This window comes from Oncorhynchus masou, unplaced genomic scaffold, assembly GCF_036934945.1.
Source record: "Oncorhynchus masou masou isolate Uvic2021 unplaced genomic scaffold, UVic_Omas_1.1 unplaced_scaffold_1418, whole genome shotgun sequence".
Taxonomy (NCBI): Eukaryota; Metazoa; Chordata; class Actinopteri; order Salmoniformes; family Salmonidae; genus Oncorhynchus; species Oncorhynchus masou.
In genome coordinates this window covers 44,745-154,868 of record NW_027004128.1, presented here as the reverse complement: position 1 = coordinate 154,868, position 110,124 = coordinate 44,745, and the positions used below count along the sequence as shown (strand labels likewise).

The 110,124-nt window shown below is 49.1% G+C and overlaps 3 protein-coding genes across 4 annotated transcripts; 2 read left to right on the top strand and 1 right to left on the bottom strand.

Annotated features, from left to right (window-relative positions):
* Positions 1 to 14,466: 14,466 nt before the first annotated feature.
* LOC135530785 (F-box only protein 7-like) lies at positions 14,467 to 25,236 on the top strand (the record flags this gene model as incomplete). The annotated part of the gene is made up of 4 exons (XM_064958969.1): positions 14,467 to 14,562; positions 18,668 to 18,844; positions 19,364 to 19,407; positions 24,578 to 25,236. Coding segments are annotated over 4 exons (635 nt in total), but the record flags the coding sequence as incomplete, so codon positions are not given.
* A 5,845-nt stretch (positions 25,237 to 31,081) lies between these two features.
* Positions 31,082 to 100,163, top strand: LOC135530787 (uncharacterized protein KIAA0930 homolog). Its single transcript, XM_064958970.1, has 10 exons — positions 31,082 to 31,681; positions 51,075 to 51,226; positions 76,073 to 76,177; positions 87,385 to 87,462; positions 88,436 to 88,537; positions 90,440 to 90,580; positions 92,616 to 92,804; positions 96,528 to 96,687; positions 98,454 to 98,609; positions 99,626 to 100,163. The coding sequence occupies exons 1-10, from the start codon at positions 31,537 to 31,539 to the stop codon at positions 99,664 to 99,666; spliced, it is 1,269 nt and encodes a 422-aa protein (XP_064815042.1). The 5' UTR covers positions 31,082 to 31,536; the 3' UTR covers positions 99,667 to 100,163.
* Positions 63,211 to 67,791, bottom strand: LOC135530788 (microfibril-associated glycoprotein 4-like). Of its 2 annotated transcripts, none has more exons than XM_064958972.1 (5): positions 67,730 to 67,791; positions 67,373 to 67,567; positions 66,453 to 66,549; positions 64,480 to 64,662; positions 63,211 to 63,465 (listed from the first exon to the last, which is right to left on the bottom strand). In XM_064958972.1, exons 1-5 carry the CDS (start codon positions 67,733 to 67,735, stop codon positions 63,230 to 63,232), a joined length of 717 nt encoding a protein of 238 aa, XP_064815044.1. In that variant the 5' UTR covers positions 67,736 to 67,791; the 3' UTR covers positions 63,211 to 63,229. The 2 variants fall into 2 exon arrangements, with proteins under 2 accessions (XP_064815044.1, XP_064815043.1); XM_064958971.1 differs by having other exon boundaries at positions 67,373 to 67,583; positions 67,730 to 67,775.
* Positions 100,164 to 110,124: the final 9,961 nt, after the last annotated feature.

Here is a 110,124-nt window from a genome sequence, read left to right as displayed (position 1 = left end):
TGGGCAGGTTAGTGTGACTGACCAGTGGGCAGGTTAGTGTGACTGGACAGGTTAGTGTGACTGGGCGGGGTTAGTGTGACTGACCAGGGCTAGTGTACTGACAGTGGGCAGGTTAGTGTGTGGGCAGGTTAGTGTGACTTAGTGTGACTGACCAGTGGGCAGGTTAGTGTGACTGGACAGGTTAGTGTGACTGGACAGGTTATGTGACTGACCAGTGGGCAGGTTAGTGTGACTGGGCAGGTTATGTGACTGGCCAGTGGGCAGGTTAGTGTGACTGACCAGTGGGCAGGTTAGTGTGACTGACCAGTGGGCTGGACAGGTTAGTGTGACTGACCAGTGGGCAGGTTAGTGTGACTGACCAGGTTAGTGTGACTGGGCAGGTTAGTGTGACTGACCAGTGGGCAGGTTAGTGTGACTGGGCAGGTTAGTGTGACTGGACAGGTTAGTGTGACTGGCAGTGGTTAGTGTGACTGACCAGTGGGCAGGTTAGTGTGACTGGAGTGACTGACCAGTTGGTGTGACTGACCAGGTTAGTGTGTGGGACAGGTTAGTGTGACTGACCAGTGGGCAGGTTAGTGTGACTGACCAGTGGACAGGTTAGTGTGACTGACCAGTGGGCTGGACAGGTTAGTGTGACTGACAGGTTAGTGTGACTGGGCAGGTTAGTGTGACTGACCAGTGGGCAGGTTAGTGACTGACCAGTGGGCAGGACTTGGGCAGGTGTGACTGACCAGTGGGCAGGTTAGTGTGACTGACCAGTGGGCAGGTTAGTGTGACTGACCAGTGGGCAGGTGACCAGTGGGCAGGTGTGACTGACCAGTGGACAGGTTAGTGACTGACCAGTGGGCAGGTTAGTGTGACTGACCAGTGGAAGTAGTGGGCAGGTTAGTGTGACTGACCAGTGGGCAGGTTAGTGTGACTGACCAGTGGGCAGGGTGACTGGACAGGTTGTGACTGACCAGTGGACAGGGTTAGTGTGACTGACCAGTGGGACAGGTTAGTGTGACTGACCAGTGGGCAGGTTATGTGACTGACCAGTGTGACTGACCAGTGGACAGGTTGTGTGACTGACCAGTGGGCAGGTTAGTGTGACTGGGACCAGTGGACAGGTTGGTGTGACTGACCAGTGGGCAGGTTAGTGTGACTGACCAGTGGGCAGGTTAGTGTGACTGACCAGTGGGCAGGTTAGTGTGACTGACCAGTGGACAGGTTAGTGTGACTGACCAGTGGACAGGTTAGTGTGACTGACCAGTGGGCGGGGTTAGTGTGACTGACCAGTGGGCAGGTTAGGTGTGACAGTGGACAGGTTAGTGTGACTGACCAGTGGGCAGGTTAGTGTGACTGACCAGTGGGCGGGTTAGTGTGACTGACCAGTGGACAGGTTAGTGTGACTGACCAGTGGGCAGGTTAGTGTGACTGGGCAGGTTAGTGTGACTGACCAGTGGGCAGGTTAGTGTGACTGGGCAGGTTAGTGTGACTGACCAGTGGGCAGGTTAGTGTGACTGGGCAGGTTAGTGTGACTGACCAGTGGGCAGGTTAGTGTGACTGGGCAGTGGACAGGTTAGTGTGACTGACCAGTGGGCAGGTTAGTGTGACTGGACAGGTTAGTGTGACTGACCAGTGGACAGGTTAGTGTGACTGGACAGGTTAGTGTGACTGACCAGTGGGCAGGTTAGTGTGACTGACCAGTGGGCAGGTTAGTGTGACTGACCAGTGGGCAGGTTAGTGTGACTGACCAGTGGGCAGGTTAGTGTGACTGGGCAGGTTAGTGTGACTGACCAGTGGGCAGGTTAGTGTGACTGGGCAGGTTAGTGTGACTGACCAGTGGGCAGGTTAGTGTGACTGACCAGTGGGCAGGTTAGTGTGACTGACCAGTGGGCAGGTTAGTGTGACTGACCAGTGGACAGGTTAGTGTGACTGACCAGTGGACAGGTTAGTGTGACTGGACCAGTGGACAGGTTCGTGTTTCTGTCCAGTGGGCAGGTTAGTGTGACTGACCAGTGGGCAGGTTAGTGTGACTGACCAGTGGGCAGGTTGGTGTGACTGACCAGTGGGCAGGTTAGTGTGACTGACCAGTGGTTAGTTAGTGTGACTGACCAGTGGACAGGTTAGTGTGACTGACCAGTGGGCAGGTTAGTGTGACTGGACCAGGTTAGTGTGACTGACCAGTGGGCAGGTTAGTGTGACTGACCAGTGGCAGGTTAGGTTAGGTGTGACTGACCAGTGGGCAGGTTAGTGTGACTGACCAGTGGGCAGGTTAGTGTGACTGACCAGTGGGCAGGTTAGTGTGACTGACCAGTGGGCAGGTTAGTGTGACTGACCAGTGGGCAGGTTAGTGACTGACCAGTGGACAGGTTAGTGACTGACCAGTGGGCAGGTTAGTGTGACTGGGCAGGTTAGTGTGACTGACCAGTGGACTGGGCAGGTTAGTGTGACTGACCAGTGGGCAGGTTGGGCAGGTGTGACTGACCAGTGGGCAGGTTAGTGACTGACCAGTGGGCAGGACCAGTGGGCAGGTTAGTGTGACTGACCCAGGTTAGTGTGACTGGGCAGGTTAGTGTGACTGACCAGTGGGCAGGTTAGTGTGACTGACCAGTGGGCAGGAGTAGTGTGACTGACCAGTGGGCAGGTTAGTGTGACTGGGCAGGTGTGACTGACCAGTGGGCAGGTTAGGTGTGACTGGACAGGTTGGTGTGACTGACCAGTGGGCAGGTTAGTGTGACTGGACAGGTTAGTGTGACTGACCAGTGGGCAGGTTAGTGTGACTGACCAGTGGGCGGGTTAGTGTGACTGACCAGTGGGCGGGTTAGTGTGACTGACCAGTGTGACTGACCAGTGGGAGGTTAGTGTGACTGACCAGGGCAGGTTAGTGTGACTGACCAGTGGACAGGTTAGTGTGACTGACCAGTGGGCAGGTTAGTGTGACTGACCAGTGGGCAGGTTAGTGTGACTGACCAGTGGGACTGACCAGTGTTAGTGTGACTGACCAGTGGGCAGGTGGTGTGACTGGGCAGTGGACAGGTTAGTGTGACTGACCAGTGGGCAGGTTAGTGTGACTGGGCAGGTTAGTGTGACTGACCAGTGGGCAGGTTAGTGTGACTGGACAGGTTAGTGTGACTGACCAGTGGGCAGGTTAGTGTGACTGACCAGTGGGCAGGTTAGTGTGACTGACCAGTGGGCAGGTTAGTGTGACTGACCAGTGGGCAGGTTAGTGTGACTGGGCAGGTTAGTGTGACTGGGCAGGTTAGTGTGACTGACCAGTGGGCAGGTTAGTGTGACTGGGCAGGTTAGTGTGACTGACCAGTGGGCAGGTTAGTGTGACTGACCAGTGGGCAGGTTAGTGTGACTGACCAGTGGGCAGGTTAGTGTGACTGACCAGTGGGCAGGTTAGTGTGACTGACCAGTGGACAGGTTGGTGTGACTGACCAGTGGGCAGGTTAGTGTGACTGACCAGTGGACAGGTTGGTGTGACTGACCAGTGGGCAGGTTAGTGTGACTGACCAGTGGACAGGTTAGTGTGACTGACCAGTGGGCAGGTTAGTGTGACTGACCAGTGGACAGGTTAGTGTGACTGACCAGTGGGCAGGTTAGTGTGACTGACCAGTGGGCAGGTTAGTGTGACTGACCAGTGGGCGGGTTAGTGTGACTGACCAGTGGGCAGGTTAGTGTGACTGACCAGTGGGCAGGTTAGTGTGACTGACCAGTGGGCGGGTTAGTGTGACTGACCAGGTTAGTGTGGCAGTGTGACGGGTTAGTGTGACTGACCAGTGGGCAGGTTAGTGTGACTGACCAGTGTGGGCAGGTTAGTGTGACTGACCAGTGGGGCAGGTTAGTGTGACTGACCAGTGGGCGGGTTAGTGTGACTGACCAGTGGGCAGGTTAGTGTGACTGACCAGTGGGCAGGTTAGTGTGACTGACCAGTGGGCGGGTTAGTGTGACTGACCAGTGGGCAGGTTAGTGTGACTGACCAGTGGACAGGTTAGTGTGACTGACCAGTGGGCAGGTTAGTGTGACTGACCAGTGGACAGGTTAGTGTGACTGACCAGTGGGCAGGTTAGTGTGACTGACCAGTGGGCAGGTTAGTGTGACTGACCAGTGGGCAGGTTAGTGTGACTGACCAGTGGGCAGGTTAGTGTGACTGACCAGTGGGCAGGTTAGTGTGACTGGGCAGGTTAGTGTGACTGACCAGTGGGCAGGTTAGTGTGACTGACCAGTGGGCAGGTTAGTGTGACTGACCAGTGGGCAGGTTAGTGTGACTGGGCAGGTTAGTGTGACTGACCAGTGGGCAGGTTAGTGTGACTGACCAGTGGACAGGTTAGCGTGACTGACCAGTGGACAGGTTAGTGTGACTGACCAGTGGACAGGTTAGTGTGACTGACCAGTGGGCAGGTTAGTGTGACTGGACAGGTTAGTGTGACTGACCAGTGGACAGGTTAGTGTGACTGGACAGGTTAGTGTGACTGACCAGTGGGCAGGTTAGTGTGACTGACCAGTGGGCAGGTTAGTGTGACTGACCAGTGGGCAGGTTAGTGTGACTGACCAGTGGGCAGGTTAGTGTGACTGACCAGTGGGCAGGTTAGTGTGACTGACAGTGGGCAGTGACTGACCAGTGGGCAGGTTAGTGTGACTGACCAGTGGGCGGGTTAGTGTGACTGACCAGTGGGCAGGTTAGTGTGACTGTGACTGACAGTGGGCAGTTAGTGTGACAGGTTAGTGTGACTGTCCAGTGGGCAGGTTAGTGTGACTGACCAGTGGGCTGGTTAGTGTGACTGACCAGTGGGCAGGTTAGTGTGACTGGGCAGGTTAGTGTGACTGACCAGTGGGCAGGTTAGTGTGACTGACCAGTGGGCAGGTTAGTGTGACTGACCCAGTGGGCAGGTTAGTGTGACTGACCAGTGGGCAGGTTAGTGTGACTGACCAGTGGACAGGTTAGTGTGACTGACCAGTGGGCAGGTTAGTGTGACTGGACAGGTTAGTGTGACTGACGGGGTTAGTGTGACTGACCTGGGCAGGTTAGTGTGTGGAGGGGCAGGTTAGTGTGACTGACCAGTGGGCAGGTTAGTGTGACTGACTGGACCAGTGACCAGTGGGCGGGTTAGTGTGACTGACCACAGTGTGACTGACCAGTGTGACTGACCAGTGGGCAGGTTAGTGTGACTGACCAGTGGGCAGGTTAGTGTGACTGACCAGTGGGCAGGTTAGTGTGACTGACCAGGCAGGTTAGTGTGACTGACCAGTGGACAGGTTAGTGTGACTGACCAGTGGGCAGGTTAGTGTGACTGACCAGTGGGCAGGTTAGTGTGACTGACCAGTGGGCAGGTTAGTGTGACTGACCAGTGGGCAGGTTAGGGTGTGACTGACCAGTGACTGGACAGGTTAGTGTGACTGACCAGTGGGCAGGTTAGTGTGACTGACCAGTGGGCAGGTTAGTGTGACTGACCAGTGGGCAGGTTAGTGTGACTGACCAGTGGGCAGGTTAGTGTGACTGACCAGTGGGCAGGTTAGTGTGACTGACCAGTGGGCAGGTTAGTGTGACTGACCAGTGGACAGGTTATGTGACTGACCTGACCAGTGACTGACCAGTGGGCAGGTTGGTGTGACTGGACAGGTTAGTGTGACTGACCAGGGACAGGTTAGTGTGACTGGACAGGTTAGTGTGACTGACCAGTGGGCAGGTTAGTGTGACTGACCAGTGGGCGGGTTGGTGTGACTGACCAGTGGGCAGGTTAGGGACTGACCAGTGGAGGTTAGTGTGACTGACAGTGGGCAGGTTAGTGTGACTGGACAGGTTAGTGTGTGACCAGTGGGCAGGTTAGTGTGACTGACCAGTGGGCAGGTTAGTGTGACTGACCAGTGGACAGGTTAGTGTGACTGACAGGTTAGTGTGACTGACCAGTGGGCAGGTTAGTGTGACTGACTGGACAGGTTAGTGTGACTGACCAGTGGGCAGGTTAGTGTGACTGACCAGTGGGCAGGTTAGTGTGACTGACCAGTGGGCAGGTTAGGTGTGACTGACCAGTGGGCAGGTTAGTGTGACTGACCAGTGGACAGGTTAGTGACTGACCAGTGGGCAGGTTAGTGTGACTGACCAGTGGGCAGGTTAGTGTGACTGACCAGTGGCAGGTTAGTGTGACTGACCAGTGGGCGGAGTTGAGTGTGACTGACCAGGTTAGTGGGCAGGTTAGTGTGACTGAGTGGAAGGGTTAGTGTGACTGGGCAGGTTAGACTGACCAGTGGGCAGTTAGTGTGACTGACAGTGGGCAGGTTGGTGTGACTGACCAGTGCAGGTTAGTGTGACTGACCAGTGGGCAGGTTAGTGTGACTGACCAGTAGTGACTGACCAGTGGGCAGGTTGGTGTGACTGACCAGTGGGCGGGTTAGTGTGACTGGACCAGTGGGCAGGTTAGTGTGACTGACCAGGTTAGTGGGCAGGTTAGTGTGACTGACCAGTGGGCAGGTTAGTGTGACTGACCAGGTTAGTGTGACTGACCAGTGGGCAGGTTAGTGTGACTGACCAGTGGGCGGGTTAGTGTGACTGACCAGTGGGCAGGTTAGTGTGACTGACCAGTGGACAGGTTAGTGTGACTGACCAGTGGGCAGGTTAGTGTGACTGACCAGTGGGCAGGTTAGTGTGACTGACCAGTGGACAGGTTAGTGTGACTGACCAGTGGGCAGGTTAGTGTGACTGACCAGTGGGCAGGTTAGTGTGACTGACCAGTGGGCAGGTTAGTGTGACTGGGCAGGTTAGTGTGACTGGACAGGTTAGTGTGACTGACCAGTGGGCAGGTTAGTGTGACTGACCAGTGGGCAGGTTAGTGTGACTGACCAGTGGGGCAGTGTGGTTAGTGTGACTGGGCAGGTTAGTGTGACTGACCAGTGGGCAGGTTAGTGTGACTGACCAGTGGGCAGGTTAGTGTGACTGACCAGGCAGGTTAGTGTGACTGACCAGTGGGCAGGTTAGTGTGAGTGACCAGTGGGCAGGTTAGTGTGACTGACCAGTGGGACAGGTTAGTGTGACTGACCAGTGGGCAGGTTAGTGTGACTGACCAGTGGACAGGTTAGTGTGACTGACCAGTGGGCAGGTTAGTGTGACTGACCAGTGGGCAGGTTAGTGTGACTGGAGTGGGCAGGTTAGTGTGACTGACCAGTGGACAGGTTAGTGTGACTGGACAGGTTAGTGACTGACCAGTGGGCAGGTTAGTGTGACTGACCAGTGGGCAGGTTAGTGTGACTGACCAGTGGGCGGGTTAGTGTGACTGACCAGTGGACAGGTTAGTGTGACTGGGCAGGTTAGTGTGACTGACCAGTGGGCAGGTTAGGTTAGTGTGACTGACCAGGGCAGGTTAGTGTGACTGACCAGTGGACAGGTTAGTGTGACTGACCAGTGGACAGGTTAGTGTGACTGTGGGCGGGTTAGTGTGACTGACCAGTGGCGGGGTGTGACTGACAGTGGGCAGGTTAGTGTGACTGACCAGTGGGCAGGTTAGTGTGACTGTGACTGGACAGTGGGCAGGTTAGTGACTGACCAGTGGGACAGGTTAGTGTGACTGACCAGTGGGCAGGTTAGTGTGACTGGGACAGGTTAGTGTGACTGACCAGTGGGCGGGTTAGTGTGACTGGACAGGTTAGTGTGACTGACCAGTGGGCAGGTTAGTGTGACTGACCAGTGGGCAGGTTAGTGTGACTGACCAGTGGTTAGTGTGACTGACCAGTGGGCTGGTTAGTGTGACTGACCAGTGGGCAGGGTTGGGCGGGGTTGTGACTGACCAGTGGGCAGGTTAGTGTGACTGACCAGTGGGCAGGTTAGTGACTGACCAGTGGACAGGTTAGTGTGACTGACCAGTGGGCAGGTTAGTGTGACTGACCAGTGGGCAGGTTAGTGTGACTGACCAGTGGGCAGGTTAGTGTGACTGACCACTGGGCAGGTTAGTGTGACTGACCACCAGTGGGCAGGTTAGTGTGACTGACCAGTGGGCGGGTGACTAGTGTGACTGACCAGTGGGCGGGTTAGTGTGACTGACCAGTGGGCAGGTTAGTGTGACTGACCAGTGGGCAGGTTAGGACTGTGTGACTGACCAGTGGGCGGGTGGACTGGGCAGGTTAGTGTGACTGGACAGGTTAGTGTGACTGACCAGTGGGCAGGTTAGTGTGACTGACCAGTGGGCATGTTAGTGTGACTGACCAGTGGGCAGGTTAGTGTGACTGACAGGTGGGTGTGACTGACCAGTGGGCAGGTTAGTGACTGACCAGTGGACAGGTTAGTGTGACTGACCAGTGGACAGGTTAGTGTGACTGACCAGTGGGCGGGTTAGTGTGACTGACCAGTGACTGACCAGTGGACAGGTTAGTGTGACTGACCAGTGGGCGGGTTAGTGAGTGGTGGGCAGTGACTAGTGGGGCAGGTTAGTGACTGACCAGTGGACAGGTTAGTGTGACTGACCAGTGGGCAGGTTAGTGTGACTGACCAGTGGGCAGGTTAGTGTGACTGACCAGTGGGCAGGTTAGGGGTTGACTGACCAGTGGGCAGGTGACTGACCAGTGGACAGGTTAGTGTGACTGACCAGTGGGCAGGTTAGTGTGACTGACCAGTGGCAGGTTAGTGTGACTGACCAGTGGGCGGGGTTAGTGTGACTGACCAGTGGGCAGGTTAGTGTGACTGACCAGTGGGCAGGTTAGTGTGACTGACCAGTGGACAGGTTAGTGTGACTGACCCAGGTTGGGGTGTGACTGTGGGCAGGTTAGTGTGACTGACCAGTGGGCAGGTTAGTGTGACTGGGACCCAGGTTAGTGTGACTGACCAGTGGGCAGGTTAGTGTGACTGACCAGTGGACAGGTTAGTGTGACTGACCAGTGGGCGGGTTAGTGTGACTGACCAGTGTGGGCAGGTTAGTGTGACTGACCAGTGGGACAGGGTTAGTGTGACTGACCAGTGGGCAGGTTAGTGTGACTGACCAGTGGGCAGGTTAGTGTGACTGACCAGTGACAGGTTAGGACTGACCAGTGGGCAGGTTAGTGTGTGACCTGGACAGGTTAGTGTGACTGACCAGTGGACAGGTTAGTGTGACTGACCAGGTTAGTGGACAGGTTAGTGTGACTGAGTGGGCCAGTGGGCAGGTTAGTGTGACTGACCAGTGGGCAGGTTAGGTTAGTGTGACTGACCAGTGGACAGGTTAGTGTGACTGACCAGTGGGCAGGTTAGTGTGACTGACAGGGTTAGTGTGACTGACAGTGGGCAGGTTAGTGTGACTGACCAGTGGACAGGTTAGTGTGACTGGGCAGGTTAGTGTGACTGACCAGTGGGCAGGTTAGTGACTGACCAGTGGGCAGGTTAGTGTGACTGACAGGTTAGTGTGACTGACCAGTGGGCAGGTTAGTGTGACTGACCAGTGGGCAGGTTAGTGTGACTGACCAGTGGGCAGGTTAGTGTGACTGACCAGTGGGCAGGTTAGTGTGACTGACCAGTGGACAGGTTAGTGTGTGACTGACCAGTGGACAGGTTAGTGTGACTGACCAGTGGGCAGGTTAGTGTGACTGACCAGTGGGCAGGTTAGTGTGACTGACCAGTGGGCGGGTTAGTGTGACTGACCAGTGGGCGGGTTAGTGTGACTGACCAGTGGGCAGGTTAGTGTGACTGACCAGTGGGCAGGTTAGTGTGACTGACCAGTGGGCGGGTGACTGACTGACCAGTGGGCAGGTTAGGTGTGTGACTGACCAGTGGGCAGGGTGTGACTGACCAGTGGGCAGGTTAGTGTGACTGACAGTGGACAGGTTAGTGTGACTGACCAGTGGGCAGGTTAGTGTGACTGACCAGTGGGCGGGTTAGTGTGACCAGGTTAGTGTGACTGGACAGGTTAGTGTGACTGACCAGTGGGACAGTGTGACTAGTTGTGACAGTGGACAGGTTAGTGTGACTGACCAGTGGGCAGGTTAGTGTGACTGACCAGTGGGCGGGTTAGTGTGACTGGGCAGGTTAGTGTGACTGACCAGTGGGCAGGTTAGTGTGACTGACCAGTGGGCAGGTTAGTGTGACTGACCAGTGGACAGGTTAGTGTGACTGACCAGTGGGCGGGTTAGTGTGACTGACCAGTGGGCAGGTTAGTGTGACTGACCAGTGGACAGGTTAGTGTGACTGACCAGTGGGCAGGTTAGTGTGACTGACCAGTGGACAGGTTAGTGTGACTGACCAGTGGACAGGTTAGTGTGACTGACCAGTGGGCAGGTTAGTGTGACTGACCAGTGGACAGGTTAGTGTGACTGACCAGTGGGCAGGTTAGTGTGACTGACCAGTGGACAGGTTAGTGTGACTGACCAGTGGGCGGGTTAGTGTGACTGGCCAGTGGGCGGGTTAGTGTGACTGACCAGTGGGCAGGTTAGTGTGACTGGACAGGTTAGTGTGACTGACCAGTGGACAGGTTAGTGTGACTGACCAGTGGGCAGGTTAGTGTGACTGGACAGGTTAGTGTGACTGACCAGTGGACAGGTTAGTGTGACTGACCAGTGGGCAGGTTAGTGTGACTGGACAGGTTAGTGTGACTGACCAGTGGACAGGTTAGTGTGACTGACCAGTGGGCAGGTTAGTGTGATTGGGCAGGTTAGTGTGACTGACCAGTGGGCAGGTTAGTGTGACTGACCAGTGGGCAGGTTAGTGTGACTGGACAGTGGGCAGGTTAGTGTGACTGACCAGTGGGCAGGTTAGTGTGACTGACCAGTGGACGGGTTAGTGTGACTGACCAGTGGACAGGTTAGTGTGACTGACCAGTGGGCAGGTTAGTGTGACTGGGCAGGTTAGTGTGACTGACCAGTGGGACAGGTTAGTGTGACTGGGCAGGTTAGTGTGACTGACCAGACAGTGGGCGGGTTAGTGTGACTGACCAGTGGGCAGGTTAGTGTGACTGGGCAGGTTAGTGTGACTGACCAGTGGGCAGGTTAGTGTGACTGGGCAGGTTAGTGTGACTGACCAGTGGGCGGGTTAGTGTGACTGACCAGTGGGCGGGTTAGTGTGACTGACCAGTGGGCAGGTTAGTGTGACTGACCAGTGGGCAGGTTAGTGTGACTGACCAGTGGGCAGGTTAGTGTGACTGGGCAGGTTAGTGTGACTGACCAGTGGGCAGGTTAGTGTGACTGACCAGTGGACAGGTTAGTGTGACTGGGCAGGTTAGTGTGACTGACCAGTGGGCAGGTTAGTGTGACTGACCAGTGGGCAGGTTAGTGTGACTGGACCAGTGGGCAGGTTAGTGTGACTGACCAGTGGACAGGTTAGTGTGACTGACCAGTGGGCAGGTTAGTGTGACTGACCAGTGGGCAGGTTAGTGTGACTGACCAGTGGGCGGGTTAGTGTGACTGACCAGTGGGCAGGTTAGTGTGACTGACCAGTGGGCAGGTTAGTGTGACTGGGCAGGTTAGTGTGACTGACCAGTGGACAGGTTAGTGTGACTGACCAGTGGTGTGACTGCAGGTTAGTGTGACTGACCAGTGGGCAGGTTAGTGTGACTGACCAGTGATTGGGCAGGTTAGGGTGTGACTGACCAGTGGGCAGGTTAGTGTGACTGACCAGTGGGCAGGTTAGTGTGACTGACCAGTGGGCAGGTTAGTGTGACTGACCAGTGGGCAGGTTAGTGTGACTGACCAGTGGGCAGGTTAGTGTGACTGACCAGTGGGCAGGTTAGTGTGACTGACCAGTGGGCAGGTTAGTGTGACTGGACAGGTTAGTGTGACTGACCAGTGGGCAGGTTAGTGTGACTGACCAGTGGGCAGGTTAGGTGTGACTGACCAGTGGGCAGGTGGACAGGTTAGTGTGACTGACCAGTGGGCAGGTTAGTGTGACTGACCAGTGACTGACAGGTTAGTGTGACTGACCAGTTAGGTGACAGTGGGCAGGTTAGTGTGACTGACCCAGTGTGACTGGGCAGGTTAGTGTGACTGACCAGTGGGCAGGTTAGTGTGACTGACCAGTGGACAGGTTAGTGTGACTGACCAGTGGGCAGGTTAGTGTGACTGACCAGTGGACAGGTTAGTGTGACTGACCAGTGGGCAGGTTAGTGTGACTGACCAGTGGGCAGGTTAGTGTGACTGACCAGTGGGCGGGTTAGTGTGACTGACCAGTGGGCAGGTTAGTGTGACTGACCAGTGGGCAGGTTAGTGTGACTGGGCAGGTTAGTGTGACTGACCAGTGGACAGGTTAGTGTGACTGACCAGTGGGCAGGTTAGTGTGACTGACCAGTGGGCAGGTTAGTGTGACTGACCAGTGGGCGGGTTAGTGTGACTGACCAGCGGGCAGGTTAGTGTGACTGACCAGTGGGCAGGTTAGTGTGACTGACCAGTGGGCAGGTTAGTGTGACTGACCAGTGGACAGGTTAGTGTGACTGACCAGTGGGCAGGTTAGTGTGACTGACCAGTGGGCAGGTTAGTGTGACTGACCAGTGGGACCAGTGGGCAGGTTAGTGTGACTGACCAGTGGACAGGTTAGTGTGACTGACCAGTGGGCAGGTTAGTGTGACTGACCAGTGGGCAGGTTAGTGTGACTGACCAGTGGGCAGGTTAGTGTGACTGACCAGTGGGCAGGTTAGTGTGACTGACCAGTGGACAGGTTAGTGTGACTGACCAGTGGGCAGGTTAGTTTGACTGACCAGCGGGCAGGTTAGTGTGACTGACCAGTGGACAGGTTAGTGTGACTGACCAGTGGGCAGGTTAGTGTGAGTGACCAGTGGGCAGGTTAGTGTGACTGGACAGGTTAGTGTGACTGACCAGTGGACAGGTTAGTGTGACTGGCCAGTGGGCAGGTTAGTGTGACTGACCAGTGGGCAGGTTAGTGTGACTGACCAGTGGGCGGGTTGGGCAGGTGTGACTGACCAGTGGGCGGGTTAGTGTGACTGACCAGTGGGCAGGTTAGTGTGACTGACCAGTGGACAGGTTAGTGTGACTGACCAGTGGGCAGGTTAGTGTGACTGACCAGTGGACAGGTTAGTGTGACTGACCAGTGGGCAGGTTAGTGTGACTGACCAGTGGGCAGGTTAGTGTGACTGACCAGTGGGTTAGGTTAGTGTGACTGACCAGTGGGCAGGTTAGTGTGACTGACCAGTGGGCAGGTTAGTGTGACTGACCAGTGGGCAGGTTAGTGTGACTGACCAGTGGACAGGTTAGTGTGACTGACCAGTGGGCAGGTTAGTGTGACTGACCAGTGGGCAGGTTAGTGTGACTGACCAGTGGGCGGGTTAGTGTGACTGACCAGTGGGCGGGTTAGTGTGACTGACCAGCGGGCAGGTTAGTGTGACTGACCAGTGGGCAGGTTAGTGTGACTGACCAGTGGACAGGTTAGTGTGACTGACCAGTGGGCAGGTTAGTGTGACTGACCAGTGGGCAGGTTAGTGTGACTGACCAGTGGGCAGGTTAGTGTGACTGACCAGTGGACAGGTTAGTGTGACTGACCAGTGGGCAGGTTAGTGTGACTGACCAGTGGGCAGGTTAGTGTGACTGACCAGTGGGCAGGTTAGTGTGACTGACCAGTGGGCAGGTTAGTGTGACTGACTGACCAGTGGGCAGGTTAGTGTGACTGACCAGTGGACAGGTTAGTGTGACTGACCAGTGGGCAGGTTAGTGTGACTGACCAGCGGGCAGGTTAGTGTGACTGACCAGTGGACAGGTTAGTGTGACTGACCAGTGGGCAGGTTAGTGTGAGTGACCAGTGGGCAGGTTAGTGTGACTGGACAGGTTAGTGTGACTGACCAGTGGACAGGTTAGTGTGACTGGCCAGTGGGCAGGTTAGTGTGACTGACCAGTGGGCAGGTTAGTGTGACTGACCAGTGGGCAGGTTAGTGTGACTGACCAGTGGGCAGGTTAGTGTGACTGACCAGTGGGCAGGTTAGTGTGACTGACCAGTGGACAGGTTAGTGTGACTGACCAGTGGGCAGGTTAGTGTGACTGACCAGTGGGCAGGTTAGTGTGACTGACCAGTGGGCAGGTTAGTGTGACTGACCAGTGGGCAGGTTAGTGTGACTGACCAGTGGACAGGTTAGTGTGACTGACCAGTGGGCAGGTTAGTGTGACTGACCAGTGGGCGGGTTAGTGTGACTGACCAGTGGACAGGTTAGTGTGACTGACCAGTGGGCAGGTTAGTGTGACTGACCAGTGGGCAGGTTAGTGTGACTGACCAGTGGACAGGTTAGTGTGACTGACCAGTGGGCAGGTTAGTGTGACTGACCAGTGGACAGGTTAGTGTGACTGACCAGTGGGCAGGTTAGTGTCTATAAATCTACAGCTGTCCTGTTCCAGGTGACAGTGTCTGTTCTGTGTGTTCTGTTCCAGGTGACAGTGTCTGTTCTGTGTGTTCTGTTCCAGGTGACAGTGTCTGTTCTGTGTGTTCTGTTCCAGGTGACAGTGTCTGTTCTGTGTGTTCTGTTCCAGGTGACAGTGTCTGTTCTGTGTGTTCTGTTCCAGGTGACAGTGTCTGTTCTGTGTGTTCTGTTCCAGGTGACAGTGCAGCGGCCGTCTACACAGAGCTGAGGAAGTTGTCCCGGGTCTTCAAAGACCAGCTGGTGTATCCTCTGATAGCTTCAGCCAGAGAAGGTACTGGGATGTAGATATATAGTACTGTTATTACATATATAGTACTGTTATTACATATATAGTACTGTTATTATATATATAGTACTGTTATTAAATATATAGTACTGTTATTACATATATAGTACTGTTATTAAATATATAGTACTGGGATGTAGATATATAGTACTGAGATGTAGATATATAGTACTGTTATTACATATATAGTACTGTTATTAAATATATAGTACTGTCATTAAATATATAGTACTGTTATTACATATATAGTACTGTTATTACATATATAGTACTGTTATTACATATATAGTACTGTTATTAAATATATAGTACTGTTATTAAATATATAGTACTGGGATGTAGATATATAGTACTGTTATTAAATATATAGTACTGTCATTAAATATATAGTACTGGGATGTAGATATATAGTACTGTTATTAAATATATAGTACTGTTATTAAATATATAGTACTGGGATATATAGTACTGGGATGTAGATATATAGTACTGTTATTAAATATATAGTACTGTTATTAAATATATAGTACTGTTATTAAATATATAGTGCTGGGATGTAGATATATAGTACTGTTATTAAATATATAGTACTGGGATGTAGATATATATAGTACTGTTATTAAATATATAGTACTGTTATTAAATATATAGTACTGGGATGTAGATATATAGTACAGTTATTAAATAAATAGTACTGGGATGTAGATATATAGTACTGTTATTAAATATATAGTACTGGGATGTAGATATATAGTACTGTTATTAAATATATAGTACTGGGATATATAGTACTGGGATGTAGATATATAGTACTGTTATTAAATAAATAGTACTGGGATATATAGTACTGGGATGTAGATATATAGTACTGTTATTAAATATATAGTACTGTTATTAAATAAATAGTACTGGGATGTAGATATATAGTACTGTTATTAAATATATAGTACTGGGATATATAGTACTGGGATGTAGATATATAGTACTGTTATTAAATATATAGTACTGTTATTAAATAAATAGTACTGGGATGTAGATATATAGTACTGTTATTAAATATATAGTACTGTTATTACATATATAGTACTGGGATGTAGATATATATAGTACTGTTATTAAATATATAGTACTGGGATGTAGATATATAGTACTGTTATTAAATATATAGTACTGGGATGTAGATATATAGTATTGTTATTAAATATATAGTACTGGGATGTAGATATATAGTACTGGAAGGTAGATATGTAGTACTGTTATTAGATAAATAGTACTGTTATTAAATAAATATTAAGTATTTGATACACTGCTGATTTTGCAGGTTTTCCTACTTACAAAGCATGTAGAGGTCTGTGATTTTTATCATAGGTACACTTCAACTGTGAGAGATGGAATCTATAACAAAAATCCAGAAAATCACATTGTATGATTTTTAAGTAATTAATTTCCATTTTATTGCATGACATAAGTATTTGATACATCAGAAAAGCAGAACTTAATATTTGGTACAGAAACCTTTGTTTGCAATTACAGAGATCATACGTTTCCTGTAGTTCTTGACCAGGTTTGCACACACTGCAGCAGGGATTTTGGCCCACTCCTCCATACAGACCTTCTCCAGATCCTTCAGGTTTCGGGGCTGTCGCTGGGCAATACGGACTTTCAGCTCCCTCCAAAGATTTACTATTGGGTTCAGGTCTGGAGACTGGCTAGGCCACTCCAGGACCTTGAGATGCTTCTTACGGAGCCACTCCTTTGTTGCCCTGGCTGTGTGTTTCGGGTCGTTGTCATGCTGGAAGGCCCAGCCACGACCCATCTTCAATGCTCTTACTGAGGGAAGGAGGTTGTTGGCCAAGATCTCGCGATACATGGCCCCATCCATCCTCCCCTCAATACGGTGCAGTCATCCTGTCCCCTTTGCAGAAAAGCATCCCCAAAGAATATTTCCACCTCCATGCTTCACGGTTGGGATGGTGTTCTTGGGGTTGTACTCATCCTTCTTCTTCCTCCAAACACGGCGAGTGGAGTTTAGACCAAAAAGCTCTATTTTTGTCTCATCAGACCACATGACCTTCTCCCATTCCTCCTCTGGATCATCCAGATGGTCATTGGCAAACTTCAGACGGGCCTGGACATGCGATGGCTTGAGCAGGGGGACCTTGCGTGCGCTGCAGGATTTTAATCCATGACGGCGTAGTGTGTTACTAATGGTTTTCTTTGAGACTGTGGTCCCAGATCTCTTCAGGTCATTGATCAGGTCCTGCCGTGTAGTTCTGGGCTGATCCCTCATCTTCCTCATGATCATTGATGCCCCACGAGGTGAGATCTTGCATGGAGCCCCAGACCAAGTGTGATTGACCGTCATCTTGAACTTCTTCCATTTTCTAATAATTGCGGCAACAGTTGTTGCCTTCTCACCAAGCTGCTTGCCTGTTGTCCTGTAGCCCATCCCAGCCTTGTGCAGGTCTACAATTGTATCCATGATGTCCTTACACAGCTCTCTGGTCTTGGCCATTGTGGAGAGGTTGGAGTCTATTTGATTGAGTGGGTGGACAGGTGTCTTTTATACAGGTAACGAGTTCAAAACAGGTGCAGTTAATACAGGTAATGAGTGGAGAACAGGGGGGCTTCTTAAAGAAAAACTAACAGGTATGTGAGAGCCTGAATTCTTACTGGTTGGTAGGTGATCAAATACTTATGTCATGCAATAAAATGCACATGAATTACTTAAAAATCATACAATGTCATTTTCTGGCTTTTTGTTTTAGATTCCGTCTCTCACAGTTGAAGTGTACCTATGATAAAAAATAACAGACCTCTACACGCTTTGTAAGTAGGAAAACCTGCAAAATCGGCAGTGCATCAAATACTTGTTCTCCCCAGTGTATGTAGTACTGTTATTAAGTAATAAATGGTACTGGGAGGTAGATATGTAGTACTGTTACTAAGTAATAAATAGTACTGTGAAGTAGATATGTAGTACTGTTACTAAGTAATAAATAGTACTGTGAAGTAGATATGTAGTACTGTTACTAAGTAATAAATAGTACTGGGAGGTAGATGTGTAGTACTGTTACTAAGTAATAAATAGTACTGGGAGGTTGATATGGAGTACTGTTACTAAGTAATAAATAGTACTGTGAGGTAGATATGTAGTACTGTTACTAAGTAATAAATAGTACTGGGAGGTAGATATGTAGTACTGTTACTAAGTAATAAATAGTACTGTGAAGTAGATATGTAGTACTGTTACTAAGTAATAAATAGTACTGGGAGGTAGATATGTAGTACTGTTACTAAGTAATAAATAGTACTGGGAGGTTGATATGTAGTACTGTTACTAAGTAATAAATAGTACTGGGAGGTAGATATGTAGTACTGTTACTAAGTAATACATAGTACTGTGAAGTAGATATGTAGTACTGTTACTAAGTAATAAATAGTACTGGGAGGTAGATATGTAGTACTGTTACTAAGTAATAAATAGTACTGTGAAGTAGATATGTAGTACTGTTACTAAGTAATAAATAGTACTGGGAGGTAGATATGTAGTACTGTTATTAAGTAATACATAGTACTGTGAAGTAGATATGTAGTACTGTTACTAAGTAATAAATAGTACTGTGAAGTAGATATGTAGTACTGTTACTAAGTAATAAATAGTACTGGGAGGTAGATATGTAGTACTGTTACTAAGAAGGAAGTATCTGGAAATATGACATTGGTCTCAGATCTCACTGCAATCATTTAAAATCATTGTATAGTAAATGTTAATGACCAATGTGTCATCCATTACTCCATGTCTCCCCCTGTTGTCTGGTGGTGGTATAACAGCCATGGCCCTGCCAGCAGTGTTGTAACTCTCTGTCTCCCCCTGTTGTCTGGTGGTGGTATAACAGCCATGATCCTGCCAGCAGTGTTGTAACTCTGTCTCCCCCTGTTGTCTGGTGGTGGTATAACAGCCATGATCCTGCCAGCAGTGTTGTAACTCTCTGTCTCCCCCTGTTGTTTGGTGGTGGTATAACAGCCATGGCCCTGCCAGCAGTGTTGTAACTCTGTCTCCCCCTGGTGTCTGGTGGTGGTATAACAGCCATGGCCCTGCCAGCAGTGTTTGGCCTGCCAGTCCTTCCTCCAGAGCTGTTACTGAGGGTGCTGAGACTGCTGGATGTCTCCTCTCTCCTGGCCCTCTCCTCGGTCAACAGACACCTCCACCAGACCACCACAGACCCAGCCCTCTGGAGACACCTCTACCGCAGAGACTTCCGAGGTAGGACGAACGCACACACACACACACACACACACACACACACACACACACACGGATATATTTATAAACTGTCTGGAGGGTCTCTGGCCTGTCTGGAGAGTCTCTGGCCTGTCTGGAGGGTCTCTGGCCTGTCTGGAGGGTCTCTGGCCTGTCTGGAGGGTCTCTGGCCTGTCTGGAGGGTCTCTGGTCTGTCTGGAGGGTCTCTGGTCTGTCTGGAGGTCTGTCTGGAGGGTCTCTGGTCTGTCTGGAGGGTCTCTGGTCTGTCTGGAGAGTCTCTGGTCTGTCTGGAGGTCTATCTGGAAGGTCTCTGGTCTGTCTGGAGGGTCTCTGGTCTGTCTGGAAGGTCTCTGGCCTGTCTGGAGGGTCTCTGGCCTGTCTGGAGGGTCTCTGGTCTGTCTGGAGGGTCTCTGGAAGGTCTCTCTCCAGAGTGTCTGTTAAATGACGTGTCAGTGTCTGTATTAAAGATAAGTTAGTGATTGAATGCATATTGTGATGGAGATTGTTATTTGACTGTTGCAGACGGCCGGGACCAGAGCAGAGCCAGAGACACTCAGTGGAGAGAGGTGAGTCAGGTCCCAGTATTCTACATATTGACTGTTGCAGACTGAACACGTGTCCAGACCCGGTTTAAAGGGTTTGGTCTCAGCTCTATTTATTCTATACATCATCCCTGGAATCAACCCACAGATAGTAAGTCTCTAGTCATTAGTGACTGTTTTTAGATATCAATAAAACTACAATCTGACGCCACTGAAACCCCGGCAACAATCTGACATGAATAAAACCCAGGCTACAATCTGACATGAATAAAACCCAGGCTACAATCTGACATTAATAAAACCCAGGCTACAATCTGACATGAATAAAACCCAGGCTACAATCTGACATGAATAAAACCCAGGCTACAATCTGACGTGAATAAAACCCAGGCTACAATCTGACGTGAATAAAACCCAGCTACAATCTGACGTGAATAAAACCCAGGCTACAATCTGACGTGAATAAAACCCAGCTACAATCTGATGTGAATAAAACCCAGGCTACAATCTGATGTGAATAAAACCCAGGCTACAATCTGACATGAATAAAACCCAGGCTACAATCTGACATGAATAAAACCCAGGCTACAATCTGACATGAATAAAACCCAGGCTACAATCTGACATGAATAAAACCCAGGCTACAATCTGACATGAATAAAACCCAGGCTACAATCTGACATGAATAAAACCCAGGCTACAATCTGACATGAATAAAACCCAGGCTACAATCTGACGTGAATAAAACCCAGGCTACAATCTGACGTGAATAAAACCCAGGCTACAATCTGACGTGAATAAAAACCAGGCTACAATCTGACATGAATAAAACCCAGGCTACAATCTGACATGAATAAAACCCAGGCTACAATCTGACATGAATAAAACCCAGGCTACAATCTGACATGAATAAAACCCAGGCTACAATCTGACATGAATAAAACCCCGGCTACAATCTGACATTAATAAAACTCAGCTACAATCTGACATGAATAAAACCCAGGCTACAATCTGACATGAATAAAACACCGGCTACAATCTGACATTAATAAAACACCGGCTACAATCTGACATTAATAAAACCCAGGCTACAATCTGACATGAATAAAACCCAGGCTACAATCTGACATGAATAAAACCCAGGCTACAATCTGACATGAATAAAACCCCGGCTACAATCTGACATTAATAAAACTCAGCTACAATCTGACATGAATAAAACCCAGGCTACAATCTGACATGAATAAAACACCGGCTACAATCTGACATTAATAAAACCCAGGCTACAATCTGACATTAATAAAACCCAGGCTACAATCTGACATGAATAAAACCCAGGCTACAATCTGACATGAATAAAACCCAGGCTACAATCTGACATGAATAAAACCCCGGCTACAATCTGACATTAATAAAACTCAGCTACAATCTGACATGAATAAAACCCAGGCTACAATCTGACATGAATAAAACACCGGCTACAATCTGACATTAATAAAACCCAGGCTACAATCTGACATGAATAAAACCCAGGCTACAATCTGACATGAATAAAACCCAGGCTACAATCTGACGTGAATAAAACCCAGGCTACAATCTGATGTGAATAAAACGCAGGCTATAATCTGACGTGAATAAAAACCAGGCTACAATCTGACATGAATAAAACCCAGGCTACAATCTGATGTGAATAAAACCCAGGCTATAATCTGACGTGAATAAAACCCAGGCTACAATCTGACATGAATAAAACCCAGGCTACAATCTGACATGAATAAAACCCCAGCTACAATCTGACATTAATAAAACTCAGCTACAATCTGACATGAATAAAACCCAGGCTACAATCTGACATGAATAAAACACCGGCTACAATCTGACATTAATAAAACCCAGGCTACAATCTGACATGAATAAAACCCAGGCTACAATCTGACATGAATAAAACCCAGCTACAATCTGACATGAATAAAACCCAGGCTATAATCTGACATCACTGAAACCCCAGATACAATCTGACGTGAATAAAACCCAGGCTACAATCTGACGTGAATAAAACCCAGATACAATCTGACATGAATAAAACCCAGGCTACAATCTGACATGAATAAAACCCAGGCTACAATCTGACATGAATAAAACCCAGCTACAATCTGACATGAATAAAACCCAGGCTATAATCTGACATCACTGAAACCCCAGATACAATCTGACATGAATAAAACCCAGCTACAATCTGACGTTAATAAAACCCAGGCTACAATCTGACGTTAATAAAACCCAGGCTACAATCTGACATGAATAAAACCCAGGCTACAATCTGACATTAATAAAACCCAGGCTACAATCTGACATGAATAAAACCCCAGCTACAATCTGATGTGAATAAAACCCCAGCTACAATCTGATGTGAATAAAACCCAGGCTACAATCTGATGTGAATAAAACCCAGGCTACAATCTGACATTAATAAAACCCAGCTACAATCTGACATTAATAAAACCCAGATACAATCTGACATTAATAAAACCCAGCTACAATCTGACATTAATAAAACCCAGCTACAATCTGACATTAATAAAACCCAGGCTACAATCTGACGTTAATAAAACCCAGGCTACAATCTGACGTGAATAAAACCCAGGCTACAATCTGACGTGAATAAAACCCAGGCTACAATCTGACGTGAATAAAACCCAGGCTACAATCTGACGTGAATAAAACCCAGCTACAATCTGATGTGAATAAAACCCAGGCTACAATCTGACGTGAATAAAACCCAGGCTATAATCTGACGTGAATAAAACCCAGGCTACAATCTGACATGAATAAAACCCAGCTACAATCTGACATGAATAAAACCCAGGCTACAATCTGACATGAATAAAACCCAGCTATAATCTGACATGAATAAAACCCCGGCTACAATCTGACATGAATAAAACACCGGCTACAATCTGACATGAATAAAACCCAGGCTACAATCTGACATGAATAAAACCCAGGCTACAATCTGACATGAATAAAACCCAGCTACAATCTGACATGAATAAAACCCAGGCTACAATCTGACATGAATAAAACCCAGGCTACAATCTGACATTAATAAAACCCAGCTACAATCTGACATTAATAAAACCCAGATACAATCTGACATTAATAAAACCCAGCTACAATCTGACATTAATAAAACCCAGCTACAATCTGACATTAATAAAACCCAGGCTACAATCTGACATGAATAAAACCCCAGCTACAATCTGATGTGAATAAAACCCAGGCTACAATCTGACGTGAATAAAACCCAGGCTACAATCTGACATGAATAAAACCCAGGCTATAATCTGACATTAATAAAACCCAGGCTACAATCTGACATTAATAAAACCCAGCTACAATCTGACATCGGTGAAACCCCAGCTACAATCTGATGGTCTAGTGTAGTGCACTATATAGGGATCTGGTCTATAGTAGTGCACTATTTAGGGATCTGGTCTATAGTAGTGCACTATTTAGGGATCTGGTCTATAGTAGTGCACTATATAGGGATCTGGTCTATAGTAGTGCACTATATAGGGATCTGGTCTATAGTAGTGCACTATATAGGGATCTGGTCTATAGTAGTGCACTATATAGGGATCTGGTCTATGGTAGTGCACTACATAGGGATCTGGTCTATAGTAGTGCACTATATAGTGATCTGGTCTATAGTAGTGCACTATATAGGGATCTGGTCTATAGTAGAGCACTATCTAGGGATCTGGTCTATAGTAGTGCACTATTTAGGGATCTGGTCTATAGTAAGTGCACTATATAGGGATCTGGTCTATGGTAGTGCACTATATAGGGATCTGGTCTATGGTAGTGCACTATTTAGGGATCTGGTCTATGGTAGTGCACTATATAGGGATCTGGTCTATAGTAGTGCACTATATAGTGATCTGGTCTATAGTAGTGCACTATTTAGGGATCTGGTCTATAGTAGAGCACTATCTAGGGATCTGGTCTATAGTAGTGCACTATTTAGGGATCTGGTCTATAGTAGTGCACTATTTAGGGATCTGGTCTATAGTAGTGCACTATATAGGGATCTGGTCTATAGTAGTGCACTATATAGGGATCTGGTCTATAGTAGTGCACTATATAGGGATCTGGTCTATGGTAGTGCACTACATAGGGATCTGGTCTATGGTAGTGCACTATATAGGGATCTGGTCTATAGTAGTGCACTATATAGTGATCTGGTCTATAGTAGTGCACTATATAGGGATCTGGTCTATAGTAGAGCACTATCTAGGGATCTGGTCTATAGTAGTGCACTATTTAGGGATCTGGTCTATAGTAAGTGCACTATATAGGGATCTGGTCTATAGTAGTGCACTATATAGGATATAGGGATCTGATCTATAGTAGTGTACTATATAGGGAATAGGGCTCTGGTCTAGTAGTGCACTATATAGGGAATAGGGCTCTGGTCTAAAGTAATGCACTATATAGGGAATAGGGCTCTGGACTATAGTAGTGTACTATATAGGGAATAGGGCCCTGATCTAAAGTAGTGCACAAAGTATGGTTCCCTTTAGGACTCAGACACTGTCTAACTCTCTGGTATCATTTAGGACTCAGCCTGTCTAACTCTCTGGTATCATTTAGGACTCAGACACTGTCTAACTCTCTGGTATCATTTAGGACTCAGACACTGTCTAACTCTCTGGTATCATTTAGGACTCAGACACTGTCTAACTCTCTGGTATCATTTAGGACTCAGCCACTGTCTAACTCTCTGGTATCATTTAGGACTCAGCCACTGTCTAACTCTCTGGTATCATTTAGGACTCAGACACTGTCTAACTCTCTGGTATCATTTAGGACTCAGACACTGTCTAACTCTCTGGTATCATTTAGGACTCAGCCACTGTCTAACTCTCTGGTATCATTTAGGACTCAGACACTGTCTAACTCTCTGGTATCATTTAGGACTCAGCCACTGTCTAACTCTCTGGTATCATTTAGGACTCAGACACTGTCCAACTCTCTGGTATCGTTTAGGACCCAGACACTGTCTAACTCTGGTATCGTTTAGGACCCAGACACTGTCTAACTCTGGTATCGTTTAGGACCCAGACACTGTCTAACTCTGGTATCGTTTAGGACCCAGACACTGTCCAACTCTCTGGTATCGTTTTAATTTCAGCTCTACAAGAAGAAGTACAAGTGGAGGAGAGAAGCAGCCAGTTACCGCCGCCACATGCCCCGTTACCACCCTGTCCCCCCACCGCTCTACCCCCTCCACCCCCTCCCCAACAACCCCTTCCCCTTCTACCCGCCTGGCATCATCGGTGGGGAGTACGACCAGAGACCTGGCATCCCCGGTGGTATTCTGCCCCGCCCCCGCTACGACCCTATTGGTCCGCTCCCAGGTCACGATCCCACAGCAGGAGGGCTGATTGGACGAAGGGGGCTGAGACCTGCTGGGAACCGGCCGGCTGACATCAGAAGAGGGTTCATATGACCTCCCTGACCAGTGACCTCTAGTGGTGGTGCAGGAGTATGACCACCACACAGAGAAGCTTAAATAAAACAGAGATGTTGAAGACTGACTGATTAGCCTACCTTAAATAAGGCACCTGAGTGCTATAGTCACAGATAAATGGCGTTGTTCGGTCTATAAACACTAACCCTCATCCAGCCTGCTTATTTTCCCCTAAACCTCATCCAGGTGTTTTTTATAAACCCTATCCTTGACCCAGAATCAGCTTGAAATAGCTCATGTTCTCCTGTGTGTGTTTAGTAAGTGATGAGGTCAGATCATACCGATCTGCTATCTTCATTTGATCTCTCTGTTGTTGCAGAAAATGTTCTCTGCACAGCAGGAAATGTAAACTTCTAAAAGTTTTCCAGAGAGAAAGCGGTCAAATTTAAGATCGTAGATCTGTAGGGGTGCCTGGGGGATTGAGGTGGCCGTTTCGATCTTCCACCATTCACTATGAAGACATTTTGTACTTGTTTCCCCGCAGACTAAAAGCTGCAAATAAAATGAGAAAATGTCAATCGACTGGTTTTTAGCCGTGGTCATATTTGAGCCCTCAGTCTCTCTCTGAAATCCAGACTGTTCAGGGACAATTCAATAGTCATGTACACTGAACTAAAATATAAACACAACGTGTAAAGTGTCTCTATGTTTTATGAGTTGAAATAAAAGATCACAGAAATGTTCCATACACACAAAAAAACGTATTTCTCAAAAATGTTGTGCACAACTTTGTTTACATCACTGCTGGTGAGCATTTCTCCTTTGCCATGATAATCCATCCACCTGACAGGTGTGGCATATCAAGAAGCTGATTAAACAGCATGATCATTACACAGGTGCACCTTGTGCTGTGGGCAATAAAAAGTCTGCTCTAAAATGTGCAGTTTTGTTGCACAATGCCATGACACAGATGTTTGGCATGCTGACTGCAGGAATGTCCACCAGAACTGTTGAATGTTAATGTCTCTACCATAAGCCGCCTCCAAAGTCGTTTTTGAGAATTTGGAAGTAAGTACAACCGGGCCTCACAACCGAAGACGGCGTGTTGATGAGCGGTTTGCTGATGTCAACGTTGTGAACAGAGTGCCCCATGGTGGCGGTGGGGTTATGGGTAGGCATAAGCTACGGACAACGAACACAATTGCATTTTATCGATGTCAATTTGAACGCCCAAAGATTCCGTGACGAGATCCTGAGGCCCATTGTCGTCCCATTCATCCTCCATCACCTCATGTTTCAGCGTGATAATGCACGGCCCCAAGTCGCAAGGATATGTACACAATTCCTGGAAGCTGAAAACGTCCTGTTCCAGGTGACAGGTATTTATATATATAACCCTAACCCTTTATTTAACCAGGTATTTATATATATATATATATATAACCCTAACCCTTTATTTAACCAGGTATTTATACATATAACCCTTTATTTAACCAGGTATTTATATATATAACCCTTTATTTAACCAGGTATTTATATATATATAACCCTAACCCTTTATTTAACCAGGTATTTATACATATAACCCTAACCCTTTATTTAACCAGGTATTTATATATATATATATAACCCTAACCCTTTATTTAACCAGGTATTTATACATATAACCCTTTATTTAACCAGGTATTTATACATATAACCCTTTATTTAACCAGGTATTTATATATATAACCCTTTATTTAACCAGGTATTTATATATAACCCTTTATTTAACCAGGTATTTATATATATATAACCCTAAACCTTTATTTAACCAGGTATTTATATATATAACCCTAACCCTTTATTTAACCAGGTATTTATATATATAACCCTTTATTTAACCAGGTATTTATATATATAACCCTAACCCTTTATTTAACCAGGTATTTATATATACAACCCTTTATTTAACCAGGTATTTATATATATATATAACCCTTTATTTAACCAGGTATGTATATATATAACCCTAACCCTTTATTTAACCAGGTATGTATATATATATATAACCCTTTATTTAACCAGGTATTTATATATATAACCCTAACCCTTTATTTAACCAGGTATTTATACATATAACCCTAACCCTTTATTTAACCAGGTATTTATATATATATAACCCTTTATTTAACCAGGTAGGCCAGTTGAAAACAAGTTCTCATTTACAACTGCGACCTTGTCAAGATCAAGCAAAGCAGTTCGACACAAACAACAACACAGAGTTACACACGGAATAAACAAACGTACAGTCAATAACACAATAGAAACATTGATGTACAGTGTGTGCAAATGTAGAAGAGTAGGGAGGTAAAGGCAATAAATAGGCCATAGAGGCAAAATAATTACAATTTAGCAGATTAACACTGGACTGATGGATGTGCAGATGATGATGTGCAAGTAGAGATACTGGTGTGCAAAATAGCAAGAGGATAAATAACAGTATGGGGATGAGGTAGTTGGGTGGGCTATTTACAGATGGGCTGTGTACAGGTACAACCTCCTGTCCAGCCAGTTCTGTCAAGGTTTAGTAAACTGATATTACAGCTCTATCTACTGTCATTATCTACTGAGAGGAAAGCACATCGTGGTTGTCAGAATATGGTGTGTTTTAAAGGCCATATCGTGGTGGTCAGAATATGGTGTGTTTTAAAGGCCATATCGTGGTTGTCAGAATATGGTGTGTTTTATTAAATGCCATATCGTGGTTGTCAGAATACGGTGTGTTTTAAAGGCCATATCGTGGTTGTCAGAATACGGTGTGTTTTAAAGGCCATATCGTGGTTGTCAGAATATGGTGTGTTTTAAAGGCCATATCGTGGTTGTCAGAATATGGTGTGTTTTATTAAATGCCATATCGTGGTTGTCAGAATATGGTGTGTTTTAAAGGCCATATCGTGGTTGGCAGAATATGGTGTGTTTTAAAGGCCATATCGTGGTTGGCAGAATACAACATTGTCCAAATGACAAACCACTTTTTCCTCTTGTTTCAGTGTTGACTCATCTACTCTGGACAGACTTTTTATTTATTTACTCAATATTTAGTATTGGAAGACTGTCGTAAACATTTTTTACGTGAGTACCTACATTGTTTTGCTGTTACGACCTCAATGGGAATCATAGATGCATGTATTTCTTATTCTCCCACTAACCCACTGTGATGAGTTTCAGTAGTTTAGGCTGTATTCAAAATGACATCCAATTGCCTTTATAGTGCACTAGCTTTTACCAGAGTTCTGGTTGAAAGTAGTGCACTAGCTTTTACCAGAGTTCTGGTTGAAAGTAGTGCACTAGCTTTTACCAGAGTTCTGGTTGAAAGTAGTGCACTAGCTTTTACCAGAGTTCTGGTTGAAAGTAGTGCACTAGCTTTTACCAGAGTTCTGGTTGAAAGTAGTGCACTAGCTTTTACCAGAGTTCTGGTTGAAAGTAGTGCACTATAAAGGAAATAGGGTGCCATTTGGAAGGTGTATAAATAGATCTAGTGGTTCTCCTGTGAGAGGAGAGAGCTGTTGTGGAGCAAGTCTGTATCCTGTTTATTGAGCAGTCTGTATCCTGTTTATTGTGGCAGTTTGTATCCTGGTTTATTTGGCAGTCTGGATCCTGGTTTATTGAGCAGTCTGTATCCTGTTTATTGAGCAGTTTGTATCCTGGTTTATTGAGCAGTCTGTATCCTGTTTATTGAGCAGTCTGTATCCTGTTTATTGTGGCAGTTTGTATCCTGGTTTATTGAGCAGTCTGTATCCTGTTTATTGAGCAGTCTGTATCCTGTTTATTGAGCAGTCTGTATCCTGTTTATTGAGCAGTCTGTATCCTGTTTATTGAGCAGTCTGTAACCTGTTTATTGAGCAGTCTGTATCCTGGTTTATTGAGCAGTCTGTATCCTGGTTTATTGAGCAGTCTGTATCCTGGTTTATTGAGCAGTCTGTATCCTGGTTAGTCTGTATCCTGTTTATTGAGCAGTCTGTATCCTGGTTTATTGAGCAGTCTGTATCCTGGTTTATTGAGCAGTCTGTATCCTGGTTTATTGAGCAGTCTGTATCCTGTTTATTGAGCAGTCTGTATCCTGGTTTATTGAGCAGTCTGTATCCTGTTTATTGAGCAGTCTGTATCCTGGTTTATTGAGCAGTCTGTATCCTGGTTTATTGAGCAGTCTGGATCCTGGTTTATTGAGCAGTCTGTAACCTGTTTATTGAGCAGTCTGTATCCTGGTTTATTGAGCAGTCTGTATCCTGGTTTATTGAGCAGTCTGTATCCTGGTTTATTGAGCAGTCTGTATCCTGGTTAGTCTGTATCCTGTTTATTGAGCAGTCTGTATCCTGGTTTATTGAGCAGTCTGTATCCTGGTTTATTGAGCAGTCTGTATCCTGGTTTATTGAGCAGTCTGTATCCTGTTTATTGAGCAGTCTGTATCCTGGTTTATTGAGCAGTCTGTATCCTGTTTATTGAGCAGTCTGTATCCTGGTTTATTGAGCAGTCTGTATCCTGGTTTATTGAGCAGTCTGGATCCTGGTTTATTGAGCAGTCTGTAACCTGTTTATTGAGCAGTCTGTATCCTGGTTTATTGAGCAGTCTGTATCCTGGTTTATTGAGCAGTCTGTATCCTGGTTTATTGAGCAGTCTGTATCCTGGTTTATTGAGCAGTCTGTATCCTGTTTATTGAGCAGTCTGTATCCTGGTTTATTGAGCAGTCTGTATCCTGGTTTATTGAGCAGTCTGTATCCTGGTTTATTGAGCAGTCTGTATCCTGGTTTATTGAGCAGTCTGTATCCTGTTTGTTGAGCAGTCTGTAACCTGTTTATTGAGCAGTCTGGATCCTGTTTATTGTGCAGTCTGTATCCTGTTTATTGAGCAGTCTGGATCCTGTTTATTGAGCAGTCTGTATCCTGTTTATTGAGCAGTCTGTAACCTGTTTATTGAGCAGTCTGTATCCTGGTCAGTCTGTATCCTGTTTATTGAGCAGTCTGTATCCTGTTTGTTGAGCAGTCTGTATCCTGTTTATTGAGCAGTCTGTATCCTGTTTATTGAGCAGTCTGTAACATGTTTATTGAGCAGTCTGTATCCTGTTTGTGGCAGTCTGTATCCTGTTTATTGAGCAGTCTGTATCCTGGTTTATTGAGCAGTCTGTATCCTGGTTTATTGAGCAGTCTGTATCATGTTTATTGAGCAGTCTGTATCCTGGTTTATTGAGCAGTCTGTATCCAGTTTATTGAGCAGTCTGTATCCTGGTTTATTGAGCAGTCTGTATCCTGTTTATTGAGCAGTCTGTATCCTGTTTATTGAGCAGTCTGTATCCTGTTTATTGAGCAGTCTGTATCCTGGTTTATTGAGCAGTCTGTATCCTGGTTTATTGTGGCCTTGGATAGAAATGACATCATCTTTTTCCTTTGCAACAATGACATCAGAGGGGGCTCACATGATTGGCTGTTCGATGCCAGCGACTCTGAGACACTTTTCCAGCCACTGCGATCCATGGGCCAATGACAAGCTGGAAACGGCAGAGAGCCCACAGAACATGAGATGAGCTGGGAGCGATGGTCGCTCCGTCTCTCACATAGAGATAGATAGAGGACTCATCTTTATACCGGTGTCATTATAGCGTCTGTGACAACATGGGAAGCTCCATTGAGGCTACAACCCATAGGAATCCTCAACCAATTGACGACTTTCAACTGTCAGAAGCATGGTGAAAACCTTCAATGTCGCTGCCCATGCCTAAAATCGCCTTTTGGACACTACTAGAGGCCTCTAACATTCTCTATGGTCTCACATTAATAATTGAGTCAATCTACAACATGATTTTTATCGGCCATTCTTCATCATATCGTGCGATAAACGCGGAACCAGACTATTTATAGAAGATTGGCATGATTGACATGAACTATTGACATGATTCGGCTGTGTGTGATGATGCCGTGTGCAGTAGTAGGCCTAGATATAAATTATGACATTAGAAAACATACAGATGGGTTTGTAGCCTACTGTACTGGCTGTGCTGTAATTGACAGTTGTTGATTGTCTGGATTTTTTTTTTTACAAATAAACACATAAATAAGTGCATCTAGAACTTGGTGGAATCCTGAAAACGGAGAAAAAAAACGTCTCGTACCAATTCCGTCATCTTCGGTGATCACCGGGAGCTCGCACCGAATATCCGCTGCCCCGCCTCCCCTCTCCTCTCCCGTCAGCTCGAGACCAACGGAAACATCTTAGGCCTGTCCGGCTGATCCACACGCGAGAAACGTATCTAGGAGACATACATACATCTGATTTGTTACGTGTCTGGTATTTGACTGTTTGCTAGAATGGAAATGTTTACCCAAAATATCCATTTATGAGAAATCGACGTAAATGGTCACTTTCCCTTTAAATGTTCTCTGTTGTTCTGCATAATATCCAGGAAGTGTGAGAGCATTCCTCCCCAGCTGATCCAGACGGAAGTCTCCTTCTCAGAGGCTTTAACATTCAGCGGTGACCAGACAAGGGGACAGTGTTATTGGTAAATATCGTCTGGAATTAATCCCGTGGATTATCCGTGGGTGGTTTTAGTGAAGACACGGCCCGGTATCCCCACCGCCTCTGTCTTTCTCCCGGTCGGTCGGGTGGATCTGCCGTGGTAGGACTGTCATGAGCCCGGGCTGGGAATGGCATCCTCTCCCAGTGTTTGTAAGAAGGTCGGGCCGGTGGAGGAGGAGAACGGAGAACCGGATCATTCTCTACAAGAGATGTTGAAGGCGATAGCCGACGAACGGAACCGTCTTACTATCAGACAAGAAACTAGTGGACTTGGTGAGTAGAGGTTTACAATTTGCACTGTTGAATTGATTAGATCGGTGGCCTATCGCGTCTTGCAATATCACCAACAAATAGCTTGTTTGGTTACACGCTTCATGCTCATCCGGTTATGTGACTGTCATTTGTAAGGGACAAACTCTCAAACCCTTGTTATTATCTGTAGAGTTTAAAGCAGTTAAACCTATATTTCCCCGCCGTTGGTTGCTTGTGAACCAGCCTACAAATTCCGACTGTTTTAACGTTTTAGAAACGTCAATCATCGCTTGCGAAACGGTTGCTGGTATATCAGCGCGAGAGAATCTTTCTATTGTAAAGACACACTTACTGGAGCAGTTTAGCACAGATCCGGTTGAGGAACGACACTTCTTCCCCAGTGATGTTTACCCACAGGTGTTCTGGGGATGCGACATATAAATTGGGGCGGCAGTGAAGCCTAGTGGTTAGAGCGTTGGAATAGTAACCGAAAGGTTGCAAGTTCGAATCCCCGAGCTGACAAGGTACAAATCAGTCGTTATGCCCCGGAACAGGCAGTTAACCCACCTCAACGTTACATCGCTTGTCTATGGAAGACACAGGCGGCCATCTGTGATAATTATAATGAATCAAAATATAAAATTGCAACATACAACAATGTCAAGGATTTTACTGAGTTACTGAAAATCAGTCCATTGAAATAAATAAGCAGTCATTGAAAATAAGAATTTGTTCTTAACTGACTTGCCTAGTAAAATAAAGGTAAAAAAAAAAAAAGTGTTGGTCCCTTGTTTTAATGAGCTGAAATAAAAGATCCCAGAAATGTTCCAGACAGCACAAAAAGTTTCTCAAATGTTGTGCACCACTGTTTACATTCCTATAGTGAGCATTTCTCCATTACCAAGATAATACATCCACCTGACAGGTGTGGCCTATCAAGAAGCTGATTAAACGGCATGCTCATTACACAGGTGCACCTTGTGCTGGGCCTGGCTCTCCAATGGGTGGGCCTAGCTCCTAAGTGGATGAGCCTGTCCCCTCCCCTGCCCGGTCATGTGAAATCCATAGACTAGGGCCTCATTTATTTATTTCAATGGACTGATTTTCCTTATATGAACTGTAACTCAGTAAAATCCTTGACATTGTTGTATGTTGCAATTTTATATTTTGATTCATTATAATTATCACAGATGGCCGCCTGTGTCTTCCATAGACAAGCGATGTAACGTTCAGGTATGGCCCTGTGGGAACACTAACCCTATAAAGGTGTGTACCCCCCCCCCCCGACCATAGTATAACATCCTCTACAGGTTCTGAACAGTAAGCCTCTATGAATGGGTTACACAGAGTGTAGGCCTCCCTTCTAGAAATAAACACAACATGCTTTTACACTTAGCAACTCTGACGCTCTAGAAGACATTATCACAGCAAACTGTAGCCTGTCAGACACAAACTAGCTACATCATAACACTAGCGACCTCTATCCAGTCTCTGAAACTAGCTACATCATAACACTGTAGCTACCTCTATCCAGTCTCTGAAACTAGCTACATCATAACACTAGCTACCTCTATCCAGTCTCTGAAACTAGCTACATTATAACACTGTAGCTACCTCTATCCAGTCTCTGAAACTAGCTACATCATAACACTAGCTACCTCTATCCAGTCTCTGAAACTAGCTACATCATAACACTGTAGCTACCTCTATCCAGTCTCTGAAACTAGCTACATCATAACACTGTAGCCACCTCTATCCAGTCTCTGAAACTAGCTACATCATAACACTGTAGCTACCTCTATCCAGTCTCTGAAACTAGCTACATTATAACACTAGCGACCTCTATCCAGTCTCTGAAACTAGCTACATCATAACACTAGCTACCTCTATCCAGTCTCTGAAACTAGCTACATTATAACACTAGCGACCTCTATCCAGTCTCTGAAACTAGCTACATTATAACACTAGCGACCTCTATCCAGTCTCTGAAACTAGCTACATCATAACACTAGCGACCTCTATCCAGTCTCTGAAACTAGCTACATCATAACACTAGCGACCTCTATCCAGTCTCTGAAACTAGCTACATCATAACACTAGCGACCTCTATCCAGTCTCTGAAACTAGCTACATCATAACACTAGCGACCTCTATCCAGTCTCTGAAACTAGCTACATCATAACACTAGCGACCTCTATCCAGTCTCTGAAACTAGCTACATCATAACACTAGCGACCTCTATCCAGTCTCTGAAACTAGCTACGTCATAACACTGTGGCGACCTCTATCCATCTCTGAAACTAGCTACATTATAACACTGTAGCTACCTCTATCCAGTCTCTGAAACTAGCTACATCATAACACTGTAGCTACCTCTATCCAGTCTCTGAAACTAGCTACACCATAACACTGTAGCTACCTCTATCCGGTCTCTGAAACTAGCTACATCATAACACTAGCGACCTCTATCCAGTCTCTGAAACTAGCTACATCATAACACTGTAGCTACCTCTATCCAGTCTCTGAAACTAGCTACATCATAACACTGTAGCTACCTCTATCCAGTCTCTGAAACTAGCTACATTATAACACTGTAACTACCTCTATCCAGTCTCTGAAACTAGCTACATCATAACACTGTAGCCACCTCTATCCAGTCTCTGAAACTAGCTACATCATAACACTGTAGCCACCTCTATCCAGTCTCTGAAACTAGCTACATCATAACACTGTAGCTACCTCTATCCAGTCTCTGAAACTAGCTACATTATAACACTAGCGACCTCTATCCAGTCTCTGAAACTAGCTACATCATAACACTGTAGCCACCTCTATCCAGTCTCTGAAACTAGCTACATTATAACACTGTAGCCACCTCTATCCAGTCTCTGAAACTAGCTACATCATAACACTGTAGCTACCCCTATCCAGTCTCTGAAACTAGCTACATCATAACACTGTAGCTACCTCTATCCAGTCTCTGAAACTAGCTACATCATAACACTGTAGCTACCTCTATCCAGTCTCTGAAACTAGCTGCATCATAACACTGTAGCTACCTCTATCCAGTCTCTGAAACTAGCTACATTATAACACTAGCGACCTCTATCCAGTCTCTGAAACTAGCTACATCATAACACTGTAGCTACCTCTATCCAGTCTCTGAAACTAGCTGCATCATAACACTGTAGCTACCTCTATCCAGTCTCTGAAACTAGCTACATTATAACACTAGCGACCTCTATCCAGTCTCTGAAACTAGCTACATCATAACACTGTAGCCACCTCTATCCAGTCTCTGAAACTAGCTACATCATAACACTGTAGCTACCTCTATCCAGTCTCTGAAACTAGCTGCATCATAACACTGTAGCTACCTCTATCCAGTCTCTGAAACTAGCTACATTATAACACTAGCGACCTCTATCCAGTCTCTGAAACTAGCTACATCATAACACTGTAGCTACCTCTATCCAGTCTCTGAAACTAGCTACATCATAGCACTGTAACTACCTCTATCCAGTCTCTGAAACTAGCTACATCATAACACACACTGTAGCTACCTCTATCCAGTCTCTGAAACTAGCTACATTATAACACTGTAGCTACCTCTATCCAGTCTCTGAAACTAGCTACATCATAACACTAGCGACCTCTATCCATCTCTGAAACTAGCTACATTATAACACTGTAGCTACCTCTATCCAGTCTCTGAAACTAGCTACATCATAACACTGTAACTACCTCTATCCAGTCTCTGAAACTAGCTACATCATAACACTGTAGCTACCTCTATCCAGTCTCTGAAACTAGCTACATTATAACACACACTGTAGCGACCTCTATCCAGTCTCTGAAACTAGCTACATCATAACACTGTAGCCACCTCTATCCAGTCTCTGAAACTAGCTACATCATAACACTGTAGCCACCTCTATCCAGTCTCTGAAACTAGCTACATCATAACACTGTAACTACCTCTATCCAGTCTCTGAAACTAGCTACATCATAACACTGTAGCTACCTCTATCCAGTCTCTGAAACTAGCTACATCATAACACTAGCGACCTCTATCCAGTCTCTGAAGCGAATGCCGATGCTTCATGGCTTCAGACAGGGCCGTCTGTGTATCATAGTGCACTGACCAGTGGACTGATGAGGAATGAGGTGTCCTCAATGGTCCTGAACAGTCGGCTATAGTGTTGTACAACTTGTGATATCCATGTGAATATTATTGGATCACCAGGCCACCAGACTTGTCCCCGGCCAGGAGAAGGGGGGATTCTATATTTTGTATTTTGATATATTATTGGATCACCAGGCCACCAGACTTGTCCCCGGCCAGGAGAAGGGGGGGGGGGGGGTTCTATATTTTGATATATTATTGGATCACCAGGCCACCAGACTTGTCCCGGCCAGGAGAAGGGGGGGGGGATTCTATATTTTGATATATTATTGGATCACCAGGCCACCAGACTTGTCCCCAGCCAGGAGATGGGGGGGGGGATTCTATATTTTGATATATTATTGGATCACCAGGCCACCAGACTTGTCCTCAGCCAGGAGAAGGGGGGGGATTCTATATTTTGATATATTATTGGATCACCAGGCCACCAGACTTGTCCCCGGCCAGGAGAAGGGGGGATTCTATATTTTGTATTTTGATATATTATTGGATCACCAGGCCACCAGACTTGTCCCCGGCCAGGAGAAGGGGGGGGGGGGGATTCTATATTTTGTATTTTGATATATTATTGGATCACCAGGCCACCAGACTTGTCCCCGGCCAGGAGAAGGGGGGGGGGGGGTTCTATATTCTGATATATTATTGGATCACCAGGCCACCAGACTTGGGTCCTGTGTGGCTCAGTCGGTAGAGCATGGCGCTTGCAACGCCAAGCGTCGTGGGTTCGATTCCCGCTAGGGCCACCCATATGTAAAAGTAGTGGCCCCAGCCGACTTGTAAGTCGCTTTGGACAAAAGCGTCTGCTAAATGGGATATATTATTATTTATATTACTTGTCCCCGGCCAGGAGAAGGGGGGGGGGGGTTCTATATTTTGATATATTATTGGATCACCAGGCCACCAGACTTGTCCCCGGCCAGGAGATGGGGGGGGGGGATTCTATATTCTGATATATTATTGGATCCCCAGGCCACCAGACTTGTCCCCAGCCAGGAGATGGGGGGGATTCTATATTTTGATATATTATTGGATCATCAGGCCACCAGACTTGTCCCCGGCCAGGAGAAGGGGGGGGATTCTATATTTTGATATATTATTGGATCATCAGGCCACCAGACTTGTCCCCGGCCAGGAGAAGGGGGGGGGGGGGGATTCTATATTTTGATATATTATTGGATCTCCAGACCACCAGACTTGTCCCCGGCCAGGAGAAGGGGGGGTTCTATATTTTGATATATTATTGGATCCCCAGGCCACCAGACTTGTCCCCGGCCAGGAGAAGGGGGGGGGGGGGATTCTATATTTTGATATATTATTGGATCTCCAGGCCACCAGACTTGATATGTGGGTGTACAACTTTGGCATCAGGAAGTTATTTTTTGACCTTTTTTGAAAACCACATGATAGAAACATTTTAAACATTGATGTTTCAGGCGATACCACAGCAACAGTAGGGAACTTGGCTCATGGATAGAAACAACATCAGTAACTGTGTTTTCTTTCTCCTCAATGTTTCTGTACCACCGCTGCCCCCTGAAAGAGGCCATTCTCATTGTAATGTCACCCACAGCTGCACACCTGCCTAAAGGCTCATTATCATATGAAAAACCACTGGAGATGAGCTCCGGCGAGGTTATTCATGAATAAAAATGAACCCAAATCATTAATTTTTTAAAAAGCAGCCAGAAAGCAGCAGATGTGGAAACAAAACGGGTGTGTTCATTTGTGCACATCGCGGGGGAAAAAACAGAAACGTTGCACAATTTCAGGTAGGTCCCTCTACGTTTCAGCACCTCTGTTTCCGTTTGCCTCCGAGTGATTACACGCCGCGCTCGTCAACGGGCCTTTCGTTGGCCATGAGGCACGAGGGGGGTGTGGTATATGGCCGATATACCACGGCTCAGGGCTGTTCTCAGGAACATCCATGTAGTGCTGTTCAACACATTCCTGTAAAACGAGCCTTTTGTAATGAGCAGCAGGTGTGTTCTACTGTCAGTACTCTGAATACTGAGGGTACCAGTATTTTTTATTATTTTAATTTAACATTTTATTTTAACTAGGCAAGTCAGTTAAGAACAAATTCTTATTTACAATGACGGCCTACCGGGGGAACAGTGGGGGTTAACTGTCTTGTTCAGGGGGCAGAACGACAGATCTTTACCTTGTCAACTCGGGATTCGATTCGGCAACCTTTCAGGTTACTGGCCCAACTCTCTAACCACTAGGTTACCTGCCACCCCATAATAACCACTAGGCTACCTGCCACCCCATTATAACCACTAGGCTACCTGCCACCCCATAATAACCACTAGGCTACCTGCCACCCCATAATAACCACTAGGCTACCTGCCACCCCATAATAACCACTAGGTTACCTGCCACCCCATAATAACCACTAGGTTACCTGCCACCCCATAATAACCACTAGGTTACCTGCCACCCCATAATAACCACTAGGTTACCTGCCACCCCATAATAACCACTAGGTTACCTGCCACCCCATAATAACCACTAGGTTACCTGTCTCCCCCCTGTATGACCATCTAAATATAGTCTCTCTGGTAGCCCAATGTGGACTGAAGACCGGATTATCTCTCTGAGTGTCAAGGTGAATGTGACTGCAACATCTTGGCTCGTCTACAAAAAGTCCTTGGTTCAACGGCGTAATCTGAGGGATAACCTCAGAACACTGATCTGCGTTCTACACTAGAAACGTGGAGATTTGCCAAGCGTTTGTTTGTCTCTCAGTAGTGGTATTGTTCTGTCAGGGATGTGTCATCTGTATTCCGGTCTCAGTATGATGTCACCGCAGAGCGCTGGGTCTCGTGTCAATATGATGTCACCGCAGAGCGCTGGGTCTCGTGTCAATATGATGTCACCGCAGAGCGCTGGGTCTCGTGTCAATATGATGTCGCCGCAGAGCGCCGGGCCTCCTCGTGTCAATATGATGTCACCGCAGAGCGCCGGGCCTCCTCGTGTCAATATGATGTCACCGCAGAGCGCTGGGTCTCGTGTCAATATAATGTCACCGCAGAGCGCCGGACCTCCTCGTGTCAATATGATGTCACCGCAGAGCGCCGGGCCTCGTGTCAATATGATGTCACCGCAGAGCGCCGGGCCTCGTGTCAATATGATGTCACCGCAGAGCGCTGGGTCTCGTGTCAATGTGATGTCACCACAGAGCGCCGGGCCTCCTCGTGTCAATGTTTTTCTCTCGTTCTCGATCTGTCTTTTCTCTGAGGCATTTTACACATCTAATCAATAGCTCTGTTACTGTTATCACTGAAGATTTAGGATGGGATGGACTACATTTAAAATATAATGACTCGTTGAACGGCAGTATGAATAGCCAGTGGTCCGGGACAAGGTACCACGTCTGGTGAACAGGTCAAGGCTCCGTAGCCGCAGGCAGAACAGCAGAGACTGGATCAGCAGCACGACCAGGTGGACTGGAGACCGGGACAGCCAGGAGTCATCAGACCAGGTAGTCATGAGGGAGGGTTTTTGGGCTCAGGTCCTTCTGAAGGGGAGAGGGAGAGAAATGGGAGAATTAGAGGGAGCATATCTAAGATCACACAGGACACCAGATAAGACAGACTGACCTCGCCCCCAGCACATAGACTGTTGCAGCATACAGTGGGGCAAAAAAAGTATTTAGTCAGCCACCAATTGTGCAAGTTCTCCCCTTAAAAGATGAGAGGCCTGTAATTTTCATCATAGGTACACTTCAACTATGGCAGACAAAATGAGGGAAAAAATATCCAGAAAATCACATTGTAGGATTTTTTATAAATTTATTTGCAAATTATGGTGGAAAATAACTATTTGGTCACCTACAAACAAGCAAGATTTCTGGCTCTCACAGACCTGTAACTTCTTCTTTAAGAGGCTCATCTGTCCTCCACTCATTACCTGTATTAATGGCACCTGTTTGAACTTGTTATCAGTATAAAAGACACCTGTCCACAACCTCAAACAGTCACACTCCAAACTCCACTATGGCCAAGACCAAAGAGCTGTCAAAAGGACCCATCTTTTTAAGTGGGAGAACTTGCACAATTGGTGGCTGACTAAATACTTTTTTGCCCCACTGTATATACTGGAGACTGAGATGGGGGAGCGGACGCTGTGCCCCTGCCTGGTGATGGGCACTAGGAGTAGTGCAGAACCCTTTTCTATGTGTGATTTAAAAACAGGAACAGCATCAGCTGTGAAAGCTTTCCCTCTGACCATGGCTTTCCAAAGGTTATTAAAGGTTAAAAAAAACACTAAAGGTTAGAGACGACCAAGGTGTTGACACCATTTTGTTGTTGATTGGCTTCCACATGTTGTTCTGTGGGGCCCTGCTCGGCTGTGGTTTGAGGACTCTACTGTCTCTGTCTCTAAAGGACCCTGGTCCCCTGTATCAATGCTGAATGGCTCCTATGGGCGCGGCCAAAGAGATTGATTTTGGTTCGTGGTCTGTGTGCGTGTGGAGTGGGTCTAATTTGGCAAACATGTCTCCCGTCAAGACTTCAACTCATCTGATTTTTATTTGTTTGTGAAAATGGATGGACACGTCGTCTCTGCTGTCCGCCAACGTAGAACAAATTCTTTGTGGGTCTGTGTAACCTGAGGGAAATATGTCTCTCTAATATGGTCACACATTGGGCAGGAGGTTAGGAAGTACAGCTCAGTTTCCGCCTCATTTTGTGGGCAGTGTGCATAAAGCCTGTCTTCTCTTGAGAGCCAGGTCTGTCTACGGCGGCCTTTCTCAATAGCAAGGCTATTCTCACTGAGTCTGTACATAGTCAAAGCTTTCCTTTAAGTTTGGTCAGTCACAGTGGTCAGGTTCATCTCACTGTAGGGGTTGGCTTTGTTATGGAAGGTTTGGGAATCGCTTCCTTTTAGGTGTTTGTAGAATTAAACGACTTTGTTTTAATGTGTGTGTGTGTTTATTTTATTTATTTATTTCACCTTTTATTTAACCAGGTAGGCCAGTTGAGAACAAGTTCTCATTTACAACTGCGACCTGGCCAAGATAAAGCAAAGCAGTGTGAACAGACAACACAGAGTTACACATGGAGTAAACAATTAACAAGTCAATAACACAGTAGAATTTAACATTTTTTTTAAAGAGTCTATATACATTGTGTGCAAAAGGTATGAGGAGGTAGGTGAATAATTACAATTTAGCAGATTAACACTGGAGTGATAAATGATCAGATGGTCATGTACAGGTAGAGATATTGGTGTGCAAAAGAGCAGAAAAGTAAATAAATATAAACAGTATGGGGATGAGGTAGGTAAAATTGGGTGGGCTATTTACCGATAGACTATGTACAGCTACAGCGATCGGTTAGCTGCTCAGATAGCTGATGTTTGAAGTTGGTGAGGGAGATAAGTCTCCAACTTCAGCGATTTTTGCAATTTGTTCCAGTCACAGGCAGCAGAGAACTGGAAGGAAAGGTGGCCAAATGAGGTGTTTGCTTTAGGGATGATCAGTGAGATACACCTGCTGGAGCGCGTGCTACGGGTGGGTGTTGCCATCGTGACCAGTGAACTGAGATAAGGCGGAGCTTTACCTAGCATAGACTTGTAGATGACCTGGAGCCAGTGGGTCTGGCGACGAATCTGTAGCGAGGGCCAGCCGACGAGAGCATACAGCTCGCAGTGGTGAGTGGTATAAGGTGCTTTAGTGACAAAACGGATGGCACAGTGATAAACTGCATCCAGTTTGCTGAGTAGAGTGTTGGAAGCTATTTTGTAGATGACATCGCCGAAGTCGAGGATCGGTAGGATAGTCAGTTTTACTAGGGTAAGTTTGGCGGCGTGAGTGAAGGAGGCTTTTTTGCAAAATAGAAAGCCGATTCTAGATTTGATTTTGGATTGGAGATGTTTGATATGAGCCTGGAAGGAGAGTTTACAGTCTAGCTAGACACCTAGGTACTTATAGATGTCCACATATTCAAGGTCGGAACCATCCAGGGTGGTGATGCTAGTCGGGCGTGCGGGTGCTGGCAGCGAACGGTTGAAAAGCATGCATTTGGTTTTTACTAGCGTTTAAGAGCAGTTGGAGGCCACGGAAGGAGTGTTGTATGGCATTGAAGCTCGTTTGGAGGTTAGATAGCACCCCCATAGAGACTGCCAGAGGACCGGACAACATGCCCTCCGATGTGACACACTGAACTCTGTCTGCAAAGTAGTTGGAGAACCATGCAAGGCAGTCATTAGAAAATCCGAGGCTACCTAGTCTGCCGATAAGAATATGGTGATTGACAGAGTCGAAAGCCTTGGCCAGGTCGATGAAGACGGCTGCACAGTACTGTCTTTTATCGATGGTGGTTATGATGTCGTTTAGTACCTTGAGCGTGGCTGAGGTGCACCCGTGACCAGCTCGGAATCCAGATTGCACAGCGGAGAAGGTACGGTGGGATTCAAGATGGTCGGTCGGTGATCTGTTTGTTAACTTGGCTTTCGAAGACCTTAGATAGGCAGGGCAGGATGGATATATGTCTTAACAGTTTGGGTCCTTTAAAGAGGGGGATGACCGCGTCAGCTTTCCAGTCCTTGGGGATCTCAGACGATATGAAAGAGAGGTTGAACAGGCTGGTAATAGGGGTTGCGACAATGGCGGCGGATAGTTTCAGAAATAGAGGGTCCAGATGGTGTGTGTTGAAGAGGGTGGGGGATTAAGCTGCGTCCCCGTCTCACCCCACGTTTTGATTTGTTTCCTTGACAATAAGGGTGTGCAGCCTCCCGGTAGCCACTCGCTCTACATCCACCGACTAGCCTCCCGGTAGCCACTCGCTCTACATCCACCGACTAGCCTCCCGGTAGCCACTCGCTCTACATCCACCGACTAGCCTCCCGGTAGCCACTCGCTCTACATCCACCGACTAGCCTCCCGCTAGCCACTCGCTCTACATCCACCGACTAGCCTCCCGCTAGCCACTCGCTCTACATCCACCGACTAGCCTCCCGGTAGCCACTCGCTCTACATCCGACTATCCTCCCCTCCCGCTAGCCACTCGCTCTACATCCACCGACTAGCCTCCCGGTAGCCACTCGCTCTACATCCACCGACTAGCCTCCCGGTAGCCACTCGCTCTACATCCACCGACTAGCCTCCCGGTAGCCACTCGCTCTACATCCACCGACTAGCCTCCCGGTAGCCACTCGCTCTACATCCACCGACTAGCCTCCCGGTAGCCACTCGCTCTACATCCACCGACTAGCCTCCCGGTAGCCACTCGCTCTACATCCACCGACTATCCTCCCGCTAGCCACTCGCTCTACATCCACCGACTAGCCTCCCGGTAGCCACTCGCTCTACATCCACCGACTAGCCTCCCGGTAGCCACTCGCTCTACATCCACCGACTAGCCTCCCGGTAGCCACAGAGCCCTATTCCCTATATAGTGCACTACTATAGACCAGGCTCCATAAGGCTACTGTTCTAGTTAGGAGGCTTCTTGTATCTGTGTCTGTGTTGCACCACGTCGGAGAAAACAGGCCGTGCTCCTTTCGCTTCTCTCTCCCTTCTCACCTTCCCCCTCTCTCTCCCCACTCCTCACCCTCTCCTCCCTCCCTCCTCACTCCCTCTCCTCCCTCCTCACCTCTCACCTCCCCCCTCTCCTCCCTCCCTCCTCACTCTCTCTCCCTCCCCCTCTCCTCCCTCCTCACCTCTCACCTCCCCCCATCTCTCTCCCCACTCCCCTCCCTCCCCCCTCTCTCTACTCCCTCCCTCCTCACACTCTCTCTCCCTCCCCCCTCTCCCTCCCTCCTCACCTCTCACCTCCCCCATCTCTCTCCCCACTCCCCTCCCTCCCCCTCTCTCTCCTCCCTCCCTCCTCACACTCTCTCTCCCTCCCCCTCTCCTCCCTCCTCACCTCTCACCTCCCCCCTCTCTCTCCCCACTCCTCTCTCTCCACCTCTCCCCTTCCCTGTGTAGTGAGGGGAGTGGAGAAGGCTGTGTAGGGAGAAACGAGCTCATGGTTGAGTCCAGAGGACAAATCAGTGGTCAAATCCTGCTGCTGTCAGCATCCTGGATGAACCTCCCCTCCCCCCTCTCCTCTCTCTCCCACTCCTCTCCCTCCCCCCTCTCCTCTCTCTCCCACTCCTCTCCCTCCTCACCTCTCCCCTCTCCTCTCTCTCCCTCCTCACCTCTCCCCTCTCCTCTCTCTCCCTCCCTCCTCCCCTCCCCTCTCCTCTCTCTCCCACTCCTCTCTCCCTCCCCCTCTCTCCCTCCTCTCTCTCCCACTCCTCTCCCTCCCTCCTCACCTCTCCCCTCCCCCTCTCCTCTCTCTCTCCCTCCTCACCTCTCCCTCTCCTCTCTCTCCCTCCTTGTTTTCCCTGACGGGCCAGATATAGAGGGGAGAACAGGGGACAACACTGCAGGACAAGGACAAACTCATCAGTCGTCTCCAGGATTGTCTCACTATCTGCCAGACAGCAGTGTGTCTGTCGCCAGTCTTGTGTTCCTCTGGTGTGGAAGAGGTATTGATCTGGAAGTCCTCCTCTGTCCCAGGGTGAGACACAGGCTGTGTCCCAACATGGCACCCTGTTCTCTCCCACCTCGTCTCACTTCTCTCCTTGCTCTAGATCAGAACAGGGTGCCATTTGTCACGGAGCCTGAGCCACACAGTGATCAACAACCTCTGTCGTGATTCTCTCCTCCAATCAGCATCGGGGGGAAAGAGTTGTAGAGGTTCTGTTGTGACAACAAGGGATGGCAGGGTAGAGGTTCTGTTGTGACAACAAGGGATGGCATAGTGACGTGTGACAACAAGGGATGGCAGGGTCTCCACACACACTTTCTCTATGCGTCTCTTATCTCTCTCTCACTCTCTCCACCCTCACTCTCTCCACGCTCGCTTGGCTGGTTAGTTAGGTGTTGTGGTTGGGGGGGGCCCTCGGCTGGTTAGCTAGGTGTTGTGGTTGGGGAGACCCTATTCCAAACCTTAACACTAACCATAAACAGTCAGAATTAATGCCTGAACTTAACCATCGAGTTTTGAAGTTCATGGACAAGTGTTCTGACGTGAGACTGTGAGAAATATATACGTTTAAAAACCGTCTACCCTTTTTGTCCACAATTTGGTGATATCTGGTAGTTAGTCTTGTCCCATCGCTGCAACTCCCCTACGGACTCTGGAGATGCGAAGGTCGAGAGCCGTGCGTCCTCCGATACGCGACCCTGCCAAGCCGCACTGCTTCTGGACACGCTGCTCGCTTAACCCGGAAACCAGCCGCACCGATGTGTCGGAGGAAACGCCATCCCATGACGGAGTCAGCTTGCAGGTGCCCGGCCCGCCACAAGGAGTCGCTAGAGCGCGATGCGACAAGGATACCCTGGCCGGCCAAACCCTCCCCTAACCCGGACTACGCTGGGCCAAACCCTCCCCAAACCCGGACGACGCTGGGCCAAACCCTCCCCTAACCCGGACGACGCTGGGCCAAACCCTCCCCTAACCCGGACGACGCTGGGCCAAACCCTCCCCTAACCCGGACTACGCTGGGTCAATTATGCGTCGCCTCATTAGGTCTCCCGGTCACGGCCGGCTGTGACGCAGCTTTGGATCAAACCCGGGTCTGTAGTGACACCGCGAGCACTGCGCCACTCGGGAGGCAAGACCCGGGAGCTCTTGTTGCTCATGGAAGCAGTCAGGTGGAGGGTGAGTCGTGGTCACTGATGACTGGCCTGTGTACCGGTGTGTGTGTGTGACTATCCTGATGACAAGTGTGTACTGGTGTGTGTGTGTGTGTGTGTGTGTGTGTGTGTGTGTGTGTGTGTGTGTGACTATCCTCAGTAGCCTGCGTCTCTGTCAGGGGAAGAAGTTGTTGATGAAGGAGATTTCCTGGAAGCAGTGTCCGCTTGGCTGGAGGTTTCACTGCTGAAGTGTCTGTTTGCTCAGCCTCCCAGGTAGATGTGATATGCTGTCTGCATTCTGTACTCTGGTGGGGAATGTTTATCAGCGCTGTCAGATTGTGTGTTGGGGCTCCCGGGTGGCGCAGAGGTCTGAGGCACTGCATCTCAGTACTAGAGGAGTCACTACAGACCCTGGTTCAGAGGTCTAAGGCATCTCAGTACTAGAGGAGTCACTACAGACCCTGGTTCAGAGGTCTAAGGCATCTCAGTGTTAGAGGAGTCACTACAGACCCTGGTTCAGAGGTCTAAGGCATCTCAGTGTTAGAGGAGTCACTACAGACCCTGGTTCAGAGGTCTAAGACATCTCAGTGTTAGAGGAGTCACTACAGACCCTGGTTCAGTGGTCTAAGACACTGCATCTCAGTGATAGAGGAGTCACTACAGACCCTGGTTCAGAGGTCTAAGGCACTGCATCTCAGTGCTAGAGGTGTCACTACAGACCCTGGTTCAGCGGTCTAAGGTACTGCATCTCAGTGCTAGAGGCGTCACTACAGACCCTGGTTCAGAGGTCTAAGGCATCTCAGTACTAGAGGAGTCACTACAGACCCTGGTTCAGAGGTCTAAGGCACTGCATCTCAGTACTAGAGGAGTCACTACAGACCCTGGTTCAGAGGTCTAAGGCATCTCAGTACTAGAGGAGTCACTACAGACCCTGGTTGAGGTCTAAGGCATCTCAGTGTTAGAGGAGTCACTACAGACCCTGGTTCAGAGGTCTGAGGCACTGCATCTCAGTACTAGAGGAGTCACTACAGACCCTGGTTCAGAGGTCTAAGGCATCTCAGTGTTAGAGGAGTCACTACAGACCCTGGTTCAGAGGTCTAAGGCATCTCAGTGTTAGAGGAGTCACTACAGACCCTGGTTCAGAGGTCTAAGGCATCTCAGTGTTAGAGGAGTCACTACAGACCCTGGTTCAGAGGTCTAAGACATCTCAGTGTTAGAGGAGTCACTACAGACCCTGGTTCAGTGGTCTAAGACACTGCATCTCAGTGCTAGAGGAGTCACTACAGACCCTGGTTAAGAGGTCTAAGGCACTGCATCTCAGTGCTAGAGGAGTCACTACAGACCCTGGTTCAGAGGTCTAAGACACTGCATCTCAGTACTAGAGGAGTCACTACAGACCCTGGTTCAGAGGTCTAAGGCATCTCAGTACTAGAGGAGTCACTACAGACCCTGGTTCAGAGGTCTAAGGCACTGCATCTCAGTACTAGAGGAGTCACTACAGACCCTGGTTCAGAGGTCTAAGGCATCTCAGTACTAGAGGAGTCACTACAGACCCTGGTTGAGGTCTAAGGCATCTCAGTGTTAGAGGAGTCACTACAGACCCTGGTTCAGAGGTCTGAGGCACTGCATCTCAGTACTAGAGGAGTCACTACAGACCCTGGTTCAGAGGTCTAAGGCATCTCAGTGTTAGAGGAGTCACTACAGACCCTGGTTCAGAGGTCTGAGGCACTGCATCTCAGTACTAGAGGAGTCACTACAGACCCTGGTTCAGAGGTCTAAGGCATCTCAGTACTAGAGGAGTCACTACAGACACCCTGGTTCAGAGGTCTGAGACATCTCAGTGTTAGAGGAGTCACTACAGACCCTGGTTCAGAGGTCTAAGGCATCTCAGTGTTAGAGGAGTCACTACAGACCCTGGTTCAGAGGTCTAAGGCACTGCATCTCAGTACTAGAGGAGTCACTACAGACCCTGGTTCAGAGGTCTGAGGCACTGCATCTCAGTACTAGAGGAGTCACTACAGACCCTGGTTCAGAGGTCTAAGGCATCTCAGTACTAGAGGAGTCACTACAGACCCTGGTTCAGAGGTCTAAGGCATCTCAGTACTAGAGGAGTCACTACAGACCCTGGTTCAGAGGTCTAAGGCATCTCAGTACTAGAGGAGTCACTACAGACACCCTGGTTCCAATCACGGCTGAATCGCAAGCGGCCGTGATTGGGAGTCACAATTTGGCTCAGTGTCGTCCGGGGTTGGCAGGGGTAGGCCGTCCATTGGCTCAGTGTCGTCCGGGGTTGGCTGGGGGAGGCCGTCCATTGGCTCAGTGTCGTCCGGGTTTGGCAGGGGTAGGCCGTCCATTGGCTCAGTGTCGTCCGGGTTTGGCAGGGGTAGGCCGTCCATTGGCTCAGTGTCGTCCGGGTTTGGCTGGGGTAGGCCGTCCATTGGCTCAGTGTCGTCCGGGGTTGGCTGGGGGAGGCCGTCCATTGGCTCAGTGTCGTCCGGGGTTGGCTGGGGAGGCCGTCCATTGGCTCAGTGTCGTCCGGGGTTGGCTGGGGGAGGCCGTCCATTGGCTCAGTGTCGTCCAGGGTTTGGCAGGGGTAGGCCGTCCATTGGCTCAGTGTCGTCCGGGTTTGGCAGGGGTAGGCCGTCCATTGGCTCAGTGTCGTCCGGGTTTGGCCGGGGTAGGCCGTCCATTGGCTCAGTGTCGTCCGGGTTTGGCCGGGGTAGGCCGTCCATTGGCTCAGTGTCGTCCGGGTTTGGCAGGGGTAGGCCGTCCATTGGCTCAGTGTCGTCCGGGTTTGGCAGGGGTAGGCCGTCCATTGGCTCAGTGTCGTCCGGGTTTGGCAGGGGTAGTCCATCCATTGTAAGTGTAATCGTTTGTTCTGAACTGACTTGCCTCGTTAAATAAAGGTAGAATAAAATAAAAAAATCAGGATGAGGAAATGTAGTGGTATTTCAGTTCCCCTTTCGTTCTGTCTGTAGAAACTGGACTCGTCTGAGAGGAACAACGGCTTCAGTTTCAGCATTGAGAGTTCAGGAGATTTCTTTGAATAATGTACACACATAAATACAAGTTTATTTAAACCAAATGCGATCTTTTTGACACCATGCTATTTGTCAACAATAATGAATTTCCAAAATTGAAGCAATCAAAGCCAGACAGCGCTTCAGTAGATTGAGTTACACTGAATTGAATCTCACTGTTATGAAATGGCATGGAGGAATGTGTTTCTCTGAATGAGCAGTTTAAACTGAATGGCCATTTTGTGTCAGAAGCTGCTTCCTTCCATTAGAGAAGAACCCTGCCTGTCTCCGAAATGTGGCCCTATTGCCTATATCGTGCCCCAGTGAAACTATATGGAATGGAAACTGCTGAGTCTATGGGCTCTGGTCAACAGTAGGTGCACAATATACAGAGCCTTCAGGAACTATTCACACTCCTGGACTTTTTCCACATTTTGTTGTGGAAATGGGATTAAAATGGATTCCGTTGTCATTTTGTTGTCAACGATCTACACAAAATGCGCTGTCAAAGTGCTTAACAAATTCTAACATATTTGTAAAGCACTTGTATATCTTGATTAGATAATTATTCAACCCCCTGAGTCGATACGTTAGAATCACCTTTAGCAGTGATTACAGCTGTGAGTCTTTCTGGGTAAGTCTCTAAGAGCTTTGCAAACCTGGATTGTACAATATTTGCAATTTTTTTTTAAATTCTTCTTCAAGCTCTGTCAAGATGGTTGTTGATGATTGCTGGACAGACATGTTCAGATCTTGCCGTAGATTTCCAAGCAGATGTACGTGAAAACTGTAACTCGGGAACATTCACTGTCTTCTTGGTAAACAACTCCAGTGTATATGTGCCCTTGTGTTTTAGGGTATTGCTGAAAGGTGAATTCATCTCCCAGTGTCTGGTGGAAAGCAGATAGAACCAGGGTTTCCTCTGGGATTTTGCCTGTGTTCAGCCATAACGTGATCCAGCCACCACTATACGAGACAATATGGAGAGTGGTGCTCAGTGACGTATTGGATTTGCCCCAAACATAACACTTTTGTATTCAGGACAGAGTTCATTTATTCGCGACATTTTCTTTTGCAGTTTTACTTCAGTGCCTTGCTGTAAACAGGATGCATGTTTGTTATTCTGTTCAGACGTCCTTCTCTCCACTCTGTCATTTAGATTAGTATTGTGGAGTAACTACAATGTTGTCGATCCTCAGTTTACTTTCACAGCCATTAAAACTCTGTAACTGTTTTAAAGTCACCATTGGCCTGGTGGTGAAATCCCTGAGCGGTTTCCTTCCTCTTCGGCAACTGAGTTAAGGATGCCTGTATCGTTGTAGTGACTGGGTGTATTGATACACCATCCATAGTGTAGTAACAACACCGTGCTCTAACGGATATTCAATGTCAGATTTTTAACATTTTTACCCATCTACCAATAGGGGCCCTTCTTTGTAACGCAAAACCTCCCTGGACTTTGTGGTTGAATCTGTGTTTTGAAATTCACTCCTCGCCTGAGGGACCTCACAGATAATGTTATGTGTGGGGGTACAGAGACGTGGTAGTCATTTAAAAATCATGCTAAACATTATTATTGCACACACATTGAGTCCATGCAACTTCTTATGTGACTTGTTAAGCAACATTTTGACTCCTGAACGTATTTAGGCTCCTTACCATAACAAAGGGGTTGAATACTTATTGACTCAATACATTTCAGCTTTTCATTATTTATTTATTTATTTTTTATTTTACCTTTATTTAACCAGGCAAGTCAGTTAAGAACAAATTCTTATTTTCAATGACGGCCTGGGAACAGTGGGTTAACTGCCTGTTCAGGGGCAGAACGACAGATTTGTACCTTGTCAGCTCGGGGGTTTGAACTTGCAACCTTCCGGTTACTAGTCCAATGCTCTAACCACTAGGCTACCCTGCCGCCCCATGAATTAATTTGTAAAAAATAAATAAATCTAAAAACAAAAATTCCATTTTGGCATTGTGGAGTATCGTGTGTAGATCAGTGACCAAATAAAATGTCAATGTGATCCATTTAAAATGCCTGTAACACAACAACATGTGTAATAAGTCGAAGGCCGTGAGCACTTCCTGTATGGATGCCATTGAGGATTGGAAAGTAGAGGTTGAAACATCCTAATCGGTCGACCTCTAATGAAACATCACCTCCATTCCATCTCCCTGAGGACCAAAGCCAATAGCCACCTAGACTGATTACAGTAGACCGTTTCTCTTTGAGTTTACTGTAAATCAGGAGTGGTCCGGGTCCCGTCCTCCTCTTTCTCTGATAACTGTGTCAGGACCGTTCCAGGGTGTTTTTAAGGTCTGACCTCTGACCTCTCTTTGTGTTTTTTGATCCAGGGTGTTTTAAGGCCTGACCTCTCTGTGTTTTTGATCCAGGGTGTTTTAAGGCCTGACCTCTGACCTCTCTGTGTTTTTGATCCAGGGTGTTTTAAGGCCTGACCTCTCTGTGTTTTTGATCCAGGGTGTTTTAAGGCCTGACATCTGACCCCTCTGTGTTTTTGATCCAGGGTGTTTTAAGGCCTGACCTCTGACCTCTCTCTGTGTTTTTTGATCCAGGGTGTTTTAAGGACGACCGCATCGTGTTCTGGACATGGATGTTCTCCACGTACTTCATGGAGAAGCTGTCGCCGCGGGAACAGGACGACATGTTGTTTTACGTCCGCAGGAAGCTGTCATACGTCAGCCCCGACCAATCAGAGGGCAAGAAGGTGAGTGAGTGAAAGAGAGTGAACCGGTCTCTGGCAGAAGTTGTTTTCCCTCCACCTCAGTGTGTGTGGTTTGTTACTGTTGCTCTGGGACACAGTATATTACAGTGTGTGTGGTTTGTTACTGTTGCTCTGGGACACAGTATAGTACAGTGTGTGTGGTTTGTTACTGTTGCTCTGGGACACAGTCTAATACAGTGTGTGTGGTTTGTTACTGTTGCTCTGGGACACAGTATATTACAGTGTGTGTGGTTTGTTACTGTTGCTCTGGGACACAGTCTAGTACAGTGTGTTGTTTTTATTGGTTGATTTCCAGTTTTTAAGTTTAATTTTTTTTTTTTAAGATTGAGGAGTGAAGTATCAAGTTACCCACATGTTGACCACATGTTGACCACATGTTACCGATCACATGAACATCCTTTTCTGACTCAAATAGCATTCCATCAAGATTACTCTTATGTCAAAAAGACTTTCAAATCTACATTTTGGTATATAAAACGTTTAAGTTGTGTGCATTGGAAAATATCTACCTTGGTCAATCCAAAATTAAAATATCTTTCCGATTACCAAGTTATTTACGGTGTCTATGCCTTTTTAGTTTTCCATGTGAACCAATTTATCAGTGAGTTCTGAAAAGCTATCGAGGATTATTCCACAGGGTTGTTTCTAGGGAGAGATATTGGTTCTTGTAGATTATGTTTCCTTTTCTTCTATACTGGTATAGTGTTCTAGTGTTCTAGTGTTCTATAGTGTTCTAGTGTTCTATAGTGTTATAGTGTTCTATAGTGTTATAGTGTTCTATAGTGTGTTATAGTGTGTTATAGTGTGTTATAGTGTGTTATAGTGTGTTATAGTGTGTTATAGTGTTCTATAGTGTTCTATAGTGTTCTATAGTGTTCTATAGTGTTCTATAGTGTTATAGTGTTATAGTGTTCCATAGTGTTATAGTGTTCCATAGTGTTATAGTGTTCCATAGTGTTATAGTGTTCTATAGTGTTATAGTGTTCCATAGTGTTCCATAGTGTTCCATAGTGTTCCATAGTGTTCCATAGTGTTCTATAGTGTTCTAGTGTTCTAGTGTTCTATAGTGTTCTATAGTGTGTTCTATAGTGTTCTATATTGTTCTATAGTGTTCTATAGAGTTCTATATTGTTATAGAGTTCTGTATTGTTATAGTGTTCTAAACTGTGTAGTTGTTAATGTTTTTGTCTTTATCCTCCTCCCATCACCTCTGTATTAACAGCCTGGGGAGAGATAGTGAAGGAGGTGTAGTTGGTATAGCCCCTCCTCCTCCCATCACCTCTGTATTAACAGCCTGGGGAGAGATAGTGAAGGAGGTGTAGTTGGTATAGCCCCTCCTCCTCCCATCACCTCTGTATTAACAGCCTGGGGAGAGATAGTGAAGGAGGTGTAGTTGGTATAGCCCCTCCTCCTCCCATCACCTCTGTATTAACAGCCTGGGGAGAGATAGTGAAGGAGGTGTAGTTGGTATAGCCCCGCCTCCTCCCATCACCTCTAACAGCCTGGGGAGAGATAGTGAAGGAGGTGTAGTTGGTATAGCCCCTCCTCCTCCCATCACCTCTGTATTAACAGCCTGGGGAGAGATAGTGAAGGAGGTGTAGTTGGTATAGCTCCTCCTCCTCCCATCACCTCTGTATTAACAGCCTGGGAGAGATAGTGAAGGAGGTGTAGTTGGTATAGCCCCTCCTCCTCCCATCACATCTGTATTAACAGCCTGGGGAGAGATAGTGAAGGAGGTGTAGTTGGTATAGCTCCTCCTCCTCCCATCACCTCTGTATTAACAGCCTGGGGAGAGATAGTGAAGGAGGTGTAGTTGGTATAGCTCCTCCTCCTCCCATCACATCTGTATTAACAGCCTGGGGAGAGATAGTGAAGGAGGTGTAGTTGGTATAGCCCCTCCTCCTCCCATCACATCTGTATTAACAGCCTGGGGAGAGATAGTGAAGGAGGTGTAGTTGGTATAGCCCGTCCTCCTCCCATCACCCCTAACAGCCTGGGGAGAGATAGTGAAGGAGGTGTAGTTGGTATAGCCCCTCCTCCTCCCATCACCTCTGTATTAACAGCCTGGGGAGAGATAGTGAAGGAGGTGTAGTTGGTATAGACCCTCCTCCTCCCATCACCTCTATTAACAGCCTGGGGAGAGATAGTGAAGGAGGTGTAGTTGGTATAGCCCCTCCTCCTCCCATCACATCTGTATTAACAGCCTGGGGAGAGATAGTGAAGGAGGTGTAGTTGGTATAGCCCCTCCTCCTCCCATCACATCTGTATTAACAGCCTGGGGAGAGATAGTGAAGGAGGTGTAGTTGGTATAGCCCCTCCTCCTCCCATCACATCTGTATTAACAGCCTGGGGAGAGATAGTGAAGGAGGTGTAGTTGGTATAGCCCGTCCTCCTCCCATCACCCCTAACAGCCTGGGGAGAGATAGTGAAGGAGGTGTAGTTGGTATAGCCCGTCCTCCTCCCATCACCTCTAACAGCCTGGGGGGAGAGAGTGAAGGAGGTGTAGTTGGTATAGCCCGTCCTCCTCCCATCACCCCTAACAGCCTGGGGAGAGATAGTGAAGGAGGTGTAGTTGGTATAGCCCCTCCTCCTCCCATCACCTCTGTATTAACAGCCTGGGGAGAGATAGTGAAGGAGGTGTAGTTGGTATAGACCCTCCTCCTCCCATCACCTCTAACAGCCTGGGGAGAGATAGTGAAGGAGGTGTAGTTGGTATAGCCCCTCCTCCTCCCATCACCTCTGTATTAACAGCCTGGGGAGAGATGGTGAAGGAGGTGTAGTTGGTATAGCCCCTCCTCCTCCCATCACCTCTGTATTAACAGCCTGGGGAGAGATAGTGAAGGAGGTGTAGTTGGTATAGACCCTCCTCCCATCACCTCTAACAGCCTGGGGAGAGATAGTGAAGGAGGTGTAGTTGGTATAGACCCTCCTCCCATCACCTCTAACAGCCTGGGGAGAGATAGTGAAGGAGGTGTAGTTGGTATAGCCCCTCCTCCTCCCATCACCTCTAACAGCCTGGGGAGAGATAGTGAAGGAGGTGTAGTTGGTATAGCCCCTCCTCCTCCCATCACCTCTAACAGCCTGGGGAGAGATAGTGAAGGAGGTGTAGTTGGTATAGCCCCTCCTCCTCCCATCACCTCTATTAACAGCCTGGGGAGAGATAGTGAAGGAGGTGTAGTTGGTATAGACCCTCCTCCTCCTCCCATCACCTCTATTAACAGCCTGGGGAGAGATAGTGAAGGAGGTGTAGTTGGTATAGCCCCTCCTCCTCCCATCACCTCTATTAACAGCCTGGGGAGAGATAGTGAAGGAGGTGTAGTTGGTATAGCCCCTCCTCCTCCTCCCATCACCTCTATTAACAGCCTGGGGAGAGATAGTGAAGGAGGTGTAGTTGGTATAGCCCGTCCTCCTCCCATCACCCCTAACAGCCTGGGGAGAGATAGTGAAGGAGGTGTAGTTGGTATAGCCCCTCCTCCTCCCATCATCTCTGTATTAACAGGCTGGGGAGAGATAGTGAAGGAGGTGTAGTTGGTATAGACCCTCCTCCTCCCATCACCTCTAACAGCCTGGGGAGAGATAGTGAAGGAGGTGTAGTTGGTATAGACCCTCCTCCTCCCATCACCTCTAACAGCCTGGGGAGAGAGAGTGAAGGAGGTGTAGTTGGTATAGCCCCTCCTCCTCCCATCACCTCTGTATTAACAGCCTGGGGAGAGATAGTGAAGGAGGTGTAGTTGGTATAGCCCCTCCTCCTCCCATCACCTCTAACAGCCTGGGGAGAGATAGTGAAGGAGGTGTAGTTGGTATAGCTCCTCCTCCCATCATCTCTGTATTAACAGGCTGGGGAGAGATAGTGAAGGAGGTGTAGTTGGTATAGACCCTCCTCCTCCCATCACCTCTAACAGCCTGGGGAGAGATAGTGAAGGAGGTGTAGTTGGTATAGCCCCTCCTCCTCCCATCACCTCTGTATTAACAGCCTGGGGAGAGATAGTGAAGGAGGTGTAGTTGGTATAGCCCCTCCTCCTCCCATCACCTCTGTATTAGCAGCCTGGGGAGAGATAGTGAAGGAGGTGTAGTTGGTATAGACCCTCCTCCTCCCATCACCTCTATTAACAGCCTGGGGAGAGATAGTGAAGGAGGTGTAGTTGGTATTGACCCTCCTCCTCCCATCACCTCTAACAGCCTGGGGAGAGATAGTGAAGGAGGTGTAGTTGGTATAGCCCCTCCTCCTCCTCCCATCACCTCTAACAGCCTGGGGAGAGAGAGTGAAGGAGGTGTAGTTGGTATAGACCCTCCTCCTCCCATCACCTCTAACAGCCTGGGGGGAGAGAGTGAAGGAGGTGTAGTTGGTATAGACCCTCCTCCTCTCATCACCTCTAACAGCCTGGGGGGAGAGAGTGAAGGAGGTGTAGTTGGTATAGACCCTCCTCCTCCCATCACCTCTAACAGCCTGGGGAGAGATAGTGAAGGAGGTGTAGTTGGTATAGCCCCTCCTCCTCCCATCACCTCTGTATTAACAGCCTGGGGAGAGATAGTGAAGGAGGTGTAGTTGGTATAGACCCTCCTCCTCCCATCACCTCTAACAGCCTGGGGAGAGATAGTGAAGGAGGTGTAGTTGGTATAGCCCCTCCTCCTCCCATCACCTCTGTATTAACAGCCTGGGGAGAGATTGTGAAGGAGGTGTAGTTGGTATAGCCCCTCCTCCTCCCATCACCTCTGTATTAACAGCCTGGGGAGAGATAGTGAAGGAGGTGTAGTTGGTATAGACCCTCCTCCCATCACCTCTAACAGCCTGGGGAGAGATAGTGAAGGAGGTGTAGTTGGTATAGACCCTCCTCCCATCACCTCTAACAGCCTGGGGAGAGATAGTGAAGGAGGTGTAGTTGGTATAGCCCCTCCTCCTCCCATCACCTCTAACAGCCTGGGGAGAGATAGTGAAGGAGGTGTAGTTGGTATAGCCCCTCCTCCTCCCATCACCTCTAACAGCCTGGGGAGAGATAGTGAAGGAGGTGTAGTTGGTATAGCCCCTCCTCCTCCCATCACCTCTATTAACAGCCTGGGGAGAGATAGTGAAGGAGGTGTAGTTGGTATAGACCCTCCTCCTCCTCCCATCACCTCTATTAACAGCCTGGGGAGAGATAGTGAAGGAGGTGTAGTTGGTATAGCCCCTCCTCCTCCCATCACCTCTATTAACAGCCTGGGGAGAGATAGTGAAGGAGGTGTAGTTGGTATAGCCCCTCCTCCTCCTCCCATCACCTCTATTAACAGCCTGGGGAGAGATAGTGAAGGAGGTGTAGTTGGTATAGCCCGTCCTCCTCCCATCACCCCTAACAGCCTGGGGAGAGATAGTGAAGGAGGTGTAGTTGGTATAGCCCCTCCTCCTCCCATCATCTCTGTATTAACAGGCTGGGGAGAGATAGTGAAGGAGGTGTAGTTGGTATAGACCCTCCTCCTCCCATCACCTCTAACAGCCTGGGGAGAGATAGTGAAGGAGGTGTAGTTGGTATAGACCCTCCTCCTCCCATCACCTCTAACAGCCTGGGGAGAGAGAGTGAAGGAGGTGTAGTTGGTATAGACCCTCCTCCTCCCACCACCTCTAACAGCCTGGGGAGAGATAGTGAAGGAGGTGTAGTTGGTATAGCTCCTCCTCCCATCACCTCTGTATTAACAGCCTGGGGAGAGATAGTGAAGGAGGTGTAGTTGGTATAGCCCCTCCTCCTCCCATCACCTCTGTATTAACAGCCTGGGGAGAGATAGTGAAGGAGGTGTAGTTGGTATAGCCCCTCCTCCTCCCATCACCTCTGTATTAACAGCCTGGGGAGAGATAGTGAAGGAGGTGTAGTTGGTATAGCCCCTCCTCCTCCCATCACCTCTAACAGCCTGGGGAGAGATAGTGAAGGAGGTGTAGTTGGTATAGCTCCTCCTCCCATCATCTCTGTATTAACAGGCTGGGGAGAGATAGTGAAGGAGGTGTAGTTGGTATAGACCCTCCTCCTCCCATCACCTCTAACAGCCTGGGGAGAGATAGTGAAGGAGGTGTAGTTGGTATAGCCCCTCCTCCTCCCATCACCTCTGTATTAACAGCCTGGGGAGAGATAGTGAAGGAGGTGTAGTTGGTATAGCCCCTCCTCCTCCCATCACCTCTGTATTAGCAGCCTGGGGAGAGATAGTGAAGGAGGTGTAGTTGGTATAGACCCTCCTCCTCCCATCACCTCTATTAACAGCCTGGGGAGAGATAGTGAAGGAGGTGTAGTTGGTATTGACCCTCCTCCTCCCATCACCTCTAACAGCCTGGGAGAGATAGTGAAGGAGGTGTAGTTGGTATAGCCCTCCTCCTCCTCCCATCACCTCTAACAGCCTGGGGAGAGAGAGTGAAGGAGGTGTAGTTGGTATAGACCCTCCTCCTCCCATCACCTCTAACAGCCTGGGGGGAGAGAGTGAAGGAGGTGTAGTTGGTATAGACCCTCCTCCTCTCATCACCTCTAACAGCCTGGGGGGAGAGAGTGAAGGAGGTGTAGTTGGTATAGACCCTCCTCCTCCCATCACCTCTAACAGCCTGGGGGGAGAGAGTGAAGGAGGTGTAGTTGGTATAGCCCCTCCTCCTCCCATCACCTCTAACAGCCTGGGGAGAGATAGTGAAGGAGGTGTAGTTGGTATTGACCCTCCTCCTCCCATCACCTCTGTATTAACAGCCTGGGGAGAGATAGTGAAGGAGGTGTAGTTGGTATAGCTCCTCCTCCTCCCATCACCTCTAACAGCCTGGGGAGAGATAGTGAAGGAGGTGTAGTTGGTATAGCCCCTCCTCCTCCCATCACCTCTATTAACAGCCTGGGGAGAGATGGTGAAGGAGGTGTAGTTGGTATTGACCCTCCTCCTTCCATCACATCTGTATTAACAGCCGGGGGAGAGATAGTGAAGGAGGTGTAGTTGGTATAGCCCCTCCTCCTCCCATCACCTCTGTATTAACAGCCGGGGGAGAGATAGTGAAGGAGGTGTAGTTGGTATTGACCCTCCTCCTCCCATCACATCTGTATTAACAGCCGGGGGAGAGATAGTGAAGGAGGTGTAGTTGGTATAGCCCCTCCTCCTCCCATCACCTCTGTATTAACAGGCTGGGGAGAGATAGTGAAGGAGGTGTAGTTGGTATTGACCCTCCTCCTCCCATCACCTCTAACAGCCTGGGGAGAGATAGTGAAGGAGGTGTAGTTGGTATAGCCCCTCCTCCTCCCATCACCTCTAACAGCCTGGGGAGAGATAGTGAAGGAGGTGTAGTTGGTATAGCCCCTCCTCCTCCCATCACCTCTACTAACCAGTCTGGTTGTTCTGAGACCTGTATTAGTGGTGACCAATTTCCAGTGTAAACTCTTCACTTCCTTGTCTGGCCTTTTTCATATTGATTATGGATATGAGAATGTGTGTCAGACAGAGGTGTATAGGTGACAGGGAAGTCAGGCGCAGGAGAGTCAAATGGAGTGTAAAATGGAGTCTTTTAATAAAGTCCACGGAGTATGCTCCATAGCACTAAATGTACATAACAAACAAACATGGGTACAAAGACCCGACGCGCACCTATACAACATAAAACTACACTGACAATAAAACAATCTCTGACAAAGACATGAGGGGAAACAGAGGGTTAAACACACAACAGGTAATGAATGGGATTGAAAACAGGTGTGTGGGAAGACAAGACAAGACAAAACCAATGGAAAATGAAAAAAGGATCAATGATGGCTAGAAGACTGGTGACGTCGAACACCGAGCACCGCCCGAACAAGGAGAGGCAACGACTTCGGCAGAAGTCGTGATAATGTGAACAAAACCGTATATACTTAGATGACCTTGTTTTTGCCAAGTAACAGATAAGGATAGCATATATCCATAGACATTTATACAATTAAAGGTAGGAAGCAGGAGTTTTTCCTCACCAATGTAACACATTATGGTCAAAGACTTAAGGAACTTAGTTGTAGTCATGATCTGGTTACCTGTAAGTACAAACCTAGTTATGTTTTTGGGTTATTACATATTTATTAACTTATTTCCGGGATACGCTACCCACAATGCACCAATGTTCGACTTCATATGGAAGATCTACTCTGCTACTGAGTTTGTATTTTAGCTCAAGCTGTCTTAGCCGCTAGCCATGCTAGCATGTCATTACATTCCAGACCAAGTGTTGGGGGACGAAGTTTGACGTGAACAAGAAGCAGATGGAGCATGCAGCATGCTCTTCGCATACATTGTAGCTTGTGGGAACCCGTTAGCATGGCAGGGAGCAAAACAAAAGAGAAAATCTCCCTGCTTGCTCTAATTGTGTAGTACCTCGTCTGTTCTCCTTTTTTGTTTTGTCAACTTTGTCTTGTCAACTTCTCCCTGCAATAGAGCCCTGAGTACCAGGCCATTAGGACTTGATGGAGGGACAATAGAGCCCTGAGTACCAGGCCATTAGGACCTGATGGAGGGACAATAGAGCCCTGAGTACCAGGCCATTAGGACCTGATGGAGGGACAATAGAGCCCTGAGTACCAGGCCATTAGGACTTGATGGAGGGACAATAGAGCCCTGAGTACCAGGCCATTAGGACCTGATGGAGGGACAATAGAGCCCTGAGTACCAGGACATTAGGACCTGATGGAGGGACAATAGAGCCCTGAGTACCAGGCCATTAGGACTTGATGGAGGGACAATAGAGCCCTGAGTACCAGGCCATTAGGACCTGATGGAGGGACAATAGAGCCCTGAGTACCAGGCCATTAGGACTTGATGGAGGGACAATAGAGCCCTGAGTACCAGGCCATTAGGACTTGATGGAGGGACAATAGAGCCCTGAGTACCAGGCCATTAGGACTTGATGGAGGGACAATAGAGCCCTGAGTACCAGGCCATTAGGAGCTGATTGGTGTGTAGTCAGTTGGGTTCTACCAAGGACCAGGCCGTTAGGACCTGATTGGTGTGTAGTCAGTTGGGTTCTACCAAGGACCAGGCCGTTAGGCCCTGATTGGTGTGTAGTCAGTTGGGTTCTACCAAGGACCAGGCCGTGAGGACCTGATTGGTGTGTAGTCAGTTGGGTTCTACCAAGGACCAGGCTGTTAGGACCTGATTGGTGTGTAGTCAGTTGGGTTCTACCAAGGACCAGGCCGTTAGGACCTTATTGGTGTGTAGTCAGTTGGGTTCTACCAAGGACCAGGCCGTTAGGCCCTGATTGGTGTGTAGTCAGTTGGGTTCTACCAAGGACCAGGCCGTTAGTGACCTGATTGCTGTGTAGTCAGTTGGGTTCTACCAAGGAACAGACCGTTAGTGACCTGATTGCTGTGTAGTCAGTTGGGTTCTACCAAGGACCAGGCCGTTAGGCCCTGATTGGTGTGTAGTCAGTTGGGTTCTACCAAGGACCAGGCCGTTAGGACCTGATTGGTGTGTAGTTAGTTGGGTTCTACCAAGGACCAGGCCGTTAGGCCCTGATTGGTGTGTAGTCAGTTGGGTTCTACCAAGGACCAGGCCGTTAGGCCCTGATTGGTGTGTAGTCAGTTGGGTTCTACCAAGGACCAGGCCGTTAGTGACCTGATTGCTGTGTAGTCAGTTGGGTTCTACCAAGGACCAGGCCGTTAGGCCCTGATTGGTGTGTAGTCAGTTGGGTTCTACCAAGGACCAGGCCGTTAGGACCTGATTGGTGTGTAGTCAGTTGGGTTCTACCAAGGACCAGGCCGTTAGGCCCTGATTGGTGTGTAGTCAGTTGGGTTCTACCAAGGACCAGGCCGTGAGGACCTGATTGGTGTGTAGTCAGTTGGGTTCTACCAAGGACCAGGCCGTTAGGACCTGATTGGTGTGTAGTCAGTTGGGTTCTACCAAGGACCAGGCCGTGAGGCCCTGATTGGTGTGTAGTCAGTTGGGTTCTACCAAGGACCAGGCCGTGAGGACCTGATTGGTGTGTAGTCAGTTGGGTTCTACCAAGTTCCAGGCCGTTAGGACCTGATTGGTGTGTAGTCAGTTGGGTTCTACCAAGGACCAGGCCGTGAGTGACCTGATAGGTGTGTAGTGAGTTGGGTTCTACCAAGGACCAGGCCGTTAGGACCTGATTGGTGTGTAGTCAGTTGGGTTCTACCAAGGACCAGGCCGTTAGGCCCTGATTGGTGTGTAGTCAGTTGGGTTCTACCAAGGACCAGGCCGTGAGGCCCTGATTGGTGTGTAGTCAGTTGGGTTCTACCAAGGACCAGGCCGTTAGGACCTGATTGGTGTGTAGTCAGTTGGGTTCTACCAAGGACCAGGCCGTGAGTGACCTGATAGGTGTGTAGTCAGTTGGGTTCTACCAAGGACCAGGCCGTTAGGACCTGATTGGTGTGTAGTCAGTTGGGTTCTACCAAGGACCAGGCCGTTAGTGACCTGATTGGTGTGTAGTCAGTTGGGTTCTACCAAGGACCAGGCCGTTAGGCCCTGATTGGTGTGTAGTCAGTTGGGTTCTACCAAGGACCAGGCCGTGAGTGACCTGATTGGTGTGTAGTCAGTTGGGTTCTACCAAGGACCAGGCCGTTAGTGACCTGATTGCTGTGTAGTCAGTTGGGTTCTACCAAGGACCAGGCCGTTAGGCCCTGATTGCTGTGTAGTCAGTTGGGTTCTACCAAGGACCAGGCCGTTAGGACCTGATTGGTGTGTAGTCAGTTGGGTTCTACCAAGGACCAGGCCGTTAGGCCCTGATTGGTGTGTAGTCAGTTGGGTTCTACCAAGGACCAGGCCGTGAGGCCCTGATTGGTGTGTAGTCAGTTGGGTTCTACCAAGGACCAGGCCGTGAGGACCTGATTGGTGTGTAGTCAGTTGGGTTCTACCAAGGACCAGGCCGTTAGGACCTGATTGGTGTGTAGTCAGTTGGGTTCTACCAAGGACCAGGCCGTGAGTGACCTGATAGGTGTGTAGTCAGTTGGGTTCTACCAAGGACCAGGCCGTTAGGACCTGATTGGTGTGTAGTCAGTTGGGTTCTACCAAGGACCAGGCCGTTAGGCCCTGATTGGTGTGTAGTCAGTTGGGTTCTACCAAGGACCAGGCCGTGAGTGACCTGATTGGTGTGTAGTCAGTTGGGTTCTACCAAGGACCAGGCCGTTAGGACCTGATTGGTGTGTAGTTAGTTGGGTTCTACCAAGGACCAGGCCGTTAGGACCTGATTGGTGTGTAGTCAGTTGGGTTCTACCAAGGACCAGGCCGTTAGGACCTGATTGGTGTGTAGTCAGTTGGGTTCTACCAAGGACCAGGCCGTTAGGACCTGATTGGTGTGTAGTTAGTTGGGTTCTACCAAGGACCAGGCCGTTAGGACCTGATTGGTGTGTAGTCAGTTGGGTTCTACCAAGGACCAGGCCGTGAGTAACCTGATTGGTGTGTCGTCAGTTGGGTTCTACCAAGGACCAGGCCATTAGGACCTGATTGGTGTGTAGTCAGTTGGGTTCTACCAAGGACCAAGCCGTTAGGCCCTGATTGGTGTGTAGTCAGTTGGGTTCTACCAAGGACCAGGCCGTTAGGACCTGATTGGTGTGTAGTCAGTTGGGTTCTACCAAGGACCAGGCCGTTAGGACCTGATTGGTGTGTAGTCAGTTGGGTTCTACCAAGGACCAGGCCGTTAGGCCCTGATTGGTGTGTTGTCAGTTGGGTGTAACCGCCATGTCCAGAGTTAATTAAAGGATATGGAAGTTGACTCAGCAGAATGTGACTGTGGTCTTGACTCATGACTGCCGCTGTGGCGGTAATATGGGCACCACAACAGCCCCAGACACAAATACCAATATAGGAACGAGTCGACAACATGATTTGGGTTTAACAGAATATGAGCTATGAAAAGGAGCATTTTTCACGCAACAGTTTTTAGTTTTATAGGACAACTGACTGAGATCAATGTTGCACTGTGCATAGAATGGAAGACATTTGCATGTTGTAAATCTAGCATTTAAGGGGACAATCTGCAGTTCATATAACTATGTTTTAACTAAAGGACTTTGTGAAGGACCTTCACAGGTTCACAGGCCTAATCTTCATGGATATGGCTTTCACAGAGTAGAAGGTCTTCCATCCCCTCCAGTTGACTCCCATCTGTGAGTTCAATCCCCACGTGTAAAGACCGTTTGGGTTTGAGAAGTAACACTCGTTGTACCAATAACCTCCGACCGCGCCGACTGCACAGTTGGTGTCCTGGTCTCGGTCGAAGGTGGAGAACTTCATACCGCTGTGATAGGTGAGAGAGTCCCCTTGGTTCAGGCAGGAAACACGGGTCAGATGTTATGCAACCTATCAGAGCCCTGGTCAAAATCAGTCTACGATGTCACAGTGTGATCTAGGACCAGCCCCCTCCGTCCTGTCTATGTAATACTATTCATTATGATCTCTAATAAACTGATCCCAGATCAGCTCTAAGATGGTGTATCTGTACGGCCCCCCCCTGTCCTTTCTATGTAATACTATTCATTATGATCTCTAATAAACTGATCCCAGATCAGCTCTAAGATGGTGTATCTGTACGGTCCCCCTGTCCTTTCTATGTAATACTATTCATTATGATCTCTAATAAACTGATCCCAGATCAGCTCTAAGATGGTGTATCTGTACGGTCCCCCCTGTCCTTTCTATGTAATACTATTCATTATGATCTCTAATAAACTGATCCCAGATCAGCTCTAAGATGGTGTATCTGTACGCCCCCCCCTGTCCTTTCTATGTAATACTATTCATTATGATCTCTAATAAACTGATCCCAGATCAGCTCTAAGATGGTGTATCTGTACGGTCCCCCCCTGTCCTTTCTATGTAATACTATTCATTATGTTCTCTAATAAACTGATCCCAGATCAGCTCTAAGATGGTGTATCTGTACGGTCCCCCCCTGTCTTTCTATGTAATACTATTCATTATGATCTCTAATAAACTGATCCCAGATCAGCTCTAAGATGGTGTATCTGTACGGTCCCCCCCTGTCCTTTCTATGTAATACTATTCATTATGTTCTCTAATAAACTGATCCCAGATCAGCTCTAAGATGGTGTATCTGTACGGTCCCCCCCTGTCCTTTCTATGTAATACTATTCATTATGATCTCTAATAAACTGATCCCAGATCAGCTCTAAGATGGTGTATCTGTGCGGGTCCCCCTCAGGGGGGTTGTATTCACTAGGAATCAAACAGAACCGAATGAGGGAACTTAGCTGAACTCTGGACTAATGAATACAGCTCAGATGTTTCTCTAAGGAAGTTTAAACTGTTCTCACCTGCTCCTCCATCTTTAAAGCCAGTAACCTGGAGTTTGTAGCCATCCAGTTCAGGATCTGTGACTTTGGGAGAGATGGCGAAGGAGGAGTAGAAAGCGTAGGCTTTCTGTCCGTCGAAGTCCTCCATGTCCACCCTCAACTCGTAATTCTTTTTCAGGGTCAGGAGGTAGATGGTGTCCAGACCTGCAGCGAACAGACCAGAGGTGAACCTTTTTTAGAACAGAGATATTCAACTGTTACATTGGTTCACAGGCTGCTGGTTTTCTCTTCTACCTGGTAATTAATATCACCCACCTGGTGTCCCAGGTCTAAACCAGTCCCTGATGAAGAGGAACAATGTGAGAAAATGTAGTGGGCGCTGGCGTCGAGGTCAAGAGTTGAGTTTTTAAAATGATCTTTATTTCTATCATGCAGATGTCTTTGGTCAGCAAGGAGAGTCATGTCTTTGGTCAGCAAGGAGAGTCATGTCTTTGGTCAGCAAGGAGAGTCATGTCTTTGGTCAGCAAGGAGAGTCATGTCTTTGGTCAGCAAGGAGAGTCATGTCTTTGGTCAGCAAGGAGAGTCATGTCTTTGGTCAGCAAGGAGAGTCATGTCTTTGGTCAGCAAGGAGAGTCATGTCTTTGGTCAGCAAGGAGAGTCATGTCTTTGGTCAGCAAGGAGAGTCATGTCTTTGGTCAGCAAGGAGAGTCATGTCTTTGGTCAGCAAGGAGAGTCATGTCTTTGGTCAGCAAGGAGAGTCATGTCTTTGGTCAGCAAGGAGAGTCATGTCTTTGGTCAGCAAGGAGAGTCATGTCTTTGGTCAGCAAGGAGAGTCATGTCTTTGGTCAGCAAGGAGAGTCATGTCTTTGGTCAGCAAGGAGAGTCATGTCTTCGGTCAGCACAGGAGAGTCATGTCTTTGGTCAGCACAGGAGAGTCATGTCTTCGGTCAGCAAGGAGAGTCATGTCTTTGGTCAGCAAGGAGAGTCATGTCTTCGGTCAGCACGGAAAGCTTACTTCATTTTTTTTGTATATTCTGTACCAGTCAAAAGTTTGGTACTGTTGGAAAATAAATTCCAGTTGAAGCTGGTTGAGAGAATGCCTAGAGTGAACAAAGCTGTCATCAAGGCAAAAGGATGGCTACTTTGAAGAATCTCAAATATAAAATATATTTTGATTTTAACACTTTTTTTTGGTTTCTACATGTTTCCATATGTGTTATTTCATACTTTTGATGTCTTCACTATTATTCTACAATGTAGAAAATAGTAAAAAATGAAGAAAAACCTTTGAATGAGTAGGTGTGTCCAAACTCTGGACTGGAAGTGAATATATTTTTGTACATGTTATTTTTGAACTGCTTTGGAGTAGTGTGGGAGGTTGCTTTTCTGGACGCACTGGTTTTACACACCGACTAAAGGGGATTTGGTCCTGTTGGGATTTGGTCCTGTTGGGATTTGGTCCTGTTGGGATTTGGTCCTGTTGGGATTTGGTCCTGTTGGGATTTGGCCCTGTTGGGATTTGGTCCTGTTGGGATTTGGTCCTGTTGGGATTTGGTCCTGTTGGGATTTGGCCCTGTTGGGATTTGGCCCTGTTGGGATTTGGCCCTGTTGGGATTTGGCCCTGTTGTGATTTGGGATTTGGTCCTGTTGGGATTTGGCCCTGTTGTGATTTGGGATTTGGCCCTGTTGTGATTTGGGATTTGGTCCTGTTGGGATTTGGCCCTGTTGGGATTTGGCCCTTTTGGGATTTGTGATTTGGTCCTGTTGGGATATGGCCCTGTTGGGATATGGCCCTGTTGGGATTTGGCCCTGTTGGGATTTGGCCCTGTTGGGATTTGGCCCTGTTGGGATTTGGCCCTGCCTGACTACTGACCGTCACAACAACCTCACAAATAGAGAAGTCAATTTAACAAACCAATGATGAATTTAAATTATCCAGGGTGTTTTCATGGATGATCTGTCCTTGAAAAGGCTCTTTGAAAGAAGTTCTTTACCCAGCCAGTACTCTCCTGCTGCGTGTCCAAAGCCGTTCTTGTACTGGTCCCATCCTCTGTAGAAGTTCACTGTCCCATCCATCCTCCTCTGAAACACCTGGAAGGAGGGGAAGGTAGAGGGAGGTGGGGGGGGGGAGAGAGGAGAAATTATAAGCATCTAGGCCATGTCGTCAAGTACTGACTCAGGAGAATTCAGTTCCAACGGTTGATCAGATCTCTTATCTGGCAGAATACTGTTGTCTTAAAATACTTCAACAAGATCAGTCTGTCGATGTAGCATGTTTTTGTTGATGCTGACTAGTATGGTTTGTAAGGTGTTGAGGCCGACTCTAGTATGGTCTGGAGGGGTTGAGGCCGACTCCAGTCTGATCTGGAGGGGTTGAGGCCGACTCCAGTCTGGTCTGGAGGGGTTGAGGCCGACTCCAGTCTGGTCTGGAGGGGTTGAGGCCGACTCCAGTCTGGTCTGGAGGGTTGAGGCCGACTCCAGTCTGGTCTGGAGGGGTTGAGGCCGACTCCAGTCTGGTCTGGAGGGGTTGAGGCCGACTCCAGTCTGGTCTGGAGGGGTTGAGGCCGACTCCAGTCTGGTCTGGAGGGGTTGAGGCCGACTCCAGTCTGGTCTGGAGGGGTTGAGGCCGACTCCAGTCTGGTCTGGAGGGGTTGAGGCCGACTCCAGTCTGGTCTGGAGGGGTTGAGGCCGACTCCAGTCTGGTCTGGAGGGGTTGAGGCCGACTCCAGTCTGGTCTGGAGGGGTTGAGGCCGACTCCAGTCTGGTCTGGAGGGGTTGAGGCCGACTCCAGTCTGGTCTGGAGGGGTTGAGGCCGACTCCAGTCTGGTCTGGAGGGGTTGAGGCCGACTCCGGTCTGGTCTGAACACTGGTTATGTACTCTGTTAAATAGTTTCCTACTAGGTGACCTACTCACAGTCCATTTCCCTCCGTCGGTGTCCATATCACAGTAGACGTATCGAGGAGAGTTGGGTCCAGCAGGGTACATCCTGTAGACACCACTGGTCTTAGAGCCGTCGTTGTAGATATCAGCACAGTCCAGAGGCTGGAACATCAGCCCCTTAGAATTAACTGCTACTGACAGCAGCAACACATAGAGAATCCTCAGGGCCTGGAACACAGAGAGCCTATTAAATGGGGATTTATTTTATGTAATTCTATGTTTTGACACATAATCATTTTCTGCTCAATATATGGAAATGCATGTCTGTTTACATATAAACAGTCTGTAGTGGTAAAATGTTTCAGTTGTAAAATGTAGGCTTCAACTTACATGCATTGTTGGGACGGTTATCTGTCTTTTTCCAGTTGGTTTTCAGCCCGACAAAGAAAATAATGTGATTGTGACTCTTATCCATCCTTTTGTGTACTTTTTAGAAGGGGTGGGTTGATCATGATTGGCTGATTTTATTATCAGGGAAGCAAACACGATTTCACAATATGGACATTTCCACTTCTGTAGTTTCCTGGACTCTGTCTTTTTAAACACAGTTTATCTTCTATCCATATAGCCTAAGTTTTCTCCATATTACATGCATGTACTCTAACTTTCTGCTCATATTTTGTTAGTCAATTGTTGAATGTTGTTTACACAGTCTGTTTCCCTCCCGTCAGGTTTCCTATCGCGGTCAGGTTCCCTCCCGTCAGGTTCCCTCCCGTCAGGTTCCCTCCCGTCAGGTTCCCTCCCGCGGTCCGTTTCCCTCCCGTCAGGTTCCCTATCGCGGTCCGTTTCCCTCCCGTCAGGTTTCCCTATCGCGGTCCGTTTCCCTCCCGTCAGGTTTCCTATCGCGGTCCGTTTCCCTCCCGTCAGGTTTCCTATCGCGGTCTGGTTCCCTCCCGTCAGGTTTCCATTCGCGGTCCGTTTCCCTCCCGTCAGGTTCCCTATCGCGGTCAGGTTTCCTATCGCGGTCAGGTTCCCTCCATCAGGTTCCCTATCACGGTCAGGTTTCCTATCGCGGTCCGTTTCCCTCCCGTCAGGTTCCCTATCGCGGTCCGTTTCCCTCCCGTCAGGTTCCCTATCGCGGTCCGTTTCCCTCCCGTCAGGTTCCCTATCGCGGTCAGGTTCCCTCCCGTCAGGTTCCCTATCGCGGTCTGGTTCCCTCCCGTCAGGTTTCCTATCGCGGTCCGTTTCCCTCCCGTCAGGTTCCCTATCGCGGTCCGTTTCCCTCCCGTCAGGTTCCCTATCGCGGTCAGGTTCCCTATCGCGGTCCGTTTCCCTCCCGTCAGGTTCCCTATCACGGTCAGGTTTCCTATCGCGGTCCGTTTCCCTCCCGTCAGGTTCCCTATCGCGGTCCGTTTCCCTCCCGTCAGGTTCCCTATCGCGGTCCGTTTCCCTCCCGTCAGGTTCCCTATCGCGGTCAGGTTCCCTCCCGTCAGGTTCCCTATCGCGGTCTGGTTCCCTCCCGTCAGGTTTCCTATCGCGGTCCGTTTCCCTCCCGTCAGGTTCCCTATCGCGGTCCGTTTCCCTCCCGTCAGGTTCCCTATCGCGGTCCGGTTCCCTATCGCGGTCCGTTTCCCTCCGTCAGGTTTCCTATCGCGGTCCGTTTCCCTCCCGTCAGGTTTCCTATCGCGGTCAGGTTCCCTCCCGTCAGGTTCCCTATCGCGGTCTGGTTCCCTCCCGTCAGGTTTCCTATCGCGGTCCGTTTCCCTCCCGTCAGGTTCCCTATCGCGGTCAGGTTCCCTATCGCGGTCCGTTTCCCTCCCGTCAGGTTTCCTATCGCGGTCCGTTTCCCTCCCGTCAGGTTTCCTATCGCGGTCCGTTTCCCTCCCGTCAGGTTCCCTATCGCGGTCAGGTTCCCTCCCGTCAGGTTCCCTATCGCGGTCAGGTTCCCTATCGCGGTCCGTTTCCCTATCGCGGTCAGGTTTCCTATCGCGGTCCGTTTCCCTCCCGTCAGGTTTCCTATCGCGGTCCGTTTCCCTCCCGTCAGGTTTCCTATCGCGGTCTGGTTCCCTCCCGTCAGGTTTCCTATCGCGGTCCGTTTCCCTCCCGTCAGGTTCCCTATCGCGGTCCGTTTCCCTCCCGTCAGGTTCCCTATCACGGTCAGGTTCCCTATCGCGGTCCGTTTCCCTCCGTCAGGTTCCCTATCGCGGTCTGGTTCCCTCCCGTCAGGTTTCCTATCGCGGTCCGTTTCCCTCCCGTCAGGTTCCCTATCGCGGTCCGTTTCCCTCCCGTCAGGTTCCCTATCGCGGTCCGTTTCCCTCCGTCAGGTTTCCTATCGCGGTCCGTTTCCCTCCCGTCAGGTTTCCTATCGCGGTCAGGTTCCCTCCCGTCAGGTTCCCTATCGCGGTCTGGTTCCCTCCCGTCAGGTTTCCTATCGCGGTCCGTTTCCCTCCCGTCAGGTTCCCTATCGCGGTCCGTTTCCCTCCCGTCAGGTTCCCTATCGCGGTCAGGTTCCCTCCCGTCAGGTTTCCTATCGCGGTCTGGTTCCCTCCCGTCAGGTTCCCTATCGCGGTCCGTTTCCCTCCCGTCAGGTTCCCTATCGCGGTCAGGTTCCCTCCCGTCAGGTTCCCTATCGCGGTCCGTTTCCCTCCCGTCAGGTTCCCTATCGCGGTCAGGTTCCCTCCCGTCAGGTTCCCTATCGCGGTCCGTTTCCCTCCCGTCAGGTTCCTATCGCGGTCCGTTTCCCTCCCCGCCAGGTTCCCTATCGCGGTCAGGTTCCCTCCCGTCAGGTTCCCTATCGCGGTCAGGTTCCCTCCCGTCAGGTTCCCTATCGCGGTCCTTTTCCCTCCCGTCAGGTTCCCTATCGCGGTCCTTTTCCTCCCGTCAGGTTCCCTCCCGCGGTCCGTTTCCCTCCCGTCAGGTTCCCTATCGCGGTCAGGTTCCCTCCCGTCAGGTTCCCTCCCGCGGTCCGTTTCCCTCCCGTCAGGTTTCCTATCGCGGTCCGTTTCCCTCCCGTCAGGTTTCCTATCGCGGTCCGTTTCCCTCCCGTCAGGTTTCCTATCGCGGTCCGTTTCCCTCCCGTCAGGTTCCCTCCCGTCAGGTTCCCTCCCGCGGTCCGTTTCCCTCCCGTCAGGTTCCCTCCCGTCAAGTTCCCTCCCGCGGTCCGTTTCCCTCCCGTCAGGTTCCCCTATCGCGGTCAGGTTCCCTCCCGTCAGGTTCCCTCCCGCGGTCCGTTTCCCTCCCGTCAGGTTCCCTATCGCGGTCAGGTTCCCTCCCGTCAGGTTCCCTCCCGCGGTCAGGTTCCCTCCCGTCAGGTTCCCTCCCGCGGTCCGTTTCCCTCCCGTCAGGTTTCCTATCGCGGTCCGTTTCCCTCCCGTCAGGTTTCCTATCGCGGTCCGTTTCCCTCCCGTCAGGTTTCCTATCGCGGTCCGTTTCCCTCCCGTCAGGTTCCCTCCCGTCAGGTTCCCTCCCGCGGTCCGTTTCCCTCCCGTCAGGTTCCCTCCCGTCAGGTTCCCTCCCGCGGTCCGTTTCCCTCCCGTCAGGTTCCCTATCGCGGTCAGGTTCCCTCCCGTCAGGTTCCCTCCCGCGGTCCGTTTCCCTCCCGTCAGGTTCCCTATCGCGGTCAGGTTCCCTCCCGTCAGGTTCCCTCCCGCGGTCCGTTTCCCTCCCGTCAGGTTCCCTATCGCGGTCAGGTTCCCTCCCGTCAGGTTCCCTATCGCGGTCCGTTTCCCTCCCGTCAGGTTCCCTATCGCGGTCCGTTTCCCTCCGTCAGGTTCCCTATCGCGGTCCGTTTCCCTCCGTCAGGTTCCCTATCGCGGTCCGTTTCCCGCCGTCAGGTTCCCTATCGTGGTCCGTTTCCCTCCGTCAGGTTCCCTATCGTGGTCCGTTTCCCTCCGTCAGGTTCCCTATCGTGGTCCGTTTCCCTCCGTCAGGTTCCCAGTCCGTTAGTCTCTATAAAAGGCTGTTAACAGATGCAGTAGAAGAATGAAAGTAGTTGTTACGATTTCAAAGTTCTGCTCACGGGGTTCTTCGCTTTCTAAACATCCTGACACTGTTTCCAACATTTAGAATTTTTGGATAAAGAATGTATTAAGTACTCTGCAAATCTCTATAAAAAATGTTTTTAACTAGGCAAATCGGTTAATAACAAATTCTTATTTTGGCTGTTCAGGGGCAGAACGACAGATTTTTACCTTGTCAGCTCGGGGATTCCATCTTGCTACCTTCTGGTTCCAAGTCCTAACCACTAAGCTACTTGCTGGTTACTGGTCCAACACTCTACCCACTAGGCTACCTGCTGGTTACTGCTCCAATGCTCTAACCACTAGGCTACCTGCTGGTTACTAGTCCAACACTCTAACCACTAGTCTACCTGCTTGTTACTAGTCCAACACTCTAACCACTAGGCTACCTGCTAGTTACTAGTCCAACGCTCTAACCACTAGGCTACCTGCTGGTTACTAGTCCAACGCTCTAACCACTAGGCTACCTGCTGGTTACTAGTCCAATGTTCTAACCACTAGGCAACCTGCTGGTTACTGGCCCAACGCTCTAACCACTAGGCTACCTTACGGTTACTAGTCCAACGCTCTAACCACTAAGCTACCTTACGGTTACTAGTCCAACGCTCTAACCACTAGGCTACCTGCTGGTTACGAGTCCAATGCTCTAACCACTAGGCTACCTGCTGGTTACTAGTCCAACGCTCTAACCACTAGGCTACCTGCTGGTTACTAGTCCAACGCTCTAACCACTAGGCTACCTGCTGGTTACTAGTCCAATGTTGTAACCGCTAGGCAACCTGCTGGTTACTGGCCCAACGCTCTAACCACTAGGCTACCTTACGGTTACTAGTCCAACGCTCTAACCACTAAGCTACCTTACGGTTACTAGTCCAACGCTCTAACCACTAGGCTACCTGCTGGTTACGAGTCCAATGCTCTAACCACTAGGCTACCTGCTGGTTACTAGTCCAACGCTCTAACCACTAGGCTACCTGCTGGTTACTAGTCCAACGCTCTAACCACTAGGCTACCTGCTGGTTACTAGTCCAACGCTCTAACCACTAGGCTACCTGCTGGTTACTAGTCCAATGCTCTAACCACTAGGCTACCTTACGGTTACTAGTCCAACACTCTAACCACTAGGCTACCTGCTGGTTAGTAGTCCAATGCTCTAACCACTAGGCTACCTGCTGCTGGTTACTAGTCCAATGCTCTAACCACTAGTCTACCTGCTTGTTACGAGTCCAACGCTCTATCCACTAGGCTACCTGCTGCTGGTTACTAGTCCAATGCTCTAACCACTAGTCTACCTGCTTGTTACTAGTCCAATGCTCTAACCACTAGGCTACCTGATGCTGGTTACTAGTCCAACGCTCTAACCACTAGGCTACGCTGCCGACCCTTTCTGTTCTTGACTCGTTAGATAGCTGGCTAGACTAACTTACCCCAAACAAATTGTAGATGACATGGCTAATTGAGTGACTCTCAGTTATAATTCAGTTATAATAATAGAATATTAAATATTTATGGGGCACCACTTGCCTGTTCTTAGTCAGGTAGGCCTTACACACCATAGAGAATGATAGAGGCCTTTAGTGGCCAGAAGGTGGTATTAAGTCCTTATACACACCATAGAGCATGATAGAGAATGAGAGGCCTCTAGGGGCCAGAAGGTGGTATTAAGGCCTTACACACCATAGAGCATGATCGAGAATGAGAGGCCTCTAGGGGCCAGAAGGTGATATTAACATGGGCACCATTTTAAAAGTAGTCAACATTTTTAAAAGTAGTCAACTGGGTGGGACTTTCAACTTCATTAGCTGATCCCTCTTGGTGACCCTGTTGGAGTCATGTCAAACCGGGTCATCAGGAGGGGTTCAGCCAATCGCGAAGAAGAATATTGACTACAAAATGGCGATTTGCCTCAATGGAGCTGCCGATGCTGTCAGACGCTATATTGGCTAAGATACAAAGATTAGTTCTTCTATCTACAGTATCTCTATGTTACACACAGGTACACAAAGGCACACACACACACACACACACACCACCTTTGCGATAACTATAGCAACCCCTGATAGTGATCTTGGTGCTCCCTGAGTGATATGTCACTCTGTTCCTGGTTACAGCATAACAGTACAGACCTCAATCAGCGGCTACTACAACCTCACAGTACATATCTCAGAGTGTGTGTGTGAGAGAGAGATGTGGCTGGGCTGGGGGTCGTTGAAGGGCGAGATGTGGTTGGGCTGGAGGTCATTGAAGGGTGAGATGTGGTTGGGCTGGGGGTCGTTGAAGGGCGAGATGTGGTTGGGCTGGAGGTCGTTGAAGGGCGAGATGTGGCTGAGCTGGAGGTCGTTGAAGGGCGAGATGTGGCTGGGGGTCGTTGAAGGGCGAGATGTGGCTTGGGGTCGTTGAAGGGTGAGATGTGGCTGGAGGTCGTTGAAGGGCGAGATGTGGCTGGGGGTCGTTGAAGGGCGAGATGTGGCTGAGCTGGAGGTCGTTGAAGGGCGAGATGTGGCTGAGCTGGAGGTCGTTGAAGGGCGAGATGTGGCTGGGGGTCGTTGAAGGGCGAGATGTGGCTGAGCTGGAGGTCGTTGAAGGGCGAGATGTGGCTGGGGGTCGTTGAAGGGCGAGATGTGGCTTGGGGTCGTTGAAGGGTGAGATGTGGCTGGAGGTCGTTGAAGGGCGAGATGTGGCTGGGGGTCGTTGAAGGGCGAGATGTGGCTGAGCTGGAGGTCGTTGAAGGGCGAGATGTGGCTGAGCTGGAGGTCGTTGAAGGGCGAGATGTGGCTGGGGGTCGTTGAAGGGCGAGATGTGGCTTGGGGTCGTTGAAGGGCGAGATGTGGCTGGGGGTCGTTGAAGGGCGAGATGTGGCTTGGGGTCGTTGAAGGGCGAGATGTGGCTGGGGGTCGTTGAAGGGTGAGATGTGGCTGAGCTGGAGGTCGTTGAAGGGCGAGATGTGGCTTGGGGTCGTTGAAGGGCGAGATGTGGCTGGGGGTCGTTGAAGGGCGAGATGTGGCTTGGGGTCGTTGAAGGGCGAGATGTGGCTGGGGGTCGTTGAAGGGTGAGATGTGGCTGGGGGTCGTTGAAGGGCGAGATGTGGCTGGGGGTCGTTGAAGGGCGAGATGTGGCTTGGGGTCGTTGAAGGGCGAGATGTGGCTTGGGGTCGTTGAAGGGCGAGATGTGGCTTGGGGTCGTTGAAGGGTGAGATGTGGCTGAGCTGGAGGTCGTTGAAGGGCGAGATGTGGCTTGGGGTCGTTGAAGGGCGAGATGTGGCTGGGGGTCGTTGAAGGGCGAGATGTGGCTTGGGGTCGTTGAAGGGCGAGATGTGGCTGGGGGTCGTTGAAGGGTGAGATGTGGCTGGGGGTCGTTGAAGGGTGAGATGTGGCTGGGGGTCGTTGAAGGGCGAGATGTGGCTGGGGGTCGTTGAAGGGTGAGATGTGGCTTGGGGTCGTTGAAGGGCGAGATGTGGCTGGGGGTCGTTGAAGGGCGAGATGTGGCTGGGGGTCGTTGAAGGGTGAGATGTGGCTGGTGTCGTTGAAGGGCGAGATGTGCCTGGGGGTCGTTGAAGGGTGAGATGTTGCTGAGCTAAGGAGAGCTGTCCTGGAGTACAGCCAGGGTTGATTTAACCTGCACTCTGTGTGCTGCATCAGGACATTTCTATACAACCGGGCTAGATGATCATCACACTGGACGTCAGCAGCAAAGAGACTACAGTGTTCAAATAGTGATGGGTTGTGTTGTGTATTGCAGGTGGAATAATTCAGTGTAATTGTCACGTCTGTATATTCTAGGTAGATGTGGAATATGATTCTATAATGTCTGTATATTCCAGGTGGAATATGATTCTATAATGTATATATCTCTTTATATTCCAGGTAGAGGTGGAATAGGATTCTATAATATATCTCTGTATATTCCAGGTAGAGGTGGAATAGGATTCTATAATGTATATATCTCTGTATATTCCAGGTAGAGGTGGAATATAATTCTATAATGTCTGTATATTCCAGGTGGATGTGGAATAGGATTCTATAATGCATATATCTCGGTATATTCCAGGTAGATGTGGAATAGGATTCTATAATATATCTCTGTATATTCCAGGTAGATGTGGAATATGATTCTATAGTGTATATATCTCTGTATATTCCAGGTAGATGTGGAATATGATTCTATAATGTCTGTATATTCCAGGTGGAATATGATTCTATAATGTATATATTCCAGGTGGATGTGGAATAGGATTCTATAATATATCTCTGTATTCCAGGTAGATGTGGAATAGGATTCTATAATGTATATATCTCTGTATATTCCAGGTAGATGTGGAATATGATTATATAGTGTATATATCTCTGTATATTCCAGGTAGATGTGGAATATGATTCTATAATATATCTCTGTATTCCAGGTAGATGTGGAATAGGATTCTATAATGTATATATCTCTGTATATTCCAGGTAGATGTGGAATATGATTCTATAATATATCTCTGTATTCCAGGTAGATGTGGAATAGGATTCTATAATGTATATATCTCTGTATATTCCAGGTAGATGTGGAATAGGATTCTATAATGTCTGTATATTCCAGGTGGAATATGATTCTATAATGTATATATCTCTGTATTCCAGGTAGATGTGGAATATGATTCTATAATGTATATATCTCTGTATATTCCAGGTAGATGTGGAATATGATTCTATAATGTATCTCTGTATTCCAGGTAGATGTGGAGGTGTACAGGAGAGACTCTAAGAAGCTTCCAGGTTTAGGAGAACCTGACATTGACTGGGAGGAGAGTGTTTACCTGAATCTGATCTTAATGAAGGTTGGTATGACAACAAGCTCATTCCAACGCGGTCTCCCTCCCCAGTACTAACCAGGCCCGACCCTGAACAGGCTGTCTCCCTCCCCAGTACTAACCAGGCCCGACCCTGAACAGGTTGTCTCCCGTCCCAGTACTAACCAGGCCCGACCCTGAACAGGTTGTCTCCCGTCCCAGTACTAACCAGGCCCGACCCTGAACAGGTTGTCTCCCTCCCCAGTACTAACCAGTCCGACCCTGAACAGGTTGTCTCCTGTCCCAGTACTAACCAGGCCCGACCCTGAACAGGTTGTCTCCCGTCTCAGTACTAACCAGGCCCGACCCTGAACAGGTTGTCCCAGTACTAACCAGGCCCGACCTTGAACAGGCTGTCTCCCTCCCCAGTACTAACCAGGCCCGACCCTGAACAGGCTGTCCGAGTACTAACCAGGCCCGACCCTGAACAGGCTGTCTCCCGTCCCAGTACTAACCAGGCCCGACCCTGAACAGGCTGTCCCAGTACTAACCAGGCCCGACCCTGAACAGGCTGTCCCAGTACTAACCAGGCCCGACCCTGAACAGGCTGTCTCCCGTCCCAGTACTAACCAGGCCCGACCCTGAACAGGCTGTCCCAGTACTAACCAGGCCCGACCCTGAACAGGCTGTCTCCTGTCCCAGTACTAACCAGGCCCGACCCTGAACAGGCTGTCCCAGTACTAACCAGGCCCGACCCTGAACAGGCTGTCCCAGTACTAACCAGGCCCGACCCTGAACAGGCTGTCTCCCGTCCCAGTACTAACCAGGCCTGACCCTGAACAGGCTGTCTCCCGTCCCAGTACTAACCAGGCCCGACCCTGAACAGGCTGTCTCCCTCCCCAGTACTAACCAGGCCCGACCCTGAACAGGCTGTCTCCCTCCCCAGTACTAACCAGGCCCGACCCTGAACAGGTTGTCCCAGTACTAACCAGGCCCGACCTTGAACAGGCTGTCTCCCTCCCCAGTACTAACCAGGCCCGACCCTGAACAGGCTGTCCCAGTACTAACCAGGCCCGACCCTGAACAGGCTGTCCCAGTACTAACCAGGCCCGACCCTGAACAGGTTGTCCCAGTACTAACCAGGCCCGACCCTGAACAGGCTGTCTCCCTCCCCAGTACTAACCAGGCCCGACCCTGAACAGGCTGTCTCCCTCCCCAGTACTAACCAGGCCCGACCCTGAACAGGCTGTCTCCCTCCCCAGTACTAACCAGGCCCGACCCTGAACAGGTTGTCTCCCGTCTCAGTACTAACCAGGCCCGACCCTGAACAGGTTGTCCCAGTACTAACCAGGCCCGACCCTGAACAGGTTGTCTCCCGTCTCAGTACTAACCAGGCCCGACCCTGAAAAGGTTGTCCCAGTACTAACCAGGCCCGACCTTGAACAGGCTGTCTCCCTCCCCAGTACTAACCAGGCCCGACCCTGAACAGGCTGTCCCAGTACTAACCAGGCCGACCCTGAACAGGCTGTCCCAGTACTAACCAGGCCCGACCCTGAACAGGCTGTCTCCCTCCCCAGTACTAACCAGGCCCGACCCTGAACAGGCTGTCTCCTGTCCCAGTACTAACCAGGCCCGACCCTGAACAGGCTGTCCCAGTACTAACCAGGCCCGACCCTGAACAGGCTGTCCCAGTACTAACCAGGCCCGACCCTGAACAGGCTGTCTCCCTCCCCAGTACTAACCAGGCCCGACCCTGAACAGGCTGTCTCTCGTCCCAGTACTAACCAGGCCCGACCCTGAACTGGCTGTCTCCCGTCCCAGTACTAACCAGGCCCGACCCTGAACAGGCTGTCTCCCGTCCCAGTACTAACCAGGCCCGACCCTGAACAGGCTGTCTCTCGTCCCAGTACTAACCAGGCCCGACCCTGAACAGGCTGTCTCCCTCCCCAGTACTAACCAGGCCCGACCCTGAACAGGTTGTCTCCTGTCCCAGTACTAACCAGGCCCGACCCTGAACAGGTTGTCTCTCGTCCCAGTACTAACCAGGCCCGACCCTGAACAGGCTGTCTCCTGTCCCAGTACTAACCAGGCCCGACGCTGAACAGGCTGTCTCCCTCCCCAGTACTAACCAGGCCCGACCCTGAACAGGTTGTCTCCCGTCCCAGTACTAACCAGGCCCGACCTTGAACAGGCTGTCTCCTGTCCCAGTACTAACCAGGCCCGACCCTGAACAGGCTGTCTCCTGTCCCAGTACTAACCAGGCCCGACCCTGAACAGGCTGTCTCCCTCCCCAGTACTATCCAGGCCCGACCCTGAACAGGCTGTCTCCCTCCCCAGTACTAACCAGGCCCGACCCTGAACAGGCTGTCTCCCGTCTCAGTACTAACCAGGCCCGACCCTGAACAGGCTGTCTCCTGTCCCAGTACTAACCAGGCCCGACCCTGAACAGGCTGTCTCCCTCCCCAGTACTATCCAGGCCCGACCCTGAACAGGCTGTCTCTCGTCCCAGTACTAACCAGGCCCGACCCTGAACAGGCTGTCTCTCGTCCCAGTACTAACCAGGCCCGACCCTGAACAGGCTGTCTCCCTCCCCAGTACTAACCAGGCCCGACCCTGAACAGGCTGTCTCCTGTCCCAGTACTAACCAGGCCCGACCCTGAACAGGCTGTCTCCCTCCCCAGTACTATCCAGGCCCGACCCTGAACAGGCTGTCTCCCTCCCCAGTACTAACCAGGCCCGACCCTGAACAGGCTGTCTCCCTCCCCAGTACTAACCAGGCCCGACCCTGAACAGGTTGTCTCCCGTCTCAGTACTAACCAGGGCCGACCCTGAACAGGTTGTCCCAGTACTAACCAGGCCCGACCTTGAACAGGCTGTCTCCCTCCCCAGTACTAACCAGGCCCGACCCTGAACAGGCTGTCCGAGTACTAACCAGGCCCGACCCTGAACAGGCTGTCTCCCGTCCCAGTACTAACCAGGCCCGACCCTGAACAGGTTGTCCCAGTACTAACCAGGCCCGACCCTGAAAAGGTTGTCCCAGTACTAACCAGGCCCGACCTTGAACAGGCTGTCTCCTGTCCCAGTACTAACCAGGCCCGACCCTGAACAGGCTGTCTCCTGTCCCAGTACTAACCAGGCCCGACCCTGAACAGGCTGTCTCCCTCCCCAGTACTATCCAGGCCCGACCCTGAACAGGCTGTCTCCTCCCCAGTACTAACCAGGCCCGACCCTGAACAGGCTGTCTCCCGTCCCAGTACTAACCAGGCCCGACCCTGAACAGGCTGTCTCCCGTCCCAGTACTAACCAGGCCCGACCCTGAACAGGTTGTCTCCCTCCCCAGTACTAACCAGGCCCGACCCTGAACAGGTTGTCTCCCTCCCCAGTACTAACCAGGCCCGACCCTGAACAGGCTGTCTCCTGTCCCAGTACTAACCAGGCCCGACCCTGAACAGGCTGTCTCCCTCCCCAGTACTAACCAGGCCCGACCCTGAACAGGCTGTCTCCCGTCCCAGTACTAACCAGGCCCGACCCTGAACAGGCTGTCTCCTGTCCCAGTACTAACCAGGCCCGACCCTGAACAGGTTGTCCCAGTACTAACCAGGCCCGACCCTGAACAGGCTGTCCCAGTACTAACCAGGCCCGACCCTGAACAGGTTGTCTCCCGTCCCAGTACTAACCAGGCCGACCCTGAACAGGCTGTCTCCTGTCCCAGTACTATCCAGGCCCGACCCTGAACAGGCGGTCTCCCTCCCCAGTACTATCCAGGCCCGACCCTGAACAGGCTGTGTCCCTCCCCAGTACTAACCAGGCCCGACCCTGATCAGGCTGTCTCCCTCCCCAGTACTAACCAGGCCCGACCCTGAACAGGTTGTCTCCCTCCCCAGTACTAACCAGGCCCGACCCTGAACAGGCTGTCTCCCTCCCCAGTACTAACCAGGCCCGACCCTGAACAGGCTGTCTCCCTCCCCAGTACTAACCAGGCCGACCCTGAACAGGTTGTCTCCCGTCCCAGTACTAACCAGGCCTGACCCTGAACAGGTTGTCTCCCTCCCCAGTACTAACCAGGCCCGACCCTGAACAGGCTGTCTCCCTCCCCAGTACTAACCAGGCCGACCCTGAACAGGCTGTCTCCCTCCCCAGTACTAACCAGGCCCGACCCTGAACAGGCTGTCTCCTGTCCCAGTACTAACCAGGCCCGACCCTGAACAGGTTGTCTCCCTCCCCAGTACTATCCAGGCCCGACCCTGAACAGGCTGTCTCCCTCCCCAGTACTAACCAGGCCCGACCCTGAACAGGCTGTCTCCCTCCCCAGTACTAACCAGGCCCGACCCTGAACAGGCTGTCTCCTGTCCCAGTACTAACCAGGCCCGACCCTGAACAGGTTGTCTCCCTCCCCAGTACTATCCAGGCCCGACCCTGAACAGGCTGTCCCAGTACTAACCAGGCCCGACCCTGAACAGGCTGTCTCCTGTCCCAGTACTAACCAGGCCCGACCTTGAACAGGCTGTCTCCTGTCCCAGTACTAACCAGGCCCGACCCTGAACAGGCTGTCTCCCTCCCCGGTACTATCCAGGCCCGACCCTGAACAGGTTGTCTCCCGTCCCAGTACTAACCAGGCCCGACCCTGAACAGGCTGTCTCCTGTCCCAGTACTAACCAGGCCCGACCCTGAACAGGTTGTCTCCCGTCCCAGTACTAACCAGGCCAGACCCTGAACAGGTTGTCTCCGTCCCAGTACTAACCAGGCCCGACCCTGAACAGGCTGTCTCCCTCCCCAGTACTAACCAGGCCCGACCCTGAACAGGCTGTCTCCCGTCCCAGTACTAACCAGGCCCGACCCTGAACAGGCTGTCTCCCGTCCCAGTACTAACCAGGCCCGACCCTGAACAGGCTGTCCCAGTACTAACCAGGCCCGACCCTGAACAGGCTGTCTCCCTCCCCAGTACTAACCAGGCCCGACCCTGAACAGGCTGTCTCCCTCCCCAGTACTAACCAGGCCCGACCCTGAACAGGCTGTCTCCCGTCCCAGTACTAACCAGGCCTGACCCTGAACAGGTTGTCTCCCTCCCCAGTACTAACCAGGCCCGACCCTGAACAGGCTGTCTCCCTCCCCAGTACTAACCAGGCCCGACCCTGAACAGGCTGTCCCAGTACTAACCAGGCCCGACCCTGAACAGGTTGTCCCAGTACTAACCAGGCCCGACCCTGAACAGGCTGTCTCCCTCCCCAGTACTAACCAGGCCGACCCTGAACAGGTTGTCTCCCGTCCCAGTACTAACCAGGCCTGACCCTGAACAGGCTGTCCCAGTACTAACCAGGCCTGACCCTGAACAGGTTGTCTCCCTCCCCAGTACTAACCAGGCCGACCCTGAACAGGCTGTCTCCCGTCCCAGTACTAACCAGGCCGACCCTGAACAGGTTGTCTCCCGTCCCAGTACTAACCAGGCCTGACCCTGAACAGGTTGTCTCCCTCCCCAGTACTAACCAGGCCCGACCCTGAACAGGTTGTCTCCCGTCCCAGTACTAACCAGGCCCGACCCTGAACAGGCTGTCTCCCTCCCCAGTACTAACCAGGCCGACCCTGAACAGGCTGTCTCCCTCCCCAGTACTAACCAGGCCCGACCCTGAACAGGCTGTCTCCTGTCCCAGTACTAACCAGGCCCGACCCTGAACAGGTTGTCTCCCTCCCCAGTACTATCCAGGCCCGACCCTGAACAGGCTGTCTCCCTCCCCAGTACTAACCAGGCCCGACCCTGAACAGGCTGTCTCCCTCCCCAGTACTAACCAGGCCCGACCCTGAACAGGCTGTCTCCTGTCCCAGTACTAACCAGGCCCGACCCTGAACAGGTTGTCTCCCTCCCCAGTACTATCCAGGCCCGACCCTGAACAGGCTGTCCCAGTACTAACCAGGCCCGACCCTGAACAGGCTGTCTCCTGTCCCAGTACTAACCAGGCCCGACCTTGAACAGGCTGTCTCCTGTCCCAGTACTAACCAGGCCCGACCCTGAACAGGCTGTCTCCCTCCCCGGTACTATCCAGGCCCGACCCTGAACAGGTTGTCTCCCGTCCCAGTACTAACCAGGCCCGACCCTGAACAGGCTGTCTCCTGTCCCAGTACTAACCAGGCCCGACCCTGAACAGGTTGTCTCCCGTCCCAGTACTAACCAGGCCAGACCCTGAACAGGTTGTCTCCCGTCCCAGTACTAACCAGGCCCGACCCTGAACAGGCTGTCTCCCTCCCCAGTACTAACCAGGCCCGACCCTGAACAGGCTGTCTCCCGTCCCAGTACTAACCAGGCCCGACCCTGAACAGGCTGTCTCCCGTCCCAGTACTAACCAGGCCCGACCCTGAACAGGCTGTCCCAGTACTAACCAGGCCCGACCCTGAACAGGCTGTCTCCCTCCCCAGTACTAACCAGGCCCGACCCTGAACAGGCTGTCTCCCTCCCCAGTACTAACCAGGCCCGACCCTGAACAGGCTGTTTCCCGTCCCAGTACTAACCAGGCCCGACCCTGAACAGGTGGTCTCCTGTCCCAGTACTAACCAGGCCCGACCCTGAACAGGCTGTCTCCCTCCCCAGTACTAACCAGGCCCGACCCTGAACAGGCTGTCCCAGTACTAACCAGGCCCGACCCTGAACAGGTTGTCCCAGTACTAACCAGGCCCGACCCTGAACAGGCTGTCTCCCTCCCCAGTACTAACCAGGCCGACCCTGAACAGGTTGTCTCCCGTCCCAGTACTAACCAGGCCTGACCCTGAACAGGCTGTCCCAGTACTAACCAGGCCTGACCCTGAACAGGTTGTCTCCCTCCCCAGTACTAACCAGGCCGACCCTGAACAGGCTGTCTCCCGTCCCAGTACTAACCAGGCCGACCCTGAACAGGTTGTCTCCCGTCCCAGTACTAACCAGGCCTGACCCTGAACAGGTTGTCTCCCTCCCCAGTACTAACCAGGCCCGACCCTGAACAGGTTGTCTCCCGTCCCAGTACTAACCAGGCCCGACCCTGAACAGGTTGTCTCCCTCCCCAGTACTATCCAGGCCCGACCCTGAACAGGCTGTCTCCCTCCCCAGTACTAACCAGGCCCGACCCTGAACAGGTTGTCTCCTGTCCCAGTACTAACCAGGCCGACCCTGAACAGGTTGTCTCCTGTCCCAGTACTAACCAGGCCCGACCCTGAACAGGCTGTCTCCCTCCCCAGTACTAACCAGGCCTGACCCTGAACAGGCTGTCTCCTGTCCCAGTACTAACCAGGCCGACCCTGAACAGGTTGTCTCCTGTCCCAGTACTAACCAGGCCCGACCCTGAACAGGTTGTCTCCCTCCCCAGTACTAACCAGGCCCGACCCTGAACAGGTTGTCTCCCGTCCCAGTACTAACCAGGCCCGACCCTGAACAGGCTGTCTCTCGTCCCAGTACTAACCAGGCCCGACCCTGAACAGGTTGTCTCCCGTCCCAGTACTAACCAGGCCCGACCCTGAACAGGCTGTCTCTCGTCCCAGTACTAACCAGGCCGACCCTGAACAGGCTGTCTCCCGTCCCAGTACTAACCAGGCCGACCCTGAACAGGTTGTCTCCCTCCCAGTACTAACCAGGCCCGACCCTGAACAGGCTGTCTCCTGTCCCAGTACTAACCAGGCCCGACCCTGAACAGGCTGTCTCCTGTCCCAGTACTAACCAGGCCCGACCCTGAACAGGCTGTCCCAGTACTAACCAGGCCCGACCCTGAACAGGCTGTCTCCTGTCCCAGTACTATCCAGGCCCGACCCTGAACAGGTTGTCTCCCGTCCCAGTACTAACCAGGCCCGACCCTGAACAGGCTGTCTCCCTCCCCAGTACTAACCAGGCCCGACCCTGAACAGGTTGTCTCCCGTCCCAGTACTAACCAGGCCCGACCCTGAACAGGCTGTCTCCTGTCCCAGTACTAACCAGGCCCGACCCTGAACAGGCTGTCCCAGTACTAACCAGGCCCGACCCTGAACAGGCTGTCTCCTGTCCCAGTACTATCCAGGCCCGACCCTGAACAGGTTGTCTCCCGTCCCAGTACTAACCAGGCCCGACCCTGAACAGGCTGTCTCCCTCCCCAGTACTATCCAGGCCCGACCCTGAACAGGCTGTCTCCCGTCCCAGTACTATCCAGGCCCGACCCTGAACAGGCTGTCTCCTGTCCCAGTACTAACCAGGCCCGACCCTGAACAGGCTGTCTCCCGTCCCAGTACTAACCAGGCCCGACCCTGAACAGGCTGTCTCCCTCCCCAGTACTATCCAGGCCCGACCCACTCACATGGCTCTCTCAGATATCTACATTTTTATTAGCCATTGCCCGTCACATGATCGGATCCTTCTCGCAGCCATCTTGGGTCTTTCTCGCAGCCATCTTGGGTCTTTCTCGCAGCCATCTTGGGTCTTTCTCGCAGCCATCTTGGGTCTTTCTCGCAGCCATCTTGGGTCTTTCTCGCAGCCATCTTGGGTCTTTCTCGCAGCCATCTTGGGTCTTTCTCGCAGCCATCTTGGGTCTTTTTTCGCAGCCATCTTGGGTCCTTCTAGCAGCCATCTTGGGTCCTTCTAGCAGCCATCTTGGGTCCTTCTAGCAGCCATCTTGGGTCCTTCTAGCAGCCATCTTGGGTCCTTCTAGCAGCCATCTTGGGTCCTTCTAGCAGCCATCTTGGGTCCTTCTAGCAGCCATCTTGGGTCCTTCTAGCAGCCATCTTGGGTCCTTCTAGCAGCCATCTTGGGTCCTTCTAGCAGCCATCTTGGGTCCTTCTAGCAGCCATCTTGGGTCCTTCTAGCAGCCATCTTGGGTCCTTCTAGCAGCCATCTTGGGTCCTTCTAGCAGCCATCTTGGGTCCTACTAGCAGCCATCTTGGGTCCTTCTTGCAGCCATCTTGGGTCCTACTAGCAGCCATCTTGGGTCCTACTAGCAGCCATCTTGGGTCCTACTAGCAGCCATCTTGGGTCCTACTAGCAGCCATCTTGGGTCCTTCTAGCAGCCATCTTGGGTCTTTCTCGCAGCCATCTTGGGTCTTTCTCGCAGCCATCTTGGGTCTTTCTCGCAGCCATCTTGGGTCTTTCTCGCAGCCATCTTGGGTCTTTCTCGCAGCCATCTTGGGTCCTTCTCGCAGCCATCTTGGGTCCTACTAGCAGCCATCTTGGGTCCTACTAGCAGCCATCTTGGGTCCTTCTAGCAGCCACCTTGGGTCCTTCTAGCAGCCATCTTGTGTCCTTTTCACAGGCTCCAAGTGAAGACAGCCACATCAGGGACGCAGTTGAGCGCTTCCTTATATTGAAGATGTTGGAAGAACTGTCCACATTTTCTTTGAACCATTTCATCAACCAACAAGATGAGTAGGCCTAACAAACCACAAAATAACTAGCCTATGTCAATTTACTAGTCCCCATAGTACAAAAGTTGACCTATTCTGTGTAAGAACAATAAATATTCCAAACATTAGTCTGGGACAGTTGTGGAATATAATAGATCCCAAATTACCACCAGCATCAAAAAAATACCCTTTTCAAAAGCAATGAGGCTGATTCAACAGATCAGACCGTTCCACTGAAAACGTTGATGAACCATTCAGCTTTTTTCTCCATATAAGCGCAGCAATGCACACGGCAGGAGGCTATGAGCACGGAATGTTCCAAAATGCTAGCAAATAGCGGGACACAACTGGTATCAAAAGTGTTTCTGCGTGTAATGCTTTCTTATAAAGGGGCTTTTTTATTTTATGGTGAAAAATGATCTTCCCCAAATACTGTAAACTGACACACTGTCTATGTATTCCAGTTTGGCTGTCTATGTATTCCAGTTTGGCTGTCTATGTATTCCAGTTTGGCTGTCTATGTATTCCAGTTTGGCTGTCTATGTATTCCAGTTTGGCTGTCTATGTATTCCAGTTTGGCTGTCTATGTATTCCAGTTTGGCTGTCTATGTATTCCAGTTTGGCTGTCTATGTATTCCAGTTTGGCTGTCTATGTATTCCAGTTTGGCTGTCTATGTATTCCAGTTTGGCTGTCTATGTGTGCCAGTTTGGCTGTCTATGTGTTCCAGTGTGGCTGTCTATGTGTGCCAGTTTGGTTGTCTATGTATTCCAGTTTGGCTGTCTATGTGTGCCAGTTTGGCTGTCTATGTATTCCAGTGTGGCTGTCTATGTATTCCAGTTTGGCTGTCTATGTATTCCAGTTTGGCTGTCTGTGTGCCAGTTTGGCTGTCTATGTATTCCAGTGTGGCTGTCTATGTATTCCAGTGTGGCTGTCTGTGTGTGCCAGTTTGGCTGTCTGTGTGTGCCAGTTTGGCTGTCTGTGTGTGCCAGTTTGGCTGTCTGTGTGTGCCAGTTTGGCTGTCTGTGTGTGCCAGTTTGGCTGCCTAATGTAGGCTAGTTTGGCTGCCTAATGTAGGCCAGTTTGGCTGCCTAATGTAGGCCAGTTTGGCTGCCTAATGTAGGCCAGTTTGGCTGCCTAATGTAGGCCAGTTTGGCTGCCTAATGTAGGCCAGTTTGGCTGTCTAATGTAGGCCAGTTTGGCTTTACACTGGTTCTAAAGGGGATTAATGTGCTTAATTGTTATTTGGCATCTTTAGCTGTGATCCAAACCTTATCTGAACATATAGGCCTATGGGCTAACACGGGATGACACGGGATGACACGCCATTCACACAGGATGACACGCCATTCACACGGGATGACACGCCATTCACACGGGATGACACGCCATTCACATGGGATGACACGCCATTCACAGTGATGGCCTAATATTGTCACCCATCACACTTTGGGTGTTAAAATGTTATTTATTAAATCTTTTCCCCTTTTTCTCCCCAATTTCGATCTCGTCTCATCTTGTTGCAACTCCCCAAACGGGCTCGGGAGGCGAAGGTGGAGTCGTGCGTTCTCTGAAACATGACACGCCAAACCGCGCTCCTTAACACCTGCCAGCCTAACCCGGAAGTCAGCCGCACCAATGTGTTGAACAGGAAACACTGTTCAACTGGCGACTGAAGTCAGCCTGCAGACACCCGGCCCGCCACAAGGAGTCGCTAGAGAGCGGTGATCTTTACTTGGCTCGTGGCTCTCTAGCGACTCCTTGTGGCAGGCCGGGTGTCTGTAAGCTGACTTCAGTTGACGGTTGAATGAACCCAGGTCTGTAGTATCGCCTCGAGCACTGCGATGCAGTACCTTAGACCGCTGGGCCACTTGTAATTTTCCAGGAAAATGGTTGAATAAAACCAAGTTCATAACCTCTTTTTTCCCCCTATCAGCTGGACTATGTGGTGACGTGTGCCGTCTGCACGCGCTCAGACGCAGGAGACATCCACATTCACAGGAAGAAGTCTCAGGTAAGAGACGGGACTCTTCAGACTACATCCCATTGGATTTACTGATGTAGCTATGGATAATGGGCCTCTACAGAACCTGACCCAGTAACTCTCGCTCTCTCGCTTTCTCTCTCTTCCTCGGTTTCTCTCTTCCTCGGTTTCTCTCTCTCCCCCTTCCTCACTCTCTCTCTCCCCCTTTCTCGCTCTCTCTCTCTCCCCCTTTCTCGCTCTCTCTCTCCCCCTTTCTCGCTCTCTCTCTCCCCCTTTCTCGCTCTCTCTCTCCCCCTTTCTCGCTCTCTCTCTCCCCTTTCTCGCTCTCTCTCTCCCCCTTTCTCGCTCTCTCTCTCCCCCTTTCTCGCTCTCTCTCTCCCCCTTTCTCGCTCTCTCTCTCCCCCTTTCTCTCTCTCCCCCTTTCTCTCTCTCCCCCTTTCTCGCTCTCTCTCTCCCCCTTTCTCTCTCTCCCCCTTTCTCGCTCTCTCTCTCTCCCCCTTTCTCGCTCTCTCTCTCTCCCCCTTTCTCGCTCTCTCTCTCCCCCTTTCTCGCTCTCTCTCTCCCCTTTCCGCTCTCTCTCTCTCCCCCTTTCTCGCTCTCTCTCTCTCCCCCTTTCTCGCTCTCTCTCTCTCCCCCTTTCTCGCTCTCTCTCCCTCTCCCCCTTTCTCGCTCTCTCTCTCTCTCCCCCTTTCTCGCTCTCTCTCTCTCCCCTTTCACGCTCTCTCTCTCCCCCTTTCTCGCTCTCTCTCTCTCCCCCTTTCTCGCTCTCTCTCTCTCCCCCTTTCTCGCTCTCTCTCTCTCCCCTTTCTCGCTCTCTCTCTCTCCCCCTTTATCTCTCTCTCTCTCTCCCCCTTTCTCGCTCTCTCTCTCTCCCCCTTTCTCGCTCTCTCTCTCTCCCCCTTTCTCGCTCTCTCTCTCTCCCCCTTTCTCGCTCTCTCTCTCGCTCTCTCTCTTGTTCTCTCTCTCTCTCCCTTTCTCGCTTTCTCTGTCTCTCTCATCACAGCAAGTGTATGCGTCGCCAAGTAAACACGCCATGGACAGTAAAGGAGAGGAGTCTAAGATGAGCTACCCCAACATCTTCTTTATGATTGACAACTTTGAGGAGGTAACCGTGACAACCGCCCACAATCCCCTCCTCCCCAATCAGGCACCTGACAGGTTGTGATTGATTGCCGGGGCCTCTCGAAGGGCCCCCTGGGAGATGGGCTGTGTATTGAAGTGTGACCTGGGGTGTATTCATTATTCAGTCTCCGTTGCAACCCGGAAACCATTTACTCCAAATGGAAAACGTTTTACAATGAAAACAAGAGTTTCTATTGGACAAATTCAGGTAGGAACCTCTCTCCCGTTTCATTCCATTTCCTCTGCTTCCGTTGGTTCGTTAGAGTAAACGGTTTCCGTTGCAAAACGTTTTAGCAACAGAGCAGACATTTTTTTTGCAACGGAATCTAACTAATGAATACACCCCTGATGCTGTCGGTCCATTTCAAAGCCACTACTGCAGTCCCCTGATTCCAGTGTATTAACCTCACGGCAGACGGGGTCAGTTACAACGTCTCTACCTTTTTACAGTGAGAATATAAAACAGCAGTGATTGAACCAGTCTTTTTCAGTTCCTGGTATCATCTTTCTCAGCTAAACGACGTGACTCTGCAAACATACTTGTAAACAGACACTCTGTATTCTAACGCAGCGGTTCTCAACTGGTTTCGCTTCGGGAAACATAATTGAACCAGGTTGTCTGTCGCGACTTAATATTCACATCGTGGAAAATAATATAGAAAAATATATGTTTTTAATGCTATATTGATATTTAATTAACCAATTGTATGGCAATAAAATGTTGCCCATATTCTTGAAGAATGTTAAGTTGGTTTCAGAATCCACTAAATAGGGCTGCCGATAACTCTAAAAACACTGTGATTTAAACGATTTAAAAATATATATTCAGTTCCAGTCAACAGTTTGGACACACCTTTCTCATTCAAGGGTTTTTCTTTATTTTGACCATTTTCTACATTGTAGAATAATAGTGAAGACCTCAACTATGAAGTAACACATATGGAATCATGTAGTAACCAAAAAAGTGTTAAACAAATCAACATATATTTGAGATTCTTCAAAGTAGCCACCCTTTGCCTTGATGACAGCTTTGCACACTCTTGGCATTCTCTCAACCAGCTTTTTAAATACATTTTTATTTAACCTTTATTTAACTAGGCAAGTCAGTTAAGAACTAATTCTTATTTACAATGACGGCCTACCCCGGCCAAACCCGGACGACGCTGGGCCAATTGTGCGCAGCCCTATGGGACTCCCAATCACGGCCGGATGTGATACAGCTTGGATTCGAACCAGGGACTGTAGTGACGCCTCTTAGACCCCTGCACCACTCGGGAGCCCTAAGTTTCATGAGGTAGTCACCTGGAAGGCTTTACAATTAACAGGTGTGTTTTGTTAAAAGTGAATTTGTGGAATTTCTTTCCTTAATGCGTTTGAGCCAATCAGTTGTGTTGTGACAAGGTAGGGGTGGTATACAGAAGATAGTCCTATTTGGCAAAAGACCAAGTCCATATTATGGCAAGAACAGCTCAAATAAGCAAAGAGAAATGACAGTCCATCATTACTTTAAGACATGAAGGTCAGTCAATCGAGGAAATTTCAATAACTTGGAAAGTTTCTTCAAAATCAAAACAAATTTTATTTATGTTCAAGTGCAGTCGCAAAAACCATCAAGCGCTAAGATGAAACTGGCTCTCATGAGGACCGCCACAGGAACGGAAGACCCAGAGTTACCTCTGCTGCAGAGGATAAGTTCATTAGAGATACCCGTGACCAATTCAGAACCTCCCGAGACCCAAATTTGGGTCGCGAACCACCAGTTGAGAATCGCTGTTCTAACGTGTCTCTCTCGCACCCCTCTCTCTCTCTGTGTCTCTCTCTGTGTCTCTCTCTGTGTCTCTCTCTGTGTCTCTCTCTGTGTCTGTCTCTGTGTCTCTATGTGTAGGTGTTCTGTGACATGACGGTAGGCGAGGGGGAGATGGTGTGTGTGGAGTTGGTAGCCAGTGATAAGAGCAACACGTTCCAAGGAGTCGTCTTCCAAGGTTCCATCCGCTACGAAGCTCTGAAGAAGGTTTACGACAACAGGGTAAGTCTCTACTCTATAGATATCTATCTGGGATGTCTCTCTACTCTATAGATATCTATCTGGGATGTCTCTCTACTCTATAGATATCTATCTGGGATGTCTCTCTCTCTACTCTAGAGATATCTATCTGGGATGTCTCTCTCTCTACTCTAGAGATATCTATCTGGGATGTCTCTCTCTCTACTCTAGAGATATCTATCTGGGATGTCTCTCTACTCTATAGACATCTATCTGGGATGTCTCTCTACTCTATAGACATCTATCTGGGATGTCTCTCTACTCTATAGACATCTATCTGGGATGCCTCTTTACTCTATAGATTTCTATCTGGGATTCCTCTGAAGAAGGTTTACGACAACAGAGTAAGTCTCTACTCTAGAGATATCTATCTGGGATGTCTCTCTCTACTCTAGAGATATCTATCTGGGATGTCTCTCTCTACTCTAGAGATATCTATCTGGGATGTCTCTCTACTCTAGAGATATCTATCTGGGATGTCTCTCTCTGGAGAACTTTCATACAGTGTATTTGGAAAGTTTGCGAACCCCTTGACTTTTTCCCAAAAATGTGTTACATCATTATTCTAAAATGTATTAAAAATATATATTTTTAAAAAATCATCAATCTACGCATTTTTGAAATTGTGTTAATAATAAAAAACTGAAATATCACATTTACATAAGTATTCAGACCCTTTACTCAGTACTTTGTTGAAACACCTTTGGCAGTGATTACAGCCTCCAGTCTTCTTGGGTATGACGCTACAAGCTTGGCACACCTGTATTTGGGGAGTTTATCCCATTCTTCTCTGCAGATCCTCTCAAGCTCTGTCAGGTTGGATGGGGAGCGTCACTGCACAGCTATTTTCAGGTCTCTCCAGAGACGTTGGATCGGGTTCAAGTCCGGGCTCTGGCCGGGCCACTCAAGGACATTGAGACTTGTCCTGAAGCCACTCCTGTGTTGTCTTGTCTGTGTGCTTAGGGTTATTGTCCTGTCGGAAGGTGAACCTTCACCCCAGTCTGAGGTCCTGAGCGCTCTGGAGCAGCTTTTCATCAAGGAACTCTCTGTACTTACCTCTGTTCATCTTTCCCTCGATCCTGACTAGTCTCCCAGTCCCTGCCGTTGAAAAACATCCCCACAGCATGATGCTGCCACCACCATGCTTCACCGTAGGGATGCTGCCAGGTTTCCTCCAGACGTGACGTTTGGCCTTCAGGCCAAAGAGTTCAATCAGACCAGAGAATCTTGTTTCTCATGGTCTGAGATTCCTTTTGGCAAACTCCAAGAAGGCTGTCATGTGCCTTTTACTGAGGAGTGGCTTCCGTCGGGCCACTCTACCATAAAGGCCTGATTGGTGGGGTTCTGCAGAGATGGTTGTCCTTCTGGAAGGTTCTCCCATCTCCACAGAGGGACTTTGGAGCTCTGCCAGAGTGACCATCGGGTTCTTGGTCACCTCCCTGACCAAGGCCCTTCTACCTGATTGATCAGTTTGGTCAGGCGGCCAGCTCTAGGTAGAGTCTTGGTCGTTCCAAACATCTTCCATTTAAACATGGAGGCCACTGTGTTCTTGGGGACCTTCAATGTTGCAGAAATGCTTTGGTACCCTTCCCCAGATCTGTGCCTCGATACAATTCTGTCTCCGCGTTCTACAGGCAATTCTACATGGCTTGGTTTTTGCTCTGACATGCACTGTGAAAATGTGAAATCAGCCTCAAGCTGTGAGAAACTTTACTGCTTGAATTACATAAAGACCTTGGAAAGAAGGGAACTGGATGTGTTTGTCTTGATGAAATGGAGTTTACAGACATTACAAAGAGAAACACCGGACTTTGTAGTTTGTGGACAAGACATTACTAACAGAAAAACACAGGACTTTGTGGACAAGACATTACTAACAGAAAAACACAGGACTTTGTAGTTTGTGGACAAGACTTTACTAAGAGAAAAACACAGGACTTTGTAGTTGATGGTGAAATACAAGAGAAGATCCAAAAGGATCCATATCAAGTCTCCCTGTTGTGTGTTTGTCTTGTAGGTGAGTGTGGCAGCGAAGATGGCCCAACGCATGTCGTTCGGCTTCTACAAGTACAACAACATGGAGTTCGTCAGGATGAAGGGGCCGCAGGGCAAAGGTCACGCTGAGATGGCGGTCAGCCGGGTCCCGACCGGAGACACGTCCCCCTGCGGCACAGAGGAGGACCTGGACTCACCCCTACACGAGAGGGTAGGTAGAGTAGACAAATGGGCACGCACGCACACACACGAGAGGGTTAGTATAATACACACACACACACACACAAAAACGTGCATGGACACATTAGGAACACCTTCTCTTCCCATGACAGACTGACCAGGTGAATGCTGTGATACGTGATTGATGTCACCTGTTAAATCCACTTCAGTCAGTGTAGATGAAGGGGAGGAGACGGGTTAAAGAAGGATTTTTAAGCCTTGAGACAATCGAGACATGGACTGTGTTTGTGTGCCATTCAGCGGGTGAATGGGAAAGACAAAATATTTAAGTTCCTTTGAACGGGGTACGGTAGTAGGTGCCAGGCGCACCGGTTTGAGTCAAGAACTTCAACGCTGCTGGGTTTTTCACACTCAACAGTTTCCTGTGTGTATCAAGGATGGTCCACCACCCAGCGGACATCCAGCCAACTTGACACAACTGTGGGAAGCATTGGAGTCTACATGGACCAGCTTCCCTGGGGAAGCGTTGGTGTCAACATGAACCAGCTTCCCTGGGGAAGCGTTGGTGTCAACATGGACCAGCTTCCCTGGGGAAGCGTTGGTGTCAACATGGACCAGCTTCCCTGGGGAAGCGTTGGAGTCAACATGGACCAGCTTCCCTGGGGAAGCGTTGGTGTCAACATGGACCAGCTTCCCTGGGGAAGCGTTGGTGTCAACATGGACCAGCTTCCCTGGGGAAGCGTTGGTGTCAACATGGACCAGCTTCCCTGGGGAAGCGTTGGTGTCAACATGGACCAGCTTCCCTGGGGAAGCGTTGGTGTCAACATGGACCAGCTTCCCTGGGGAAGCGTTGGTGTCAACATGGACCAGCTTCCCTGGGGAAGCGTTGGTGTCAACATGGACCAGCTTCCCTGGGGAAGCGTTGGTGTCAACATGGACCAGCTTCCCTGGGGAAGCGTTGGTGTCAACATGGACCAGCTTCCCTGGGGAAGCGTTGGTGTCAACATGGACCAGCTTCCCTGGGGAAGCGTTGGTGTCAACATGGACCAGCTTCCCTGGGGAAGCGTTGGTGTCAACATGGACCAGCTTCCCTGGGGAAGCGTTGGTGTCAACATGGACCAGCTTCCCTGGGGAAGCGTTGGTGTCAACATGGACCAGCTTCCCTGGGGAAGCGTTGGTGTCAACATGGACCAGCTTCCCTGGGGAAGCGTTGGTGTCAACATGGACCAGCTTCCCTGGGGAAGCGTTGGTGTCAACATGAACCAGCTTCCCTGGGGAATGCTTTGGACTCCTTTAGAGTCCCATGCCCTGACGAATTGAGGCTGTTCTGAGGGCAAAAGGGGTGTAACTCAATATTAGGAACGTGTTCTTAATGTTTTGTACACTCAGTGTACACACTCAAACACAGGACGTCAACCGCCCGCGAGACCAGAGGGTCGGGACGCCAACCGCCCGCGAGACCAGAGGGTCGGGACGCCAACCGCCCGCGAGACCAGAGGGTCGGGACGCCAACCGCCCGCGAGACCAGAGGGTCGGGACGCCAACCGCCCGCGAGACCAGAGGGTCGGGACGCCAACCGCCCGCGAGACCAGAGGGTCGGGACGCCAACCGCCCGCGAGACCAGAGGGTCGGGACGCCAACCGCCCGCGAGACCAGAGGGTCGGGACGCCAACCGCCCGCGAGACCAGAGGGTCGGGACGCCAACCGCCCGCGAGACCAGAGGGTCGGGGACGCCAACCGCCCGCGAGACCAGAGGGTCGGGACGCCAACCGCCCGCGAGACCAGAGGGTCGGGACGCCAACCGCCCGCGAGACCAGAGGGTCGGGACGCCAACCGCCCGCGAGACCAGAGGGTCGGGACGCCAACCGCCCGCGAGACCAGAGGGTCGGGACGCCAACCGCCCGCGAGACCAGAGGGTCGGGACGCCAACCGCCCGCGAGACCAGAGGGTCGGGACGCCAACCGCCCGCGAGACCAGAGGGTCGGGACGCCAACCGCCCGCGAGACCAGAGGGTCGGGACGCCAACCGCCCGCGAGACCAGAGGGTCGGGACGCCAACCGCCCGCGAGACCAGAGGGTCGGGACGCCAACCGCCCGCGAGACCAGAGGGTCGGGACGCCAACCGCCCGCGAGACCAGAGGGTCGGGACGCCAACCGCCCGCGAGACCAGAGGGTCGGGACGCCAACCGCCCGCGAGACCAGAGGGTCGGGACGCTAGACTAGACATGCAGATCGCTGGAACACACTTCTATTCTGTAACGTGTGTGTGAGAGCACACGCACTTGTCCGTGCATTTACCACACAGGGAATAGAGGTGTGTGTGTGTGATTTATTGTGTCTTCAGTCACAGATGGGTTCTGTATGTCCTGAGATACTGTCCCCATTTAACTGAGGTTCTTTGTGATGTCCACTAGAGGATATCAGAGACTGGATTTGACTCAGTTGGGGGGGGTGTTCTGGAGGATAGAATGGATTGACTTAAGTGTACTGGCATAGTCTTTAATACACAAAACCCAGTCTATTAAAAACCAATGAAACAACAGTATATTACTACAGAGTTACTGCCATGTTTAATACACTATTATATTACTACAGAGTTACTGCCATGTTTAATACACTATTATATTACTACAGAGTTACTGCCATGTTTAATACACTATTATATTACTACAGAGTTACTGCCATGTTTAATACACTATTATATTACTACAGAGTTACTGCCATGTTTAATACACTATTATATTACTACAGAGTTACTGCCATGTTTAATACACTATTATATTACTACAGAGTTACTGCCATGTTTAATACACTATTATATTACTACAGAGTTACTGCCATGTTTAATACACTATTATATTACTACAGAGTTACTGCCATGTTTAATACACTGTAGTAGATTATATTACTACAGAGTTACTGCCATGTTTAATACACTATTATATTACTACAGAGTTACTGCCATGTTTAATACACTATTATATTACTACAGAGTTACTGCCATGTTTAATACACTATTATATTACTACAGAGTTACTGCCATGTTTAATACACTATTATATTACTACAGAGTTACTGCCATGTTTAATACACTATTATATTACTACAGAGTTACTGCCATGTTTAATACACTATTATATTACTACAGAGTTACTGCCATGTTTAATACACTATTATATTACTACAGAGTTACTGCCATGTTTAATACACTATTATATTACTACAGAGTTACTGCCATGTTTAATACACTATTATATTACTACAGAGTTACTGCCATGTTTAATACACTATTATATTACTACAGAGTTACTGCCATGTTTAATACACTATTATATTACTACAGAGTTACTGCCATGTTTAATACACTATTATATTACTACAGAGTTACTGCCATGTTTAATACACTATTATATTACTACAGAGTTACTGCCATGTTTAATACACTGTAGTAGATTATATTACTACAGAGTTACTGCCATGTTTAATACACTATTATATTACTACAGAGTTACTGCCATGTTTAATACACTATTATATTACTACAGAGTTACTGCCATGTTTAATACACTGTAGTGTATTATATTAAATAACATTGCAACACTGAGTTACTACAGTTTAACTACACAGGTATTAGAGCAACTAATTTTCGAACCATGTTCTTCCTCTTGGTAGTATTAGATATGTTGTGATTGGCTGTCTGTGTGTTTTCTCTGTAGTAGGTTGGTTCTGATTGGCTGTCTGTTCTGTTTGGTCAGGTGACGTCGTTCAGCACCCCTCCCACCCCGGAGAGGAACCGCCCCTCGTTCTTCTCCCCTTCTCTCCGTCGGAAGGTCCCCAGGAACCGGATCACTGAGATGAAGAAGAGTCACTCAGCCAACGATAGTGAAGAGTTCTTCAGGGAAGAGGATGACGAGGGTAATGATATTTTATACCCAAACACCACGTGTTGTGTAGGATGTGTTGAATAGAGTGTAGATCCTGGATGTATTGAATAGAGTGTAGAACCTGGATGTATTGAATAGAGTGTAGAACCTGGATGTGTTGAAGAGCGAGAGAGTGTAGAACCTGGATGTGTAGAATAGAGAGAGTGTAGAACCAGGATGTGTAGAAAAGAGTGTAGAACCTGGATGTGTAGAAGAGTGTAGAACCTGGATGTGTAGAATAGAGAGCGTGTAGAACCTGGATGTGTAGAAGAGAGAGAGCGTGTAGAACCTGGATGTGTAGAAGAGAGAGAGCGTGTAGAACCTGGATGTGTAGAAGAGAGAGAGTGTAGAACCTGGATGTGTAGAAGAGCGAGAGAGTGTAGAACCAGGATGTGTAGAAGAGAGAGAGTGTAGAAGAGAGAGTGTAGAACCAGGATGTGTAGAAGAGAGAGAGTGTAGAACCTGGATGTGTAGAAGAGAGAGAGTGTAGAACCTGGATGTGTAGAAGAGAGAGAGTGTAGAACCTGGATGTGTAGAAGAGAGAGAGTGTAGAACCTGGATGTGTTGGAGAGAGAGAGTGAAGAACCTGGATGTGTTGGAGAGAGAGAGTGAAGAACCTGGATGTGTTGAAGAGAGAGAGTGAAGAACCTGGATGTGTTGAAGAGAGAGAGTGTAGAACCTGGATGTGTAGAAGAGAGAGAGTGTAGAACCTGGATGTGTAGAAGAGAGAGAGTGTAGAACCTGGATGTGTTGGAGAGAGAGAGCGTGTAGAACCTGGATGTGTAGAAGAGGGAGAGAGAGAGCGTGTAGAACCTGGATGTGTAGAAGAGAGAGAGAGAGAGTGTAGAACCTGGATGTGTAGAAGAGCGAGAGAGTGTAGAACCAGGATGTGTAGAAGAGAGAGAGTGTAGAACCAGGATGTGTAGAAGAGAGAGAGTGTAGAACCTGGATGTGTAGAAGAGAGAGTGTAGAACCTGGATGTGTAGAAGAGAGAGAGAGTGTAGAACCTGGATGTGTAGAAGAGAGAGAGAGTGTAGAACCTGGATGTGTAGAAGAGAGAGTGTAGAACCTGGATGTGTAGAAGAGAGAGAGTGTAGAACCTGGATGTGTTGAAGAGAGAGAGAGAGTGAAGAACCTGGATGTGTAGAAGAGAGAGTGTAGAACCTGGATGTGTAGAAGAGAGAGAGTGTAGAACCTGGATGTGTAGAAGAGAGAGTGTAGAACCTGGATGTGTAGAAGAGAGAGAGTGTAGAACCTGGATGTGTTGAAGAGAGAGAGAGAGAGTGAAGAACCTGGATGTGTAGAAGAGAGAGAGTGTAGAACCTGGATGTGTAGAAGAGAGAGAGTGTAGAACCTGGATGTGTAGAAGAGAGAGAGTGTAGAACCTGGATGTGTAGAAGAGAGAGTGTAGAACCTGGATGTGTAGAAGAGAGAGAGTGTAGAACCTGGATGTGTAGAAGAGAGAGTGTAGAACCTGGATGTGTTGAAGAGAGAGAGTGAAGAACCTGGATGTGTAGAAGAGAGAGAGTGTAGAACCTGGATGTGTAGAAGAGAGAGAGAGAGTGAAGAACCTGGATGTGTAGAAGAGAGAGAGTGTAGAACCTGGATGTGTAGAAGAGAGTGTAGAACCTGGATGTGTAGAAGAGAGAGAGTGTAGAACCTGGATGTGTAGAAGAGAGAGAGAGAGTGAAGAACCTGGATGTGTTGAAGAGAGTGAGAGTGTTTAACCTATAACCTGGATTATGTGACCCCATGCAGACCTGTGTAACCAGTCCAACCTGCGGTCTCGCTCCCTGTCGGGTACAGGTCGGTCCCTGGTGGGATCTTGGCTCAAACTGAACCGTACGGAGGAGTACTTCCTGCTTTACTCCCACCTGACCTACGTCACCCTGCCGCTGCACCGCATCACCTCAGGTCAAGACCCACACCATCAGTCCCTAATGGTTCCCTATTACCCACACTATCAGTCCCTAATGGTTCCCTATTACCCACACCATCAGTCCCTAATGGTTCCCTATCACCTCAGGTCCAGACCCTCACTCCCTAATGCTTCCCTATCACCTCAGGTCCAGACCCACACTATCAGTCCCTAATGGTTCCCTATCACCTCAGGTCAAGACCCACACCATCAGTCCCTAATGGTTCCCTATCACCTCAGGTCCAGACCCACACTATCAGTCCCTAATGGTTCCCTATCACCTCAGGTCAAGACCCACACTATCAGTCCCTAATGAGTCACTATTCCCTCAGGTCAAGACCCACACTATCAGTCCCTAATGGTTCACTATTACCCACACTATCAGTCCCTAATGGTTCCCTATCACCTCAGGTCCAGACCCACACCATCAGTCCCTAATGGTTCCCTATCACCTCAGGTCCAGACCCACACCATCAGTCCCTAATGGGTCACTGTCACCTCAGGTCCAGACCCACACTATCAGTCCCTAATGGTTCACTATCACCTCAGGTCCAGATCCACACACCATTAGACCCTAATGGTTCCCTATCACCTCAGGTCCAGACCCACACTATCAGTCCCTAATGGGGCCCTGTTCCCCATTAGTCACATGCACAGGGTTGCAGATGTAAACTGAACAAAGATTTTACTGAGTTCCAGTTCATAGAAGGAAATGAATGAGGCCTTTATCTATGGATTTGACATGACTGGGCAGGGTGGGGGGGGTAAATGTCCATTGGGGGGGACATCTTGGGCGGGGGGACATCTTGGGCAGGTGAGGATAACAGCCTGAGCTAGAGAAAATGTTCTGATAACACAACAGCCAGCTGGTCAGGCCATGTTCTGAGGGTGCGTCTCGGGTCTTCTAATCTAGATTCTTTACACTTTCTAGAGGACAGGGAGCCATTATGGGCTTTCCTTGTCGTGTGAATTACAGTATTGACTGCTCATTGACTCTGTTGTCTGTCATCAGATATCCTGGAGGTGAGACAGAAGCCCATCCTGATGACATAGCAGATCAGAGCCTCCCTACGAAGTGCCTTCCTGCATCACTACAACCACCACTACAACCCAGTGGTGAGATGGGAAACTACAGCACCATTACCGCCATCTGGTGGTGACATGGAGGAATTACAGCAACATTACCACCATCTGGGGGTGAGATGGAGGAATTACAGCAACACCCATCTGGTGGCGAGACAGAACTACAACCAAACCTGGAGTCAATGGCAAGAGGTGACTAAAAAACAACTTTGGAACAATGAAAACCAGCCAATCAAAAAAGTGCCTCTTCCCTCTGTCAAGTTCGATGAGGATTCGCCGGTGGGTGTGAGGCGGTCGCCAGGGAAATGGGCATAGCAACCCACCTGTCCTGTCAGGATCACATAGTCGTGAAGTGCCGTGCCATTGGCTGAACTCTGACCTGGAACTAAAATGCTTTAGAATGTCTCTGGACAAATCTAAAATGGAACTCTATTCCCAGTTTAGTGCACTAACGTTGGCCTTAGCCCCAATGTAAGTGCTCTATAAAAGGAACAGGGTGCCATTTTGGACAACGTCTCCTGTTTTCTTGTAAATATCCTGCTGCTTAACTATTCACTGATAAGCCTTTAGGAAAGGTCACGCTTCTTCTGATGGGAACATAAAGCTTCTGTCTGTTTTGTCGTTGCGTGTTTGTATCTGCGAGGCGGAGAAGGTTAAAGAGTGGCGATGTGTGTCTACAACGTTGTCTCAGTCCCAGGGCTTTGTGGATGTGTGTCTCAGTCCCAGGGCTTTGTGGATGTGTGTCTACGTCCCAGGGCTTTGTGGATGTGTGTCTCAGTCCCAGGGCTTTGTGGATGTGTGTCTCAGTCCCAGGGCTTTGTGGATGTGTGTGTCTCAGTCCCAGGGCTTTGTGGATGTGTGTGTCTCAGTCCCAGGGCTTTGTGGATGTGTGTCTCAGTCCCAGGGCTTTGTGGATGTGTGTCTCCGTCCCAGGGCTTTGTGGATGTGTGTCTCAGTCCCAGGGCTTTGTGGATGTGTGTCTCAGTCCCAGGGCTTTGTGGATGTGTGTCTCAGTCCCAGGGCTTTGTGGATGTGTGTCTCAGTCCCAGGGCTTTGTGGATGTGTGTCTCAGTCCCAGGGCTTTGTGGATGTGTGTCTCAGTCCCAGGGCTTTGTGGATGTGTGTCTCAGTCCCAGGGCTTTGTGGATGTGTGTCTCAGTCCCAGGGCTTTGTGGATGTGTGTCTCAGTCCCAGGGCTTTGTGGATGTGTGTCTCAGTCCCAGGGCTTTGTGGATGTGTGTCTCAGTCCCAGGGCTTTGTGGATGTGTGTCTCAGTCCCAGGGCTTTGTGGATGTGTGTCTCAGTCCCAGGGCTTTGTGGATGTGTGTCTCAGTCCCAGGGCTTTGTGGATGTGTGTCTCAGTCCCAGGGCTTTGTGGATGTGTGTCTCAGTCCCAGGGCTTTGTGGATGTGTGTCTGAGTCCCAGGGCTTTGTGGATGTGCGTCTCAGTCCCAGGGCTTTGTGGATGTGCGTCTCAGTCCCAGGGCTTTGTGGATGTGCGTCTCAGTCCCAGGGCTTTGTGGATGTGCGTCTCAGTCCCAGGGCTTTGTGGATGTGTGTCTCAGTCCCAGGGCTTTGTGGATGTGTCTCAGTCCCAGGGCTTTGTGGATGTGTGTCTCAGTCCCAAGGCTTTGTGGATGTGTCTCAGTCCCAGGGCTTTGTGGATGTGTGTCTCAGTCCCAGGGCTTTGTGGATGTGTGTCTCAGTCCCAGGGCTTTGTGGATGTGTGTCTCAGTCCCAGGGCTTTGTGGATGTGTCTCAGTCCCAGGGCTTTGTGGATGTGTGTCTCAGTCCCAGGGCTTTGTGGATGTGTGTCTCAGTCCCAGGGCTTTGTGGATGTGTGTCTCAGTCCCAGGGCTTTGTGGATGTGTGTCTCCGTCCCAGGGCTTTGTGGATGTGTGTCTCAGTCCCAGGGCTTTGTGGATGTGTGTCTCAGTCCCAGGGCTTTGTGGATGTGTGTCTCAGTCCCAGGGCTTTGTGGATGTGTGTCTCAGTCCCAGGGCTTTGTGGATGTGTGTCTCAGTCTGTCAGCACACCACTGGCACATAAAGGATGTTCCTCTGAGACCAGAATGGCACCGTATTGACCAGGGAGTTGGTTTCCATCAGGCTCACATTCTGGAGATCCTTCAACTCTTCAGTTTAACATGACGAACTTTCAACAGGGAACTGAAATTATCATCTATATAAAACAATGACTTGGAAATTCACACACACGCGTGTGAGAGAGGAGGATTTTCCTCAGCACTGGAACAAGATGGCTGAATATAGAAACACAGGGCTTGCTGATACTCCGCTTTAGTAGCCGTAGATACTAAACCCTGTTTCTGTCTGGTCTCGTCCCCAGGCTGCCGTTGCTGTTACGTAGAGCCTGGTAACTGTGGGACTGTCTGGAACTAAGGGGGTGTGGATTTACTGAGTGATATGCTAATCAATTCAAATTCTGGAGCGAATCACACGACTCTGAGGAGAAGGGGGAGGGAGCGATCCTGGGATAGTTGTATTTATGGAAGCCCATTCCTGCCACCCAAAATACAATGTCGACACTGCCTCAACATGTTGAGCTTCTAACTAAAACCATTTAGACAGAACATACACTACGTGGACACCTGGTTGTCAAACATCTCATTTCAAAATCATGAGCATTAGTATGGAGTGTTGGGACATTGCTGCTATAACAGCCTCCACTCTTCTGGGAAGGCTTTCCACTAGATGTTGGAACATTGCTGCTATAACAGCCTCCACTCTTCTGGGAAGGCTTTCCACTAGATGTTGGAACATTGCTGCTATTACAGCCTCCACTCTTCTGGGAAGGCTTTCCACTAGATGTAGGAACATTGCGGCTATAACAGCCTCCACTCTTCTGGGAAGGCTTTCCACTAGATGTAGGAACATTGCTGCTATAACAGCCTCCATTCTTCTGGGAAGGCTTTCCACTAGATGTTGGAACATTGCTGCTATAACAGCCTCCACTCTTCTGGGAAGGCTTTCCTCTAGATGTTGGAACATTGCTGTGGGGACTTGCTTCCATTCAGCCACAAGAGCATTAGTGAGGTCAGGCACCGATGTTGAGCTATTAGGTCTGGCTCGCAGTCGTTGTTCCAATTCATCCCAAAGGTGTTTGATGGGGTTGAGGTCAGGGTTCTGTGCAGGCCAGTCAAGTTCTTCCACACCGATCGACACACCACTTTTGTATGGACCTCACTTAGTGCACTGGGGGCATTGTCATGGTGAAACAGGAAAGGGCCTTCCCCAAACTGCTTCCATAGTTAGTTTGGAACTCGGTAGTGAGTGTTGCCAGTGTTCAGCGGTCCCGTTCTGTGGCCTACCACAGCCGTTGTTGCTCCTAGACGTTTTCCATTTCACACTGACAGTTGCCCGGGGCAGCACGAGCAGGGCAGAAATTTGACCAACTGACTTGTTGAAATAGCCAAATCCACTAATTTGAAGGGGTGTCCACATACTTCTGTGTATATACATACTCTGATGTGTTTCCTCATTTGTAGCATTATGTGGTGAATTATATCTATCCACGTTGCAGAGTCCATTGCTGAACTGGCATTTGCCCCAACACTTTATATTGTTTAATAAAATAATTGACACAAAAGCATTGAAAGACAAAGGACTGGTGTTAAGACTGATTTGATTTGTTAACTCCTGCTTCAGTCTGATGAACCACAGCTGGTCTAGAGTATCCTACTGATAAACCACAGCTGGTCTAGAGTATCCTACTGATAAACCACAGCTGGTCTAGAGTATCCTACTGATAAACCACAGCTGGTCTAGAGTAGCCTACTGGTAACCCACAGCTGGTCTAGAGTATCCTACTGATAAACCACAGCTGGTCTAGAGTATCCTACTGATGAACCACAGCTGGTCTAGAGTATCCTACTGATAAACCACAGCTGGTCTAGAGTATCCTACTGATAAACCACAGCTGGTCTAGAGTATCCTACTGATAAACCACAGCTGGTCTAGAGTATCCAACTGGTAACCCACAGCTGGTCTAGAGTATCCTACTGATAAACCACAGCTGGTCTAGAGTATCCTACTGATGAACCACAGCTGGTCTAGAGTATCCTACTGATAAACCACAGCTGGTCTAGAGTATCCTACTGATAAACCACAGCTGGTCTAGAGTAGCCTACTGATAAACCACAGCTGGTCTAGAGTATCCTACTGATAAACCACAGCTGGTCTAGAGTAGTCTACTGATAAACCACAGCTGGTCTAGAGTATCCTACTGATAAACCACAGCTGGTCTAGAGTAGTCTACTGATAAACCACAGCTGGTCTAGAGTATCCTACTGATAAACCACAGCTGGTCTAGAGTAGCCTACTGATAAACCACAGCTGGTCTAGAGTAGCCTACTGATAAACCACAGCTGGTCTAGAGTATCCTACTGATAAACCACAGCTGGTCTAGAGTAGCCTACTGATAAACCACAGCTGGTCTAGAGTAGTCTACTGATAAACCACAGCTGGTCTAGAGTAGCCTACTGATGAACCACAGCTGGTCTAGAGTAGCCTACTGATAAACCACAGCTGGTCTAGAGTAGCCTACTGATGAACCACAGCTGGTCTAGAGTAGTCTACTGATGAACCACAGCAGGTCTAGAGTATCCTACTGATGAACCACAGCTGGTCTAGAGTATCCTACTGATGAACCACAGCTGGTCTAGAGTATCCTACTGATAAACCACAGCTGGTCTAGAGTAGTCTACTGATAAACCACAGCTGGTCTAGAGTAGTCTACTGATCAACCACAGCTGGTCTAGAGTAGCCTACTGATAAACCACAGCTGGTCTAGAGTAGTCTACTGATAAACCACAGCTGGTCTAGAGTAGTCTACTGATAAACCACAGCTGGTCTAGAGTAGCCTACTGATGAACCACAGCTGGTCTAGAGTATCCTACTGATAAACCACAGCTGGTCTAGAGTATCCTACTGATGAACCACAGCTGGTCTAGAGTATCCTACTGATGAACCACAGCTGGTCTAGAGTATCCTACTGATAAACCACAGCTGGTCTAGAGTATCCTACTGATAACAACCACAGCTGGTCTAGAGTATCCTACTGATAAACCACAGCTGGTCTAGAGTATCCTACTGATAAACCACAGCTGGTCTAGAGTATCCTACTGATGAACCACAGCTGGTCTAGAGTATCCTACTGATAAACCACAGCTGGTCTAGAGTATCCTACTGATGAACCACAGCTGGTCTAGAGTATCCTACTGATAAACCACAGCTGGTCTAGAGTATCCTACTGATGAACCACAGCTGGTCTAGAGTATCCTACTGATAAACCACAGCTGGTCTAGAGTATCCTACTGATAAACCACAGCTGGTCTAGAGTATCCTACTGATGAACCACAGCTGGTCTAGAGTATCCTACTGATAAACCACAGCTGGTCTAGAGTATCCTACTGATGAACCACAGCTGGTCTAGAGTATCCTACTGATAAACCACAGCTGGTCTAGAGTATCCTACTGATAAACCACAGCTGGTCTAGAGTATCCTACTGATGAACCACAGCTGGTCTAGAGTATCCTACTGATGAACCACAGCTGGTCTAGAGTATCCTACTGATAAACCACAGCTGGTCTAGAGTATCCTACTGATGAACCACAGCTGGTCTAGAGTATCCTACTGATAAACCACAGCTGGTCTAGAGTATCCTACTGATGAACCACAGCTGGTCTAGAGTAGCCTACTGATAAACCACAGCTGGTCTAGAGTATCCTACTGGTAAACCACAGCTGGTCTAGAGTATCCTACTGATGAACCACAGCTGGTCTAGAGTAGCCTACTGATAAACCACAGCTGGTCTAGAGTATCCTACTGGTAAACCACAGCTGGTCTAGAGTATCCTACTGATGAACCACAGCTGGTCTAGAGTAGCCTACTGATAAACCACAGCTGGTCTAGAGTAGTCTACTGATAAAACACAGCTGGTCTAGAGTAGCCTACTGATAAACCACAGCTGGTCTAGAGTATCCTACTGATGAACCACAGCTGGTCTAGTCTACTGATGAACCACAGCTGGCCTAGAACAGTCTACTGATGAACCACAGCTGGTCTAGAGTAGTCTACTGATAAACCACAGCTGGTCTAGAGTAGCCTACTGGTAAACCACAGCTGGTCTAGAGTAGCCTACTGGTAAACCACAGCTGGTCTAGAGTAGCCTACTGGTAAACCACAGCTGGTCTAGAGTAGCCTACTGGTAAACCACAGCTGGTCTAGAGTAGCCTACTGGTAAACCACAGCTGGTCTAGAGTAGCCTACTGATAAACCACAGCTGGTCTAGAGTAGCCTACTGATAAACCACAGCTGGTCTAGAGTAGTCTACTGGTAAACCACAGCTGGTCTAGAGTAGCCTACTGGTAAACCACAGCTGGTCTAGAGTAGCCTACTGGTAAACCACAGCTGGTCTAGAGTAGCCTACTGGTAAACCACAGCTGGTCTAGAGTAGCCTACTGGTAAACCACAGCTGGTCTAGTCTACTGGTAACAACCACAGCTGGCCTAGAACAGTCTACTGATAAACCACAGCTGGTCTAGAGTAGTCTACTGGTAACAACCACAGCTGGCCTAGAGTAGCCTACTGATAAACCACAGCTGGTCTAGAGTAGTCTACTGATAAACCACAGCTGGTCTAGTCTACTGGTAACAACCACAGCTGGTCTAGAGTATCCTACTGGTAACAACCACAGCTGGTCTAGAGTATCCTACTGGTAACAACCACAGCTGGTCTAGAGTAGCCTACTGATAAACCACAGCTGGTCTAGAGTATCCTACTGATAAACCACAGCTGGTCTAGAGTATCCTACTGATAAACCACAGCTGGTCTAGAGTAGTCTACTGATAAACCACAGCTGGTCTAGTCTACTGGTAACAACCACAGCTGGCCTAGAGTAGTCTACTGATAAACCACAGCTGGTCTAGAGTAGTCTACTGATAAACCACAGCTGTCCTAGAGTATCCTACTGATCAACCACAGCTGGCCTAGAGTAGTCTACTGATAAACCACAGCTGTCCTAGAGTATCCTACTGATCAACCACAGCTGGCCTAGAGTAGCCTACTGATAAACCACAGCTGGTCTAGAGTAGCCTACTGCTGAACCACAGCTGGTCTAGTCTACTGATAAACCACAGCTGGTCTAGAGTATCTAACTGGTAAACCACAGCTGGTCTAGAGTATCCTACTGATAAACCACAGCTGGTCTAGAGTATCCTACTGATAAACCACAGCTGGTCTAGAGTATCCTACTGATCAACCACAGCTGGCCTAGAGTAGCCTACTGATAAACCACAGCTGGTCTAGAGTATCCTACTGATAAACCACAGCTGGTCTAGAGTATCCTACTGATCAACCACAGCTGGTCTAGAGTAGCCTACTGCTGAACCACAGCTGGTCTAGAGTAGTCTTCTGATAAACCACAGCTGGTCTAGAGTAGTCTACTGATAAACCACAGCTGGTCTAGAGTAGCCTACTGATGAACCACAGCTGGTCTAGAGTAGTCTACTGATAACAACCACAGCTGGTCTAGAGTATCCTACTGATCAACCACAGCTGGTCTAGAGTATCCTACTGATGAACCACAGCTGGTCTAGAGTAGCCTACTGATCAACCACAGCTGGTCTAGAGTATCCTACTGATCAACCACAGCTGGTCTAGAGTATCCTACTGATGAACCACAGCTGGTCTAGAGTAGCCTACTGATCAACCACAGCTGGTCTAGAGTATCCTACTGATGAACCACAGCTGGTCTAGAGTAGCCTACTGATGAGCCACAGCTGGTCTAGAGTATCCTACTGATGAGCCACAGCTGGTCAAGAGTATCCTAGGGAGCTGGGTCTCTACCAAGCTAACACAGGGAGCTGGGTCTCTACCAAGCTAACACAGGGAGCTGGGTCTCTACCAAGCTAACACAGGGAGCTGGGTCTCTACCAAGCTAACGTGCTAGATGTTAGCATCGGGTATAAACAGGGCCAACGTGTGAATGAGGAAACCGTGTTGTAAACCCATTAGCTAACGAACGGAGCCCCGCCTTCCTAAGTGCTCTCTTGGAATACTTTAGACATGTGGGGCCAGGATTGGACAATGCTGGTTCCAATCACATCGCTCTGTGATTATCTCCAGGAAACCAGAGAGGAAGGACGTATTTCAACTGGGCTCCTCTCTGTTCCCTCATGACTTAAGACTGTTTCAATGTAACGGTAAAGCTGTTAGTCAACGTTGATTTAGGTTAGTTAAGATTCCCCACTTCTCTGTGGTTTAAGTTAGTTAAGATTCCCCACTTCTCTGTGGTTTAAGTTCGTTAAGATTCCCCACTTCTCTGTGGTTTAAGTTAGCTAAGATTCCCCACTTCTCTGTGGTTTAAGTTAGTTAAGATTCCCCACTTCTCTGTGGTTTAAGTTAGTTAAGATTCCCCACTTCTCTGTGGTTTAAGTTAGTTAAGATTCCCCACTTCTCTGTGGTTTAAGTTATTTAAGATTCCCCACTTCTCTGTGGTTTAAGTTAGTTAAGATTCCCCACTTCTCTGTGGTTTAAGTTAGTCAAGATTCCCCACTTCTCTGTGGTTTAAGTTAGTCAAGATTCCCCACTTCTCTGTGGTTTAAGTTAGTCAAGATTCCCCACTTCTCTGTGGTTTAAGTTAGTCAAGATTCCCCACTTCTCTGTGGTTTAAGTTAGTCAAGATTCCCCACTTCTCTGTGGTTTAAGTTAGTCAAGATTCCCCACTTCTCTGTGGTTTAAGTTAGTTAAGATTCCCCACTTCTCTGTGGTTTAAGTTAGTTAAGATTCCCCACTTCTCTGTGGTTTAAGTTAGTTAAGATTCCCCACTTCTCTGTGGTTTAAGTTAGTTAAGATTCCCCACTTCTCTGTGGTTTAAGTTAGTTAAGATTCCCCACTTCTCTGTGGTTTAAGTTAGTCAAGATTCCCCACTTCTCTGTGGTTTAAGTTAGTCAAGATTCCCCACTTCTCTGTGGTTTAAGTTAGTCAAGATTCCCCACTTCTCTGTGGTTTAAGTTAGTCAAGATTCCCCACTTCTCTGTGGTTTAAGTTAGTCAAGATTCCCCACTTCTCTGTGGTTTAAGTTAGTTAAGATTCCCCACTTCTCTGTGGTTTAAGTTAGTTAAGATTCCCCACTTCTCTGTGGTTTAAGTTAGTTAAGATTCCCCACTTCTCTGTGGTTTAAGTTAGTCAAGATTCCCCACTTCTCTGTGGTTTAAGTTAGTTAAGATTCCCCACTTCTCTGTGGTTTAAGTTAGTTAAGATTCCCCACTTCTCTGTGGTTTAAGTTAGTTAAGATTCCCCACTTCTCTGTGGTTTAAGTTAGTTAAGATTCCCCACTTCTCTGTGGTTTAAGTTAGTTAAGATTCCCCACTTCTCTGTGGTTTAAGTTAGTCAAGATTCCCCACTTCTCTGTGGTTTAAGTTAGTCAAGATTCCCCACTTCTCTGTGGTTTAAGTTAGTCAAGATTCCCCACTTCTCTGTGGTTTAAGTTAGTCAAGATTCCCCACTTCTCTGTGGTTTAAGTTAGTCAAGATTCCCCACTTCTCTGTGGTTTAAGTTAGTCAAGATTCCCCACTTCTCTGTGGGTTAAGTTAGTTAAGATTCCCCACTTCTCTGTGGTTTAAGTTAGTTAAGATTCTCCACTTCTCTGTGGTTAAGATGACGTAGAGAGTTGAGAACCCCCCCCTAGTATTATAACTGCTGGTCCAAAGCTGTAGAGAGAACCCCCCTGTCTCAGTATTATAACTGCTGGTCCAAAGCTGTAGAGAGAACCCCCCCCCCCCCCTGTCTCAGTGTTATAACTGCTGGTCCAAAGCTGTAGAGAGAACCCCCCTCCCCTGTCTCAGTATTATAACTGCTGGTCCAAAGCTGTAGAGAGAACCCCCCCCTGTCTCAGTATTATAACTGCTGGTCCAAAGCTGTAGAGAGAACCCCCCCCCCTGTCTCGGTATTATAACTGCTGGTCCAAAGCTGTAGAGAGAACCCCCCCCCCCCTGTCTCAGTATTATAACTGCTGGTCCAAAGCTGTAGAGAGAACCCCCCGTCTCAGTATTATAACTGCTGGTCCAAAGCTGTAGAGAGAACCCCCCTGTCTCAGTATTATAACTGCTGGTCCAAAGCTGTAGAGAGAACCCCCCTGTCTCAGTGTTATAACTGCTGGTCCAAAGCTGTAGAGAGAACCCCCCTAGTGTTATAACTGCCGGTCCAAAGCTGTAGAGAGAACCCCCCTGTCTCAGTATTATAACTGCTGGTCCAAAGCTGTAGAGAGAACCCCCCCTGTCTCAGTGTTATAACTGCTGGTCCAAAGCTGTAGAGAGAACCCCCCCCTAGTGTTATAACTGCCGGTCCAAAGCTGTAGAGAGAACCCCCCGTCTCGGTATTATAACTGCTGGTCCAAAGCTGTAGAGA

Excerpts from the sequence above, each read along its gene's own strand:
- LOC135530787 (XM_064958970.1), top strand. The coding sequence starts at position 31,537 with ATGGCATCCTCTCCCAGTGTTTGTAAGAAGGTCGGGCCGGTGGAGGAG. Across the intron at positions 87,463-88,435 it reads TTCACAGGAAGAAGTCTCAG|CAAGTGTATGCGTCGCCAAG; the intron begins GTAAGAGACGGG and ends CTCTCATCACAG. Across the intron at positions 96,688-98,453 it reads CAGGGAAGAGGATGACGAGG|ACCTGTGTAACCAGTCCAAC; the intron begins GTAATGATATTT and ends GACCCCATGCAG.
- LOC135530788 (XM_064958971.1), bottom strand. Across the intron at positions 66,550-67,372 it reads CCGACGGAGGGAAATGGACT|GTGTTTCAGAGGAGGATGGA; the intron begins GTGAGTAGGTCA and ends CCCTCCTTCCAG. Across the intron at positions 64,663-66,452 it reads AGCAGGAGAGTACTGGCTGG|GTCTGGACACCATCTACCTC; the intron begins GTAAAGAACTTC and ends TGTTCGCTGCAG.